The sequence below is a fragment of the Carcharhinus amblyrhynchos genome, chromosome 4 (assembly GCF_965287045.1).
Source record: "Carcharhinus amblyrhynchos chromosome 4, sCarAmb.v2.hapA, whole genome shotgun sequence".
Classification (NCBI taxonomy): domain Eukaryota; kingdom Metazoa; phylum Chordata; class Chondrichthyes; order Carcharhiniformes; family Carcharhinidae; genus Carcharhinus; species Carcharhinus amblyrhynchos.
In genome coordinates, this window is record NC_137327.1 from 79,532,594 (window position 1) to 79,676,772 (window position 144,179).

A 144,179-nucleotide genomic window follows, 5' to 3' on the forward strand; every position below is an offset into this window, starting at 1 on the left:
AGGCCAGGAATTTCCTCTGAGCTTCTCCTGATTTGCTGCTGTTACTCCACCAGAAACAGGCCACTATTCTTATTCATGCAAAGTAATCCCGACAGAGCTCCAAGTAATTTTCCAGCCATGCATCATGTCATTGCTATATAACAAAGCTTTGCACATTGTGAATTCCAATTCGGAGTCAACTGATTGTTACTCTATAAACAGAGCAACTATTTTACAACAAGAACGATAGTAGTGCATTGAGTGAGTAGTTAATTTACTATTTTGCTACTATTATTAAAGGGTAGGAGTGATTTGGACTTACTCCTGTACTTTCCTTATGTTCTGTGGGATAGGATACCTTTCCTGGGTGAACTTGTAAGTACAAATGATCAGCAATTTACCTGCAGTTTACATAGTATGTTACTGGGTAAACAATCTTCCCTCTTACTGTGAACTCACTTTCAAATTGTTTGAATTATTTCACTGCACATTATGTTATTTAAGATTCAAGCCGCACATCACCCTAACATTGAATAATATTACCATTACATATCATGGGTTTGAAAGGAGCAGGAGCTTTGATGTGTTGCTGCAGTATATCTTGTATATCGTATACACTGCTGCCATTGTGCATCAGTGGTGGAGACAGTAAATGGTTAAGGTGCTGAATGGAACGTCAATCAAGCGGGTTGTTTTGTCTTGGATAGTGTCTAGCTTTTTGTGTTATAGTAATTGCACTTGTTCAGGCAAGCAGAGAGTATTCCATCACATTGCTGATTTGTACCCTGGAGATGATGGACAGGCTTTAGGTGCTCAGGAGATGAGTTACTCTCCCACACAATTCCTAACCTCCAATCTGTTCTTGTAGACAAAACATTTTTCAGCTTGGTCCAGTTCAGTTTCTGGTCAATGGTAACCTCAGGATGTTGACAGTGCCAGATTCAGCAATAAATGCCAGTGAATGTCAAGGAGAGAAGATTGCTTCTCTCTCGATGGAGATAGCCATTGCCTGGCTTTTGTTGGCATGCATATTATTTGCCATTTATCAGCCTGAACCTGAAAGATTTCCAAATCTTGTTAGATATAGACTGCTTCACTACTAAGGATTCGCAACTGGTATTAAACTTTGTACAATCATCGGTGAACCTCTGACCTTCTGATGGAAGGAAAGTCAATTGTAAAGCAGTTGGAAGATGGTTGGAATTATGGCACTACTATTTAGCCTGTTTAAAAACTGCGACTAAAGTTACCGAGAATGTCCACCATCTTAAATCCCACCATCACCCTAAAGTTCCTCTTCAAGTCACATGCCACCCTAACATTGAATTATAGTACCATTTCTTCACTGGGTGGCGTGGTATCACATTGCTTAGCGCCGCTGCCTCACAGCGCCAGGGACCTGGGTTCAATTCCAGCCTTGAGTGACAGTCTGTGTGAAGTTTGCATGTTCTCCCCATGTCTCCATGAATTTTCTCCAAGTGCTCTGGTTTCCTCCCACAATCCAAAGATGTATGGGTTAGGTTGATTGGCCATGTTACCTTAGTGTCAGGGGGGATAACTGTGTAAATACGTGATATTACAGGGAATTGTTGTTGGTGCAGGGTCAATGTGTTGAAAGGCCTCCTTCTGCACTGTTATGAATCTACGGATTCTAAAAAAATCCTGGAACTCCATTCCTAAAAGCACTGTGGGTGTACCTATACCACATTTTTTAAAATTCATTCATGGGCATTTATTGACCATTCCTAGTGCCATTGAGAAGGTGATGGTGAATTGCTTTCTTGACTCACTGCAGTACGTGTCCGTGTTGACTTACAATGCCGTTAGAGAATGAATTTCAGGATTTCGACCCAGCGACTGTGAAGAAGCGGCGATATATTTCCAGTAAGAAGCCTTACACACCAGGTTAAAGTCCAACAGGGTTATTTGGTATCACAAGCTTTTGGAGCGCTGCTCCTTCATCAGGTGACTCAACCTGACGTTGTGAGACTTCTTATTGTGCCTACCCCAGTCCAACGCTGTCATCTCCACATGGTGAGTGGCTTGGAGGGGAACTTGCAAGTAGTGATATTCCCACGTATATGCTGCCCATGTCCCTCTGGATGGAAGTGGTCATGGGTTTGGAAGGTGCTGCCTAAGGATCTTTTGTTGAATTGCTGACATGCACTGCAACCCAAGAAGGCACTTTCTCAAGAGCAATTAATAATGAACAACAGATTTTGACCAGCCAATGATAGAATGAAAAAGAAACCATCAAACAGGTTTATTTGTGAATATGTTTATTTATATAATCAAGCCAGATAGCTTGTTGGAAATTTAAAGCTAGCTGACAAAGGGTTAACTAAGCAAATCAAGTTCCCAAAGATCCCTTTGAACTTGACTGACAGAACTTGAGATGAAGCACTTGCCAGGAAGAAAATAAGCAGCCTGAGTAAAAGCAGAATATGCTTTGCGTGACTTATGTAAGCATGAGTTTAATTCATCTCTGCGGACCTGGTAAAATAAACTGAACTCCTGACGCACAATTTGTGATTTTTCTTTATCCTGGATCTCTTTGAAGTTCAGAAACAGGCTTTGAAAGTCATCTGAAAAATAGAAGAATACTTAAAGAACAATAGATACAAAGGCATGTGATTACCATATGTGTCTTTTGATGAGGAATTATACAGAATCAACTCGTAGAAGATATTTGACAACATCCATTCAAACATAGTGAAAAACAGTTTTCCCTTAATTGCTTTATTCCTGATCAAAAGGAAGCACGCTTTCTTGCTGCAAAATGCTCTAATCAATACATTAGCATGTCAACAACATTGTCTCCTACAAAGAGGTTTAGCAAGTACCCCAGACATCTCAGGCTAGGAATTTGATTGTACAGTGCAGCCCCGTTATAACACAATGGTTAGGATCCATAAAATGTTATCGTGAAAAAAGTGGGGTCATGATAAATCAGTGTGCTATAGTTACATTATGGACAACCTTCGGGTCCGTCAGAGCTTTGTTTGTTTATATAATCACTACATGTTTCATTAACTTTTACAAACCTTTTGATTGGCAGGTTCAGGCTAGTTTAAAACAGGTCGTGGAGGTGTTTATTTACAATAAACACTGCCATAGTCCATTAACTGTGAAGTATTTCCTCTTTTGAACAACTGTCTAATGTAGTTTTTTTCTGAGTGAGAACCCCTTTTATCTGAACTGGGCAAGGGGGGAAGCATGTGTTTTCTGTCCACAATTTCTTTCTAAGGCAGATTATTTTCACTTTAGGAATAGATTGCAGTAAACAAAAACTTTTCAGTTCACCAGAAAGAGCAAAAAAAATCCAAAGATTCATTGTATTATATCTGAATTCGCGCTAAATCGGGGCTTGTAAAATTGGGGTTTCACTGTATCTGTTGGGTATACAGAGAAACCGAAGAGGAAAGTGTCGAATTGGACTCCTCCGGGAGGCCGCTGCCCTCGATTTGACATGCCCAAGCCATCAGGAGGTGGGTCAACACCAGATTCATCAGCTGCACTCACAAGACAGCCCGAACATTGCCCAAGCACAACGCAACGCCATCCACGCTCTCAAGACCAACCGCAACATTGTCATCAAACAAGCAGACAAAGGAGGGGCTATCATCATACTCAACAGAATGGATTACAGCAAAGAAATGTACCAACAACTGAACAATGAAGAACACTAGACTGTTACCCGTAGATCCAACCAAAAAACACACCCGTCAACTAAACAGCCTGATTAAGAACTTTGATCCGGACCTTCAGAGCACCCTCATCCCATGTACTCTCCACTTTGGAGATTTCTACAGCCTCCTGAAGATACACAAGGCAAACACACCCGGAAATCCCATTGTATTGGGCAATGGGACTCTGTGCGAGAACCTCTCCGGCTATGTCGAGGGCATGCTGAAACCCACTGTACAAAGAACCCTGAGCTTTTGTCGTGACACTACGGACTTCCTACAGAAACTCAGCACACATGGAGCAGTTGAACCCGGAGCACTCCTCGTCACAATGGATATCTTGGCACTCTACACCAGCATCCCCCACGACGATGGCATTGCTGCAATTGCCTCAGTACTCAACGCCAACAACTGCCAGTCTCCAGGTGCAATTTTACAACTCATCCGCTTCATCCTGGACCACAACATCTTCACCTTCAACAATCAGTTTTTCATCCAGACACATGGAACAGCCAAGGGGACCAAATTTGCACCTCAGTATGCCAACATCTTCATGCACAGGTTCGAACAAGAACCTGTGCAAGAACCATCTTCACCGCACAGGACCTTCAACTGTTGCTATACAATAGATACATTGATGACATTTTTTTCCTTTGGACTCATGGTGAACAATCACTGAAACAACTATATGATGACATCAGCAAGTTCCATCCCGTCAGACTCACCATGGACTATTATCCAGAATCGGTTGCATTCTTGGACACATGCATGTCCATTAAGGACGGTCACTGCAGCACTTCACTGTACCGCAAGTCCACAGTTAACCTCACGATGCCCCACTTCTCCAGCTTCCACCCTAAACACACTAAAGAAGCCCATCTCCTATGGACAAACCCTCTGTATACACAGGATCTGCTCAGATAAGGAGGATTGCAACAGACACCTCCAGATGCTGAAAGGTGCCTTCTTAAGAACAGGATATGGCGCTCGACTCATCGATCGACAGTTGCAAAGCGCCACAGCAAAAAACCTCACCGAAATCCTCAGAAAACAAACATGGGACACAGTGGACAAAGTACCCTTCATCGTCCAGTACTTCCCTGGAGCGGAGAAGCTATGTGTTCTCCGGAGCCTTCAACATGTCATCGATGAAGATGAACATCTCACCAAGGCCAACCCCAACCCCTACTACTTGCCTTCAAACAACCACACAACCTCAAACAGGCCATTGTCCGCAGCAAACTACCCAGTCTTCAGGAGACTAGGGACCACAACACCACTCAACCCTGCCATGGCAACCTCTGCAAGATGTGCCGGATCATCAACATGGAAGCCATCATCTCATGTGAGAACACCATCCAGCAGGTACACATTACATTCTCTTGTAACTCGGCCATTGTCATCTACCTGATACACTGCAGGAAAGGGTGTCCTGAGGCATGGTACATTGGGGAAACTATGCAGCTGCTTCGACAAAGGATGAATGAACACTGCTCAACAATCACCAGGCGAGAGTGTTCTCTTTCTTTTGGGGAACACTTCAGCAGTCACAGGTGTTCAGCCTCTGATCTTTGGGTAAGCGTTCTCCAAAGCAGCCTTCATGACACACGACAGCGCACAGTCGCTGAGCAGAAACTGATAGCCAAGTTCCACTCACATGAGGACGGCCTCAATGGGGATCTTGGGCTCATGTCACACTATCTGTCACCCCCATAATGACTTGCCTGGGCTTGCAAAATCTCACTAACAGTCTTGTCTGGAGACAGTACACATCACTTTAACCTGTGCTTAATGCTCCCTTCACTCTCATTGTCTGTACATTTAAGACTTGATTACCCATAAAGACTCACATTCCAACCATTATTTTGTAAATTTAGTTTGTGTCTTTATATGCCCTGTTTGTGAAGAGAACTCCCACTTGCCCTACAACGGAGCAGCGCTCCGAAAGCTAATGGCTTTTGCTACCAAAATAAACCTGTTGGACTTTAACCTGACGTTGTGAGACTTCTTACTGGCTTCACAGAGGCTAGGGCATGAGCCACATGTGACTGCTCACCAGGGCCCTTACTTCTGGAACAGCATCTGTCCAAGTCCTGACCTCAGGTCAACAGCTGCTGAAATCATTATCTACACTGTTGTTGCCTTCATACTCGACTGTTCCTGATCAACTTTCCCGACCAACTCACATTTTCCATCCTGTATAAAATTCAGTTGTCTGTTGTCTAAAAGTTGTTTAAAACTCTGCTGCTTTTTATCCTGTCCCACACCAAGTAGGGGCACTGTAACACAGATGTTATTGTTATTCACTAGAAATCCAGTGATCTTGGTTAATGATTTGCAGACTTGAGTTGAAATCCTAACCCTAATCCTAATGCAGCTGGGAAACTTAAATACAGTTAGAGTATTTACAGTTAGATAACTACAATTAAATAAAATCCAAGCCAATAAGGTAATATCAGTAATGTTAACCATAAAACAGCTGGATTGTCAGAAAAAAAAACATCTGTCTCACTTAAGGGAAGCAAATGTGCTCCCTTTACCTTGTCTGGACCTTATCTGACTCCAAACCCATAGCAATATGGCTCTTAAAACAGCCCTCCAATATAACCTAGCAAGACACTCAGGCCTGAATTTTCATGTAGGTGGAGAGATTCTCAATATTAGTTGCCAGACCTGGATCCTGCTATTTTCAAGTGGGGTTAAGAAATCATAGAAACCCTACAGTACAGAAAGAGGCCATTCAGCCCATCAAGTCTGCACCATCCATAATCCTACCCAGGCCCCATCCCCAGATCCCTACACATTTACCCACTAATCCCTCTAACCTATGCGTCTCAGAACATTAAGGGCAATTTTTAGCATGGCCAATTAATCTAACCTGCACATCTTTGGACCGTGGGAGGAAATCGGCCACCCGGAGGAAACCCATGCAGACATGGGGAGAATGTACAAACCCCACACAGACAGTGATCCAAGCCAGAAATCGAAGCCAGGTCCCTGGAGCTGTGAAACAGCAGTGCTAACCACTGTGCTACCATGCTGCTCTTGGGGGTTGGGATGGGTGTGGAGGATTGGGGTGGGTGTGGACGGAGGGGAGGAGGTTTAAAATTGCACATCCATGGTTCTTGGAGACAGCTGCATTTGTTAATGTGCAGTTGTCTCAGTCACATCTGATTTTTGAGAGTGGGATGTCCAAAACTTGACTTGTGCATTTAGACCTGATAGGATAGGTCTGAACTTTCCAGACTTCTTTGATATAGGTTGGCATAGAGGATGTGAGGATCATGGGATTGTTAGAGGGGCATAGGATTCCATGGAGGGCATGAGAGACCATGGGAGGTGGGTAGTACACATGAGCTGGCATGGGATAATGGTGTGCATGTGACATGGGAAGTATGTAGGGGTGAGCAGGCTACATCTTGTTTTATTCCATTTTTCATAACTACTACAGAGTGCCAGAACACTGAGGTGTTCTTCCACCCAGCCCACCCAGCAGCCTCAATTACACTCAAGAAGATGGTTCATCACTATCTTCACAAGACAATAAATTCTGTTCATGGCAATGACAGCAATATCCTGTGAATGAATGCAAACTAACAACCTTTGCTCACCCATCACAGTCTGCTCAGTGGGTTGTTATGGTTTCCAATCCTCCAATGCCTTAAATTAAAAATCCTTGCCTTTGACCTAAATTACCTTTCTGGACTTGCTCTTCATTCCCCTGATAATGGGTCCCTCCTTCTCTTTGCCCCATCCAGACTTCATGCTCTAAAATTCTCTCCTTAAATCTTCTGCCTCTCCGTCTTCTTCTCTCACTTTTAGTTGCTTCTCAAAGTCTAACCCATTAACCAAATTTTTGGTCACACCTCCTAACATCTCTTGACTCAGAAGGAATTTTGTGTTAAGGCCTCTGTATAGTGCCTAGCAATGATTTTCTACATAAAAGTTGATATTTTAAGTTTTAAGTTGTTGGAAATATGCCTTTGTGTAATTTTAGATTATCCTTCACAGGCACAATGGTGTGACTCACTTGTCTATGTGTTCTGGGACTCATATGATTACAGCACGATGTCACATTGGTTAGCACAGCAACCTCACAGCTTTGATTCGCATTTTGAGTCATTGTCAGTGCGGAGTTTACATGTTCTCCCTATGTCCACTTGGATTTTCTCTGGATTCCTCCCACTGTCCAAAAGACGTGCTGGTTAGGGTGTATTGGCCATGCTAAATTCTCCCTCAGTGTATCCAAACAGGACAGGAGTGTGGCACTTCTTGTGTAACATAACTTCATTGCAGTGTTAATGTAGGCCTACTTGTGACAAATAAATAAACTACTTTAATTATTATCAGAATTGACTCATGCTGCCCTATACATGTTTCTACTGCAGAATAATACAAAATGTAACAATATATGTCCCCAATCAGGTTCAGATACTTATGGCTGTTGTACATGGTTCTTTCCAAAAACTAACCAAGAAAAGCCAACATTAAATTGAATTATTAAATTACTTGCATTTCCTGAACAACTAAAATAACTCCCAGACTATTTTTTGCCAACCTTCCAGGATTAGCCTGGAGTTTGAGGACACTGCACTGAGCTCTCCAGAACGAAATCAAAGGGACAATTTTTTAAAACAAATGTTTTCTTTAAACATTTCCTTTCAAGAATTTCATACAGAGGCTAAGACAACAAAAGAAGATTCAATGTTGTGCCAAATCCCAATTTCACAGATACGATATGTCACAGAGTTTCTACAGTGCAGAAGGAGGCCATTCAGCCCATTGAGCCTGCACCAAGAACAATCCCATCCAGGCCCTATCCCAGCAACCCTATGGATTTATCCTGCTAATACTCTGATACTAAGAGCCAATCAACTTAACCAGCACATCTTTGGACTATGAAAGGGAACAAGTGAACCCAAAGGAAACCCATGCAGACACAGAGAGAACGTGAAAACGCCACACAGTCACCCGAGGCTGGAATTGAAGTCAGGTACCTGGCACTATGAGGCAGCAGCGCTAACCACAGTGCCACCGTGCTGCCCCAGTATATGTCCTGGTAGAAGCCTGTATATCTGGGTGGATTCAAAATGTGAAGGATGGATTTTCAATTGAAATCCATGAAAGGTAATTCAGAGCCAGAGACAGCCACTGAGGATGGAAATATGACTGTGAAAGTGATTTATGGTTAAAAGCTCAAATACCAGAAGGGAAGTGAAAAACAATAAATGCCAACAAAGTAAAAGAGGCAAACAGAAATCCAGTCAAAGAGAGGAGCAGAACTTATTCAGGGTAGGCATTCCTGGAAGAGACGTGGCCATGAATTAAGCACTAATATAGAAGTAAAATGTTGTGGATGTTGGAAATAAAAATAGAAAATGCAGGAAAAACTTGGCAGGTCTGGCAGCCCATGTAGACAGAGAGAAAGAGAGAGATGTGATGGCCTAAAGGTATTATTGCTCGACTATTAATCCAGAAACTTAGCTAGTGTTCTGGGGACCAGGATTCGAATCCCACCACAGCAGATGGTGGAATTTGAATTCAATAAAAAATATCTGGAATTAAAAATCAACTGATGACCGTGGCTGGAATTTTACTGCCACAGGGCGGATGAGGCTCACAGAACGAAATTCTCTGTTAGCCTTAAACAGGATTTTACGAGCCTCGGTCGAGTAAGGTCATAAAATTCTGGCTCATGAAACCATTACTAATTGTCAGGAAAACCCATCTGGTTCACTAATTCCTTTAGAGAAGGCAATCTGCTGTCCTTACCCTGTCTGGCCTACACGTGACTCCAGATCCACAGCAACGTGGTTGACTCTAATTGCCCTTGGGCAACTAGGGATGGGGGGGGCCGGTGGCGGGGGGGGGGGGTGCAGATCAGGCCTCAGTGGTCAGGTAACAGAGTGGGCCTCAGGAGGGGCAGTATGGGCCTCGGAGAGGGCGTATTGACAGATCAGGTCCTGGGGATGAGAGGGAGCAGAGCAGGCTTTGGGGTTGGTAGAGTGAATCTGGTGCATGCAGGGTGGGGGGGAGGGAGTGTGCATAATGAGCCTCAGAGCAGGGTGTCAGAGTAGGGACCAGAGTGGGCCTTGGACGCTGCTGTAGCAGAGGGGGAGGGGATGGTTCAGAGCAGGTCTCAGGAAGACCTTAAAGTAGGGGACTGAACTAGCCTTTGGAGCATGAAAGAGAGTGGTGAGTGTTTGTGAGAGAGGGCGGGTAGAGTGTGTGTTACAGATAGAGAGAGTGTGTGAGAGAGGAGGGTGAGTGTGTGAGAAAGGGAAAGTTGAGGTTGAGTTTGTGTGAGTAAGGGGTTGAGTATGTAAGAGAAGAGGGTGAATGTGTGAGAGAGGAGAGTGAGTGTTTGAGGGGGGTGTAAGAGGATGGTAGGGGGTTAGAGTGTGTGTGGGAGAGGATTAAGTGTGTGACAGAGGTTTTGTGTGTGTGCATGGCTGTGAGAGAGAGCTGTGTGTGTATGAGGGGGAGACATGTATGTGTGTGAGAGAGAGGTGTGTGAAACTGGGATGTGTGTGTGTGAGAGAGAGAGGATGGGAGATGTTGCATGTGTCCAATGAGTCTCAGCTTTCCAGCATCACTCCTTTCATTAAAAATAACAAAAGGTAAGACTTATTTTTATTTAGATTTCCCAGTCCTAAAGTGGCTACTATTCCAGCAGTTAATGTTACAGGGCCATGGGAGAGTGGCTTGGCCAGAGTTATGTGAAGGGGCCATGTAACTTGTGAATGTATTTATGCCTCTTCCTAATTCCTGATATATGCTAAGATATAGCTAGGGAAGGCTTGTTTGCATTTGATTCCTGTGTTGAAATTATGAGAATGCTTGGGGTTCTCTGATGCTCTTTAGAAGCAATTTGGTGTCCCACAGGCATGTGGGAAACCCTGCATTAAAGTCTAGTGCTTTTATCCAAAGGTACATGTTAATTGCAGAATAAAGGTCATCTCTGTCTGAAAGCAAAAACATGAGAATAAAATACAAACTGCCACTTGGGGGTGGGAGTTGGGGAGTCACAGATGGAGGACAGAGTTCTTGGTCTGAAGTTGTTGAGTCCAATATTATGTCCAGAAGACCGCCAGATGCTGAAAAAGATGGATGGACAGTCAAAAATTGTCCAATTGGGTAATGCAGAATTGATCTGATTTCTGACTGGCATAGGAAGGTGGGGTGCTGGGAAAATGAGGGTTCTGAGCACCCAATGATGCTGAGTGTGGGAGCCAGGTGGTTGGAAGCAGGACGTCATATGAGGACTATTATAAGGTGACTAATGTTAACATGCTGTGGGGGTCAGCTGATCAGTTCACGCAGTAGATAATGTAACCAATAGTAAAATGATGTAGTGGTCAGCTGACCCAGTACAAATAGAAAGCAGATGGGGAACTTTTGTGGTCCAAGGTGTGTCTCAAGTGATAGTGTAATGTTTCTTTATTAAACCTTTACTTTGTGAAGTTAATTTGTATAAAGTTTATTTATTCGTGTCACAAGTAGGCTTACATTAACGCTGTAATCAAGTTACTGTGAAAATATTGCATACTACTAGAATATCCTTACTGCTGGATAAACAAGGACATCTCCGGGAATAAATCCAACCAGAGATGATAACCCTAGTTATAATCAAAACTCACTTATTCCCACTCAACAATATGTCATCACACAGACATTGTCAAACTATTGAACCATGGCATTTGTGTTTTCATATTTACCTCGCATTTTGCACCAGGCTATTTGAAACTGAACTCCTATGTTCCAGACTGAAGTACAGAGTAGATTATCTGCTCCCTCCAGTCTGCTGTTTCTATTCCAGTCACCTGATGTTAGCTTTCAAGCAACCTGAATTTCACCATCCAACACCCATAGACTGAAACCCAACAGTCTAACTTGGTAATGACCTCCGCTGAGTTCAGATAAATAGAACAGCTAAAACAGCAATGCAACTGATTAATTAAACTAAAAGAAGAGTTTGATTTCCTCAGTTTCTGGCTTTGAGATTTCAGTTTGTCGAAGCCACAAGGGGTTATGGGAGTTCGGCACCTCTCGGAATTGCCAATTTTGCAATCTAGTCACCAAGCTCCAAGGTTACCTTTTCCGTCAAGGCTGACCTGAACTGAACTGGCAACAGTGTGATGTGTAACACAAATGTCTTTCAAGTACTTCTAGCCTGTCTGACAGAGCATAACGTCTCCACAAATGAACGGGCACCAACTCCTCTTCACTGTGTTTCTTTGATTAAATACAAAGTAGCTAATGCTGACATTGATATCAGCAGCACTTCATGGCTTTTCACTGTAGCCATTTTGAAATAGAAGTGCTGCTGGTGTCAGTAACAGTGACTAGGTTTGACTTGATTTGATTTTTTGTTGTCACGCGTATTAGCATACAGCGAAAAGTATTGTTTCTTGCGTGCTACACAGACAAAGCATTCCGTACATACAGGACGAAAGGAGAGGGTGCAGAATGTAGTTATACAATCATAGCTAGGGTGTAGAGAGAGAGCAACTTAATGTGAGTCCATTCAAAAGCCTGAAGGCAGCAGGGCAGAAGCTGTTCTTGAGTGGGTTGGTATGCAACCTCAAACTTCTGTATCTTTTTGCCAATGGAAGGAGGTAGAAGACAGTATGTCTGGGTCAGTGGGGTCCTTAATTATGCTGGTATGTGTCCTCAGACTTTTGTATTTTTTTCCTGATGGAAGAAGGTGGAGGAGAGTAGTGCAAACTGTTACTTTCATCCTAATATATGGTCTGAGAAAAAGCTGCAGTGGATTTAACAGTGGTTCTATTGGGTCTGAAACACTGAAAGTAAGCAATCTCATACTTAAAACTCTGCTTTGCTGTGTAGAAGGAGCAAAGTAGTGCTATTTATTCATACATCTATTTCACTCCTGCTACCACAATGTACTTTTCGGTACATCATGTGCAAACCTGAGATGATTGTTGCTGATATTACTGGATAAATGTGTCATGTTTTAATGTGACGTTCCCTGTCTGTGACTTCAGTACAGGTGATAACTGGTCTATTAAAATGCCACCAACACCAGAAGGTCTGTAAGACCAATTCCCTCCTGGCAGAGGCAGCATCTGCAGCCCGGGGCAGACTAATGAAAAAAAATCAGCCGAATAGCTGGAAGCGAAAGCTGGGTAAGTACAAAGTTGTTGCGGTTCCCACCATGATAAAACTCATTTGTCATGGCTCCCGCATGAAGCGCAGGCAATTGGCCAAGGATGCTCATAGGACTTTTCACGCTTTTAGGAGCCAATATCTAAAACAGCAACAAAAGAAATGTTCTTATATATACTAATTTGGCAGACACAGCGGGGGTAGGGGGGCAGTGGGGAGCAATCTTACCGAAAAATTCGAAGCGATGAACGAGCGTAAAAACGGGAGAGAATTGCGCTGATGTTTTGGGCGAGTTAAAAATCCAATCTCACCTCACTCGAAGGAAAAAAAATGAAGCAATGCCAGCAAGGGGAGGGGGCAGGGCCAAATCTCACCTGAATGCCAGCAGCTTACAGCAGAGGTGCAATTGTGTACGCACAGACTCTCTGTTCTGCACACTGCCTCCTCACCAGTTATCGTTGGCCTCTGTGGCCAATCCTGCCCCACAGTGGCCCCCCCGCCATCCCCGCACAGGGCTGGCTGATTGCCCTCCACATACAAACTGACCAATCCCCCCTCTGCACAGGTCAAACGATCTCTGCCCCCATTCCCCTGGGTCAAATGCCAGTTGCAGAGTGTGCAGCGCCCCCCGCTGCCTCCCAGTAGGCCTCACTCCTTCAGGCCCTGCCCCTTTGCACTGCCTGGTGCCTGCTGGGCACTGCAGTGTGCCAGGTTGGCAGTGCCAGGTGAGCAGTGCCAGGTGGTAAGCTGGCACTGCCCAAGCGATACGCCCTTTAGTACTGACTTCCTAGGGGCCTTAAGGACCTCTGGTCCTACTGGAGAGGCCATCACACCTTCATCCTCACCAGTAAGGACCTTCTGTCTGCTAAGAATAGGGCCTATGCATTATTAATAAATGCAGCTTCTTGTACCTGCAAATTCAACATGCTGCAACCCCGACTGACAATCTTAGATTAATTAATTTTCAGCACATTGAGCTTTATTTAGCAAATGTTGTCCAAATGCAGAATCACATCTAATGCTGGATATTTGAGTTTTGAATTTTAAGCACATCTGGTTGATACAGTTTGTACCTTGCCTGTTGAGAACAGCAAAAGATACATGCTGTATGACATGATCCACAAGTCTTTTGGATGTATAACCTACATATTTAGCAACATACTGGCACTGAAATTCATATACCACAATACTATTTGCCTGATAAGCATTCCTCAGAGCAATGCCTTGACTAAGCACAATCAATCTGCTTGGTTTAAACTTTAAACAATGCTTGGCAGTTAACTACCAGTTACCATGAACTTGTGCATTCTCCATGGCAATGCTTCTACCAAGCAGAGTCCACTTGCCAACCAATCAGCACCATCTTCTGTTACAATATAAAGTTGTTGTTTCCCTTGACATTAGTATTCTTGCAATTGTCCTGATGAGTGCAAGATGAAAATCTTCAACAAAATGTTTTTTTTTCAGCAACATTCTGGATTAATCCATCTTCATCCATGAGTCAAGAAAAACTAGGACGTGTTCAGCTCCTTAACAATTTGAGATACCAAACAAACAAAATGGACACTTACCAGAGAGGGAACATGTTCATGCCAAAGTGCAACATTGTAAATTGTGGGATCTTTTATCAAAATCCAAAATCCATTTTATTTACTTATCTGCCAATTTGACAATTTTCTTTTGAGGACACATGCCAAGATTAAGAATAGTTGCACCTTTCAAAGACGTTACTTTCAGCTGAATTTCATCTGATGTGAGTAAAGTAGGACAGTGGAACACAGCTACAAGATTGTCTCCAGGTATGTCAGTCCTGTGATGTAGGTCATTTAATAACAGCCACAATTCAGTACCTACTTCATAAAGCCTGATGAGAGAAGTTTATTAAAATAAAAATTTCATGTATGAAGCAGGCGTGGTGTAAGGACAATCGCGAAATTTGGTTTGGTTTTGTTTTAACCATTAATATAAATTAGAATGTGCCATCCTTACCATCTTATCAGGCATACATGAAAACTCAGCATTTTGGAAGGCAGAACATTTCTAATTAAAATGCCATCCTAATTAGTTGCAATCTTTGCACACTGACAGTGGCCTTCAGGCTGTTTTTTTAAAGCTGTCAGTTGGCTGTTCAAATTAATAAAATCATAATCTGCACCATGTTTTTTGATCTTTTAACTGTTCAGTGATTTTAAATAGCAGTCATTAAGACACATTCCTTAGGCCTTAGTGGGAGGAATTGTTTTAATAGTTATAAGGAGCTCTCCACGTTCACATAATTCACTCGGGAGGCAAACCTATGTATTTACCTTTTAAAGGCTAAACTATGCATACGCGTGCTATTTAATTCATGAGGAATAAGTGTGGAATGAAAGAAATTTAATAGCAATGCTGCAAAATCAGGAGTGCAGCAGTTCGAGAAGGCAGCTCACCACAACATTCCCAAGGGCAATAAGAGTTTTTATCAGGGTATCTCCCCCTGGGGATGAGATGGAAATGCTGGCCTTGTCAGCAACACCCATACCCCAGGGATGAATTTTAAAAACAAGCAAGATAGAAAATTATAGGTGATAATGAATGACTAAAGTAAAGGTTGCAGTGATGAGGAGAGGAGAATACGAATGCCAGACAGCAGGGGTAAAATCTCAAAGGAAAATGAAAAATACAAGATTGAAAACTCTGCCCTCATTTAGATGGAACATAATACACAAAGGAACATGTCACTTCTGTAGTTAGAGGTTACAGATGTTTCCCACGTTAAACCCCTCTTTCCATGCCCATAACAGTAACATTTTTTGACAGAAGTAGAACGCTAAACCCCATACAGGCAAATGTAGAAAGGAGACAAGAAGAAACATTAAAAATGATGTATAGGAACCTGTCTAAGGCTATTAGTTATTCACAAATTGATAGAACATAGATGGAAGACAAACCACGCAACTTTGAAAAAAAAACATTTCTTACATGATATTCTTCAGTAAAGCTGGAAGAAACTGCGACCTTTATAAAATCGCAGGGTTTTTGTGGTATTGACTGAACAACTGATAGTAAGATTATCGAAAATTAGCAAGCAGGACCTCAAAGATAGTAATTTCTGGATTACTCCCAGTGCCAGATGAAAGTGAGTACAGAGATAGAAGGATAAGGCAGATGAATGCATGGCTGAAATGACAGGGTAGGAAGGTGGGAGTTAAATTCTGGGGATGCTTGGATTGGTTCTGGGAAAGGTGGCACCTGTACATACTTAGTGGGTTGCACCTAAGCAGAGTGGGACAGAGTTTCTTGCGTGGCATTTTGTTAGTACTGTTGGAAGTGCTTTAAACTGACTTGATAGGGGAATCAAGAGAAAATATTCAAGAGGAATCTGATTGTGCAAAAAACTGGGAGAGACAGATGGTACTAATGTAGAAAATGGTTAATTAATAAGTGAAGTGGGAACAAGGAAGAGCAAATGAAGTCTAATTCAGGGTTACTGTGCACGTATGTGAATGCAAGGAGTATAGTAAATAAGATTTGGGGGTTATAAATGCAGTTTGCATTGTGGAAATATAATATTATTATGGTGATAACAGATTTGGCTCAAGGAAGGGCAAGACTGGGTGTTAAACATTCCTGGATGCAAGATATTCAGAAAAGACGTGAAAGGAAGAAAAGACGGAGGGTGACAGTAGCGAGAGTTCTAGTGAAAGAAGATGCCCCAGATGATTTAAGAACAGAATCAATTGGGCTTGAGCTAATTGTACAATTACATTGCTCAGTGTAGCCTACAGACAACCAACTAGTGAGAAGAATGTACAAGAACAATTCTGCAGGGTAATTAAAGAGAAATGCAGTCATTACAGAGTATTTAAAGGGTGACTTTAATTGCCCAAATGAAGACTAGGCCAGTGATAGTGTAAAAGGCGGAGAGGGGGAAAAAATTCTAGCTTGTGTTCAAGAATGGCAGTATATGTTCAGTTCATCAAAAAAGGATATGATGTTGGACCTGGGTCTTGGAAATGAAGTGGTCCAAGTGGAACAAGTGTCAGTGGCAGAACATTTAAGAGACAATGATCATTGTATAGTAAAGATTATAATGGTGATAGAAAAGGAAAATAGGCAATCCATGGTAAAAAAGAAAATTAACTGGGGGATAACTGGGTTCAGTGAGGCAAGAACAAAACTGAGTCAGTTGGACTGGAATGAAAGGTTGGCAAGAAAAACAGTAGCTGAATGATGTGCCAATTTCAAAAAAGAAATGGTCTGGATGCAGTCAAGATGTATTCCCGTCAAAGGGAAAGTAGAGCAAGCAAATCCAGAATTCCCCAAATGAGAAAGGAAATAGAAATTAAGATTAAGAAGATAAACTGTGTTTGTGGCAGGTGTGAGGTAGAAAATGCAGATGCAAAACAAGAGGAGTACAGAAAAGGTACATTAGAGAAGCAAAGACAGATTTATGAAAAAAACATTGGAAGTCATCATAAATGGAATTCCCAAAGTCTTCTCTAGGCATATAAATAATAAAGAGTGGAAACTGGATTAGGGCTGATCAGGAACATTACAGGAAATTTACACAAGGGACGGGATTTTATGACCTCGCTCGGGCAAGACTCGTAAAATCTCGCCCGAGGTCAATGGGGAATTCTGTTCTGCAAGCCTCACCACCCTGATTCTGGAGTGGACAAAGCAATCAAATTCATCCCATGGAGGCATGATTGTGGTATTAAATGAATAATTTGTATCTGTCTTTACCGAGGGGGTAAATGCTACCTAAGACATGGTGACAGACAAGGAAATTCTGTCATTAGAAGGGTTCAAAATTGATAAGGTGGAAGTGTTGAATCTGCTGTTGGTGCTGAAAGTTGACATGGCACCAGGACCAGGTGGGATGTTCCAAGGAAGTGAGAATGGAAAAGGCAGGGACTCTGACCATAATCTTCCAGCCTTCTCTAGACTCAAAGAAGGTATCAGAAGACTGGATAATTGTAAACATTATGCTGTTGTTCAAAAAAGCCCCAGCAATATGAACTAGTCAGTTTAACATCAATAGTGGCCAAGTTTCCAGAAGTAATTATTCAGGATAGAATTGTAGTCATATAGAAAAATATGTTTTGTTGCAAGAAGGTAAAGAAAAGTTGATGACGGAATACTTAAATATGGTGTACATGGGCTTTCAGAAGACATTTGATATAATGCTACATAACAGACTTGTGAGAAAAGTTATAACTCATGGAATAAAATAGCAACATGGATTCATTACTGGCTGAATAATAGGAAATAGAGTAATGGTCAATGGATATTCTTTGGGCTGGAGAAAGATTTGTAGTGATGTTTCCCAAGGATTGGTTTTGGGATCCTTGGTGGAAATTCTATTCAACAGTTTCATCTTATCAATTTTCACACAATGAGTGATTAGGATCTGGAATACACTGCCTGGAACTGTGGTGAAAGCAGGTTCAAAGGAGGCATTCAAGAGGGCATTAGATGATTACTTAGAGCCATAGAGTTTAGAGGTTTACAGCATGGAAACAGGCCCTTTGGCCCAACTTGTCCATGCTGCCCTTTATTTTTAAATCCTTAAGCTAATCCCAATTGCCCACATTTGGCCCATATCCCTCTATACCCATCTTAACCATGTAACTGCCTAAGTGCTTTTTAAAGGACAAAATTGTACCTGTTTCTACTACTACCTCTGGCAGCTTGTTCTAGACACTCACCAGCACCTGTGTGAAAAAATTACTCCTCTGGACATTTTTGTATCTCTCCTCTCTCACCTTAAATCTATGCCCTCTAATTTTAGACTCTCCTACCTTTGGGAAAAGATATTGACTATCTAGCTGATCTATGCCCCTCATTATTTTATAAACCTCTATAAGATCACCCCTCAGCATTCTACGCTCCAGAGAAAAAAGTCCCAGTTTATCTAGTCTCTCCTTATGACTCAAATCATCAAGGCCTGGTAGCATACTAGTAAATCTTTTCTGCACTCTTTCTAGTTTAATAATATCCTTTCTATAATAGGGTGACCAGAACTGTGCACAGTACTCCAAGTGCGGCCTTACCAATGTCTTGTACAACTTCAACAAGACATTCCAACTCCTCTATTCAAAGTTCTGACTGATAAAACTAAGCATGCTGAATGCCTTCTTCACCATTCTGTCCACCTGTAAATCCACTTTCAAGGAGCTATGAACATGTACTCTAGATCTCTTTGTTCTGTAACTCTTCCCAATGCCATACCATCAACTGAGAAAGACATGCTCTGGTTCAATTTACCAAAATGCATCACCTCGCATTTATCTAAATTAAACTCCATCTGCCATTCGTCAGCCCACTGGCCCAATTGGGCAAGATCCCGTTGCAATCGGAGATAACTTTCTTTACTATCCAGTATGCCACCAATCTTGTTGTCATCTACAAACTTGCTAACCATGACTCCTATACGGTCATCCAAATCATTAATATAAATGACAAATAATAATGGACCCAGCACTGATTCCTGAGGCACGCCACTAGTCACAGGCCTCCAGTTTAAAAACAACCCTCTACAACCTTCTACAATGGCTTCTATCAAGAAGCTGATTTTGTATCCATTTAGATATCTCTTCCTGGATTCTGTGAGATTTAACTTTATGCACCAACCTTCCATGTGGTACCTTGTCAAAGTCATTGCATGTAGACAACATCAACTGCACTGCCCTCATCTACCTTCTTAGTTACATAGAACATAGAACATAGAACATTATAGCGCAGAACAGGCCCTTTGGCCCACGATGTTGCACCGACCAATTAAAAAACAATGACCCTCTAACCTAAACCAATCCCTTTCCATCCATAAACCTATCCACGGATCTCTTAAACGCCCCCAAGCTAGGCGCATTTACAACTGCAGCAGGCAGGGCATTCCAATCCCTCACTACCCTCTGGGTAAAGAACCTACCTCTGACATCCGTCCTATAAGTACCACCCCTTAATTTAAAGCTATGCCCCCTCGTGCTAGCTTTCTCCATCCGAGGAAAAAGGCTATCACTGTCCACCCTATCTAAACCTCTAATCATCTTATATGTTTCAATAAGGTCCCCTCTTAGCTGCCTTCTTTCTAATGAAAACAACCTCAAATCCCTCAGTCTCTCCTCATAGGACCTCCCCTCCATACCAGGCAACTTCCTGGTAAACCTCCTCTGCACCCTCTCCAATGCCTCCACATCCTTCCTATAATGTGGGGACCAGAACTGCACACAATACTCCAAGTGCGGCCGCACCAGAGTTTTGTACAGTTGCAACATGACGCTGCGGCTCCTAAATTCAATCCCCCTACCAATAAACGCCAAGACACCGTATGCCTTCCTAACAACCTTATCTACTTGATTCCCAACTTTCAGGGATCTATGTACACATACACCTAGATCCCTCTGTTCATCAACACCCTTTCAAAGAACTCAGTCAAATTTGTGAGATATGATTTTCCACTCACAAAGCCATGCTGACTGTTTCTAATCAGGCCCTGCATCTCTAAACGCCTGTCGATCCTGTCTCTCAAAATATTTTCGATCAACTTACCCACCACAGATGTCAGGCTCACTGACCTGTAGTTCCCAGGCTTTTCTCTGCAGCTCTTTTTAAAGAAAGGCACAGCATTTGCCACCCTCCAATCTTCAGGCACCTCACCCGTGACTATCCATGATTCAAATATCTTTGCTTGAATAAGAACGATACGCAGGAATACGGAAAATGGCACTAAGTCATAAAATGTGCTTGGAGATCTAGTGCAGACACGATGGGCCAAATGGTTTCCTTATGCACCATAGCAATTCTGTGATCCTGTGAGATTATCTGCCTGGCAGTTCTATTTAGAAGTTACCCTTTGCCAGTATTAAGGTACAAATGTTAATAAGTTAAATAAACTGGTTAACACTGCTGACTTTTCAAGTTCACAAGATTGAGGTGATGTTTGTCACAAGCTTTCACTTTTCCTGACAGTTATGATGTGATTTGAAGTCTGAGTGTTTGGCTTGAAATGCACTTCAGTTATTCTTGGTGCTTTATGTAAATGAAACCATAAAAGTACTCTTTATTGTTGACATCTAAAGCACAGAGATGATTGTTGGTGATGCTGGTTGACATGCTTAATATGTTTGCAGAATCTATTATTTTAAGGCTGCCTTAATCCCTAACTGTTAAGCAGGTTATTATCTCAGTTATAAAATACTGGATGTATGGACATAGCTACCAATGTAACGAGTAACCATTTTCACCCAAAGCATTCAGGAAAGCAATTTTGTCTTCCAGGTTTCACATTAGAGGTTTGCTGTTCAGAATGTCTTGAGCTGTCAATTGTTGGGATGTCAGGCAGTGATGGATATTAATGTCTTAAAATTACTGCTTAATTTAGATCACAGAGTGGTTCAAGCTACTTAGTTCATTTATAATTGCCCATAGTCCATTAACTAATTAATTGACATTTCAATTATCTTCCTCCTCAAATTTAAAATTCCATTCATTGGCCTGAGCTAGATTGTTGTTGTTATTTATCCAAATAATATCACAAGGCTCCTCGTGATTCTTCTGGTGAACTCAGCCTCTTTTGTTGAATAATTATTTGGAGAAAGGTGAAATGCAAGCATTTGTCTTCTTCCTAAACTCCTCTTTGTTGTTTATTTATTCATTGTGTGCTCATTGCTCATGCAGGCATTAAGAATACATGATTAGAATGATGTATTTCTGTATTTATTGTTTTGGTAAAGCATTCTCTGCAAGTAGTCATTACTCATAGAATCTCTACAGTGTAGAAGGAGCCCATTTGGCCCATTGAGTCTGCACCAGCTCTCTGACAAAGCATTTTACCCAGGCTCACTTCCCTGCTCTATCCTCATAACTCCATATATCCACCATGGTTAATCTTCTTGGGACACTGAAGAGCAATTCACCATGGTCAATCCACCTAAACTACACATCTTGGGACACTTAAGAGGCACTTTAGCATGGCCAATCCACCTAACCTTCACATCTTTGGACTGTTGGGGGGAAACTGGAGCACCCGGAGGAAACCCACGCATGCACACACAGGAAGAACGTGTGGACTCCACACAGCTACTCATCTAAGGCCGGAATTGAATGTGATTGTATTCCTGGTGCTGTGAGGTAGCAGTGCTAATCACTTTGCCACCAAGCCTCCTTGTTGCTATTTTAAAAGAACACTTAAATTATCATTATAACCTCTCTCCATAAAAAAGTCTTTTAACCTCAATAAGCATAACATTCTAAAGAGGAAACTAAAATCCATTGCATTTTATTTTAATGTATTCTTTAACAGGACCTTAAGGTCTTCATTCTTTTCTTCCCATGAAAGTGGAGAAATATTATTTCATCGCCTCCCAAATAGACAAAACAAAATCTAATTTGTTGATTGATCTCTTTTTGGCCTTGTCAAAACAATTATGTTAGAATCAATGGATTGAAATGGCACTGTGTAATATCACAGCAAATGTATTCATGCATTCATTTGAAGTAATTTTGTCTACTACTCTAATAAACGTGTTAACTTGTGAACACATTTATTATTCATTCCGTACAGTGAAACGTGTAAGATTTTAAGCAACTGCTAACTTGGGCACTTGGTGCAGCCTACAGGAACATTAAGTACTATTTTTAAAAAGTATCATGTTCCTGAAAAATGGCCACACAATGCTGAGTATGTCATCTAGTGGTTCCCTCAGCTAAAAGGATCTCATTATCATTCTTATATTTGGGCCCTTTCAAGATCACACCTCTCTCAATCTCTGTCACCTCCACCAGCTTTTCGACCCTCTGGGTTTGCTACAGTTCACCCATTCTGGCCTCTAGTAAAATCCTGACTTCCTTTGCTCCAACATTGGAGGTGGTGCCTGGGCCTTTGACTGAATTCATTCGCTGAATTTCTCTGCTTTCTTTAAGACGCTACTTAAAATCTGAGTTTTTGATCAAGCTTTTAGTCACCTGTTTTAGTCACCTGTTTAATGTCTTTTTCTTTTGCAGTGTTAAAGATGAATGCAAATTATCATTGCTGATTGGGTTGTATTTGTAGCCAGAATATTACCTTAAAAATCCACATTAAAAACCCAATTCACCCCAATGCATGTTTGGGTTATTTCCACATCCCCAAACCTGAGACTACAATGGAGTTATAAGTTTCAAACAAAGCCAAAAAATGCTGGAATTACCCAGAAAAGTAAGTTGTACCTGAACAGGAAAAGTTAACGCTTCCATAATAACTGTCATCAATTTGATTCCTATTTAAAGGGTGTCATTGGAAATGTTTTATGTGCATTTGGAAAGCCTCTTTTGCTTTTCATTTTTGATTTCCAGTATTTGTGTGTTTTTTTACAGAGAGGCTTTAAGATGCTAATGCCTGAGGGACAATACCTTAGGAAACCTGATTGTGGCCTGAATAGGTTCACTGTCACTATGCAGTTAATGAAGAACAGATAGACAAAATGGACAAGAAACAAAGAAGCTATATAAAGCTCAGGAGAATATTAAATTCAATTTGCATTGATCTAAGATAGAGTTTTCAGGGTGGCACTGTGGCACAGTGGATGGGACGTTATAATGGCGCAGTGGTTAGAACATAGAACATTACAGCACAGTACAGGCCCTTCGGCTCTCAATATTGTGCCGGTCTATGTCCAATCCCAAGATCAAGCTATCCACTCCCAATCATTCTGGCGTGCTCCATGTGCCTATCCAATAACTGCTTGAAAGTTTCTAAAGTGTGCGACTCCACTATTACAGCAGGCAGTCTACTCCACACCCCAACCTCTCTCTGAGAGAAGAGAGTTAGGGTGGCACGGTGGTTAGGGTGGCACATTGGTTAGCACTACTGCCAAGGTCTTGGGTTCAATTCCATCCTCAGTTTACTTCTCTGTGGGTTTCGTTCTCCCAGTGTCTGCCTCGGTTCCTGCTGAGTACTCCAGTTTTGTCCCACAGGCCAAAGGTACACAGGTTAGGTGAATTTTCCATGGTAAATTGCCCTTTAGTGTCCAAAGATGTGTAGATTAACAGTGTAAATAAGTGGGGTTACAGGGATAGGTCCTGGGCGGGATAATGCATCAGACAACCGGTGCAGACTCGGTGGGCTGAATGACCTCCTCCTGTGCTGTAGGGATTCTATGATTCCATTTTACTTCAAGACCTTCAACTGTCAGCTACAGACTATATTAAATTTTAAACAACATTCTAGAGCTAACATCTTACAGCAGTGCACCGCAGTTCTCAATTTCTCACTGAGCAACAGCATTTTATTGTTATGCATGAAAAAGACATTTAAATTAATTTCCTTCAGCATTCAGGCTGGGGAGATTCAGGCCGTAGCTACTCACCATTTAAATTGAAAGATTTATTCTTCCTTCAAATTTCCTTAGCCATCCTTTAATCCGGCCTTTACTACTCGCAGCTTCAGGAAGCTGAATCACCGGTGGTGGTGCAGCGTAATCCAGAAGCAGGAGATTCAAACATTATCTTACTTTGTCCCTAAGTAATGCGTGGCGTTTGCCTTATCTTTGGTATAACAGCTACAATTCAATGTAGCAAGTTCAACTGAGAGGAAGCAGTAGGATTTCTGCTCAGAAACCAAATGTTCAGCTGCTAGAGAACAGGCATCCATAAGTCAGGCTGGCTCTATCCAATTTCACCTTCATTTTGCACTTTTGTTTTGATATTTCATATCATGAAGTTTCATGTAGTTCAGGAGCAAAAATAATAATGAAAACCTCCGCAGTTCTCAACCAATCAGATCCACAATAATTCACAGCTGAATTATACAATAGATTTATTTAAAGGTTCAAATTTTGCAATAAGAATGAGAGTAAAGCTACCATCATTTGCCATCTTTCCTCCTCTGTAAAATCTCCCCTCCCCATCCCCTCGCCCTTGATGTCAGGAGTCAAGATGATGGTGCCCCAAAATGTTGATGCCAGGCGATGACTCAATTTCAATGTCCAGCCCTGACACTGGCATTAGTCACCAAGGTTGGGCACAGTGGGAGGGGGTTTGCGATCGGAGGGTGGGGCAGGAACATCACACTCCTCCAATCAACTTCAATTAAGCTACGTAAACAGCCTGTTCAGTACTTGTCGGGGCAGATGTTCCAATTCTGAAAGGGGTGGACAGATTACCCATACCTTGAGAAACTGACCAGCTAAAGACAGATGGTAAAAAATAGGGAGCAAAAGCATTACCCTGGCTCCAGAAGAGTTAATGACGGTTAGGGAAAGGTGGAATGCATAGTTGGTAAAGGGATGTCCTTGGCACTGTAAGGCTGGCACACAGAGAGTGAACATTCAGCACCTGGGCTTTGAATGGAGATGGCGACCTATTCCCTCATCCGCCAGGATCCCAGATGCAGAAGAACAGGAGGAAGGCTGCCAAGGGCAATGGATGAGCATTTGCTCAGAAGGAAGGCTCCAGCTGGCAAAGGGGGCACAGTTTTTGGTCCAATGGTGATGAGGGGCGATACACTTCACAGGAAGGGCAGAACCCTGGCCATCATAAATGAGAAAAGAAAGGGAGGAAGGCAATAGAGGCCAAACGCTCAACAATAAGATCTGCTACTGGAGATGGTGTTACCTAAACATGACTGAGATTGAGTACCACAGTGTGACTCTGTCAGAATGTTAGGGATGTCAGTGCCTTCATTGTCAAAGGCCTTGTACCTGGCAGCACTGCTCACATGTCCTGCCAGTAGCTGCAAAAGTCACCCTGGCTTTGAATTTCTTCACTTCTTGGTCATTCTATGGACTAACTATGAATGTTGGCAGTTGGTTCTGGGGAGCAAAGATCTACATTGGTAAAATTTAAGAATTTGTGTTCTTTTGAAAAATGGCAAAAGCAAAAATATTCTGTCCATCTCATTTTCCTTTGCTGTGATTCTTAATTTAAATTAAGTTTATAAAGTAACATTTCAAGATTTAAGATCTGAAAAATTGGCCATGCTAAATTGTCCCACAGTACACCCAAGCAGGTGCCAGAGTGTGCCGATTGGGGGATTTTCACAGTAACTTCATTGCAGTGACTAATAAATAAATGACGATCAAAGGCTGTAATTTTCCAGCCATTCACACCGATGGGATTTTTCAGTCCTGCCAAAGGTGCAACTCTGCCATGGGTTTGCCAGCAGTGAGGGATGCATTCAACAGGGAATCCCATTGACAGTGACGGGACCAGAAGGTCACATCACCAGCCAATGGCAGGCTGTGATGGGTAGTGTGGAAAATTCTGTCCACTATTTTAAATCAGCTTATTGGATAACCTTGGTACAGTCTGGGGCAAAACATCTGAAGGGACAAAACATTTTAATGTGCCAATATTTCAACACCAAAGCATGACATTGTCAACAAGAACTTGTGTCCAGTGTGGAGAGACTGCAACACAAAATTCAGGAGAAATTTCTTTACTTAGAGAATACTGAGATGATAGAACTTGTTACCACATGTAATGGTTGATGCGGATAGCAGAGGTCAGTTTTAAGGGGAAATGTCACACATGCATGTATGTATGTGTTAACATCTACTTGTGAATAAAGACACATGGAGGCCGCACCTGCTCCAAAGCAGGAAAACCCCACCTGAGATTAACAGACATTTGCATGGTCTGTGACCCGTCTGCCATGATTTCAGCGGCGGGCAGGATGGGAAAATTCCACCCACAAAGTCAACTTTATATACTTAAACACAATTTCCTTGATTTTATAGCTACTTAGACAAGAGTCAATCCTTGCAATGCTCAAACCAAATACTCACTATTTGTTACTTTACTTAAGAATGATTTCCACCTGCCTATGAAACCTGGCTAGGATGTTGCCTTTTCTCTTGTCCCACATGTTGTCTTCTTTCTGTGAGCGTTGTCCCCAGGTTTCCCACACGAAACACAGGTTCTTTGTGTTTAGCATTCTTAGTCCCCAAAAGCCCTTGGCAACTGGCCAGTGAATTGATCAGAAACTTGATTGGTCTAACCGAATGATGCAATCAAAGGGAGCCAGCACAGAGGATCAGGATCCCCCAGACCCCATCATGTTTAACTACATATGACCTACATTCCCATGCCCATATAAGAACATAAGAAATAGGAGCAGGAGTAGGCCATCTAGCCCTTCGAGCCTGCCCCGCCATTCAATAAGATCATGGCTGATCTGTCGTGGCTCAGTTCCACATTCCCGCCCTCTCCCCATAACCCTTAATCCCCTCTCTTATCAAAAACCCATCAACCCGCGTCTTAAAAATATTTAGTGAGGTAGCCTCCACCACTTCAACGGGCAGAGAATTCCAGAGATTCACCACCCTTTGAGTGAAGAAGTTCTTCCTCAACTCCGTTCTAAACCGCCCCCCCTTTATCTTGAGGCTGTGCCCCCTAGTCCTACTGTCCTTTCTGAGCGGGAAGAGTCTCTCCACCTCTATCCTATCCATCCCATTAGGAAACACTGGCTCCAAATTGTCTGTGAACAACTTCTGCTGGGGACAAGCTATGACATTTAACAGCTTTGGCAGGATTTTCCTGCTACGCTCGACCCAAAACTGGAAAATTCTACTTGAGGTCAATGGACTTTTGCATGGTCCACCCCTGTCTGCTATGATTCCTGTGGTGGGTGAGATGGAAAAATTCTGCTCTTTGTGTCTTTTGACAAAGTTTCAGGCCAGCTTGGCCACAGGACGTCTCGGCATACGTAAAAGAAACTTGAACCAAAAATCAGATTGGCTTGATTGAAGATCTTTCAGCATATTAAAAGTTAAATCTGTGCAGACCATTCGGCCACAGAAACATCAGGGAGAAAAGAACAGAAGGATAGGTTGATAGAATGCGATAGAGGAAGCTAGGAAGTGGCTCACATTGAGCACAAACAGAGGGTTGTGTTATTTGGGCTGTTTTTATGCTGTAAAATTCTATGCTACATCAAAGTTCAATTTTGATTAGGTTGTAACGGATGGACTGGGGTTTTACTGGCCCCTGGGTGACAGGTGAGGATGCAGACAGCCTGGCAGAGCACTGGGGAGACATGTGGGAGGGATCCCTGGAAGTCCCATCACCAGGGCATTTTTGCAGTAATAGGAACAGTATTTGTACAAGATTAAAGGCCAGTTGACAGCCATTTTCCCAGGTACCATCATAGAATCCTACAGTGCAGAAGGAGGCCCTTTGGCCCATCGAGTCCGCACTCAACACAATCCCACCCAGGCCCTACCCCCATATCCCTACATATTATACCCACTAATCCACATCCTTGAACACTAAGGGGCAATTTCTTAGCATGGCCAATCAACCTAACCCGCACATTTTTGGAGTGTGGGAGGAAACCAGAGGAAACCCACGCAGACATGAGGAGAATGTCCAAACTCCACACAGGCAGTGACCCAAGCCGGGAATTGAACTCAGGACCCTAGAGCTGTAAAGCAGCAGTGCTAACCACTGTGCTACCGTGCCGCCACTTGGCAGTAAAGTTCCTCGACCATGTGGAGGTAGCCTTCTAGCAGCTTCCTATGCAGAGCATTCTTTTCCAGGGATCCGTGACCCCAACATCACTACTGGAGGGGTCACCCTCCAATTGTCAGGGCCTCGGCCCAATGTAGAAGCACATTTTTCACCATCCATTTTGACAGCATCTCCGTATGGAGGCGCCCTCCCATTCTTCTTGCAGTTGCAACAGCGGCCTACACTCTTGGTGGCGCTGTTGAAGCTGCAGAGACCTGCCAGCCCTCTGATTGGACCAGCAATGTTGACAGCCAGCTAGCCATTCTTAGTTGAATGTCGAGCCGATGGCTAGAAGGTTGCTGTCACAGTGCCACAAGTGGGGACTTGCTCCCTACTGGAAAAACTCTGGCCATTGAGGCAAAAGGTAACTATGTAAGCCAAGCAACGACAAAATCCCAGTAAAATCTACTGACCTTTCAGCAGTCTATTCCAAGTAGCATGTGTTTCAGCAAATCTTTTAAAAGTAATTTCGTAAAGGACTTAGCAGCCTGTTTTGTTTGCTTCGCTCTTTATGAATGAGTTCCTTGACGGAGGTGTCTGAATTGAATTTTTATCCTCCTTGTCCCGCTGCTTTTGTGAATAAGCCCATCTGTAAATAACCTTGTTTACAGTTCCGTCTGTTGCGAAGGCTATTCAGCATGACTCATATTATCCATCTTCTGTAGTGATGTGAGGCAGAGTAGAATTCTTCTGTACTACCTGGTCGCAGCACAACGGATTCATTGTTCACAAGGAGAACAATATTACAGATTATCTTGCACACAAGTATTACATTTCAGTTTATATTTCATGTAAGTGGACTTTCCGATCAGAAATGTGCCACAAATAAACTGAAATCATCACAATGACTTCCTGGAATTGTACTTAAGGCTAGGAAGGGAACAGGAAAATTGGTTGAGGCAAAATGTCCCATATATTGAAGGCTTTGGCTAACAGGGAAATTGAAAATTTAGTAAGTAAAGATCCATCCAAAGACATTTTCATCAATAGGACTGCACCAGGACGGCTGGAAATGGTACTGATCTAGGATATGTCACATGTAATTTTGTGAATAGTTATGAGACCCATGGAGATCCATAAACCAAAATAACCAAATTTATTAAATAACCACCCTTCACCTCTTCACCACCCACAAAGAAATTACTGGATATGGTTGCATTTTTTGTAATTACTTTTACCTTAACATGAGCCAGAGTCAACGTAAATTAAACACAATTTAACATGCAAATTGCATGTAGTATAGCAGATATAACAAAGATTATCTTTGAGTTAGTTGCACTCCATTCAATCTGTATGGTCCCTTTTTTAGCCACAGAGTTCATCCTAGTGGAACTCTAGTCCACTTTACTTCAAGGACTTCACAGGTTGTCCACAATCTTCAATGTAAACAGATTTCAGCCCTTGCAGATTTATCCATATGACACACTTCTTTCTGGAACCTCCTGAGCACCCATTGTTTATAATAGTGATCCACTAGATTTGCCTTTACCTCAAGCAGTGCGGCTGGTTCTGAGTATTCAATTACTTGATTGTCGTCTTAAACATGTCTTCCAATGACACAGAAAGTCCAGCACTCCGATTTGACTTGCTGACCCCACTCCAGCTCCTCAGCTTTTCTTCATGTCTGTGTGTCACATATGGCCTCCATATTTTAGCTTCATTCCTGTTGGCGTTGCTTCCAGCACAAGGGTCACCAGGTTATATGAACCAATATTTATTTTTGGATCGAGCTAGTTAATTCAGGCTTTGTTTTCAAAAGCTGTTATTTCTTCTTCAAAACTGTGCAGTAACTGGTCTGTATTAAGAATTATTAATAAATGATTGATCCCTTGACATGGATACAAATATGGATATTTGGACCCTATGCAGCATGGTGGCATAGTGATCAGCACAGCACCTGGGACCCAGGTTCAATTCCAGCCTCGGGTGACTGTGTGAAGTTTGCATGTCCTCCTCAGGTCTGTGTGGGTTTCCTCTGGATGCTCTGGTTTCTTCCCACAGTCCAATAATGTGCTGGTTATGTTGATTTGCCACGATAAATTGCCCCTTTATGTCATGGGGATTAGGAGTGTAAACTTGTGGAGTTACAAGAATGGGGCTATTGTTGGTGCAAAATTGATGGGCCAAATGGCCTCCTTCTGCAGTATTGATTCTAAAGTTGAAAGTTTTTTACTCATAAGATCTTAAAGCTGTCATATAGGTTACCAGAGACCATTGGATTTGGCTATATGTATGTTTGAAATAATTTGTGTGAAAGAAATTGAGAAATAGATGTGGAAGGTAAGAGCGCCTAAACTAGAAAGAAAGGATGGGTTTTTTGGGCCGAATGTCTCTTGCTGTCTCTTGCTCTTTTACAAGCTACTTTCTTGTAGCTGGGTACAAATAAAATGACAGATATGAAATAAAGTGACCACAACTCAGAAAGAAGGTGACAAGCAGGAGAATGCTACACAAAGTTGTTCCCTTTTGAGCTCCTCAGCCAGATTCCGTGGCACCAGATTTTAACAAAATCCCAAAATCCAATATCCTATTGTGTAGAGAGAAAAATAACATTGAAAATCTGCAACACTGCCTGGGGAACTGGAGAGCAGATGTCAAGAGCAAAGTATAGCCCCTCAGATTGGAACACGATTAAATCTGTTATAGGCCACGCTTATGTGCTTTTATTTGAGTAGTCATCACACGCAATTAAAAGACAAAGATCTTGAGCTAGAAAGAGTGAAGTGAGAGCATTTGCTCAGATAGCATATCATTATCAGACAATAGATTTCAATAAGTTAGAGTATTTCTGCATAAAAAGACAGGAAAATGTCACCGGCTGCTAAGAAATACTTTCAGATAAATACATAAAAGCATCTGATCTCTCCATAGCTCACATATTTCAATTCTGCATAATTTTAAGGTCTTTGATTAACAAAGTTTATGTGCTATGAAAATTATACTGCAAAGTGATACTATCGCTCCTGTTTTTTACAATCTAATTTTTTCCCATTGTAATGACTTCAATCAGATCATTGAGGTTGGCCGATTGGAATATGAACATCCTGATTAAGGAGTCAATTTATGGGCCAATCATGGAGTTTTTTCCTTGTATTTAAACAAAAATGCCAGTTCCTCTTTGGAACTGTAAATCAAGAGAGTTTGGTGAAGGGACTTCTGCCTCCTAAGGCTTATTACATCCACCTTCATATTTTTCCCTTCCAAATAGGTGTCTGATCTGTGACGGCAGCTTATCACGAGTGGCCGTGATTCTCCAGAATTGGGCCTAAATGCTCACGCCAGTGGGAAAGCTGAAGTTTTTCCCATTGGGACTACCAGCGATCTGCACGTGCTATCAGAATATGGTAATGGGCCATTTCTCCCTCCACATGATTCACACTGACTTCCTGATGCCTGCCACCTGAATTGCAGCAGTCGGGAATCAGCTGTTATCCCTCCACATGCAGGAGCAGTATTTCAGCGGGCCCTTCAATACCATTCTCACTTCAGCCAGCAACATGACAGAGCAAAAGACGGTGTCCACATTCCTGGAATCAGAGGTGGAGAGGATGCTGGGAACTATGGAGGAGTGGTAGTCAACTCTCTTCCCAAGGGTTGGCGTGAGGCTGCCACCAGCCGAGGTCGCAGAAGTATAGTAAGGGGTGGCCAAGTCAGTGCTGCCAGGAACTTCACCAGGAGGGTGGGCATGCAATGCCCATAAGAAGATCATTGACCTCCTCTGATCTGCAAGAGTGGGTGCCCATTTCCTTGTCCTTGGCATCAATCATGCCCCTAACCTCTGCCATTTCATCTTAAACTCCTTAGATCTCGCCACACCACCTTCTAACATTGTCACACACAATCCCCTTCAAAACCCCTGCCCTCACAGCCCTCATCACAACCCCTGACTGGCCACGCCCATGCCCACACATGCCACTTGTCCTGGTCGTGCCACCCTCTCAGTCTGTCATCTTTGTGTTCCCAAAGGCAAAGATTGCCATCAACAATGGGAGTGGGTGAAGATGGGCCGGGGGCATCTTTGAATACAAGATCTCATCCCCTCTGAGGAGAACGCTGTGGAAATAACAGATAAGACCCAAGAGTGAGCTGTCACTGATGCGAAGTTGGCAGGACCCGAGTAAACAACAGCTGAAACAACCATGACCCAGATGACCTTTCTCAAGTCAGTCGATCATCCCCTATACCCTTGATACTTCCACCACCTGACCCCATGTCCGTTATCTTGCAGGATCGCCATCAGATGAGGCCAGGCCAACCGAGATTGCATCCAGCCATCCACTCTCTCTGAGCACCCCGAATGGTGCATAGACCTTCTCAAGATGCGGTTCCATTGTTAGAACTGCTCAGGTCTCTGCTTGAGCCTTGGAACGATCCAGGTGCATAAAAATTCAAGGCAGCCATGACCTTCATGGCCACTGAGAGGGATAGCCTCCTCCTCTCCTCTGGATACCAGCTGAGCAAACACGTGGCATCGATGCTGCACCGTCTCCTGATGAGGGCCCAGTCTTTGTGGCACATATTGTCCGACATGTCGCTAAAAGAGCAGCACCTCTTGTAAAGCTGTGGCCAACAGAAGGGCTGAGTTCATAGCCCCTCCACAGCCTGATGGCCTTTGTAGAGTTTGTGGCCTAACTGCTGAGGTGCTGGATCAGGCATGAGATAGCTCTGGTACTGTCGCCAACTCCTATCTACCACAGCAGCCAACAAGATCATGATGGTTGGCTGACCAGGCTGCAGCCCATAATGTTTTTCTGTGGGGAGGATAAAGAAGGGGAGGGACAGAGAGAGAGAGACACAGGGAGGTAGTCAGCATAGTCAAACACCCTGTGACCCTTAAGTCCTCTCTTATCCCTGAGTCATGTTGAGTTTGAAGACTGACGGATCTTCTTCAATGCAGCTGACTGAAAGGAGTTGCTTTCTCCAAGGGTGAGATGGAAGGGTCACAGACATTGGCCCCTGCACCTTCCAATCCACCCATGGCCTCTGGGTTGAGTGATTCCTAACTCATTGGGTGGCATCAAACTGCAGTGTGGTCACACAGGAACAGGCAGCTTTTTCACTCATGCCTGGCTGATAATCATCCCCCCCCTCCCCCAACAAACTCAGGCCATTCCAGAACTCCCACCTCACTTGACAACCCTCTCCCCCTTGGGTGACCTGATGGCCGCTCCTTGGTGCTTGAACGCATTAGACATCACTAACGCTCCCAACCACATGGTGTCCACAACAGCAAAGTGCCCACAAAGCTCTCTGCTGAGCAGTATATTTGACTGTGTGTATAGACCTTGGGTCAGCATGTGCAACCCAGACCTATCACCAGCCAGCAGCCACAGATACAGGCCTGCAGACATGCAGAAGTCACTGCCAAGCAAGAGGGATGAGAAATCTAGCTGGCTTCCACCTCCCCCCTGCTCCCAAATGTTGCCATGGTACTGATTCACAAAACTGGAACACACCAGGAAATGTATCCATGATCTCACTTGCACATGTGGCTCATATCCCACCTTGGACACAATACTGCGGAACCACTCCATGTCTCGAATTTTTGTTTTAGAAATGGTTACAAAAGCCACACACGTTTGGAAATTTATTCTAATGTCAAAATCAGGTAAGCATCTTCAAAAAACTAGTTCAAGAAAAATCATTTGTTGATGGGAATGAGGAGTATATCAACCACGATCGAATGGCAGAGTAGATCCAATGGGCCGAATGGTCTAATTCTGCTCCTATATCTTATGAACTTATGAACTTATAATAAAAGGCTGAGTCAATCAGGATGCCCACATTGGGTTTAACTAATATCAAAACCATTAACTGCACAATTTTCAAATCATTTTCTTCTCTCTTGTGGTGACATTGCAGTTTGTGTTCTTCTTTGGAAAACTACAGCCAATTCTGGGAATTTCCTAGTAGCTGCTCCCTGTTGTAAACCATTCTCTACCCTTGTCAATTCAATTTTTTTTTGCCAAAGTTATGTGGGAGAAGCTGTGTGGAATTCCTTGTAATACATCGCACCCGACCTCTTTCTCTTGTTTCTTAAACTCATTTTAGATCAAAACAGAAACAATGTGCATTTGAACAGAAGACAGCTACAGCTAACCCTTTCTGTAATAAGAAACTTCAGAGGAGTTTTTTCCTCCCCTTTTCCTCTTCTGAAGCTGTGCACTTTTGATGATGATCCTCGCCTCCTTTATCTTTCTTAAGTACCCGTTCTTTAAACATGGCAATAAAAGACATGGTTCGACTGTTGGATGTTTGCCAATTATGTCTGATTTGTATCTTGTCTAAAATCCACATATCGACACCCTTTCGAGTCCAGATAATCCAACAGTGATCAGGAGCAGGAATAATAATTAATCTTCCTTTCCTTCACCATAAGGCTTTGAAGTGAATTTCACATCAGAATATAATCTGCAAGCTTGTGCTCTAGCTAATTAAATCGGTTAGTGATGTTACCATTTGGACAGTAATCTTATTGAAGTGTAGTGGAAGAATATTCCATCTGTTTTTTATTGGTAGGATCATAATCACATTCTTTATACACATGTTTACGATTTTGATTAAAGTTTAATTATCACTGTCATGAGTAGGCTTACATTAACACTGCAATGAAGTTACTATGAAAATCCCCTAGTCACCACACACCAACGCCTGTTCAGGTACACAGAGGAAGAATTTAGCACGGTCAATGCATCTAACTAGCATGTCTTTTGGACCGTGAGAGGAAACCGGTGCACCCGAAAAAAACCCAGGCAGATACCAGGAGAATGTGCAGACTCTGCACAGACGATGACCCAAGCCCAGAATCAAACTTGGGTCCCTGGTGCTGTGAGGCAGCAGTGCTAACCACTGTGCCACCGTGCAGCAGATTGCAAGAAGCAGAAAATTATCCTTACTCACTGTGACCTGCAATCACCTTCCAAATCAGAGACGAATGGCTGGAATTCTCCAGTATCGCACGCCTTGCTTTTGCTGCCAGTGAGAATGGAGAATTTGGAGCTCAGCCAGATCTCTATTCACAGCAGTGGAACCGGATAATTCCAGCCGCGGGCAAGAATTTCAGTACATTGACAATTGTGTGTATTACATCCCAGATTTAAAAAAAGACTGATGGTACAAAGGTTATTTGATGAAATGTTATGTAAAATGAATTTTGTGTATAAAAAATTCAAACACAGCAGTTAACACTTTATGTTTTTCATTACTATATTTCCTCATAAAATGTTTTGTTCTGCTAATGTTTTTCAATCAATGACTGCAACACAATATGAACTTTAATACATGCAATTCATTACACACAGACAATTTCTCCTGAGGTCTTTGTTTCCTTCTTTTCCCTTCATGCGGAAAGTGAAGAAAATGGCCATGATGTTGGACAAAACAAATCAACTCTATTAGGGTTTTGGCACAATTTGTTAACTTTAACGTTGATCAATAAACTGCAATGCTTAAAGTAATCGCTAGCCCATTGTGACCATCACAGGTTCTCAATACAACATTACGCTCAGGTTATTGGAGAGTCGTGCTATCTTTGCTTGTTGTCTCAATCAAACTTTTCGCTGGAAATTACAGTTGGTCCTTCATTTACTTGCCTGGAAGGTATCAAAACAGATTTTAAGTAGCGTTTGAGTCGCATAAGAAATTGTTGGTTTGTGTAGTAAATTTGCTTGCGAGTGGGCGAGTGGGGGAATTAATTGGTGAGTGGTTGCGTGAGTGAGTGGATGGGTGAGTTGGTGGGTGAGTGGATGGTTGACTGGTTGCATGAGTGAGTGGGTGAGTGGGTGAGTGGATGGCTGAGTGAGCAGTCGAGTCAGGGGGAGTTGGATCAGGTCGCAGTGAGATGACTGGATGGGAAGGGGTTAGTTGCGATGCTCAGTTCGGTTGTGCTGGTTAACCACTAAATTAGGCCAGGTGTTAACCAACGTAACGATTCCAGGGTAGTTATGCAAGTATGTTTCATGTATCTAGCCCAAGCCTCTGCCACTGAGCTCAGCATTGTAGAGACAGAGATAATTGTCCTGGGAAATTGCCCCACCAGAAATTCCAAGTAATTATCTCACAAGTGTGTGTGTCTTAACGATGATATAGATATCGGAAGGTTTGGGCCATTGTTTCTGGCCCAGAATTTACTATAAATTATATAATGCATGGATACTACATGGGATCACAGGTATAGAATATAAAAATCAACAGATAAGGAGAAGTCTATAATTCCTTAAAGGACTTCAGATAGAATGCTGTATGCAGTGGGCTCTAGAATTTTGGAAGATTACTCAGACTTCAAGGAGGGTGAGAGTAAACATTCACTCGAATCCTGCATGGTACAAAGGAAAATGTAAAGATTGATTTTTTTTCATTGATACAGCATAGATTATAAGATAAAATGAAATTTATCTAAGGTTAGAATAGGGTAGGTAAAAGTGGACTGTTTCCAGTACTTTATGTCCCAAGAATGAAGGGCTTTAGATACAACAATAAATGTAAGAAACTTGTAACAGATAATAGGAGAAATTCCTTCCTATAGAAAGTTGTGAGGCCGTGGAATTCTTAAAGTTTATTTGTTAATGTCACAGGTAGGCTTACATTAACATAGCAATGAAGTTACTGTGAAAATCTCCTTGTAACCACACTCCAGCACCTGTTCGAGTAAACTGAGGGAGAATTTTGCATGGCTGATGCACCTAACCAGCCCGTCTTTCAGACTGGAAGGAAATCAGAGCACTTGGAAGAAACCCATGCTGACATGGGGAGAAGGAACACACTCCTCACAGAGGGTGACCCAAGTCTGGAATTGAACTTGAGCCTCTGGCAGTGTGAGGCAGCAATGCTAACCACTGTGCTACTGTGCCACCCAGTCTTTGAGGATTAGGGCTTGAAGCAGAAACTGCTGCAGCATTTGGAGAGGTGGATCAGAGAGAAGAGGCTGGTGAGATAAGGGAACAAGATGAGCAAAAGTGATTAGAACTATTTGTTCAAGTAAAGTGAAGATGCCAGCAAGGACGGGCTGGACTGAAAGCACTGTTTCTATGTTTTAGCTTCCATGTACAGACTCTTAATGTATTCATGTTAATTTCTTCTTTCATCTAATTTAATAACAACATCAATGACTTGTATTGATACAGCTATTTTAACACTGTAAAACTTCACAGGAGTATTATCAAACAAAATTTAACCAATGCCTCACATAAGGAGAGACTAGAAGAGATTAGAAGAGGGTGGCACAGTGGCACAGTGGTTAGCGCTGCTGCTTCACAGCTCCAGGGACCTGGGCTTGATTCCCGACTTGGGTCACTGTCTGTGTGGAGTTTGCACATTCTCCCTGTGTCTGCGTGGGTTTCCTCCGGGTGCTCCAGTTTCCTTCTGCATCCAAAGATGTGTGGGTTAGGTTGATTGGCTGTGTTAAAATTGCCCCTTAGTGTCCTAAGATGCATAGGTTAGAGGGATTAGCGGGTAAACATGTAGGGATATGGGGGTAGGGCCTAAGTAGGATTGTGGACTCGATGGGCCAAGTGGCCTCTTTCTGCACTGTAGGGTTTCTATAATTCTATGACTAAAAGTTAGGTGAAAGAGGTAGGTTTTAAGTAGTGCTTTAAAACATAAATGGTGGTAGAGAAGCAGAGAGTTTTAAAGAGAGAATTTTAAAGCTTAAAGTCCAGGCCGTGTTCAAAGGTTTGTTTCAACTGTGTTTGATTATGTCAGTGTGGTAACTGATTGTTAGTTGATCCAGGGAGTTAAAATAATCTGAGAATGTTGCAGAAACGATCCAAAACTCCATTCAAAGTATTTGGACTAGATTTTCAGGCTGCTCTTACCCAAAACCCAGAAAATCCTGCCCGAGATCTTTATATGGTCCGCCCTGTCCCACCTGCCCACTATGATTTCCATGGCAGGCAGGACAGGAAAATTATGAGCTTGTGTGTTGTAATTCTATAAGTTCTAGGATGTTTTAAAGTTCTGTAAATAAAGTATTTAGATGTACAATTGGAATCATCTCTGTATAGTCCTGAACTTAATAAAATATATAACAATCTATTGAATACATAACAGCCACAATAGTGTGGTGCTTAAAATCAGAGATACACAAAAGACTGAAACTGGTGGAGTGCAGTTCATTGGAGGTGCTGTTGCATTTAAATTAATTGACACAATAATTTTTTTGTGGCAAGATATACATGGCAGTTGCAATCAAGTTAACTTCATGAGAAATTCAAATTAGTTAAAAAATGTAAGTTCAGCAAAATGAGAGAAGATTTACTCCCAAATTGAAATAGCATAAGTATGAGTGGTTGAAATGACAAAAAAAATTGCTGGTAAATTCTTTGCCTGAAATAGAGGACCCTGGAATCTGTTAGCTCCCATGGCCTGAAGATAGATGTGTTCTGCCAACGCATCCTGGATGTCTGCTTTCCTCTTTCTGGTCGCTTTGCCATCCAGAATATTACCTGAAGTAGCTCATTCTGCCAGCAGACAGCAGTTAGAGTATCTATATGGAAAAAGGGAAGAGAACAATTGGGATAGTTGTAAAGGGGGAAGAGATAACATTACTGTTGAGGTTTTAAAGAGCTCTATTCTAGCTCTATACAACATGGGTGGATTTTGAATGAGTTGAAACCTAGCCCTTTGTTTTCCCATTAAGTTCCTAGTACTGACCAGTGTTCCCCATTGCCTCTGATTCTGAGTACCTGGAACAACAGTGATACAAGTGGGTTGTGACTGATTATTGTAACTTCAATCAAGCCATTGAAGTTAATCAGGGCCAACCAGGGAGTCTTTTCTTTGTGTTTAACTGGGTGTGTCAGTTCCTCGGGCACTCCAGAAGATAGACTGCTGATTAATAGCACTCTTCTGTTGGAATTGTAAATAAAGGGATTTTGGTGAAGGGAATTCTGCCTCTGAAGACTTATTACAATTACTAATGTTTGATTTCATTTGATTGTTGGGATTATCATTCAACAGAGATGAAGATACTGTATTGCTTTATGTTAAAGCTTTCAGTAAAAAATGACAAGATATTCTAATTACCCCACACAGCTGTTTCAGGGCTAATTCTTGAGAAATAAATGCAACAAAACTGCAGATCATGCTCCTTTTTCAGTTTCACTCAGTAAGTGGAATTGAGAAGATCAGTATGCTCTTTAGTCATTACAGTTGAAGACCTAAGGCTCTGTTTTTATCATTCTGTGTTGTCACTTAAGTTTTATAATGTTCCATGAAACTATCAAAGCTTTTCTTTTATTACAATTGATGTCTATTGTGCTTTATTAATTCTGTCTTGATGGAAGACACTTACTTTCCCAGCAACACAATAGCCTTAATGTAATATTGTGCCCCAAAGAAATTTATATAGCAGAGAAGTAGCAGCAGAATTAGGAAGTGTCATCAAGTACACAGTCAGAAAGAGTTGTGAAGAGGGTTTTAAAAATGCAGTGGGGAATAGCAAGGTAAAGAGATTTAAGGTGAAAACTTAAAGTAGCAGAATCTAGATAATGGAAAGTGTGTTACCTGGGCTGAGGGAATGGATGGTGATGGTAGTGTGTAGTGGTAGGGGAAAAGGAAAACCTGTTGAAAGCCTGATTCAGAAGACCATAAAGCTGAGACATTGAACAACAAAGTGTAAAGTTGTTCAAATACATGAATAGATGGATACTAGGCAAGGACTTTCAACAGCATGAGATGAAGGACAGCGAGTTGTTCTAAGTTAACAAGAGCAAGGGTGATAGGTAAGTAGAACTTAGTGACTAGCACAATACATTTGGCATGGCAGAGATTTGGATTAGTTGGAGTTTGTAAGGGACAGAACTCAGCAGGCTACTGAGGAGGGCTTTGGAGAAGTTGACTTTTGAGATAGCCAAAGTCTGGATAGGAATGTCAATGGCATTGGGAGTGAGAGAGGGATAAACTGCCAATGTCATGGATGTTCCTTACCTCTTAGTGGCACTTGAAAATTGATGAACCAATCAGTTGAAATGGCCTTTTGTTACTTAATGTCAGCTTTGGCTCAGTACTAGCACTCTGAGCCAGAAGATTGTGCATTCAAGTCCAGTTCCAGAGACATGAGTCTATTCTAGACTAGCCCTTCAGTGCAATATTGAGGTGTGCCATCTTTCAGCTGAGGCATTAACAAAACTCTATCTTCCCTTTTTCACACACTTTTCATACTCTTTCATAGAAGATCATGTGACATTAATTATTTGAGAAAAGCAGGACATTTGTCTGTATCAATATTTATTCCTCACCCAACATCATCAAATCAGAGAAACATTTTCTAATGTTGTTGCTGTTTGTGAGACCCTGCTTTGCACTCATTGTTTAATATGTGTTGTTATACTGCTACACTAACTACATTTCAAAAGTACTTTATTTGTTGTGAAATGCTTTAGGATATCCTGAGATCATGAAAGATGCTATCGAAATGCAGGGGCAATTCCACCAAATTGGCTGAATTGGCGGGAAAGCTGTTCTAAATTCCAACTGTTTTGTCAGTTCAGCTTCTCACCTGAATCTCCGCACTCTGTACACTGCAGAGGTCCCAGTCGTGAATATCACTAAAAACCCAGAATGGGTGGGGGGGGTGTTGCTATTCATGTTGGAGTTTGGCAGTTCTGGAGTCTGCGCATTACAAATTTGAAAGTTAGACCACCACTGATCCTATGCCATGCAAATTTCAACCCATTTATAATCTGAGCAATATCCTTTTAACTTGAAACATTTTAAAATTAATTTTTGGGATATTGGCATCATTGCTAGGCCAGCGTTTAATGCCCATCCCTAATTGCCCTTGAGAAGGTGATGGTGAGTTGCTGACTTAAATCTCTGCAATCTATGTGGTGTAGGTATATCCACATAGCTGTTAGGGAGGGAGTTACAGGATTTTCACCCAGTGACAATAAAGAAACAGCAATATAGTTCCAAGTCAGGGGTGTTTGGCTTGAAGGCGCGCTTGGAGTTGGTGGTGTTCCCAAGTGTCTGCTGCCCTTGTCTTCTAAATGGTAATGGTCATAGGTTTGGAAGATGCTGTCTAAGGAATCTTGGTGAATTCCTGCAGTGCATCTTGTAGATAGCACACATTGCTGCCACTGTTTGCCAGTGGTGGGGGGGAGTGAATGTTTATGGAAGGGGTGGCAATCAAGAGGGCTGCTTTGTCATGGATGTTGTCAAGCTTCTTGAGTGTTGTTGAAGCTACACTCATTCAGCAAAAGGGGAGAATATTCCATCATATTCCTGGCTTGTGCCTTATAGATGATAGACAGGCTTTGGGAAGCCAAGAGATGAATCACTCGCCACAAAGTTCCTAGCCTCTGATCTGCTGTTGTAGCCACCGTGTTTATATGGCTAGTGCAGTTCGTTTTCTGGTCAACGATAATGCTCAAGATGTTGATAGTGAGGGATTCAGCAATGGTAATGCTATTGAATGTCAAGTAGTGATGATTAGACTCTCTCTTGCACATAGTTATTGCCTGGCACTTGTGTTGTGGGTTTGTTACTTGCCACTTGTCTGCCCAACCCTTTCTGTGCAAATTTCGATCCAGCTAGAGACATATTATTGAGAAGCTTCTGAAAATCCAATATATTTGATATTTCTAGTCACTTATTCAAAAAACTCTATTATATTTTCAAATACAATTTGCCATTAAAAAAAATCCATGCTGCCTTGTCTTTGATTCATTGTCAATTTCTGTCACTTCTGCAAAGTGCTTTGAGACATTTTACAGTATGATTTTAAAGATGCAATATAAATGCATGTCGCTGTCTTTGATTTACCCTTGAATTTCGAAAGAATCGTTAGTAGCTCAATTTAAAGTGAAGTAGCCATTTAACAGCAAATGGTTGCAAATGGAAACATTATTTGCTTGAACTTTCCAATAATAGTATTTAAATATTTGACAGGCTATCCAGCAATTGCAGTGAGGCAAAAGTGGGACAAAACCTGGGTTCAAGAAAAGCTATCGTGAAGGGATGTGAACAAGTCGCAGAATGGTGCAGGGGCAGCCTCCCCATCTCATGGCTTGGAAAGTGGATGCAGTGGTTAGCACCCCTGCCTCAGAGCTGCAGGGACCTGGGTTTGATTCCAGTCATAGGTGACCGTGTGGAGTTTACACATTCTCCCTGTGTGTCTGTATGGGTTTTCTCTGGCTGTCCGGTTTCCTCCCACAGTCCAAAGATGTACGGGTTAGGTCATGCTGAATTGCCTCTGAGTGTTCTAAGATGTGTAAGTTAGGGGGATTAGTGGGGTATCTGGGGTTTTAGGGATAGGTGCTCTGTCAGAGAGTCAGCACAGACTTGATGGGTTGAAAGGCCTCCTTTTGCATTGTATGGATTCTATGAGGACAGTTGTGTGGCATTTTCTTGTACACCATAAGAAATCTCACAACACCAGGTTAAAGTCCAACAGCTTTCAGAATGCTGCACCTTCATCAGGTGAGTGACCAGGAAAGAACATCTGACTATCCATTCTGTCCATGCCACTCATAACCTTGTAAACGTCTATCTGATCATGCCTCAACCTCCAGTCCGATGCTGGCACCTCCACATCATGGCTTCTACAGCATGATACCCTTCCTGATGGGCAGCTGTGCAGAATGCACTGTAGAATGTGACAGCCTGGTCCAGTGTTGTGTAACAAAAACAGATAACACTGGGTGCAGAATTCTCACTTGGAGATTTCCATGGAAATCTCAATGGACCATACAAAGGTTCTTTGACCTCCGACAGGAATTTCTGGCCTTGGGGTAAGCGCGCCTGGAAAATCCTGCCCTGGAATTTTCAAGTGGCCATTTGATCAATGTGAAACTTTAACTCTGTGTTACACTTTCCACAGATGTTGCCAGAGTTTGTGGCTTTATTTCAATTTTCCACCATACACACCATTTTGTTTTTTTTTGCATCATTATATTTGAAACAGGTTCAGTAGAAGAGATCACACCTTATGGAAACTGGTAAGGTAAGTCAATGCAGCATTATCATTTATTAAACCAATGACTAAAACTGCATGCTACAAAGTGCTGCTTATTAACCGGTTCCACAATAACGACTGACCAAAGATAATTCTTCACTTAACACTATGCCCCCCTCAAAACATTTCCGTGGTAAACCATGGTGATATATTTGACCCCACGGAGAGTTTCCCGACACACATCTACACAATAGCTAAGGCCACTTACTTCTAATTGTGTTACATTGTCTGAATCTGCCCCTGCTGATAAATTACAGAATTACAGAACTATTAAAGTGCAGAAAGAGTCCATTTGGCACATCATGTCTGCACTATTCTGGGAGGAGGTGGAAGAGATTATGTCCAGGGTTTGTGGGATCCTTGATTATGCTGGCTGCTTTTCCAAAACAGCAGGAAGTGTAGACAATGTCAATGGATGGGAGGCTGGTTTGCGTGATGGACTGGGCTACGTTCACAACTCTTTGTAGTTTCTTGCGGTCTTGGTCAGAGAAGGAGCCGTTGACTGGTAAATTGTGTGATTGGTAAATTGTTTTCCCCACCATCTGCCACAGACCTAGTCTAACAGCTATTCTTTTTCAGACCTGACCAACTTGCTCAGTAATAGTGCTATCTAGCAACTCTTGCTGAAGCTCATTGAAGACCCCAACCAGAGTACACTTCATGGACTTGCCGCCCTCAGTGCATCTTCCAAGTAGCATTCAACATGGAAGAATACTGACTTATCAGATAAGGGTGTGGCAGTTGATAGTCAGCCTGAGGTTTCCTGATCCACATTTGGTCTGATGCCATGTGACTTCATGGGGTCAAGAGCTGATGTTGAGGACTCCGAAGCAACTCCATCCCAACCATAAACCACTGTGCTATTACTTCTGGTTGCCTTCATCAGTCAGGGCATTGAATATAAGAATTGGCAGGTCATACTGCAGTTATATAGAACCTTAGTTAAGCCTCCTTTAGAATGTTGTGTACAATTCTGGTCGCCACACTGCCAGAAGGATGTGGATGCTTTGGAGAGGGTATAGAAGAGGTTTACCAGGATGTTGCCTGGCCTGGAGGATATAAACTATGAAGAGAGGTAGGATGAACTCGGTTTGTTCTCACTAGAATGTCCGAGGTTGAGGGGTGACCTGATAGACATTTACAAAATGATGAGTGACTTGGACAGAGTGGATAGTCAGATGCTCTTTCCTAGGGTAGAAAAGTCAAGTACTAGGGGACATAGGTTTAAGGTGCACGGGGAAAAGTTTAGAGGAGATGTTCAAGGCAAGGTTTTTACACAGAGGGTGGTGAATGTCTGGAATGCGCTGCCTGGGAAGTAGTGGGAGCAGGTACAATAGCAGCATTTAAGGGGCAACTAGATGAATACATGAATAAGATGGGAGTGGAAGCATACAGACTCCATAACTACATATGATTTTGGTTTAGGCAGACATCATGATTGGCGGAAGCTTGGAGAGACAAAGGGCCTGTTCATATGCTATACTGTTCTTTGTTCTTTGCTGATCCTTGATCTGATGCTGTTGCTGGTGTCTGTATCATCATCTATAAGGTATTATTCAGTCAGTATGACTACGTCACTTCATTACTCAACTGCTTGTGGAACAGCTCTCCCAAATTATGGTACAAATCCCAGATGTGAGTGAGTAAGCAGGACTTTGCAGGGTCATCAGGGCCATTTTTTTTCTGGTGTTAGGTCAATGTGAGGTGATCCATCTGGTTTCATTTCTTCTAGACTTTGATACAACTGAATATCTTGCTAGGCCATGTCAGAGAACATTTTAAGGTCAACCACATTGCTGGGAGTCTGGGGTCACATATGGGCTGCACAATATAAGAAAAGCAAATTTCCTTTCTCAAAGGGCCTTAGTGAAGCAAATGGATGTTTATAGCAATGACAATGGTCACTATTACTCTGTGGATTTTTAAAACAAATTCTTTAATTGAATTTAAACTTCATCAGCAGCCATGGTGGGATTTGAACATATGTTCATTAGCCTGGGCTTCTGGATTAACCCTGCCTCTCCATCTGAATGAAGGTAAATTATCTTAGCAAAGAGCTAGCAGAATAAGTAAGTCTCTAGTAGAACTGAAATAATTACATTTAAAATGGTCGCACTAATTGTAGCTTACTATAGATTACATGAAGGCAAAGTGACCTTATATCACATTCCAAACTCCAACTTGGTGTCATTCCTTGTCCTCCCTTTTCACCAAGGGTATTTTTTTTTATTAATTCGTGGGACATGGATGTCACTGGCTGGCCAGCATTCATTGCCCCATCCCTAATTGTCCTTGAACTAAATGGTTTGTTAGGCTATTTCAGGGGGCAGGTGAGAGTCAACCACTTTGGCTTTGGAGTCACATGTAGGCCAGACCAGGTAAGGTCAGCAGATTTCTTTCTCTGAAGGATGTTAGTGAACTAAATGGGGTTTTCTGACAATTGACAATGGTTTCATCATGATCAGCAGATTCTTAATTCCAGATATTTTTATTGAACTTAAATTCCACCATCTACTGAATTGGGATTCAAAGTAAAGTTTATTTATTAGTCATAAGTAGGCTTATATTCACACTGCAATGAAGTTACTGTGAAAATCCCCTAGTTGCCACACTCAGGGTACACTGAGAGAGAATTTTAGCATGGTGAATTCAACTAACCTGCACGTCTTCGGACTGTGGGAGAAACTGGAGCCCCTGGAAGAAACCCACACACACAGTGACCCAAGTTGGGAATTGAACCTTGTTCCCTGGTGCTGTGAGGCAGTAGTGTCAACCACAGTGCCACCATGCTGCCCCCAGAACATTAGCTGAGTTTCTGCATCAACGGTCCAATGATAATACCACTCAGCCATCACCTCCCTTCATAACATCTTTTTTTGATTGAAATCTAAAATCATGTTGATGAAAAATGTTTAGCACATCTAATTCACAACAATTTTGCACTCCATCTTTTATGAAGTGGAAATTAGCCATTAGCTTTCCTGCCTCCCTAGTAAGCTCAGGGAAAAAATGATTGCGGTTCTCAGTCAGAAATCGATACGACTATGAAACAGCTCAAAATGTAAACCAGCTCACTCGTGTACTTGATGACTGTACTGGGTAGTGTGCGGGGTGGAGGGGGGGTGGTGGCTGGTGGAGAAATCCAAGCTTGATTAACTGGACATCAATTTCTTCTTTGTATTTGCGAGATAACCTGAGTAGCTGTTACCATGTCTCACTTAATACAGAACAAAAAAAAACAAGCATTTGTTCGGAGGGTGCTATCATTATTTTTCATTCATTGAGACTCTACTTTCAAATGAAACTGGATTCATTAGACCAAAAACACAGAGTAATTTCCATTATCTAATCAATCGGAAGGACTGAAATGTGCTTCCCAAAATTATTTCAAAATGTGTTTTTTAATCAATAATGCCTTTGAGTAACCAAATACATGAATCAATACAAGATGCAGAGCTCATTTTAGCTGGAAATCATTAGAATTCTCTCCTACTTGCCACAAAGATTTGGAGAAATAGTCTTTAAAACTGCAGGAAATGAACCTTGTATATTTAGTATCATGTCAGATTAAAACATATACCAAAGCTACCAATGTCTACAGGTTACATTAGGTTCATTTTACATTTCAATGCATTGCATTATAAAGTAATTAAAACAGAATTTGGATTTAAACGCATTTGTCAACAATGTAATGTTAATCTTGAATGGAAATGTTGCACTGAAGTGAATGCTGTCTGGATAATCCATAACCTGAAATGTTTCAAATCAGAGGCAAAGAACTAATATATGTAATAACAGCATAAACAACAAAGAGCCTTTTTATTGGGATTTTAGCTGTAATGACTTCAATGAGGCCCTTGAAGTTGGCCTCTTGGAATATGAGCTTCCTGATTGAGCCTATTATTGCCTGCCCAATCAGGGAGTCTTTTCTGTATATATAACTGGGAGTGTCAAGTCTCCTGGCACTCCAGATGCTGACACAGAACCTGTCACACTCCATGACATAGAGCTTGTAAAAAAAAAGAGAATCTAGTGAAAGGATGCCAGGCTGACTTATTTCAATGGCATGTTAAGAGAGGGACATAATTTCCACCCTTTGATTCAATAGGGAGATTTTTAACTTCCTGCTAATTGCAAAACTGGTATCACAAATGGGGACCCCATGTAAAAATTGCCTGATCTCAATTTCAATTGATTTCAATGGAAATGAAAGGCAAACAGTTTTGATAATTCTTATCATAAGCTTACTTTGGGGTAAATTGAAAATCTGAGTCAATCTACAGAGCGGCTGAGTCAGCACAGTGGTTTCACTGCTGCCTCACAGTGCCAGGGACCCAGGGCTTGGGTCATAGTCTGTGTGAAGTTTGCACATTCTCCGTGTCTGCATGGGTCCTCTCCGGGGGCTCTGGTTTCCTCCCACAGTCCAAAGATGTGCGGGTTAGGTGGATTGGCCATGCTAAATTGTCCCTTAGTGTCAGAAGGATTTGATAAGGATGTATGGGGTTATGGGGATGGGGCCTGGCTGGGATTGTGGTCGATGCAGAGTGGATGGGCCGAATGGACTCCTTCTGCACTGTAGGATTCTATGTTGACCAGAAAGATTCCAAGTGAAATATATACTCCATATTGACTGAGCTAATCAGACTCACTCCTGGTAATAATAGGAATTGTATCCTTAATAATGGCAGTCACTTTGAAACAAAAAGGCATATCATTTTTAAAATATGTTTTCTGCCATTGTTTTATGTAATTCTAAGAATTAATCAATGTTCTGATTAAAAGTAGTGTGGGCCACTTACTTTCAGAATGCTGTCCCTCCACCCTTCTAATTACAGTCATAGCATTTATAATTGTTCTTTGGAATGATTCATCATTTGAGTGGCACAGTGGTTAGCTCTGGTACCTCACAGCATGAGGGACCCGGGTTCAATTCTGTCTGTGTAGAGTTTGCACGTTCTGTGAGGGATGCCTCTGGGGGCTCCGCTTTCCTCCCACACTCCAAGGATATACGGGTTAGGTTGATTGTCCATGATAAATTGCCCCTTAGTGTCAGATGTCTAGCAGGATAAATACATGGGGTTATGGGATAGGCCTGGGTGGGATTGTGGTCAGTGCAGGCTCAATAGGTCAAATGGCTTCCTTCTGCACTGAATTCTGTGATCTAGTGTTTTTCTTTTTTTTTCTGTTGATGTGTTTACATGCAGAATGAAGTGATTTCTACATATCCCAAACAAACCTTATCAAATTGAATATTCTGGTCCCCTCTTCCTTCCATATCCCTTGACTCCTTTAGCTCCAAGAGCTATATCTAATGTTCCAACTATTTGCTGTGTTAGTGAATTGCGCATTTTCACCAGCATCTGGGTGAAGAAATTTCTCCTCACTTGAGTTGTTCTCAAAATATGACCCTAGTTCAGGACTCTCCCACCTTGCTTGGAGCATTCCTTTAAATGCTGGTCATGTTAACAAGTTATTTTAGACAGTTGCCTATAAAATATTGCCCTCCCTGTCAGTCATTATTTTGAATAACATTTATCAATCATTTATGACTTTGCCAAATAAATGTATCAGGGTTAAAGCTCCTATTCTAGTATGTACTAATTATTTCTTACCCATCAAACCATCCCTGGTCTGAGCAAGCAGCACTATCTTCTCTTTATTGACCTGGAATCATAGAATGGAAGCATATGAATCCTGCAGTGCTGAAGGAGGCCATTTGGCCCATCGAGTCTGCACCGACAACAATCCCACTCAGGCCCTATCCCTGTAAGCCCAGGTTTTTATTTGTCGCTGACCTCAGGTCTATCTTTCCTTGCCCTCAGCTGCCTGGTCCCATAAGCCTAAGCCCAATAACAAATTCAAACATAAACGTAACTCCCTCCGCCACTCTGTATTCTTTTTTCAAATTAAACCTCAAATTCCATTTCTTTGACCAATCTTTCAATTGCACCTTCTAACATCTCCTTCTCTGCTTAAATGTTCATCTTTTGGATGTTTCTCTGTTTAGCACTTTGGAATGTTTCTTTCTACATTAGAGGCATTGTATAAATCAAGTTGATGTTGAATTTATTGAAATCTGTGCATTTTAGCAAAGTAAGTAAATCCACAGTAATGAGGGGATCGAGTGTAAGGTATCCACTTTTGTTGATGACACAAAGTTGGGTGATAAAGAAAGCAGTGAGGAGGATGCAAAGAAGCTGCATTGCAATGGTGACAGGTGAGGCGAAAGGACACGGACATAGCAGATGAAATACAATGTGGCAAATTGGTAAATTTTCCATTTTGGTAGGAAAAGTGCAAAAAAAAGACTGAATTTTCCTGTCCCATTTCGTAGCAAGCGGGAAAGGGCCATGCAGAAGTCCATTGACCCATACAGGATTTTCCAGTTTTAGGGCTAGTGCAGCCAGAAAATCTCACTCAGAATATTTTTAGAATGGTGAGAGAATGTAAAATGTTTACATTTAGAAGGAACTATGTGTCCTTGTACAGAAATCACAGGAAGTTAACATGCAGCAAATAATCAGAGAGCCAAATGATATGTTAGTTTTTATTCCAACGGGATTGGAGTATAAGAGTAAAAGAGTCATACCAATAAATATTTAGGACATTAGTGAAGCCAGTTCTGAAGAACCATCAAATTCAACTCAATGTTCACTGGAATCTTTCGCTGTTCATGATGGCAAGATCTTCCAGTCTTGCTGATGATGCATTCCTGCTGTGGGTTCCCCGGCAGTGTGGGGTGCATTCAACAGGGAACCCCAATGACAACAGTATGACCAAAATATCCTGCCGCTAGCCAATGGCTGGCTGTCTCCACTGCCTTGAAACACATATTGGGGTGCGCAAAAAGTCCTGCTCGTTAACTCTGTTTCTCCCCCCACAGGTGCTGCTGGATCTGCTGAGTTTTCACAGCATTTTCTGTTCTTATTTCAGATTTCCAGTATCCACAGTATTTTGCTTTCATATTGGTGAAGCCATGCCTGGAACAGTGTATGCAGTTTTGACCTCTTTACCCAAGAAAGACATACTTGCTCCAAAGGAAGTGCAATGAAGGTTCATTAGGCTGGTTGCTGGAATGAGGGATTGTCCAACATTGAGGGATTAAGTAGGCCTGGCCTATAATCCCTGGAATTTAAAGGTATGAGAGGTTAGTAAATTGAAATGTATAAAATTCTTATGGGGCCTGTCTGCTTAAAAAATATCTTCCCTTGCTGAGGAGCCTCTTGCAGTCTCATCATAAGGACTTACCCATTTAGGACTAAGATAAGGATGCTCAGTTGTTGAATACATTCCAGTAATAAGTCTCATAACACCAGGTTAAATTCCAACAGGTTTATCTGGTAGCAAACACCGCTTTTGCTACTAAATAAACCTGTTGGACTTTAAGCTGGTGTTGTGAGACTCCTTACTATGTTTACCCCAGTCCAACGTCGGCATCTCCACATCATGAATATACTCCAAACAGAGTTTGATAGATTTTTGGAATTATGGGAATTAAGAGTTGAGTGCAGGTAGGTGGATTTGAGGTAGAAGATAAGCCATGATCTTGATGAGTAGCATGAGTAGGCTTGAAGAACCAATTTGGCCTCCACCAGCACCGACTTACTATCTTCTTATGATTCACAATAGTATAAGTAAACAAAGATAATCAGGTGTCATGAATTTGAAAAAAAATGTTGTATTAATTTGTTTGCTCTTTCCTTCTCAATTCCTAATAAAATCTGCTTCTGTGAAAACAAGTCACTTCAAAAAGAAATGGTTATTAATATTAAAACAATAGAACTGAATCCCTACAGTGCAGAAAGGGGCCATTCAGCCCACTGAGTCAACACTGTTGCTCCAAAAGAACATCTTACCCAGGCTCTGTCTTTTACCCTATCCTTATAATCCCATACATATACAATGATTAATCCACCTAATCTACACATTTTCAGACACTAAGGAGCAACTTATCATGGTCAGTCCACTTAACCTGTACATCTTTGGACTGTGGCAAGAAACAGGAGCACTCAGAGGAAACCCATGCAAACAAGGGGAGAATGTGAAAACTCTACGCTGTCCCCAAGGCTGGAATGAAACCTAAGTCTCTGGCACTGTGAGGCCACAGTGCTAACTACTGTGCCATTATGCCACCCAAAGAGGAAAATATATTCCGTGTTATAAAGTATAAGTTTGGTGTTATGTATTAAGGGGGAATCAACATGTTGAATTCGATGATCAGCCATGATCAAGGTGAATGGCAGGGCACTGAATGGTCTACGGCCACTTCTACTTTCTATGTTTAATTGGGAAGTGAGGTGAATCACATAATCAGTGCAAATAACTTTCACTTCATTTACATTGCCAACGTTTCTTGGTAAATATGTAGTCTGGATATTTTCCTTATCTTTTTGCAAAGTTCTTTTGGATCTTTTGCTATAATTGAAGTCACTAAATGAGTTCAAGTTGATGTTGAGAAGATGTGGCTTATTTATTGTCTTGTCTGCTGACCTTGAGATACTCACCTGAGATTTATCCAACAACCAATTTTTAAAAAATCAAAATGGGCTCACCCATTGCTACAATTTCTTACAGTTTTCAAGCTTTACATCCCAGTTATTAAGATTGGGTTAGCACTGTGTCAAAATGTAGAACATCTGAGTGTTTAAAAACAAAATTCAGACAATGGCCTAGTGGTATTAATGTTAGATTATTAATCCAGAAACTCAGCTAATGTTCTGGGGACGTGGGCTGGAGTCCCACCATGGCAGATGGTGGAATTTGAATTTAATAAAAGGATATCTGGAATTAAATATCTACTGATGACCATGAAACCATTGCCAATTGTTGGAAAAATACACCTAGCTCACTAATGTCCTCTAAGGAAGGAAATCTGCCACCCTTACCTGGTCTGGCCTGTGACTCCAGAGCCACAGCGATATGGTTGACTCTCAATTGTCCTCTGAAATGGTTGAGTGAGCCAGTCAGTTGTACCCAGTGTTTCAAGAAGGCAACACCTTCTCAAGAGCAACTAAGGATGGGCAATAAATGTTGGTCAACCAGTGATGCCTATGTCCCACAAATGAATAAAAAATAAGTCTACAGGAACTTGGCTGGAAATTCTAATAGGTTAAACAAATATATAGAAAGCAGAACTATAGCTTAATAATTTTTACTTTATCCTTTTATTCATATGGCTAAAAGATTGCAGACCAATACAAAACCATAGTATTTATTTTTCAAATCATACCAACCACTTATTCCAGGTTATATTAAAAAAAAGTTTCAGAATTTATTATTTTGCAACATTTCCCTTTTAATAATCATGTTGCCCAAATTGGCTATGTTGTTCTTTATCTGCCAACCTTAAGATCAATCTATTCATAATTGCAATGATTGTAAAGTATATGTGTACCAAAGCCCTCATTAAGAATATTCATTTCTTATAAGAGCTAATTTTTAAGTGCCATGTTGACAAAATACAATATGGAAAAATAGCTTAAAAATAGCTTAAATTATACATTTAAACTTCATAGCATTATGGATTAATTGTAGAATCACAGAATTAAAGACTAAAAAGATAGGAGTGAGTATTGGAGCATATTACTTACAGCCTAACTTTATGGGAAGCTTAGAGGAATGTACATCTTGTTAGACAAGGGAGAGTTGTGGGATAATTTTTCTTCACCTCTCCGCTGATCACAACATGACATATTTTCTTAAATAAACACAGCACTCAAGGGATGAAGCATACCTTGTGTTTTATCCCACCGAGTACTATGATTTTTGAGAAGAGACAATAACCAGGCTTTATTGATGGTTTAAGTAAAAAAAACGAGAAATGTTTAGTTCCACTACACACAAATGTAATCGCAATAAAACACCCACTCTTCATTATGCAAAACACAGAAAAGATGATTACAACAAAAAGGCAGCATGCACTTCTTTAAAGGTGTTTGAATGTCACTATAACTCTGATTCTTCTAGATGTAATTGGCAACATTGTGGACCCAGGTATTCTCTTTTGGTTCACTGAAGAAAGATAGAGGTTGTAAGTTTTGGTTGATGAACTCACAATGTGACAGAAGGTTTCCAACTTTATCAGTTGGTGTGATGAAGGTATACTTTCATAGGTAAAATTCCCTGTGGTGAATTTTATAGGTGGTTTCCTTCCTTTTGTGGGCTGTCTTTATGGAAGTATAAGGTATTTCCCATCAAAAGCCAGTCCTGTCATGTGCCTACTACTGGCACAAACTAGAAGTATATTAACAGATGAACTCAAGATAGTGAACAGAAATAATTGAAGCCTTAAAGGCATCAAGAGGCTAGTTTCTTGCTTGTTGTGGTGCTAAGCTCATGAGTGTTGTTTGCAGCCTTAACATTGTGCTACTGGCAAGCTGGTAGGTCACCATATGCCTACTATTTCAGATTGAGCAGGATAAAGGACTTTCACCATGCCTTTTATACAGGCTCCACAATGAGGCAAATATCTAGCTTTTGAGTATATTAGCACTGAGCTTGATGTGATGTGCATTGTTAACACTGTTTATTGCCACTGAAAATACTTCATAAAGGTAGGACAAGTATTGCTATTCAGATCCACTATTTCAATCACAATCAAACTTTATACATGAACCCACCAGGATATAAACACTACAAATTCCATTAAAAGCAATGGTTGCCATGTGAACCATCCGCCAGCTATGCTGGCATTGTTTACTAATTATATGTATTGTTTGACAAAAGGATGGCTTTTGTTCTGAAATCATTGGCAAGTACCTTTTATCACAAGAAACAGTTTTATTCCATCTGATCTTCTCTACACAGGCTTCTGTGAAAACTTGCATAGAGCATCTTCTAATTTTAAGACAGTTAAATTAGTTAGGCACAAACTAAATTAGACACTATGTCAAAAGTTATCCTCTCCAATTCTGAAACATCGTGGAGGGAGGAGGGGGGTGGTGGGGGAATTTATCATTCTCATTTTGCAGTCGGGATAATTATTTGTGATACAATGCAGGATAGGATGGATTTCACTGCCACCATTTTTTTTTCATGTTTTTATGTAGCTTTACTGTACAGTCTTTGCCTAGAACTGGCAAAGTAAAAAAGAGACAAAAAAAATGGTGGCTTCATAACCTCAGGACATGTCAAAACGAGGGTGGTGGTTCACCTAGGCAGCTCCCATGTTGCTATGGAGACCAAAAGTAAGGAGGTGCATCTCAAAGAGAAAAGCTCAGAAGGATTAGGGATGATCTCTAAACTATTGGAAATCATCTCCAATGTAGTGAAAGCATACTCTCAGAAACAAAATCCAGTGAGCAAAAGCCTTGCGCTCATGGTAGGAAGTAGCTGTCATATCTCGGTATTTAAAAGGCAGCCTGGTGACTTCCAGGTAGTTCAGGACACCTGTATGGCTCAGAATTAGAAACAAAATCCAAGCTTATAACTTTATCCAGTTTTAACCGATGTAAATAACAGCCCGCTTGCAAAACCAATGTGCTGGAGTTAAATGTTTATTTATTAGCCATAAGTAGGCTTACATTAACACTGCAATGAAGTTACTGTGGAAAATCCCCTAGTTGCCACACTCCAGTGCCTGTTCAGGTACACTGAGGGAGAACTTAGCATGACCAATGCAACTAACCAGCACATCTTTCGGACTGTGGGAGGAAACTAGAGCACCCGGAGGATACCCACTCAGAGACGGGGAGAACGTGCAGACTCCACACAAACAGTGATTCGAGCAGGGAATCGAACCCGGAACCCTGCTGCTGTGAGGCAGCAGTGTTAACCACTGTTGCACTGTGCTTTAAGTCTGCCAATTCTTGTCGGCTCCCCTACATGCTGTCAGCTTCCGATCTTATTTACCTGTGTCCAGCATGGAAACCTGCCCACCCCAACAGCTTAAAGTTCAGCCCCGTATCTTCCTATTTATTCCAATTATGATCCCTGAAAATTTTTGAAATGGTTAACATCTGAACGGTTTGCTACTATACATATTCAAAGATCTCACAGTTTATAAATGCATATGTGTAAACCATATCAGTTCTGCATGAATTCTGACAATATTGCAAATTTAAACTATAAATGAGATCAGAATCTCAGAGGTGTTTTTTTTTCCCGAGCTGGAGACTGGTGTTTTAATCTCAATTTGTTGACAAATGCCTCTGAGCTCAAGCTGCAGAGAATCAATAAGGAAAAGACTGGAAACGTCGGTGATGATAAATGTCTTAAATCTTACTTGAGAAGGCTTATGCCCTATTTGCTTCACATCGTTCCATCTGATGGCAAGAGTAACTTTAGATGCATCCCTACTGAGGAAGCAGTGTGGCAGCAAAACACTTGATGGCTGTAATGCCCCCTCTCATATGGGGGGTGGAGGAGGGGGGAGTTCTCTGGAAGCTGATAGAAAAGGCATGGTGCCACAGTGGTTAGCACTGCTGCCTCATAGTGCCAGGGATCCAGGTTCAATTGTCGGCTCAGGTCACCATCTAGTCAGAACCTGCACGTTCTCCCCGTGTCTGTGTGGGTTTCCTCTGGGTGATCCGGTTTCCTTCCACAGTTTGAAAGACATGCTGGTTAGGTGCATTGGCCGTGCTAAATTCTCCCTCACTATACCCGAACAGGCACTGGAGTGTGGCGACTAGGAGGACTTTCACAGTAACTTCATTGCAATGTTAATGTAAACCCAATTGTGAAACTATTAATTAAACTTTAATTATAAATTGCTGCTGGTGTTTAGCGATACACTTTCCCTGTTAAAAGCCGATACAGGCTGCCCACCACTATTCAGAGAAGTCGTCCTGACCAGCCTGTCAATGTCAAGGTGGAGACTTTGTGCTAAGTGCTATGTGCGCACCATTCACACTTTCCAGTCAAATTTAATTATGGCTTCTGAATGTTACGCAAGCACGGACATGTACATATGAAGCGTTCAATTTACTGTCAAATTCACTCAGCGATATAAATGGGAAAGGAAAGATAGCAAAAGAATTTTGATATGCTTCCATAAAATTAATGGAAAATCATTCACTAATTAGGGAGAGAAATTCCATTTTTAATGAATTGTAGATGAATGCCTCCTTTTAATGTAATTCAGACCACTTGTAAAATCGTGGGAATGCCAGGTTTGTAATAGGCAAATTTCTGAGAATGCGATTGCATTAGGGCATGGTGTATTGTGGCAAAATACAGGCTTTCCCTCTGTAGACTTTGCTTCATAGAATCCCTGCAGTGCAGAAGGAGGCCATTCAGTCCATTGAGTCTGCAACAACTCTCTCTGACAGGGTATCTTACTCAGGCCCTTTCCCACACCCTGGGCAGGATTTTATTACTGCTTTACACCCGTTTACAGCGAGAAAATGCCGTAAAATCGGGTGTAAAGCGGCTAGCACAAATGCTGCCTGTTTTTGCAACCGTAGGGATTATACAGCAGCTGTATTTCCAGTGTGGTCAGCCGCTCACTGGAAATGGGCGGGAGATTGGTTAATTTATTGAAATTTACTTAAAAGCTCATTGTAATGTGGTTAGTGAGTCCAGTGCTCAGTTGGCAGGTTCACTTGCCTTTACAGCCTCACTGGGAGAGGCTCTCTCTGGTGAGAAAAATACCTGCTCCTTGCTCCTTGGTCTTTTGGCTAAGATCAAGTGTAGTATCGACATGCTGCGCTTGGTTGAAGTCAATAAGTTACATTTTAGCTTCATTTGAAGCAATTTTTAAAAGCGGCATCTCAGCCTTTTGGCTAAGATGCAGATGAGATTGAGCCTTGGAGGAGGGGCTATGCCTACTCCAATCAGCTTGGATCGTGTAGATCAAGCCCAAGACAGGAGGTGAGAGCCCTGTCTTGTCAGCTTTGATCGGGAATGTCTCAACTTGTTGAGACTTTGAATTGGACTTGATTGGATTGAATCGGAATACAAAACGTGCTCCTCATGAACGGGGAACAGTGGTGTTGGCCTCGCTGGTAGAAGCGGAAACAATTTAGACCCCCGGAGGTGGCCGAGGGCAAGGCGGGGGTGCTCTTCAGTAGTGTCAGATTGACACTGCCCCCTGACACTTTGGCAATACCAGCTTGGCACCTAGGCAATGTCCACTGGGCACCTGGGCGATGCCCATTGGGCAATGTCAGGGGGTGGGGCCAATGGGGATGGGACCAATGGGTTAAGTGCCAGGGGATGAGGCCTGTGGGTGGGCCGTGTCAAGGCGGGGCAGGGCCTGTAGGGGGAGGGGGCTGTCTGCCATTTTGCATGTGATTGGTGGGGGAGGCGGTTGTGCTGCCACTCTGCATACGATCGGTGAGGGAGGGAGGTCCGTTGCCACTCTGCACATGATCAGTGTGGGTGGAGGGGGTCACAATTGGTCCGGGTGGCAGGATCTTAGGCCACGGGCACCTGTGATTGCGGGAGGGGAGGGGGGGTGGGTGGTGTGATAGTGGAGCTGCTTGAGGCTGCCTGCAGTAGCAGGGGCCTGACAGCTCTCTCGTCTATCAAACCCCTGCTACTGCTTATGCGTGTGTGCAGCATTCGAGGTCTGCACATGTGCACCACCTCCCTCTACAGGCTGAGGGGTGATTTAATCCCCGTCCACAGCCAGAAACCGATTCGTCGAAAATTTTGCAGACAGAGAGCATAACATTGGGCCTGAAAATTCACCCAGAAAATAGATCTGGAACTCTCTTAGTTTCACGCCAGCCCAACTCTTGGAAAAAAACTCATAAAATTTCATCCCTTATTCTCATAATGCCACACATTTATCATGGCTAATCCATCTAACCCACACACACTAGGATACAAAGGGGCAATTTAGCATGGCCAATCCATCTAATTTACACATCTTTGGACTGTGGGAGGAAACTGGAACATCCAGAGGGCCCCACAGGGGTCAGATTCTGGCTCCCATTGGGCAGGTTTGGGGGTGGAGAGCAGGTTGGGAGGAGCCACTGAGACCTCTGCGGGGTTCTACGGGTGGCGTGGCAGATGAGGAGGGGGAAGGAGGTGTACAGGGCACCCATTAAAGATGGTTCTCTGCTGCATGTTGAGGCCCTGCTACCCTGTATGATGGCATGAAACACACCCCCTTGATTTTTTTCAGCAGCACTGCTGAAAACCTCTCCTGAGAAACATATGGTTTTCTCACCAGAAAGAACACTGCCATTTTTTGGTAGGATTTTGCCCAACACGCCCTAGGAAAACAAATTCACTGTCTATCCAGGTAAAATCCACCAAAGAAACAGCGGAGTTTTAAAAATGTAAATTGCTTTACCTCTGATTAAAAGCTTGCACTATTCTGCTCTTCCTTTCACACTTTTCACTGTAAATTTCTTTTCCTGTCATCACAGAACTCTAAATCCAATTATTATTACATTATTAATGGTTATGTTCATTGGTCATGCCTCTTGTCTAGTTGTGTTGACAGCTGAGGTTTCCGACTGTTGTTTATCCAGTAGCGAATTGAATTTGAATCATTTGTATTTTAATTGAATTTGCTACTTCACAGGAGCCGGTCATTTACACAGGAGAGAAAAATGATAATTGAATTTGCAGTTGGCTCTGGCAGGTCATTTCTGCACATGCCTGACTCAATCACTGGGATTTTCCACACCCAATCGGGGTGAACGTATTCTGTTGGGCAATTTGAAAATATTGCGAGAATGCCGTGGGGTGCATTTCCTGCTGCATAAATCCCCCCTCCACGTTTCCTGCCATCGAACATTGGGAACTTAATTAGAATAAATTTGCTTCTCACTTCTGTGACCACATGCCGGAGTCTTCCCACCACTTCCAAGTTACAAGTTGGTGTAACTTCAGAACAGTTTGATTTATAATTGATTTTAAAAGCCATGTGCCTGATAACCTGGACTTCAAGGGGAAATCAGAGCTGTGTGCAAACAACTCAGCGCAGCACTCGCGAGGAGCCCAATGCAGGGAAGCAGTTCTGTGGATTTGGAAGTCCATCAGAGGCAAGACTCCATAGCAGCTTCTTCTTGGCTGCCTTGTGGTGCTGTGGCATGGGGGAAAGGGTAGCAAGGAAATCCCAGTGATCTGGTGGTACAGTCCGCAGAGGATGCCATGCATTGCTGCCTCCTGCTGCCCCCTGCGCAACCTGATGCGGCAATGCGATGAGTTGCTGCCCAAGGAGGAGATGGAGGAGCTGCATACTTCCTCCAAAGAGGAGGACATTAATGGGGATGAGGGTGCTGAGGTCCTTGAGGTAAGATGATGGCCGTGAGGCTTTGGCAATGTCCAGACAAGGCAGGTGCATTTAGGACACCATCATAGCCACTACATTCATGGATGATTTGCAGCGAGGACTCTCTATAGATATTATATTGCATCTGTGAGCATTTGACTCCATGTGCTGATGAAAGTCATCTTCAAACTCTGTGGCCTAGGCTTTGGCTCCTCCCTCTGTGACTGGATTCTGAACTTCCTAACCCACAGACTACAATCAGTAAGGAAAGGCAACAATACCTCCTCCACGACCATCCTCAGCACTGGTGCTCCACAAGGTTGTGTTCTCAGCCCCCTATTATATTACTTATACACCTATGACTTTGTGGCCAAATTCCCTTCCAATTTGATTTTCAAGTTTGCTGACGGCACCACCGTAGTGGATCGAATCTCACACAATGACGAGACAGAGTACAGGAATGAGACAGAGAATCTGGTGAACTGGTGCAGCAACAATAATCTCTCCCTCAATATCAACAAAACAAAAGAGATTGTCAATGACTTCAGGAAGTGTAAAGGAGAACATGCCCCCGTCTATATCAATGGGGACGAAGTAGAAAGCTTCAGGTTTTTAGGTGTCCTGATCGCCAACAACCTGTCCTGGTCCCCCATGCTGACACTATAGCTAAGAAAGCCCGCCAACGCCTCTACTCTCTCAGAAGACTATGGAAATTTGGCATGTTAGCTCTGACTTTCACCAACTTTTACAGATGCATTATAGAAAATGTTCTCTCTGGCTATATCACAAGAGCATAGGAAACTACAAAAGGTTATGAATGTAGCCCAATCTATCACACAAACTAGCCTTCCATCCACTGTCTCTGTCTACATTTCCCACTGCCTGGGCAAAGCAGCTAGAGTAATTAAGGACCCCATGCACCCCAGGAATTCTCTTTTCCACCTTCTTCCGTTGGGAAAAGATCCAAATTCTGAGGTCACGTACCAACCGACTCAAGAACAGCTTCTTCCTTACTGCCGTCAGACTTTTGAATGGACTTACCTTGCTTAAATTGATCTGTCTCTATACCCTAGCTCTGACTGTAACATTACATTTTGCACTCTCTTGTTTCCTTCTCTATGAACGGTATGTTTTGTCTTTATAGCATGCAAGAAACAATACTTTTCACTGTATACTAATATTTGGGACAATAGTAAATCATATCAAATGTCTGGCTGGTGGCAGCACACAAACCCTCTGGACAAGACCCCTGGCATGGAGACACAGCTGATGCCTTTTGTCCCTATAGTGCAGGAGGATGATGACCGCTTTGCATTAGGGACATTCTGTCGATCCTCACAGAGCTGCTGTGAAGACTTGACTCCTGTCTGGCTGATAGTAGCTCATTTGCTCTCAATGATCTGGATTATATCATGGTGATGTACCAGGGAAATTTTAGCTTCTCCTGCTCTTATGGCATCTTTTATTAGCTGAACCCTTCAGGGCCACTCTGTCTCTGGAGGCAGAAGCTGATGAGATTATTGGGGGTTTGGGGGTGGGGGGGAGGTGTGGCTGGCCCCACCTCAGAGATGTACGTAGCACACAGGGAGAATGAGGGAACGCTGTGATGCCAGCCCAAGATATTCTGGCAGAACATAAGCATGACTGATGTGTTCAGTCACTGTGAAGGTGTGCCCTGAGTGTGCTAGGAATGCTGTACTCATTACAGGGGGAGTCCCTCGACAGAGACACCTGCCTTTATCTTGTGCAGGAACCAAGCTGTCACTTCAGGCTGTTAGGAATATTGCTCATCATAACAATGAGGCATAGAAAGGGTGACATTAGTTTATTGACACTTTTTAATATTTCACTCAGAGGGTGGTAAGTGAGTAGAATCGGCTGCCGTTGGTGATGGGAGAGGCAAACTCGCTGGGGTCTTTTAAGAGACTTCTGAATGAGTACATGGGATTTAATGGGATTGAGAGTTATAGATAGGCCTGGTAGGTATGGATATGTTTGACGCAACTTATGGGCTAAAGGGCCTGTTTGTGCTGCAGTGTTCCATGTTCTATATTCTATTATGTACAAATGATTAACATCATTGCCTACACTCTGCAACTACACCTTCTTGACATTTCTGACGCTGCCATTACCTCTTAGTGCATCCCCAACATCCACAGCAGAGGTGGAGGCAGCCTACTGTCTGCTATACCCTGTTATCTCTGATGAACCAACCGGGCACCCACTGAGGGCTGTGTCCTGGAAGGTCCTGACCAGCTTCCAGGGTCCTGCTGTGTGGCAGTGCTGCCCTCCTCAGCCTGTGGAACTGGAGATGTCGGCATCACAGAAAGCGGTGATTTGGATGAGCGGGACACTCCTGGAGTCACTTGGGCAGATGGTCCTGGAATATGCACCTGCTCATTCCCCACGTTATGGGTGCCTGAGGGCTCCTGGCTCAGGAGAAGCTGAAGTAAGTTTGAGATGCTCTACCCCACTCTGGTGTTGACACTGTTGGATGTCAGCAAGTACCTCAGCCATGGAGTGCATCTTCCATAGCAGAACAGCACAAATGTCCTGGACCACTGTCTCCACAGTCGGTGCCACTCTACCAGGTATATTTGAACTCTGGCACTTTAACGTTGGTTGGAAGCTAAATGGGCTCCTCTATCAGGGCTTGAGGAATACAGCAGACATCCCTTTCTAATTTTCCCAAGTTTCCAGCAACAGAGGCACGACCAAATCCAAAGGCTAGTTATCTGGCTGGTACTCAAGATTCCTGGCCTGCAGCAATCCTTCAAGTGCCACCACTTTGGGATGTCTTTGCCTCTGCCTGTTATGGATAAGGTAGCACAATGTGCTCACAGATTGTGACCTTGAGCCTACTCAGGAACTAGATCCCCATTAGGTGTGTGCCTGCGCTGCTGGAGGGTGTGGGTAAGCATTGCGATAGGTTACTAGTGTTGCCATCAGTGGATTCCTCACCTGTGCTCTTCTCAGAGCTAGTGTCCAGAACATAGGTCCTGGATCCACTTGGCTGCTTCCCTGATGTGGCTGCAAAAGAAAGCAAAAGGACATTAGTGCTTGGTAGGGGCCTGGGAAACAGGAGACATCACTCACAGCATGGTTGTCTGTTGGATATTGCAGTGCTGGATTCTTCCACCAGCCTGGGACATTTTGTTGTGTACCAGCTAGCCCTGCATGAAGACAGATGCAGAGAGTGAAAGCAGACTGCATGGGTAGAGGACGTCTCAGCAGGCCTCTAGTAGATACTCAAGGGAGGCATCACTAAATTTAAGGTGGCATGTCTCTTGGCTTTGGCAGCCATTAGTTCCAATTGGCTTGCTGTTCCTGGGTGTGCTCGCTCTGCGTATGGCACCTGGACTACTGATGCTTTGAGATCATGGTGGGTGGAGCAGGTGATTCAGAGGCCAGTCACCCTGCCAGCAATCAGATGTGAGATACATGCCTCTGCATTTTTTAAACGAAGTCTCGCACAAAACAGCTGAAAAAACCAACATTAGCATCATTGGATAAAACATCACTTTATCTGCCAGAAATCGGACATTACCGATTTGTCAGAAGATTCTACACAGTGACTCGGTTTATTTTAAAAGACAATTTTATTCCCTCCTGTCCTGAAGGAACTAGAGTTGATTTTCTGTGGCCTTTGTCTGCCATTTATGGGGTAATAAGAGCCCCAAAATTAGGTTGGTAACTGGACAGGCAATGGTAGGCATTGAAAGAACAAATATGTAAACTCCAGAAGTTGTTTATTCCTGTTTGGCAGAAGAGTGGTAAGGGAATTGTCGTCAAACCATGGCTTACGAGGGAAATTAGTATCAGATTCAAGGAAGAAGCATACAATTGGCGTGAAAAACCATTAGGCCTGAGGATTGGGAGCAGTTTAAAATTCAGCAAAGAAGGACCAATTAATTGATTAAGAAGAGAAAAATAGTGTAAGAAAGTAAGGTAGCAGGGAACATAAAAACTGACTGTAAAAGTTTCTATAAGCATGTAAAAAGAAAAAGATAGACAAAAATAAATGTAGGTTCCTTACAGTCAGAAATGGGAGAATTCATAACAGGGAATAAAGAAAAGGCTGAGGAATTAAATTTGTAGATAAACGCAAAATACTGCAGATGCGTTGGCTCTATCTCTCCCCACAGATGTTGTTAGACGTGCTGAGATCTTCCAGCATTTTCTGTTTTTGTTGTTGAATTAAAGTTATACTTTGCTTCAGTCTTCACAAAGGAAGATGTGAATGATATACCAGAAGTGCTGAGAGAAACATGTTTTAGTGAGCTGAAGGAAATCAGCATTAATAGAGAAATTATTTTGGGGAAATTGATGAGATTAAAGGGGAATAAATGCCCAGGTCCTGATAATCTTCATCCAGAGTGGATTTGGAAATAGAAGATCCATTGGTGGTTATTTTCCAAAATTGTTTGGATGCTGGAATGGTTCCTACAGATTGGAGGGTGGCTAATGTAGGCCTACTATTCAAAAAGGGAGAGAGAGAAAACAGTGAACTACAGACTGTGAGCCTAACGTCCATTATCAAAGGATTTCATAACTCAGCATTTGAAAGGCAGTGGGATAATCAACTAGTCAGCATAGATTTACAAAAGGTAAATCTTGCTTGACAAATCTATTGGAAATCTTTAAGAATGTAACTAGTGAGTTGACCGAGAACCAGTGGATGACGTTTATTGAGACTTTCAAAAGGCTTTCGACAAGGTCTCACATAATAGACTACTAAGAAAGTTCAAAACACATGGGATTGCAGGTAATATACTGAGATGGATAGAAAGCTGGATAGGAAGCAAAAAGTTGGCATAAATGGGTGTTTTTCTGAGTGTCAGTCCATGACTAGTAGGGTTCTGCAGGGATCTGTGCTAGGACTCCAACTGCTCACATTATATATTAATGATTTGGGAGAGGGAACTGAATGTATTATCTCCAAATCTGTAGATGATACAAAGTTGTATAGGAGGGCGAGCTGTGAGGAGGATGCAGAGATGTCTCAACAGGATGTGGATAGGCTAAGTATGTGGGCATACATGTCAGATGCAGTATTATGCAGATAACTGTGAGGTTATCCACTTTGGTAGCAATAATAGGAAGACATAGTATCACTTGAATGGGAATAAATTGAGAGAGATGGATACTCAGCAAGATCTAAGAGCCCTCATGCATCAATTGCTGAAAGCGCACACTTACAGAAGGCAGTAAAGAAGGCAAATGGTATATTGGCCTTTATAGCAGGAGGGTTTGAGTATAGGGATAGGAATATTTTGCTGCAATTCTATAGGGCATTGATGAGGCCACACTTGGAGTATTGTGTGCAGTTTTGGTGTCTTTATCTGAGCTAAGATGTCCCTGCTACAGAGAGAGTACAGTGAAAGTTTATCAGGCTGATTCCTGCAAGTCTATCACATGAGCAGTGACTAAGTCAGTTAGGATTATATTCACTGAGTTTAGAAGAATGAGAGGGGATCTCATAGAAATTTATAAAATTCTAACAAGGTTAGATAGGGTAGATTCAGAAAGAATGTTTCCAATGGTGGGGGAATCCAGAACTAGAGGTCATAGTTTGAGGATAAGGGGTAAACGTTTCAGAGCTGAGGTGAGGAGAAATTTCTTCACCCAGAGGTTGGTGAATGTGTGGAATGCACTAGAACCACAGAAAGTAATTAGGGACAAAACATTGTCTGATTTCAAGAAGAAATTAGACCTAGCATTTGGGCTGAAGGGATCAAAGGATATTGGTGGGGGGGAGGGGGGGGTGGGGGGGGGGCGGGTGGGGGGGGGGGTGGCGGGGGCGGGGGGAGGGAGATTAGGGTTTTGAATTTGATGATCAAAATGAATGGTGGAGCAGGCTCAAAGGGCCAAATGGCCTACTCCTGCTTCTAGCTTCTGTGTTAAGGTTGTCCTTATTGCTAACAATGTAGTAAGATCAATTTTCAAAGGAGTTTACTACCAGCACTACTCCAAGTCAGAGAACAGGCACCTTTTGTATGGAAATATGTAGGGCATGACCTTCTAGCTTTGATAAGTTGTTCTATAGTTCCATCATTAAAATTACAAGAAATGAGAGCGCACTGAAACATCTGAATAAATCATTAAAATCAGATATGCAATGCAAATTCTATTCTTTTATGAACTGTGTGACACCTCCAATCAAATTTGTGTGCAGATTTAAAGAAAAATTACAGACATACTTCAAAAGCCACACACATCAACACTGTGATGATACTGTGCTATTTTGAAATATTTTATGTTTAAAGTGGAACTGCTTTAAAATACAATATTTTTCTGCAAAGAATTAGTTTATCTGGAAATAAATAATTACTCATTTTAGCCATTAGTGTTTATTTAACAGAATGGACTTTTTTAACCAAAGAAGAGGATCCGTGGGGTGTTTTCTTGATTAAAATAATGGAAAGAAGAATTGGGTATACGGGTTCCTATACTCATGTGAGTTTTTAATCAGGTTGATAAGATCGTACAATGATGTGGCTAATGGGAGAAGTTAAGCTTATAGGATAAAACAGTTTCATTTTCATTTTGAGATAAAGACCAGTTGCTTTCTGAAGCTGGTAAACAGAGGGTGTTCTTTCTCTCACATTCTTTACACACTTTCTGAAAGCTCTAAGACTATTAATAAGGATTAAAGCAAGTATGCTTATATTTTACTAACTCATTTTAAAGATGGGTTTATGTTGATGAGAGAAATATTCCTTGATTGGAACTGTTGGTGATGAATTAGCAGTTAACAATTATTTCTTGTCACGTTTAAGTATTGTTCAACTGTTAAAGGCTAAACTAATTAATTTGTTATAGTTAAACTGTATTGTTAGATAGTTTGTTTGGATGATAGCTCCTTAGTTTGTCATAAAATCAAACCTGGAGTGAAACATCCTCACACTATCCTATCCTCACACTAATGCCAAAATAGAAAATTGTTGGTGTCTAGTCTAACTTCACAACATACCTTGGGGTTTCTCATCTGGCATCCTAACAACATCAACACAAATGGTCCTCCTTGGTGTACCTAGAAATATTTCCAAAAATTGGTGCAGAGCTGAATAAACTATGTTAATATTGATTTACATCTTATTAGCAGGTCCAGGACTGAAGTCACTGGGCCTGCTAACCTCCCCCTCCACCCCCCCTCACCCCCACACCCCCACTCACCCCCCCCCCCTCACCCCCCCCCCTCACACCCCCACTCACACCCCACTCACCCCCTAAACCCCACCCCAACCACTCACCATCCCACTCCCCACCCACCTCCTCCCCACACCCCACTCACCTGCCCCCACAGTCCTACTCCCCCACCCACCCCAACACCCCCACTCATCTCCCCCCACCCACCCCACTCATCCCCCCATTCATCTCCCCACCCCCCAACCCATCGCCCCACCCCTCCACTCATTCCCCCCCCCCCAACCCCCCGGTCACACACACACCTCCCCCAGCCCCCACCACCACCACCAAGAGGATGCCAAGGAGGTGGAGCAGGACAGTCCTGCTGCCACTCTGCACTCAGGCTTGGTGACAGAGGGAGGGAGTCCAGCAATTGATATACCGGCAGTGCAGGACTACTACGCATGTGCTAATATCGGCTATGACAGATTGCTGTGTGTGTAGTGGCCCACTCAGCACTATGCTGCCGGTCTCTCCAGTGGGAATAGATCCCACCCCCTAAATTTTAAAGAGATTTACACTAGTGTGCTCTGTGATATACAGAGTGTGTGAAATTCACTTTGAAAATCCAACTTTTATTTGGGAGAATCCCATCCATTGGGTAAGTAGATAAAGGAACTTAGTGTACCCTAAAGAAAGGCATCCACAAATGATGGAGAAGTCCAAGAGTGAACAATAATAATAGTTGAGCTGAAGATATTGAGTTAATGAGGGTTACTTTTCCTGAGCAAGTGAAGTTTGGGGCAATATGTTGCCTCCATTTTATCTTCAAAAGACAACACTGATAATGCCTTTTAATTCTTGCTTTACAGAAGTCCACCTTTGGTTAAAAGGAGAAGTTTGCTGATCAATTATGTAATCATGAATATCACCAATATAGCTTCACGCTTGCTAGTTTTCTCAGGATTAACTTGCGCATGTTGGCAGCATTGAAGAATGCAGAACTGAATATGTAGTGCTGCAAGAATGATGGATGTGAATATCGCAGCATTTCCCATGCCTAACTACTCTTGAGAAGGCCAAACTGCTGCAGTCCCTGTGATGTAGAAACACCTACAGTGCCATAGGGGAGGGAGATCCAGTAGTAACAGAAACAATCAAGAATCAGTGACATATTTTCATGCCAAGATACTGAGTGACAGGGAGGTGAACTTTCAGGTGGTTGTGTTCCCACCAGCCTGCAGCCCTTATCCTTCTGGGTGATAGAGGTCATTGTTTGGAAGATGCTGTCCAAGACCCTTGGCAGGTTGCTGCAGTGCACCTTGCAGATGGTACACCTGAGGTGAGGGAGTGAAAACTTAAGTTGACAGAGTGGTTGTTGATCAAGTAGGCTGCTTTGTCCTGGATGGTGTCAGCTACCTGGCTGTGTTAGAGCTGTACTTACCCAGGCAAGTCAAAAGTGTTCCATTGCACTCTCACCTGCACCTTGTAGTTGATTCTAAGGAGACAGGAATCGAGATACACATTGCAGAATTACCAACTTCTGACCTGATCTTATCACAATATGTGGCTGGTTCAGTTAAGTTTCTAGTCAATGGTAACTCCCCAGGAGAAGGGTTATGGTGAAGCCATTGAATATCAAGGGAAGTGCTTAGACTCTCTTTTGTTGGAGATCGTCATTTCATGGTGTTGTGTAGCACAAATGTCACTTCCCACTTATCAGCCCGAGGCTGAATGTTGTACAGGTCTTGCTGTATGCAGACTTGGACCGCTTCATTATCTGAGAAGTTGCAAATTCAACTGAACACTTTGCAGTCATCAGCAAATATCCCCATTCTGGCCTTATGAATAAAATGATGTTATTTCCATTGTAGAAGGAGAAATTGTCTTCAAAAAGCTGTCTTAGTATTTTTAACAACCATTGCAACTGACATGCAAGGCTTCACTTTGGCATTTCATCTCACAGTAGCTCGAACACATTCTCAGCACTCAAGTCCATGAACGGGGCTTAAATCTTAAAGGCAGGAGTACTGCATTGAAAATCGACAATATAGCTGGGCGAAGTTTGGGGGAGGGATGGGGGGGAGCTAAATTAAGGAACTGAAACCTGCCCAGGAAATAACTATACTTACACATTACCTTCACAACATTTCTAAAAGCACTTTGTAAAGATTACTGATGAGCTATAATATTCTTGCAGTTTTCCTTTTCAAAGAAGCTTTGCAAATCCATTCAACATGTCATTTGAACTTGCTTATGTTGGCAGATAATGGCATTTTTCTTTGTTGCGATATCTCCACCATTAATGGTGTCTGTTGCTTGTGCAGTGAGACAGTTGCAAGTTGAGTGTGAGTTGGATTACAAAAGATGCTTGATTTTAGAAAATTCTCCCTAATGAAACAATAATGGCTCCATTTGATAGCTCACAACAGATGCTGCATTCAACTCATAGTCTGCTGGATGGATGTCATGCATTTCCCAATAATTCCACAGGAGATGCTGGCTGGGTACTGAAGCAGCTTAATAGGCATGAGCTGTACATGGGGATCCAATTCTTTAACTTCTCCAATCGATACTCTCTTCAAGTACGAAAAAGGTTAGCTCTTAAGACATCCTCTCTTTTCTTTTGATGTCTACACAATTAACTGTTCATTTGCAATTCATTTATCAGTTCTTAAGGAGATAAGGAAAGCTCTCATTGTACATAAATGACAAAATTGATAACTCATTATTTCCTTTCACAATAAAATCAGTGGATTAGCTGTTTCTTTTGCATTTTACTAACAAAGATGTAATATTAAAAACAGGATTAATTGTGTTAATTGGTAGTTTATCAGATTAATTCAATGAAATATATGCAAATACATATGGTTAATGAAGAGATGTTTTCATAGAGCAATGAGTTGTACTGTGGCTTAAGGTTGTGTGAAAATAACTGACCAATCCTTAAATATTAAAAAATACTAACATTTATACCATCCATCTAAGGGGGATGAATGGTCTACTCCAGTTCCTATTTATTATAGTCTTAGTAGAAAGGGAAAGCCTGTTCCCATTGGTGGAAGGATCAAGAACAAGAGGACACTGATTTGAGATAATTAATAAATAAAGCAATGGTGACAAGAGGCAAAGCTTTTATTTTATGCAGCAAGTGGATAGATTTTGGAATGTGCTAGAGACAAGTTCAGTCAAGGCATTCACAAGGAAATAGGATCATTATCTATGACAGAATACTATACAAGCCTACTGGGAAAAGGTGGGGGAGAGGCGTGGATGAATTGCTCTTACAGAAATCCAGTGTGGATATGACAGGATGAATGACCCCTCCAGCATTATCCCCATTCTATGATCCTACCTGATGTGGCACCCTGAGCCTTCCTCGGACCCTGGGTCTTTGGAAATTCCGAAGAAACTTATCCTCTGACTATAGACTTTTGACACTGATCGAGATAGTCAGCAACACACGTTCTGCTCATCAGCACTCTCTTGTGGAGTTCAGTACATGAGCAGTTGCTGCTTGTGCTGGTGATGTGAACCAGATCAAGCAGCAATGGTGGCACAGTAGTTAATTTATAAAGTTTATTTTTTTATTGTGTCACAAGTAGGCATACATTAACACTACAGAGACGTTACTGTGAAAATCCACTAGTTACCACACTTCAGCGCCGATTCGGGTACACCGAGGGAGAATTTAGCATGGCCACTCTGCACGTATGGGAGGAAACCAGAGCACCCGAAGGAAACCCATGCAGACACAAAGAGAATATGCAAATTCCACACAACAGTGACCCAAGCTGGGAATTGAACACAGGTCCCTGGCGCTGTGAGACAGCAGTGCTAAACACTGTGTCACCGTGCCAGCACTGCTATCTCACAGCACCAGGTCCCAGGTTTAATTCCGGCCTCGAGTCTGTGTGGAGTTGCATGTTTTCTTCGTATCTGCATGAGTTTCCTCTGGGTGCTCCGGTTTCCCCCCACACTCCAAAGAAGTGCGAGTTAGGTTGACTGGCCATGCTGAATTGCCCATTAGTGTCAGGGGGACTAGCAGGGTAAATAGGTGGGATTAAGGGGATTAGGTGGGTGGATTGTGGTCGATGCAAGCTCGATGGGCCAAATGGCCTCCATCTGCACTGGCAGGATTCTATGACCTACAGGGAGGCAGAGACTCATCAGGGAACAGAATCAAGTGCGAAATGTGGCAATTTGGTCTCTGATAAATATTTCTTAAGCTGTAAATTAACGTAACATGTTGACTAACTGCAAATTTAAGATACCTATTTAAATTAAACTGCCTGTCAATGGCAGAGGCAGTTAACTACCAGTTAGCTGAAAGTGATTGTCTGAATAAACTCTAAATTACAGTGTCAGGAATCTGGTTTAGCAGTTATAACTCAGGTGGGTTAGGAGGAGTGAACTGACTCCTTTCTTTGTCTCACTCACAGGACAGCATTTTACAGCCTCACTCGCCCTGAAACCAGAAAACCCTGCCTGAGGTCAACAGACTTTTCCAAGGTCCGCCCCTTGCCTGCTTCGATTCCCCTGGCAGGCGGGATAGTAAAATTTTGGCCACAGCATTTGTATTGAAGTTAATAAGAATTAATTTACTACTGAAGTCATTTGGGTAAAGTTGCAGAAATTTTGCAGCAAATTTAAAATGGACAAAGATGTCCATTTTATCACTAATACAAGAACAACACACACAGTTCCAACCCTCCCCACCCCTAAGCATGCAAACAAAAAGAAATAAAACTCTTGCAGAGTATCAGAGCTTGAAATCTTGCCAAATAACAAGCGAAATCAGGAAAAGAATAATCACACACAGAAAATGCAGGAAAATCTCAGCAGGTCTGATAGCATCTATGGGGAGAGAAAAGACCCAATGTTTCAAGCTTAGATGACCCTTCATCAGAGCTCTCCACAGGGGATGTCGGACGTGCTGAGATTTTCCAGCATTTTCTGTTTTTGTTTCAGATTCCAGCATCTGCAGTATTTTGCTTTTAAGAGTATTCACAGATTATCCCAATGTTTGTTTACAGTTGAAAATTCACATTCCACAGGAGCTGTTGGTAATTGAATTTCTCATGAGATCAGTCCTTACTGGATGATTCTGTTTTCTCTTGGAGACAATGATGTTGATTTGGAATCTCCCTATAGTAATTGGCAACCACCAGTTAGTATAACATTTATGTTTAATTATTAATGCCAGAGCTAGGTTTACATTAACATTGCAGTGAAATTACTGTGAAAATCCCCCAGTTGCCATACTCCAGCTGAGTGTGGCAACGAGATATACTGAGGGAGCATTTAGCATGGCTAAGCATCTAACCAACACATCTTTCGGAGGAAACTGGAGCACCCAGATGAAACCCACGTGGAAAACAGGAGAACATGCAGACTCTGCACAGACAGTGATCCAAGTTGGGAATCAAACTCAGGTCCTTGGTGCTGTGAGACAACAATACTGACCACTGTGCCATCATGCCGCCCCTGTAACATTTACTTACAAACACATATATACGCAGTGTACTTCCACATTGTTCTCACTTCCAGCTCTACATTCCACACTGTCTGTAAAGGCCATTCTCCGCCCCGTGATCCCCAAACCCTTTCCCCACTGGCTGATCAGGTCACATGACCACCGCAATGTACACAACTTAAAGGGGCCACTCCTTTAACCACTTGGTTTGCAGCAATGAGTGTTTTCAAAGCTCAAACAGGACAGCTTTGATGAGACAGATATGAAAGAATGACAGATGGGGTAAGGCTGTTAACCTTGTGGTGGTCTCTCTCATTGTTAGTTCAAATACAGCTTCTTTTAATGTCTAAGAGCTTAACCACAGGACCATCCCTGATTTCAATCTGGGCTTATTTTAGCCACTGTCTCAGGGAGCTCTGTAGGGCCTGTGTCACCATAAAATGGCTTCATCCTTCATTGATACAACACAATAGTTGCTGCAGGACAATGTCCTTTGCGTGTGCCTAGCTAATGACATTATAAAGTAATATATGTCCAGTCAATGAGATGAATTAATATTTTGTATAATTCATCTTCATTGCACATGTGCATCATAAACTTTCTATATAAGTAGAGAATATTATACCAAGGGGAAAGCACAGAGTGATGGAGAATGATTTGTAAAACCAATGCTGAAGGCAGTAAGTTGGTGTGAGTGGGAGTCTGGTGAAGAAGGCAGAGCTGCTTTCTATTCTTTTTCTTTTATCCCCAGTAGTTGGTGAGTGTTCTCCTTTATCTCCAAACTAGGAGAATTTTACTCTCTGGTGCACCAGAGGTCAGGTCAGCTGGATATCATGAGATTATTTCACAACCTCCTCCTTTAGAGTTGTTCAGTGATCAGGGACAGGAAAGAATGATTGCCTGCAAATCAGACAGGTCTGGGAACCCAGACTTCATTGATGGAGCTCTGGCTGTTGACTTTTAATATGGCGCTTGCTATCTGTGTGGATGAGAACAAGGCCTTGAACTGAAAGTAGTCAAATTGACCATAGTTTCATGGCGCAGGAAGACATACAAATAGAACAAGTGAAAAGAGTGCAGAATCTAGAACACCAGGGACACAGTCTTAGGAAAAGGGATTAATCATATAGGGCTGGGGCGAAGAGACATTTCTTCACTCAGACGATCGTGAATCTTTGGAATTGTCCTCCCCAGAGAAAATGGATACTTCAGCCTTGAGTATTTTCAAGATGAAGATAAATGGAGTTTTGATCTCTTGGGGAATGAAGGGATACGGGGAATGGATAGAAAAATGGAGTTGAGGCCGATGGTAACCCATGATCATGCTGGATAGCAACACAGGCCTAAGGGGTCAAGTGGACTAGTCTTGCTGTTTCTTGTGTTCTTGCATTCATGGTTAAATCGCAAAATCCATGTTAATACATTATAATTGAGCAATTAACATACTGGAATTGACAACCTGTCTCTGTTGAGGTGGTTGTGCACATCAACCTAATGTGTTATAGGTAGAAAGCTGCAATTTGTAGCTGACTATTTGTATGCTCTGACATTTAGTTTTAACCCATAACTGCAACTAAATGCATGCTATCACCAGGTTAAAATTCTCTCCAGTGTCTTTTTGAAGTCAGGGTTCAGAACCTGGATTTTACGCTCTCTGAGTGGGCATGGGGTGAAAGGATCATTTATGAAATGTTGTGGAGTGATGTCAAGAGGGCGTCCCGACATCATTGCATTGTCTTACAATATTTCAGTCTGAAGTGTAACTGCTGATGTTTAGTGTCCCAATCGGCTACCCACTGCTGCATCAAGTTGGCCACTGATGCATTGTTCTGTAGAGGCATTCACTTCAGGGCAGATGAGACCAGCCAGACAGAGTGAGCCAGAGGCTTTGCTGCAATTGCAGAATTTCCCCGAATTCAGGGAGCCATTACTTGTCCACATGTGCCCAAAAGGCACTGGCGAGGGAGTGAGGTGCCTTTGGCAATAGAAAAGGCTTCTGCTCTCTAAACATCTGGATTGTGTGTGTCCACAAGACTGAAATACTGAAAATTCATGTCAGGTATCCAAAAACTGCCATGATGCCTACATCATTCATAACTCCCAGATCCCAAGTGTGTTCATTGCTCCAGAATAGCTGGGGGCTGGCTATGGGTGATCAAAGGCTATCCAATCAAAAGCTGGCTGATGACCCACTGAGGCACCCCAGGAGGGCTACAACTGCAGTCATCTCTTCATAAGGACAAAGTTAGTGAGGACCATAGGCTTGCTCAGATTGAGGTTTTGCTGCTTGGATTGTTCAGACAGAGAACTAAATTTTTCTATGAGCGTGTTTCTCTAATTGTAGTTGTGTATTGTGCACTGCTCAATCTGACTCTATCAAGGGGGTGCCTGTTGGAGGATGTTGATAGCGAGCTTGCTCCACAGGCTGCATGGAATGACTCAAGTTCTGACTTTAGGAGGAGCTGGAGAGCCCAGGGTGAGGAACAAGATCCCAAAGTGACGATCTTTATGGGAAGGAGGGAGACCTTGATGAAAGAGCTTTGAGCCAGAAGTCCAAAACAAGAAATCAAAATGGCAAGGGAAGCTCCACTTTACTGTTCGTACATAATGAGGCACTACTATCATCGTTAAGTCAAGTCCCAACCTCTGAAATAAACTTTGCTGCCCGTCTTCCATGTCACACATGCCTTCCAGTCCTCATCTCTCTCTATTACATGAAACACAGTAATTGCACATAATGTAACATTTTTATCATGAAGGCGAAGATGCAAATGGACCACTGCCAATGTGTCAAAACCTTATGGATCATTGTGACTTAAACTTCCATTTCTGAGTGCTAGGTCTTGGTGCTTCCCCTTGCTGGCAGCTGGATTGGAGGCAGCCTTCTGATCCTGATACCCCATCAGCCTTAGTGACGTTATCGGATGTTCTTTGGTTGCCAGGGCCTGTGTAGGGCAGAAGAGTACATGCTGGGCATTCCTCAGTTATCGCTGGCACTTTGGATGCGACGGTCATTGGCAGAGGTGTAGAGGATCGTCAGGTATACTCTGAGAGGAGCATGCATATGCATGGAGTTGCAGGTCATTCACCAGCACAAAGTTGTTATGAATCTCCCTGCTCACCATTGATGGAAGCAAAGTTACTGAGTACCTCAATCATCTCTCTCACGGACAGTGACTTCCTGAAGTCAGTGCCTGCGTGTGAGTTCACAGGTCTGAATGCAATCCCAGAAATCCCTGATCATGTTCTTGGAGCTGCTGCTCCATGAGAGTCACCATTTTCTCATAGAATGGGTTAACAGACATTCAGTTTAAGTCTTAATTTGATGTTAATTTTTCAATTGGAGTCACTGATGGATAAAGGGGTTACAGGTGGCACTATTTTGTTGGTGGGGAATTGTGTGTGAAGTTGGATTAAAGAAATAAAGGTATTTTATGAAGGAACAGAACTTGTGTCCCCACTGAGAGGTGAAGCAGTGGTGGCTGAGGATGCTTGTTGGTTCTCAGTAAAGCGCTGCAAGTTACAACCCTTTTGGAAAAAAAAGAGAGGCTTCACTCAAATTCTAAATCAACAAAGGAATGAGTAGCAGATGACAAAATGGCTGAACACAGAATAAAAATGTTAGGGCATGACTATCAGCCATTGTTTTCAGAAGCTGAACGTTATCGCCAATGGAGAAGTGAAGTCATTTGGGAAAAAGGAAATAAGCTATGTATGGCATTGGCTCTTTCTTTGCCTTTACAGAACTGAATTGAAGTTGGAACATTTGAACTTGGAAAAGATTCTAAGTAATTTATTAAATTTCATGGGTAAGATTTATCGAAAGGATAACTTAAGTGTGTATGAAGCCTAGTCAGAATTTGATAAGTTTTGGAAATCAGAGGATATTTCTATTGAAGAGTATGTGATGGAATTTAGTGGACTGTATAAGATGCTGCAAAAACACCACCTGGAATTTCCACAGTCTGTTAGCATTTAAGTTATTGGACTGTGCTAAAGTGACCAATATGGATAGGCTCCTGATTTTGACAGGAGTTAAGTTTGTAGATGATAACACCTTAGTCAATCAAATGACAGAGGCTTTAAAGAAATTTTTAGGCAAACATTCTATCCCTACAGTTCTTATGACACAAATGGATCAGTCGGTGATAAAGCAGATGAAGAAGATAAACTAACAGGATGGCGAGATTGTATGGGCACGAGCAGGCTATGAGAGTATGGTAGAATGATGGGATCCAACAATTCTGAGCACAGAAACCCCTTTTAATACTTATAGTGGAGAATGGTAACAGGGAAATGCCCCAAGTGTTTTTGGTATGACTCTTAATTTCATTGTGCTTTCAATTGTCTGGAATAATTTTAAGTGCTTGAAGCAACACACATGAAGAATCAGAAGAGGAAAGAGATGACGATCAGAAAGAGCACATTGTCCTATTAACAAGAAATTTTGCTCCTGTAATGAATGTTTTGGTTGCAAAGTTCTTCCATTGTGCTGTATTAGACAGTGGCTGCAATCTACCTTGTGGAATTGACTGGTTAAAATGTTACCTGGACTCTTTAAGTGCTGAAAATTGGAACAAGGTTAAAGAATGTGAAAGTTCCACAAGTTTGGGGATGAAAATGCCCAGAAATCAGTAAAGAATGGTGATCCCTTGCAATATTGCTGGAGTGAATAATTTCACTAGCATATATGTTGTGACAAGTGACATACCTTTTGCTTTAGAGTAGACAGTCGATGAAGCAAGCACACATGAAACTGGATACAGTAAATGATAAGGCAACAGTTTTTGGAAAAATGGTAGACTGACAATTTACACAATCGGGACACTATTGTATTCCAATAATGACAATTTTTCAGGTAAAGAGGTTAAGGAAGTGTTATTAACAGCCAGAAATGGGATGTTAGCTGGTTAAAAAGCTCATTGTACTAAAACTGCATAGGCAATTTGCGCATCCATCTCCTCGGAGGTTGAAAAATTTATTAAAAGATGCAGGGGTAAGAGATGAAGACTATATTAAGCTGATAACAGGTCAATGATCACTGAGGTTTGTAGGAAATGCAGAAGGACACTATCACAACCGGTACTAACTCTAGTTTTGGCCAGAGATTTTAATGACATTGTGGCCATAGCCACAAAAGTTCTGGGATAAAGCGAACAATGGTCCCTATTTTATCATTTTGATTCAAAGCGCTGGAGGACTCAGGTGAGAGTGTTTCAAATCTGATTTTTAGACCCGTTCTTGGGCGCCCCTATATGCACACTACCTGAAAAAGTATTAGCAATTCTAAATCACGCTGTAGAAGCTTGTGGGTGGGACTTAACGAGCCTGAAACCCTGCAGCTCCGATCGGCACCTCCAACTGGGCATGTGCAGAAAACAAAAACGATAGAATGCAGCTCCTGGTCCAGATAATGCCTCCTCCTGGCCCCCACAAACATTACTGACTCCCTTCCTCCCACTCCACCACCCAGACCGATCGCGGGTCCCTTGCCCCCTTCCCCCTTGCTGATCTCAAGCAGAGAACCGTTGGACGTTCGGTCTGACTAACTGGTGTGCCCAAATTGGACTTTTGTAGAGCATGTCTGTTTTTCGCCGAATCTGGATGGGTGAATGTGGTGATAAAGGGGAAGTGCCGGTAAGGTTGGGTGTGCAGCCCATTAATTAAACTTAAATAGCCATCGTGTCCGATTTGGATGCAGTCCTGATAGTGGTACTCGCCTCAGCCCGCCTTTACCAAGTTTTCACGCCCAAAAATAGGCACAATTTGATGGTAAAAGTGGCCCCAATATATTTTGACTAAATCTATAATCAACCATTGTACGTTATAAAGAAAAGAGTAATTCTGGATCATGGAAAAATGGATAGGGACAGGAGTGGGGCCATCAGTGAAATTCCTTACAGGCAATGGGGGGAGGAATTTGCTGATGATGAGTTTGGGATAGATGTGAAAACACAAATATTATAGTCATGAGTACGGCTGCAGAAAGCCCATTTAGTAATTGGGTGTGTGAGAGTAACCATGCTGTAATAAATGACGTGCTCCAAAACATTTTGACAGACCAAACTGCAAGGTAAATTCAGCCTTAGCATGGTTGATACATGCAGATGGTTGGGGGCTATAGTCCCTATCAATTAGTATTTGGTAGGAATCCTAAAATTCTGTCCATTTTGAATGACCAGCCTGCAGCTTGGGAAGGGATGACAATTAAGCTCTGCTTTTTGTGGAGCATTTAAATGCATTGCATACAAATAAAAGAGGATTTTGGAAGCAGAAGTCTTTGCCTTTAAAGTTCTGTGAATCCTTTCAATGTACAGCCATCAAATACCATTTTTCCAGCAAGGAGAGGTGGTATACTATAAAAGAGACAATTTTAATGAATGGAAAGGCCCAGGGAAGGTTATAGGCATAGATGGCAAAACAATTGTTTTGCAACACGATAATCAGACTGTTGGGGTGCATTCATCAAGGACAATGGGTACAGATTACAAAGTTGCAAATTTAGAAAGAGTAGACTATGAGGAACCAGGGTCATCTGAACTCGTGTTACAGAACTGAAATAGACAGAGTATCTGTCGAAGAACACAATGGGCCTAATTTTATCATCGCGTTGCGCCCATCTTCGAGCGCAAAAAACTTGGTAAAGTCAGGCATGAGGCAAGTAGCATGATCTGCACTTCCTCCACTCTGGTTTCCTCCCCGCTTTACCAAGGCCCGAAAAATGGCTGCAGTTGGAACAGGCGCGACGGCCATTTAAATTGACTTTAATTGGCTGCACGTCCAATTTTTTTGTCAGCATTTCCCCTTTTACCAATGTGTTCACCCATCCAGAATCAATGCAAAACAGACACGCTTCATATAGGTCTGATTCGGGCGCTTCATTAGTGAGGAAGTAAGTGCCTAGCATCTGACGGCTCTCTGCTTGAGATCGGTTGGGGGTGGCGAGGGAAGATGGAGCCGCATCATTCAACCTGAGATCAGTAGTGATGAAAGAGGGGTCCTCTGCCACTCTGGTTGAGATTGGTTGGGTGCTGGGGGGAATGAGGAGGTCAGCTGGGGGGAGGCATTATCCGAATTGGGGAAGATGTGGCAGGGGCGTGGCATTCTATTTTTTTCTGTGCTTGTGCAGTTGGAACTGCAGGGTTTCGGGTGCGTTAAGCCCCACCCATAGGCTTGTATAGCGCGATTTGGACTCACTAATATTTTTGCAGGCAGAGTGCGTATGAGGGCACCTCAGAATGGGGCACCTCAGAAAGGATCTAAAAGTCACATCTGACACACTCCCAGTTTCAAGCCTGTCCAGCATTTAGAATGAAAAATGGTAAAATAGGACCCGATTATTTCTGGACTAGAACAGGCCACTTTTCCAAAACGCCAACTGCCAAAAGTTGGTGCGAAGTTGATATGCTTGTCTGAAGGGTCCAGTCAATGGAAGGATACAACTCTTATTAGTAGAGCAGGGAAGGCCACTGGGAAGTATAAACATTGATTAAATGTACAGAATTCAGGAGAGGATGTCAAGACCATGGATTGGGAACATGAAGTTCAAAAATGGAGGGCGTAGGAATATAGCACCAGTTCAGATAGTAAGTCCAATAGTGAAGGTGATCACAAGAAGAGATTGAGCACTGTCGAAAGAACATCCCGCAGCTGGAGGGAAAGATCAAGCAGTAGTAGTGCAGGATGGGGGACGTAGCTTGACAAGGTCTCCGAATAGATACCTTGCTACTCGGAGTAGAAGTCCATGTGCTCATGAGATTTTGTGACTTTCGACAAGACTTTCAACATGAAAAAGTTATAAGATGCCAACCAACTAGAACTGCACAGTTTGGGATATAAAAGGAGGTACCAGATAGGGGACAAAGCGATCTGCCTGCAAAAAGATAGCTTTTACATAGATTTGCATTCCCGTGCTTTGTAACTAACAGAGCGAAGATATTTAAAATAATCTTTCCTGCCGTAGGCAGATTTGCACAGAAAACACGCTTCCTGATGGAACTAGTAAGACAAAGGCCTGGCTTGTGGCAAGGGAATCTGAAGAAAACTTAGACCAGAGTTTAGGGGTAGATCCACCTACGGCAGGAAAGATTATTTTAAATATCTTAGTTCTGTTAGCTACAAAGCATGGGAATGCAAATCTACATAAAAGCTATCTTTTTGCAGGGGAATCAGCTTCAGAGAGAATTTTCTCCATCTTCCCAAATCGGCAGCCAACACAGAAGGGGTACTATGGAAACTAAATAAATGTGTATATATGAGCTAAATGATGTATCTAGAATTTGGTATTTTTCGGTAAGGCTTGTTTTGTTAATGTTACGCTGTTGCCAGTTGAAAGCGCATCCTTCAATATTTTACTGGTACTATTAAGGAAAGCTTTTTGGTATCTTGTCAGGCTTCAGGCATTTCCAAATATATTGGATTGAAAATCAGACAGATTGAGTCATGTGTCACTTTACATCAATCTTATTTGGAGAGTATCAGCCCAATTGCAACTAGTTGAGGTCAGGCTTCATAAAAGGACGTGATGATTTGAAAGACAGGAAAAGAGTAACTTCAAAGTTTGATTGGGTAGACAGACAAGACGGGATGTTAGTTTTGATATCCTAGAGTTGAGTACAAAAATGAATCATACAGTGGAAGGCGTAATGAGGGCAAACAAAATGTTGGCCAAACCAAAAATGTAGGTGTGTTTTGAGGTTCCCATTTTAGGGTGACGTTAGGTACTCATAACTTGAAACTCATTGTTAACAGTGACACATCCTATGCTAATTTATGTGATGGGGTTTCAAGCGGAGGAGGTTTTACAAGATTTCTTTTGGGAGAAAATGGAATATGTTGCCCTCCCTGCTTTTGTGGGGAAACAAAGAGTGAGAGTGGTTAAAAGCACTTTGGCTGCTGAGACATTAAACCTTGAAGATGCAGTGGGTATGGTCATCTTCATATCCCAGATATTAACAGAAACTTTGGGATTAGGGGATTCGGGTAAATTATCCATTGAGTGTAACATTGACAATAAATCTCTGTGGGGAAAATGTGCACTCCACAAACTGTAAATGAGAAGATTGAAGATCAACAAAGCCAGCTTAAAACAGACAAGCTGGACAAAGAGGAAATATCAAAAATGGGCTGATAATAGCTATCAATTATCCGATTGTCTTACTAAGAGAGGGGCTAGTTCAAAGAAACCTTCGGACATTATTAAGGAAGGGTGTATCTTTCTGTGAATGTATGTTCTACTAATGACAGTTGCATCCTTCCATTGACTGCACCTTTTCTTATTCCTGGTGCCCACCCTCTTCCCACGCCCACTGGCAGCATTCAGCCCCTCAGCACGTGGTTCAGGCTGGCCAGCAGTTAATTGGTCAGCCAATGTGAAATTGACTTCAGTCATCAATCACAAGCGGGGATGGATTTTCCATTTGCTTCTGGTCCTGCCAGTTGTACTCTCATGCCAGACTGAATATCCTGGCCCAAGACTGTGAATTCCAAACATGTCTTCATCAGCAGTCTATTCAACATTGGAATTCAACCTGTGGTCAGCTGTCCTTGAAATACAGTCAAATACATGATTAATATGGTTGACAACATCTTACACTTGGTTATGCTCCTCACACGACTGGTTCATGATTATAGCTGTGTACTTTGCATAATCTGCCTGGAATTCATAAAAATGCAAAGACCTTGTAAATTTGTCAATGTCAGAATGAGTAACTTGTAGGCATGACCCAAGTGGGAAGCTGCAGGAAGTGAACCTTTCAACCTGTAGGGATGGTGTCTTTTTTTTTCCATTTAAAGTTTGTTATCAGGTTTTTCCACCTGATACGTACATTTAATCCCTGGCTGTATTATTGCACAGCGGTTAGCACTACTGCCACATAGCACCAGGGACCCAGGTTCGATTCTGGCCTCAGGTGACTGTGAGTTTACATGTTCTCCCAGTGCCTGCGTGGGTTTTCTCCCACAGTCCAAATATGTCTAGGTTCAGTTGATTGGCTTTACTAAATTTCCCCTTAGTGTCAGGGGGATTAGCAAGGTAAAATATGGGGTTGCAGTGATAGGGCATGGGTGGAACTATGGTCAGTGGAGGCTTGATGAAACAGTGGCCTCTTTCTGCACTGCAGGGATTCTATGGTTTCATTCACACCCCCAGCTAACTATTAATGGGCCTTTGCAATGACAGTTTTGGTTTTATGCTAAATCTGACTGTGTGGGGCAGAACTCCTGATTTTCTCTTCAAAAATAGTGCAGAGAAAGAGAACAGAAAGGTAGTGTGGGTGCTCACTCAGCTGGTGGCTCCATTAGAAGCTGTATGACTCCTTATAGTTCCCTGCCTCTGGAGTAAGGGTAATTTTGCTGGGACCATGCCACTCTCTTGATGGGTAACTGATGACGATGAACTTACACAACACTGACTCGGAACAGGGCACAAAGGGCTGTATAGTTTACCTCTGTTCTTCAGTTCTACTGTATTATTAATTTTCAATCCTTCAATTCAACTGAATCTCTCTGCATTGACCTAAAGTATTGACTCTGCGTCTCTCTCCAGAGAATCGGTTGGAATCGGTACATTTTGAAATAGATGAGATGCTGCAGAAGGGGTGATGTTAAACATAGGTGGTCTTCTTGATGGAGAGGATAGCCCACCAGAAATGAAGGCCGGGATTTTCCAGGCCCAACGTGATGTATACCGGCAGCCCAGACAAAAGTTGACTTTGTGGCATCAGACAATCCCAGCGGAAAGTGGGGCTGGGGAAATCCCACCTTGCTTGGGATTGAAAAGCATGTTAAAGCTTATGAGCAGATTGAATCAATCTGTGGCAGAGGAACCAGTAGCAATGACTTGGTTTTACAGATGTTTAGCTGGAGGGCTAAACATTGTTGGTGCAAACCTCCTTCCTTCAAGTGTTAACATAGAGTCCACAATCCATTCTGATAATGTCCCAGTGTGCACCGGAAGCATGTGAAGGAGCTCTGTCTGACAGTACATGTCAATACAGGTTGATGCAATGCCAAGATGTCAAATTTGGACCAGACAGGTTCAGGCAACATGTTCCCTTGTTACCCTGCAAATAACAGGCACTAACCAGTATGGTGACCCTTTGCAGAAGTGCTTTTAAATGGGCCAAGCACATAATTTGCACAAAGGTCAATTTTAAGCACATGTGTTTGGCATGACTTTGAAATGTCTTTGGAGGAGTTGTGAGAATCTTGTTACATCCTCAAAGGACAAGTGAGTAGGTGACAAAAATTGCAAAAGATATCGGGGCAGCCACCGTAATGCCCAGGTCTGCAGCATGACTGAGAAATGAGGTCCTTGAAGTGCCAGTATCCAAGATAGTGGCTGCAAGCTTCAGGTCAAGTGGCATGGCCTCTTCAGTTTGGTGCTGGAATTAAACCTGGGTCCCTGGTGCTGTGAGGCAGCAATGCTTGCCACTGTGCTGTTCCTCCATATATTGAATTGAAGGTAAGGACTCCCAGAACAACTCCCTCCTGACTGTATACCATTGTGACACTACCACTGGAGTGTTTGTCCTGTCAGTGTGACAGGACAAACTCAAGGATGGTGATGGTGGTGACTGGGACATTGTCAGGTATAATTTGGTAAGTACGATTGTCAGGTTATTGCTCGACTAGTCTGTGGGATAGCTCGCCTAATTTTGGCACATGCCCCACATGTTAATAAGCAGGCTTTACAGGACTGCATTTGCTGTTGACATTTCTAGGGTCATGTTTTGGGTGATCCATCAGATTTCATTTTCTAGAATCACAAGTGCAGGAGAAGGCCATTTAGCCTATTGAGTCTGCCCTGACCACAATCACACACAGGTCCTATCCTCATAATCCCACATATTTACCTTGCTAATCCCTCTGATACTAGGGTCAATTTAACATGGCCAATCAACCTAACCCACACATCTTTAGACTGTGGGAGGAAACCGGAGCACTGGAGGAAACCCACACAGGCACTGGGAGAATGTGCAAACTCCATATAGACGGTGACCCAAGGCTAAAATTGAATCTCTCAGTCCTTGGTGCTGTGGGACAACAGTGCTTACCACTATGGCACCCTTTTTTACATTTCTTTTCGACTTCATCAAAGTTTCTTGCAACTGAATGGCTTACATAGAACATAGAACATAGAACACTACAGCACAAACAGGCCCTTCGGCCCACAAGTTGCGCCGACCACATCACCTACCAACCTACAGACCTATCTATAACCCTCAATCTCATTAAACCCCATATACTCATCCAGAAGTCTTTTAAAAGACCCCAGCGAGTTCGCCTCCACCACCACTGACGGCAGCCGATTCCATTCACTCACCACCCTCTGAGTGAAAAACTTACCCCTAACATCACTTCTGAACCTCCCTCCCCGCACCTTAAATCTGTGTCCTCTCGTAGCGACCATTTCAAACCGGGGAAATAGCCTCTGAGAGTCCACCCTATCTATTCCTCTCAACATTTTGTAAACTTCTATCAGGTCGCCTCTCAACCTTCGTCTCTCCAGGGAAAAGAGTCCCAGCTCCCTCAACCTAACTTCATAAGGCATGCCTCCCAGTCCAGGCAACATCCTTGTAAATCTCCTCTGCACCCTTTCAATAGCTTCTACATCTTTCCTATAGTGAGGCGACCAGAACTGCGCACAATACTCCAAATGAGGCCTGACAAGGGTCTTATAAAGTTCCAGCATTACCTCCCGACTCCTAAACTCAATCCCTCGATTAATGAAGGCCAGTACACCATACGCCTTCTTGACCACCTCCTCCACCTGCGAGGCCGATTTAAGAGTCCTGTGGACCCGGACCCCAAGATCCTTCTGCTCCTCAACACTACTCAGACTTCTGCCCTTGATAGTGTACTCGTTCATCCCGTTGGTTCTGCCAAAATGGACGACAACACATTTATCCGCATTGAAGTCCATCTGCCACTTCTCCGCCCAGTCCTGCATCCTATCTATGTCCTGCTGCAACTTTTGCCATCCTTCCAGATCATCCACAACACCACCGACCTTCGTGTCATCAGCGAACTTACTTACCCATCCCTCCACTTCCTCATCCAGGTCATTTATGAAAATGACAAACAACAAGGGTCCCAGAACAGATCCTTGAGGCACTCCGCTGGTGACTGACCTCCATTCAGAAAAAGCCCCATCCACAACCACTCTCTGCCTTCTGCAGGCAAGCCAGTTCTGGATCCACAAGGCCAAAGGCCCTTGGATCCCATGCCCTCTCACCTTCTCAAGAAGTCTTGCATGGGGGACCTTATCAAACGCCTTGCTGAAGTCCATGTACACTACGTCCACGGCACTTCCTTCGTCAATGTGTTCAGTCACATTATCGAAGAACTCAACTAGGCTTGTAAGGCACGACCTGCCCTTGACAAATCCATGCTGACTATTCCTGATCATGTCAAACCTCTCCAAATGTTCGTAAATCTTGTCCCTCAGAAGCCTCTCCATCAGCTTACCAACCACTGAGGTCAGACTCACCGGTCGGTAATTTCCCGGGCTATCTCTGTTCCCTTTCTTAAAAATAGGAACTACATCCGCAATCCTCCAATCCTCTGGAACCTCTCCCGTCTCCATTGACGACGCAAAGATCATCGCCAGGGGCTCTGCAATCTCTTCCCTCGCCTCCCACAGTATCCTGGGGTACATCCCATCTGGTCCCGGCGACTTATCTACCTTGATAGAATTCAAAAGTTCCAACACATCCTCCTCCTTAATATTCACGTACTCAATCCTTTCCATCTGCTGCAAATCCATAACAAAATCTCCCAGATCGGCTTCCACCGTGAATACTGAGGCGAAGTACTCGTTAAGCACCTCCGCCATTTCTTCTGGTTCCACACAAACCTTTCCCCCCTCACCTTTTATCGGTCCTATCCCTTCTCTTCTTATCCTTTTACCTTTCACATATTTATAGAAGGCCTTGGGATTCTCCTTAATCTTACTCGCCAAGGTCTTCTCATGACCCCTTCTGGCTCTCCTAATTTCCCTTTTAAGTTCCCTCCTACAGTCCTTATACTCCTCAAGATCTTTAACATCTCCTAATTCCCTGAACCTCTTGTACACCTTCCTTTTCTTCCTGACTAGGTTCAACACATCCTTTGTGCACCACGGTTCCCTCGACCCACCAAAACCCCCTCGTCTCATCGGAACGTTGTCATTCAGAGCTCCAGACACACATTCCTTGAATATCTGCCACCTTCCTTCGGTACTTTTCCCTAAGAACGCCTCCTTCCAGTTTATTTGTCCAAGTAACTTCCTGACTTCTTCGTATCTCCCCTTACCCCAGACAAACACCTTCCTAGCCTGCCTGATCCTATCTCGTTCCAACGCAATTGTGAAGGAGATAGAATTATGGTCACCATATCCAAGATGCTCTCCTACCGAAAGATCCATCACCTGCCCTGGTTCATTCGCCAGTACCAGGTCAAGTACAGCCTCTCCCCTCGTAGGCTTGTCCACATACTGCGTCAGGAAACCCTCCTGAACACACCTAACAAACTCCTCCCCATCTATACCCCTTACCCTAGGGATATTCCAGTCGATGTTTGGGAAATTGAAGTCTCCCATCACGACAACTCTGTTATTAAAACATCTCTCCAGAATCTGTTTCCCTATTTGCACTTCAACTTCCCTGTCACTATTGGGCGGCCTATAGATTACACCCAGCAAAGTTTTTGACCCTTTGCTGTTCCTAACTTCCACCCACAGAGATTCTGTAGACAATCCCTCCACGACATCCTCTTTCTCTGTAGCCATGACACTATCCCTGATCAACAGTGCCACGCCACCACCCCTTCTGCCACCCTCCCTGTCCTTCCTGAAGCACCTGAAGCCTGGCACCTGAAGTACCCAGTCCTGTCCCTGAGACATCCAAGTCTCCGTAATGGCCACCACATCACAATCCCAAACAGCTATCCACGCCCTAAGCTCATCTACCTTATTCACTATACTCCTTGCATTAAAATATATACACTTCAGCCCCTCAGTCTGGGCATTTCCCATCTCCACCACCTGTCTAACCTCCCTCGCATACTGCCTGCGGTCCTCCCCTACCTGGGAGCGAACCTCCTCCGTCCCAGTTTCCCCAACACAGTTCCCTCCCCCCATCCTTTCTAGTTTAAAGTCCCCCCGGTAGCCTTAGCCAGTCTTCCCGCCAAGATACTAGTCCCCCTGGTATTTAAGTGCCACCCGTCCCTACTATAGAGGTCCCACCTACCCCTAAAGAGGTCCCAGTGATCTAGGAACCGAAATCCCTGCCCTCTACACCAGTCCCTCAGCCACGCATTCACCCTCCACCTCATTTCATTTCTTCCCTCATTCTCCCTTGGCACAGGCAGCAATCCTGAGATTACTACCTTCGCTTTTCTCTTCCTCAGCTGCCTACCCAGTTCCCTATAGTCCTTTTTCACAAGTGCCTCCCTCTTCTTACCTACATCAGTAGTACCTATATGTACTACTACCTCCGGTTCCTCACCCTCCCCTTTCAGGATGTCTGGGACCCGCCCAGAGACATCCTGGATCCCAGCCCCAGGGAGACAAACCACCATCCGCGACTCCCTTCTACGTCCACAAAAACGCCTGTCTGCGCCCCTCACTGTGGAGTCCCCTATTAATACTACCTTTCTGCTTCCCTTTTTGATTTTTTGGCTCACTGGCTCAGCTCCAGAGAGCTGGCCATCGCTTCCTCCCTCAGATGAGCTGTCCCCCCCAGTAGTACTCAGGCCGGAGTACTTATTTTGAAGGGGGACATCCACCGGAGTGCTCCCCATCACCCGTGTTTTCCCCTTCCTAATGGTAACCCAAGTGCCCTCATCCTGTTGCCCTGGTGTGACTACCTGCTGGTAGCTCCTTTCTATAACGTCCTCACTCTCCCTAACTAGCCGAAGGTCCTCGAGCTGCATTTGCAGCTCCTTAACCTGGTTTCGTAGGGCCTGCAACTCCACACACCGAGCACAGGTGTGGATGTCTGGCAGGCCAGGAGCCTCCAAGACCTCCCACATGTTGCATTGGCAACAACATACAGGTCTCACACTCATATTTACTCCTTATAGCAACCCAAAGGAAAAAAAAACTTACAACTTACCTTATCTCTTTGGCCCTGTGAGCCAAAGCACTTACAGCACACACAAATACAAAAGCAGTCTTACCAGCTCTCAGACAGAGCCCCTCTCTCTCTCTCTTTTTTTTTAGGTTAGGGGAGGGGGGAGGGCTGGGATACTCTACCCGTGTAGAGTATCGGGAAACCCCTCCGGTCTAATTTATAGTCGGGTAAAAAAAAACGCGACCCGAGTGCCCTCGCAACTACTTCCGGGGTCAAACCGGGGTCAAACTTAAAAAAAAACAATCAAAAAAAAACCCACTAAAAAATAAAGTTAGTTTCTAAAAGAAAAAGTCGCTTTTACTCACCCACAGCTCTCCACTCTCAAATCGCAGCCTCTCTTCAATGCTCCCACGGAACAATGAGGCTGGACCCCCGAGGTGAGTAAACTTTTAAAGGTGAAAAAAAAACGTGACCCAAGTGCCCTCGCAACTACTTCCGGGGTCAAACCGGGGTCAAACTTAAAAAAAAACAATCAAAAAAAAACCCACTAAAAAATAAAGTTAGTTTCTAAAAGAAAAAGTCGCTTTTACTCACCCACAGCTCTCCACTCTCAAATCGCAGCCTCTCTTCAATGCTCCCACGGAACAATGAGGCTGGACCCCCGAGGTGAGTAAACTTTTAAAGGTGAAAAAAAAACGTGACCCAAGTGCCCTCGCAACTACTTCCGGGGTCAAACCGGGGTCAAACTTAAAAAAAAACAATCAAAAAAAAACCCACTAAAAAATAAAGTTAGTTTCTAAAAGAAAAAGTCGCTTTTACTCACCCACAGCTCTCCACTCTCAAATCGCAGCCTCTCTTCAATGCTCCCACGGAACTTGGCCTTTCAGAGGGCATTTAAGAATTAATCACATTTTTGTGGGTCTGGAATCTATGTAGGTCACAGCAAGTTCAGGCAAAACATTTTCTTCCCTAAAGAACATTAAACATTAGTGTGGGAGGTTGGTGTTTCGATGTTTAGGAGCTGTTATGGGAAACAGCATACACTGACCTTGACTACCTACCTGAGATCATTGGTTTTCACAAGAAAACCAATGATCTCATGTAGGTAGTGAGGGGTTAGTTTAATTTGGTGTCATGCTCAGCACAAAATCATGGGCTGGAGGGCCTGCTCTCATACTGCACTATCAGCTGCTCCCCACTGTCTTCTGAGGATGGTCCTTGAGAGCCTCTTGCTCCTGCAGAACCATGGCATCTTTACTCCTGTACACTTCCTTTTACTGATGCATGTAGTGTTCTATCCATCACTCTCTTAAACCAAATGTTCATCTTCCACATTTTAACTGGGAGAAATATTATTTAGTGCAGCTTTTCTCAGAAGGAACAGGTTGGTTATATTAAGTGCTCTCAGCATGGGGGAGGAGGGGGCATTTTCTATGTTTCTATAGCACTTTGGGTGAAGGGATCAAAGGATATGAATTTTGATTAAAAATTGACAATGGTTTCATGGTCATCATCAGACTTTTAGTTCCAGATTTTTATTAAATTGCACCAGCTGCTGTTGTGGGATTCAAACCCAGATCCCCAAAACATGATACCAAAAGAGAAAATGCTGAAAAATCTCAACAGGTCTGGCAACATCTGTAAGGAGAGAAAAGAGTTGATGTTTTGAGTCCAGATTACTCTTGGTGAAGTGGGTCATCTGGACGAGCTCTTTTCTCTCCTTAAAGACACTGAGATTTTCCAGCATTTTCTCTTTTGGTTTCAAATTCTAACATCCACAGTAATTTGCTTTCTTTCCCCAGAGCGCGATCTTGGATTATCAATCAAGTGATAATACCACAATGCTGTCACCCATACCATCAAAGGATATGAGGGGAAGATGGGATCAGGCTATTGAGTTGGATGATCAGAATGAATGGCAGAGCAGGCTCAAAGGGCCAAATGGCCTCCTGCACCTGTTTTCTGCCTTTCTCTGCTTCTAAAGGTGATAGTGTTCACAGTTAATGGTAAGGATACTTTGGGCAGGAGAGTGACAATAACATCTTATGGAACCTTCCTTGTGCTCCTAGTACTCAAAGTAAACCTAAAAAAATACTTCCATAAACTTTCCCTTTTTGGACTGGCTGCCACATCTGATCATGAATTAAAATCTCAATTTTAAGTTTATTTATCAGTGTCACAAGTAGGCTTGCATTAACACTGCAATGAAGTTACTGTGAAAATCCTCCAGTTGTCACACTCTGGTGTCTGCTCGGGTACATTGAGAGACAATTTAGCATGCCAAATACATCTACTTTGTGCTCCTAAATTTCCAGAAGTTACAATTATGTGGGATTGTTATCATGACAAAAATGCCGAGCTGTCAATTTAAGCACACTATTCCCACTGGGTGGCCAGGATCAAGTTATAGCATCACTGTCTGTTTCTGAGTAACGTTGACCAAAACAACTTTTAACATCAATTTTCCACAATTAAATGTCAGTAGATAAATTATCTTGTCTGCCTGTTACAATAATAGTCCTATAAAACCATGCTTTGTATCAAAAACAACTTTATGTATTTATTTAACTGAGAGCACTAGTTGAGTTTTAAAAGACTGATCAGCATTTCAGTGACTTATAAGAACTGTTTCTAAGATGGCTGAACATTAACATCGTGATGTTAGTGTACCTTTAAGAAAGGGTTTTTTAAAAACATTGAAACTGAAAGTGCAGAAACGGTGATTTCTTAGCTCACATCTTCAATGATGTTATTGTTGCCAGCTTGACTGAAAATGTCCTTTTCATTGCTGCTTAAATGGGCTTGATTGTGTTTACTCTGGGATTAGTTTTATAATCCTGCATTGTTAGAAGGACGGTCAAATGATTTTGGGCAGTTTCTTTTATATTTCAGTTTGGAGCTGCAGGTTTAAGTTTCAGCTTTAGAAGAGACAGCAAGCTAAAAAGAAATGTTTTCCCTCCTCGCTCTGTTTTGAAAATTTTGTTGGTTAGGTGAAAACAAGATCTTGTTTCCCTGAAGAGTGAAAATCTGCTATTGTTGGGGGCTGGACCAGAGTGTCTCTGGTGTTTTGGGGAGCTGCCTTATCTTCAAACTGTTTGGAGTGAATCCAGAGAACTGTGGACTTCAACCAAAGGACTCAATTTCATTATCACGTGAGCAGTAGGCTTTAACCTGGGTAAAGGGTTTTTTCTGCAGCAAGGGTCTTGGTTTGATTAGAACACATTTGATACCTTTTGTTCAGGGTTATATTGTAGTGGTTGTTTTTCTTGTTTGAAATATTGTTAGAAGTTATTGCTAATATTCTTTCCATACATGTTAACTATATTCTTAAATAAACTTTGTTTGATAAAAGCCTCCTAGTGGGCCTTCTGAATCACATCTGAAGTGGAACATATCATGCTTATCCTAGCCAAATTCAAGATGCAAAACTTAGGATTCAGGCGGGCTCCATGAATCACTTTGGAGTTTCTAATCTGAACCATAACAAAACTATACCCTGTAAATTACGAAGCCATTGTAAGCAGACCAGACTGTCTGATGAAAGGTCATCCTGATTCAACATTGGCTGTATTCTTTCTCCCACAGATGCTGTCAGACCTGCTGAGATTTTCTAGCATTTTCTGTTTTTCCAAGTTCCAGCATCTGCATTATTTTGCCTTTGTCTGAAATAACTCATTAGAGATAATCACTTAAAAGGAATGTAAATGGCCCATCCTGAACCATTTGCAAAATACTGAGTCAATTGCCTGTACATTCAACTAGGTGAGGAACAAACCATTATACAACTTCACCTTGAACCATGAACATTGGCTAAGAAGGGAACTCTTTCAGCTATAACCTAATCATGAATTTGGAATCAACTTGCTGTCACCATGTGTAAGTGAAAGTGAACCATGTGAGGAGCTCGCACTCGCTCTCAAGACAGTAAGTGCTATTCGTTTTTTTTTAAAAAGGCAGGAAAGCAAATCTGGGTGTGTCTTTTACAGTCACAGCAAATACACAGTTAAACAATCACTTATTTGGCAAGCCCATGTTTTGAAAAGAAATGCTATTAGGGCCAAACAAGGAACAAGAAAAGGGGGAGGTTCGTTCTATGCCTTCTCAACAAAAACTTCTACTTTCCCAGAAGGCTAAGGAAATTCAGCATGTCCACTACTACAAATCTCACCAATTTTTAAAGATGCACATCATTTCTGGGTGTATCACAGCTTGGTGCAGCTCCTGCTCTAATCAAGACAGCAAGAAACTGAGTTGTGAGTGTAGCCCAATCCATCACGCAAACTAGCCTCCCATCTATTGACTTTGTCTACATTTCCTGCTGCCTTGGAAAAGCAGCGTAATCAAGGACCCCACATACCCTGGATGTACTGTCTTCCACTTTCTTCTGTTGGGAGAGAAAGATATGAATGTCTAAAAACACATACCAACTGATTCAAGAACAGCTTCTTCCCTGCTGCCATCAGACCTTTTGAAAGTTCCTATCATACATTAGGTTTAACTTTCTCTTCACCCTACAGGTAACTGCAACACAGCAAATTCTGCAATCCTATCCTCACCTTCTCCCCTGTGTACTCTATGGATATGTTTTGACTGTATAACTCAATGCCAGTACGACAAAATATTGCCAGAAGTGAGAAAAAATGAAATGACACAAATTCATAACTAAAATACTATGCAAGATTGCAACCAGAAGTAAAAGGGGAACATGTTGGAAATACTCAGATCTGGAAGCATCTGAGGAGGAGAAAAAAAGTACTCTCTGTTTTCTTCTAACGCTTTCCTGAATTGCGCACAGACCAACTGCATAGATGTAGGTTAAATAGGCTTTTGGCCAAGTCATGTATGGATGACTTGCTTGTGTTGGGAATGTTTGACAATTTGTTGTTAAGCTTGAAGAAATCTTGCCAAAAAGCCTTTCGTAGGACATGCAAAGGCAGTTAACACTATCGACTACCAATAATGCTGCTGCATATTCCAAGCATAGAAAAAGGACTGACACAGCACTGAATAAGACTGGAGATTTATCCTTCTTTATTAACATTGAAGGGAGGTCAACAGAGGACAAATTCTGTGGCTCTGTCTTATGGAAATACGTCCTAAGTAATCACATCTCCCATGTCAGCAGATGAAGCTGTCAATCAGACTGATGTTACATCTTATCACATTACTGATGATTCAAAGATGACCTTCAGTTGTATTCATTCTTTCAGTTCTACAATGCTTATTTTTACTATTTTCTCCATTGGTCAGAACCTTCATAAGCTTGTGCACTTCAATGTTTAAGCCTTGGTGTGGTGCTGGTATCCTTCCTGCTGATGTCAGGTTTAAACCCCATTCCAGAATTTGAACACAGAATCTAATGCAGTATTTTTAAAAAAAAATACTGCATTGTTGGAGGTGCTGCCTTTCAGGTGAAACATTGAACCAACTTGTCTGCTAGTGCAGGTGCTGTATAACAGTCTTTGAAGGAAAAGGGGAGTATTTTTAGCAATCGCTAGTGAACACTTAATATGCACCAGCACTAACAAAATAAAAATGATTTATCTCATTGCTGTTTGTGGAGTACAAATTAGCTGCCACATTTGCCCACATGACAACAGTGAGAACGTGCAATGTAGGTTTAATGATCTGACACAAATGGCAAAAACAAGTTAGGTCAATCATCAAAAGACATATCTTACTGTCTCATCCACTAGTCAACTCACTAAACTCACATCACCACTAGAAACAATCTCTATTAATAAGTACTTGATTCTTCAACTCATTGTTTACCTCATCCGCTTGGCATTGCTCCCAGCCTCACACCCACCGCTCACAGCTTGTGCATATTTGCACATATTCAATCATAGTGGTCGCATCATGTAAGCATACTGCAAGACACTGTCTAACACACCTTCCCTTGTTCTTGAAGGAGCATGTGGTGCATTTCCGAAAACAGCAGGAACAAAATCGACAATGAAAAGCACACTTTAATGTTTTAATCCTTATGGAGAAGACAATGTTGGTTAACATTGAAGGGGCAGCAATGAAGTTACTGTTCACTGGTGGGCTGAAGGAACCAATGATAACGGTGCATACTTAATCCTTCTGCCCTCTTTTCACTACACAATTGTAATTACACAATGCTTACCTTCTCTGCTCCCCTCACCAAAACCCAACTCCTGCCCTTTTGCATTTCAGAAATCCAAGAACTGGAGTATTCCCAACCAGAAGCAGATGAAAACAATAATAGAGCCTAAGCAAGATCTGAAATTCCTGCCTGAGTTCAACAGATGTTTCTGTTCTTTTACCCCCCTCACCCTTTTTTATCGACTTCAGTTCCTCGATGGGTAGGATGGTAGAATTCTGGCGATAGAGTCATAGAGATATACAACATAGAAATAGGTCATTCAGTCCAACTCATCCATAGCGACCAGTTTTCCTAAACTGAACTAGTTCCATTTGGCCCTTATCTCTCTAAACCTTTCCTATCCATGTACTTGTCCAAATATCTTTCAAATGTTGTGATTGTACCCACCTCTACCACCTCCTCTGGCAGCCCGTTCCATATGCACACCACCCTCTGTGTGAAAAAGTTGCCTCTCAGATGGTAAAGAAACACCATCATGTGATCTTATGCTCACAGCCATTAGCTCAGAGGTTGACACTGCACATAAGATCAAAGAGGGAGCTGCACTTGATGAGACACTGGGAACCCTGCTGGAATCAGGGCAGGGGAAAAGATATTGCAGGTGCCAGTTTGCTGGATGAAGTTGTGCCCAAAGTCAGGCGAGGACTTGATGGGCCAAGCTGCAGCAGAAGGATGTTGGATTTATAAACTTGATTACTTGAGATACTGGGAAGTCTTCCTATGGACAATATCAAGGAGCCTGGAGGAGTCCAGCACCTTCTTGGCACCTGGTTTTGCACAATGTTTCTAGAGCCCATCCTTTCAAATATGAAACAGATGAAGGAATTATGACTGCTGCAAGATAATTGTTACCATATGGTGTGTAGTCTTGCTCAGAGGACAAACAAGTTTGTGTTCCAGAGAGCAGCTGCTTCTCTCTGGAGGTGTCACCTGCTGATCTACTGGCAATTTCATAGATTCATGGACTCCTATGATGCCCTTCCATCACAGCATTCAAGCCTTGATCAGAAGCCGCTTGTGTCGCAATAGAAGATCTGACATCGTCCCTCAGTTGCAGCCTCATGGTGGACTCCACACGTTTGCCACTGGATGTGACTACTGATTCCCTGCTTAAAAGAATAAGCTCCAAAGTCCACAAACATGTGCTTAGCCCACACTAAGGTTGTGGGTCATTGCCACTGTTCATTCTCCCAAAGCTTACCAGCCTCACCTGAGGTAACTGGCTGATTCAGATGATGTATTTTTTGACTGCAAGTTATATCTGATAACTAAAATAATCAAACAGATTTATTCAAGGAAGGATTTTCATTTTCAGGATAGCTACCATCAATCAAATTTAGAAAATGGGTTCTCCCCTTTCAATTTGTCCAATGTGACAGTGTTCATTTTATTACACGTGTAAAATTCCACAGCCAGAACATCAAAACTATCGCATAATCCTCTCATCCTAAGCACTGTTTCAGCATTGTCACATTCAAATTCCTCTCCCCATTCCTTTCTGTTAACACTCACTAAGTTTACCTTATTGATTAGATGAGACACACCGTGTTTCCAACTTTTAGAGAGTACATGGTGATATGGTGGTTAGCACTACTGCCTCATACCGCCAGGGGCCTGGGTTCAATTCTAGTCTCGAATCACTGTCTGTGATGAGACTGCACATTCTCCGTCTGCATGGATTTCCTCCGGCTGCTTTGGTTTCCTCCCACAGTCCAAAAGATAGATGCTGGCTGGAGGGATTGGCATGTTAAATTCTCCCTCAGTATACCTGAACAGGTGCCGGAGTGTGACTATTAGAGGATTTTCATAGTAACTTCATTGCAATGTTAATGCAGGCCTACTTGTGACACTAATAAATAAACTTTACACATCTTCAAATGTTTGCATTGATCACAATTTCTTATATAATTTAACAGAAGAAAGCTGGCAGGGCAGTGAAAGAATGAAGATTTTCTGATGAACATTTGCTAGGAATTCATCTATTTGACAAAACAAATGACCAAATATACTGGTGTGGAATCCAAGTTTAGATTTGTTTGTGATAAAATTTTTGCTCAATTTCTTTACTTCTTCTAAAGCAGATGGTGTCAAATGAAATTGTTTCTTTTATTTGAAGAAACATGCCATTTATGTTTAAATAGTTTGGTACAATTCCTTCACGGACATACTCAAGTAACAATGAAGCGATCTGTATGTTGGGCTCAGGTTTGATTTTATGAAACCGAGGTAATGTTAATGACCTTAGACTTGTTGGTGAAAAACAACTCTTCAAGCTTTCTAATCTCATTTCTTTTCCAGTATATGATATTTTTGAGAAGTGATTGAATTGTCGCCTGTAAAAATACTTTAATTTGCTCACAATAGAGATGAGATAATTGCTGCTCAGAGACACTGAATTGCCATCTCATAACCATTCCACCTTAAAGGGAAGATTCAGAAGTGTCTGTAAAGATTGTGGGCTAAGATGACAGCTTCACACTAATTGAACATAATCACCCACCTCATCTCAATCTGTGCTGGAGCGTGTGTTGTACAACAGACAGTACGATTAAATATTTCACATTAAGATAGCTAAGCTTCCAGAAATGCATTGTGTTTCTATATTTTGTGTTAAAAATCATGAGGGATGTAGATAGGAAGGAAATTTTTACCCTTACTTGGTGGTATTAATACCCGGGGGGGAGTATAGATTTTAAGGTAAGGGACAAAAGATTTGGAGGGGATTTGAGGGAAAAACTTTATCACCCTGAGGATGAAGGGTATCTGGAGCTCATTGGGCTGAATTTTATGGCTCTGTCATAGAGGGGGTGGGCCTGGAAAATGCAGTGAGCCATTCGAAAGTCCGTTGACTTCAGCGGGAGCAGAAAGTTTGATTTTGATTTGATTTATTTTTGTAACATATTAGTTTACGGTGAAAAGTATTGTTTCTTGTGTGCTATATAGACTAAGCATAGCATTCATAGGGAAGGATAAGAGAGATTGCAAAATGTAGGATTACAGTCATAGCTAGGGCATAGAGAAAGATCAGCTTAATGTGAGATAGGCCCATTCAAAAGTCTTTTGGCAACAAGGAAGAAGCTGTTTTTGAGTTGGTTGGTACGTAATCCCAGACTTAGGTATCTTTTTCCCGATGGAAGAAGATGGAAGAGAGTACGCCTGGGGTCCGTGGGATCCTTTATTATCCTGGCTGTTTTTCACTGGCAGAAAATTCTACCCATTGTCTAAAAGGATGGTAAAGGCAGGAACCCTCACAACACTTAAGAAACACTTAAATGAGCACTTGAAACATCACAGCGTACAAGGCTACAGACCAAGTGCTGGAAAATGGGACTTGAACAGGTATTTGATAGCTGGAGAAGACACAATGGGATGAAGGGCCTCTTTTTGTGGTTTAAAACTTTATGATTCAATGAGGCCATGGTTCCACCTTCTGCTGTCAATTAGGATCAGGGCAGCTGGTGATCCAAAGTCAGCTACATAAGAAAATCAAAGACCTGAGATCATCCAAGGATACTCACAGCAAGGCACACTAATAATTCGACTTACAGGTGAAACATTGCCCTGAGATTCTGTCTGCTTCTCTGGTGCCAATAAAAGATTATCAAGGCACTAGTCAAAGACGACCAAGCTAATTATTCCCAGTGTCTTGGCCAATATTTATCCCGCAGTTAAAATCACCTCCCAAAATATTACAGATGATTTGGTCTTTGTTACATTGCAGTTTGCTGAGCTTTGAGACATCTCGAAACCTGCTAGATTTTCAATGTTTCTTCTTTAATTAAGAGCCATTAGAAATACTGGAATTTTTATATTTAAGACACGTATGATAAACGACTGATTAGGACAGCACAGTGGTTAGCACTGCTGCCTCGTAGTACCAGGGACCTGGGTTCAATTCCTGGCCTCGGGCCACTGTCTGTATGGAGTTTGCACGTTCTCCCCATGTCTGCATGGGTTTCCCCTGGGTGCTCCGGTTTCCTCCCACAGTCCGAAAGACTTGCTAATTAGATGCATTGGCCATGTTAAACTCTCCTTCAGAACAGGTGCTGGAGTGTGGCAACTGGGGGATTTTCACAGTAACTTAATTGCACTCTTAGTGTAAGTGTATTTGTGACTAATAAATAAATAACCAACTGCACACAGAGTCTTATTTTGACATTTTGATTCTAAGTGCTGGGCAGGCTTGAAACTGGGAGTGTTTCAGATCTGACTTTTAGACCTGTTCTCAGACGCTCCCGTACGCATGCTGCCTTCAAAAATATCAGAGATTCTGAATCGCATTGCACAAACCTGTGGGCGAGGCTTAGTGCACCCAAATCCCTGCAGCTCCGATCGGTGTCTAAAACCACACATGCACAGACAAAAATAATGCTCCCCGCCACATCCCTCCCAGGCCGATTTAATGCTTCCCCCTAGCCCCCACAGCCATTGCCCCAGCCCACAGAATTACTGACCCCCTTATTCCCTCTCCCCGCCGATTTCAGGCAGAGTGGCAGCGGATCCCAATCTCTCTCACTGAACTTAGGCAGGGTGGCAGCAGATCACCCCCTTCTCCCGCACCCCCCCCACTGAACTCAGGCAGAGTGGCAGCAGAACCCCTTTTCCCCTCCCACCCTACTGATTTCAGGCAGAGAGATCCCCCTCACCCCCACCCCAGACTCTCCCGCACAAGGCCGTCATCATCTCCCTCGGTGACAGGATCCTGAACTTACTAACTCACAGACCACAATCAGTAAGGATAGGCAACAACACCTCCTCCATATCATACTCAACACTGGTGCCACACAAGGCTATGTTCTCAGCCCCCCTACTATACTCATTATACACTTATGACCATGTGGCCAAATTCTCCTCCAATTTGATTTTCAAGTTTGCTGACGACACTACAGTGGGTTGGATCTCAAACAATGATGAGACAGAGTACAGGAATGAGATAGAGAATCTGGTGAACTGATGCAGCAACAATAATCTCTCCTCCAACATCAACAAAACGAAGGAGTTTGCCAACGATTTCAGGAAGTGTAAAGGAGAACATGCCCCTGTCTCCATCAAGGGGGACGAAGTGGAAAGAGCCGAGAACTTCAGGTTTTTAGGTGTCCAGATCACCAACAACCTGTCCTGGTCCTCCCATGCTGACATTATAGTTAAGAAAGCCCACCAACGCCTCTACTCTCTCAGAAGTCTAAGGAAATTTGGCATGTTAGCTATGGTTCTCACCAACTTTCATTGATGCATCATAGAAAACATTCTTTCTGGTTATATCACAGTGTGGTATCGCTCCTGCTCTGCCAAAGGCCGCAAGGAACTAAAAAATGTTGTGAATGTAGCCCAATCCATCACACAAACCAGCCTTTCATCCATTGACTCTACCTACACTTCCCATTGCCTCAGCAAAGCAGCCAGCATAATTAAGGATCCCCGCACCCCGGACGTTTTCTCTTCCACCTTCTTCCATTGGGAAAAAGATACAAAAGTCTGAGGTTGTGTACCATCCAACTCAAGAACAGCTTCTTCCCTGCTGCTGTCAGACTTTTGAATGGACTTACCTTTCATTAAGTTGATCTTTCTCTACACCCTAGCTATAATTGTAACACTATTCTTTTATTTCCTTCTCTATGAACAGTATGTTTTGTCTGTATAGCACACAAGAAACAATACTTTTCACTGCATGCTAATACATGTGTCAATAAATCAAATCAAAATATTAGCATTGCATTAGTAGTGAAATTGTAGACATTTTGTATATCAAACGATAGGCTGAATCTGACAATGTGTCTATAAAATTCATTTATATTGAAAGTGACTTGGTGGATGGAGGCTACATATTAAACAGTAATTATTAACTGCAGCTGAATTCCATTCTTATATACTGTTATATATTCCCTGTTAGATGGATGGTATCACACAGATATAGAGACATGTCAGAGATAAGACAGTGAAATATGATCAGCGCATGCCAATAAAATGACTTCTGCATTTAGAGTTGTTTCACTCTTTTGTCCTTGTTGCTGTGTCAACAGCTTTTTCTCATTCCTCTATATTATTTTGTCTGCAGCTGGGCGTAGTGTTTTAGATTTTCTAATTTTCTCTAAGCCAGCCAATTAAAGAGTTCTTTATGTCAGCTTGTCATGAGTTGGCCCTTGTTTGATTTGCAAAGCCAGTGTTTTGAAATATTGTTAATTGGTTGTTTTGACAGTTGTGTCCGCTCCTTAATGCAGCCAGTAGACCAGCACGCAGACAGCTTTAGACACAACTCATGACTATGGCTATCACATTTTTAAATGTTCTGCATGAGTGCCAGTGCTATTACTCTGCTTCTGCAGCCTCACCTGACCATATCCGTTTTGATCCTGTTCACCTATACTGATGTCTTGCCGTTCTCTTGTTTCTGGTTACAACACACTGCAGAACAGTGGACAATTACATCCCACTGCTCCCTGGAAAATGAAGCTCAGCTCAAGCCTGGGAGAGGTTGTAATGTCTCATTCTGTTAGCCTGAATCTTGTTTGATCAAGCCCAAGGTAGGATTTATATCCTTACCTTGTCAACTTGGATCTGGTTTGTCCTTCATGCAAGGACTATGATTTGGCTTAATTGGCTTTTTCGATAGGAATAAAGCACCAAAAAAAGTTGTGTTTTGATTGTTTCATTATCTTCACCAATTTATGTAATTCTGCCCAAACATTGACCAAAATCAATCAACATGTTGCAATCAGGGCATGTTATGTCTTAGTATTACATTGAGATCAGGTGGATGCTGGGGATGCCTGTGGACTCCTTGAGGAGGGGTAAGTTTTCACAACTCACAAGGATTTCAAACAGACACAGTGAGAAGAATCTTGTGTCCTCACTAACCTTCTAGTGAGAAGGGCATTTGCTTAGACACAATGGTGCAGACAGAAGCCCCAGTGCCTTGTGACCTCCGCCAGAATTACATTTTTGCTGGGGAAGTCCCATAGTCAACGTTTCTGCTCTGTTGCCAGTTGAGGCTGTTAAGTGACCAATTAAGGGCTTCAACCAGCCAATGCTGATATTAACACAGCAGCGGGTGAATCTGTCACCATGTGGTATACGCTACAGGTAAAATTGTTCAGCCAGCTCGTCACCACTGGGTGAGGGGGATCCCTTGATCAAATTCACTCTGTGCCTGAACAAAGATTGGATTTTGGGAAGTAATGGGGTGGGGTGGGGTGGGGTGGAGTGGGGGGGGGGGGTGCGGCTGCTGCTGCTGATAGGCACTCCCTTCCCTCGCTAATGACCTTACTGCAACCCGCTCCTCAAGTCCCTACGCCATGACACCAAAAGGTCACTCTGTGATCCTGAGACTCTGGTGCCTATCATTTTTGCAGCAGCCAGAGCCTCCCCAACAACTGGGCACAACAGATGTCAGCCTTTGATTAGCCAGCAGTTTATAGTGGACTTCTGCCCCCAAGGACTGGATTCCAAAGGTTAACCCACTAGTGACCTTGCCACTGCCTGATTGGTGTGTAGCTCAGCAGTCCCTCACAAGAAGGTTCAGCGTGGATCTCTTGCCTGTTCTCCAGCCAGCAGTTGGGACCTCCCAACATCTCAGCAAAATTCCCCTCACATCTCCTCGACTTCCAAATGTGTAAAGGGACTCCCTTCCTCACTATGCCACTCTCCACCATGAACCATTTCCAAGGTCTTTGTACTCTTGTCCACTGGCAAAGATATCAATCTTATTGGGTGTCAGATGAGTAACTGGGAAGATTTATTCAAAGGAGGCCGAGCCATTAAGATCAGGGCCTTCATGTTTTTGAACTTGTTTTTCCAGCATGCCATCTGCTCCCAGGCTACCATGCTCCCTCCCTGCCGTGCTGTGCTCTCCCTGTAGAAACCACAATTAATGATGTACTTTTCTACAAGCCAGTGATGCCCTTTCACAACGGAGTTTTTCTCCTTTACTTTCCCCCACTTTTTAACCTCTTCTTGCCTCCCCTTCTCAAAAACATCTCATTCTCTCACAAATTCTTTCTTCTCCATGCTGACAGATCATTTCTTTCCTCTTCCACACAAGTGTTTGTGATGTCCCATTTTCCTCCAACAGCTACCTAATATATCTGATCTGTCAATTGTTCGAGAACATAGAGCAATAAAATCCCTACAAAGCAGAAATAGACTATTTGGCCCATCGAGTCTGCATTAACTCTCCAAAAAAGCATCCCACCCAGGTCCCACCCTCCGGCCTATCCACATAACCCCACACATCTACCATAACTAATCCACTTAACCTACCCATCTTTGGGCATTAACAGACAATTTAGCATAGCCAATCCAACTAACCTGCACATGTTTAGACTGTGGGAGAAAATCAAAGCACTTGGAGGGTTCTCCCCATGTCCCACGCAGAAATGGGGAGAACATGCAAACTCCGCAGTCACCCAAAACCAGAATCAAACCCAGGTTCGTGTCACCGTGAAGCAGCCATACTAACCACTGCGCCACCTTGCTGCAGCATAATTTTCTCTCAAATATAACAACTACTAAGGAAGTTTTCTTTATTTGAACAATTGGTTTGCTTGCAAACACAAACAAGACACAAAGCAGCACTGTGGGGTGGTGGCACAGTGGTTAGCATTACAGTCTCACAGCACCAGGGACCTGGGTTCGATTCCTGGCTGGGGTCACTGTCTGTCTGGAGTTTGCACACTCTCCCCGTGTCTGTGTGTGTTTCCTCTGGGTGCTCTGGTTTCCTCCCACAATCTAAAGATGTTGATTGGCCATACTGAATTGCCACTTGAGTGTCAGGGGGACTAGCAGGGTAAATATGTGGGGTTATGGGAATAGGGGCTGGATGGAATTGTTGTCAGTGCAGACTCAGTGAGCCACATGGCCTCTCCCTGCACTATAGGGATTCTATGATTACAATCACCGACTGGATAACAAGCTGCAGTTCCCCTTTGAAACACATGCCTCTTGGGGTTTTGGTTTTGATCAGCCCATTATATTTTGTGTAAGTCTTTTAATATATATAGAGTACATCTTTAATGTCTCCACCAAGTGGTTTTGTTTTGCACCGAAACTCAAATTGCAGCATTGCTCTAGAATTGGCTCCCCCTTGCAATCTCAACATCTGACATGTAGAAGTCAGGAGTGGACTTCTAACCACACTTGAAGAGTATTCTCCCAGGTGGGAGACTTGCAGTCAGAACCAAGCACTATAATGGAGGCATATCCAGTTGGGAACGAATAATACAGTTCAGTCCAGTTTTATACTGCAGTCCTTATCACATTTTGCTAACGAAAACCACGTCACACATAGAATAGATCATACTTGCCTTTGACAATGCTGGGAGCAGCCCCAAATTATAATTTCATATTATATGGCAGAATGCTAATTAGCAACATGCAGTGTTTTGAGCTGTGAACCTAAACAAGTCCTTAAATTAAACCGTATTATTCGGTGGAACTGCCATCTTTGTAACTGTATCTTATTATTAATAATCTCTTTTCCATATTAATTACAAAGGGACAAATAGGAGTCTGAATATATTTTGAACAGACAAAGTAGTTTTCTCCTTTGCTTATTACACCATAACTTTGGATCTGTTTCTAGCTTACCGGTTTCTTGCTTTCATGGTTCTATGATTTTAAAGGTGGTAAGCGTAGAGTAATTAATTTCAAAATATTTTAATACACTTTTGAACAACAAGGCCAGCAAGATAAGATATAGATCCAGTATTTCTTTACAGCAAGGGTGATGAAGCAAGATTAATTAATACATTGGCCTCAGTTACAAAACAGCTAACTACTGTAATGGGAAAACTGTTGGATTGATATTTGAGGGAGTCTAGTTCAGTTGAAACTCTTCCGTAGCTAACCTGAAAGTTAGTAAAACACATCAGTGCGCCTTTTTTTTAGGTATCTCACTCGTGATTAATATTTTATTGTCCTTTCATTCCATACCATAAGCGAGTTTCCCCAAAATTTCAGAATGGAATACTAGTTTTCTCAATGAGTTATATTGCTTCACATTTGTTACAAGGCTAGTTTTGAATAAAAATGAATCTAACATTTACAGCATTGTCTTATAAATGCAAAGGTTGGATATGTGTGTGCGTATATATTATTTCTATATCTATATGAGAGGTCACCAGGTCATGATCCAACAGGCTTATTTGACATTGCAAGTTTTTAGACTGCTGCCACCTCATCAGGTGAAGCCAAATCACCTTTAAAATTAGAAGTCACTTCATTTGACAAAGGAGCAGTGCTCCAAAGCTTGTGATTTCAAATAAATCTGTTGGACTATAACCTCGGGTGGACAAGATGACCTCTCATCTTGTCCATCCCAGTCCAACACCAGCATCTCCATATCATGGCTATAAGAATTGCAGTAGCTTTAAAAATTCTTCTGTCACAATATTTCTTTAGTTCTCTGCTTTAAGAGAACTTGCACAATCTACAATCGTCAAGCATGTCAATACCCACCTCAAAGGAAAACAGATCAATCCCTGTTTCTGTTGGCAAGTGTTGAGAAGGTGCAGAGCTCAACGGGCTGACAGAAGTAACTAATATTGATCATCAGACTATTAATTATAGCTTATTGTCTGTGTAATTACTTAGGCCTTTGTAATAATAGCCATCCCATCAGGGGCTCTGTGACGAAAGAATGTTCAGCAAGCAGGTGAACCTCTCTGTGTAGTGTTATAGTAAAAACAGTGAAGAGAGCACTTGTAGAACTCAGATCTCTGTCACATTTTTGCAACTGAAAGTTATGAGAATTACACAGCTTGTCCTTGAGGGTTTTCCCTGCCTGGGTAATGTTTTGTAACTACAAAGCTAGAAAAAAATATTTTTGTTAAGAGCTGCCATCTCACTGAAGAGGCTTCAACCCAATCTATATTCAACAACTTGCTCTGAAAACCCTGCCCACATTGCACAACTGCGACAGATTCAACCAAAGCAACTGAGGCAAACGCAATGTTCTAAAATAGTAAACGACATTCTAAATAAAACAACCTACTTAGTGATGGAGTCAGTTTGTCCTATCTCCCAGTGTTAACAAATCTTTTAAAAGATTTCAGGATCCAGATCTGCAATTTGGTCAAAAATTAATCAGTGCATCCTTTGGTTATACATTATGTATTTACCATGTTTTGCTGAAATATATCCGTTAGCTTTTCAGGTATATTGTGTACTGACAAACAGGCTAACAAACAAGGGTGAACACATTCTGAATTCTTTCCAAGTAACAAATTGGTAGGAATTTCTAATCCATTGTGGGAAGTGAGGAGGGGAAAAAGTAGTTGTCAAGATCCTGTAAGTAACTGGCTTTCATGGTAAATATCTTGATTTGGACTCAAATGTGGAGGGCATGATTAAGAAGTTTACACATGATACAAAAATTACCTTTGTGGTTGATAGCAATGAAATTAATTGCAGCCTCCTCAAAGCAATATATGAGTGGATTTGTTCTGAAATGGCAAATGGAAAAGTGTGAAGCAATCACTACTGAAAGGCACACAGGACAAGGAAATATACAACAAATGATAGGATCCTGTAGTGTAGATTTGGTTTGAGTGCATATCAACCAATCTTTGATGGTAGTAGGACAGGTGGACAAGGTGGTTAAGGAGATGTTCAGGAATACAAGAGCAAGGAGGTAATGCTAGAATTGTGTAGAAATATAAATTTCTCACAGTTTCTTGTATTTCAGGAAAGGTGTGATTGCATAAGGCTACAGAGGTGATTTAAAGGATGTTGCCAGGACCAAAGAATTATAACTACGAGTAAGGATTGGATAGGTTAGGATTGTTTTCTTTGGGGAGGAGATTTAATAATGGTGTGTTAAATTAGGAGCTGTTAGAGGGAGTGGACAGACAATGCCTACTCCTTTAGTGCAGACGACACTAAACCCAGGGAACATTATTATTAAATGTAAATTACATAAAAGGTAATTGACAGACAAATGAGAGGGGAACTGAGGAGATTCTTTTTCCACCCAAACACTGGTGGGTATCTGGAACTCAAATTATATGGGTGGCTGAGGCAAAAATCCTCATCACATTAAAAAGCATTTTGAAACGCATTGGAAGTTGCAGGATTAGGGACCAAGCGATGGTAAGTGGGATTAAACTGGATCACTCTGTTTTTGGTCAGTATGACGTGATGGGTTGAATGCCTCCTTCACTCTGTAAATGATTAGGAACATGCCTTTGTTATTTTCAATAAGGAAGGTGTTAATTCAATTTAATCATTACTCTAAAATCTATGTTGCCTGTTTAATTCTTTGTTCTTTTACTCCTCGATACATTTTTATGCTCGCGTCAAGTCACAGGGTGGAATTTTATGGTCCACACAAGGCAGGTGTATGGAGACTAAAAATGTAGCGAGCTATACAAACCGCCATTGACTGGCCCGATTGGAAAATCCTGCTGGCAGGAGGGGGTGTAAAATTCCGCCCGTAGCCTGATGTAATGGCATTTGACAACTTACTAAAATTAGGGAAGGTCACATGATTAGACCCTAAACCCTCAACAAAGTTTTGCGTTCTCCGTTAAATCCCCGTTTTCAACACTAGTCAATGGGCTGCTTTGTGGAGTTTCCCACTTCTGAACCATTCGATTGCTATCTTCATTATGCAGGAAAAATCTCTCATAAAGTTGCAGAACTGGACAATACAGAAAGAGGCCACTGGGCTGATCATGCTTGTAACAGCCCCCAGAAACAGGCACCAAAAATCATTTTCTTCTCTTCCCTCATTGCCCTTCCAATATTTGCTTTCTCAGAAGAATTACAATTCTCTTTTGAAACTTGAAATTGAATTCTTTATCGGCATCCTTTCAACAATTGGCTATGGGCAATAATATCAACTGTTTATCATTTTCCTCGAAGACTAAAATGTTTGTATTGCTCTGATTATTAAAACCATAAACCTTGATGTCAGTGACCTTTTACGTAATTTACATTTAATAATAAATAATTAATTGTTATATTAATTTGTTTTATATATTAAAATTCATTTAATTTATATTAAAATGTATTTAATTGATAGTATATGTATTTATTTAATTTATATTAAATATTTAATATTTAATAATAACTTCAGACTAAAGGGACAATCCTTTAAAACAGATATGAGGAGGAATTTCTTCAGCCAGAGAGTGGTGAATCTGTGGAACTCTGCTGCAGAAGGCTGTGGAGGCCAGATCATTGAGTGTCTTTAAGATAGGTATAGATAAGTTTTTGATTAATAAGGGGATCTGGAGTTATAGGGAAAAGGTAGGAGAATGGGCAAGAGAAAAATATCAGCAATGATTGAATGACAGAGCAGACTCGATGGGCTGAGTGACCTAATTCTGCTCCTATGTCTTATGTTCTTGTAAGTATTAGTATCTTCTGTTAAGACTCAGGCCAGAAACTTGAAGCTTTATGAAGTTAGCCTAGAGCCTAAGCTTTACATTTGATTTTGGCATGGGCGAGCACATGGTATTTCACTTCAGATGTGATTCAAATGACCTACTAGGAAACTTCTATCAAACAAAGTTTATTTAAGAACACAGTTAAACATAAAAAAGACAACTTTTTTTTCCAATTACAAGAATTAAACACAACACACTTTAACTCCAAACAGCTAGCTATCTCTGCTGTTCCGAGTTAAACACCATCCCATACATCCCTCTTCAGACTTAGCACAGAAACAAGTACGTTCATGGGGTGCTGAGTTCTCAGTTTTTTGACACCTACAGTGATTTTGTGCTTTGAATGTTGGGTCAAATTTCTGAGGCTTCCTGGTCCTGGAACTTCCCAAAAAGCCTCTGAAGAGAGAGAGAGAGAGAGAAAGAGAGAGAGACAGAAACACTGCCTTATTCAACCAGCAGTAGCGACAACTGAGAAATGAAACTAAAACTGGACTTTTCCCTGAAGTATAGCTATCCCTAACCACATGACATAAACTGTCAATCAATCTCAAATCATGCTCCATTCAGCAATTTCCAAAGAACCATTACACGACAGAACACTGCATTAGTCCAGGTTAAATTCAGCATGATGTCCATTACATTGTTTCAGTAACAATTAGTGGACACCAGCTGCAGACAACATAGTGCCAATAAAATACATATTTTTTAAAGGCACAATATCATCACACTCACAATCAACGATATAATATCTATATACAACACACTATCCTGACTTTGAACTGTTTCGCTGTTCCTTCACTATCATTGGATCACAATCCTGAAACTCCCTCCCCAACAGCACTGTGGGTGTAATTGATTCAGATGGACTGCAGCATTTCAAGAAGGTGCCTCATCAACACCTTCTCAAGGCCAATTTGGAATGAGCAACAATTTTTTTAAAATTTATTTATTGGTGTCAGAAGTAGGCTTTCATCAACACTACAATGAAATTATTGTGAAAATCTCCTAGTCACCACACTCTGGTGCCTGTTCAGGTGCAATGAAGGAGAATTTATCATGGACAGTGTCCGTCTGTGGGATGAAACTGGAACACCCGGTGGAAACCTATGCAGGCACGGGGAGAATGTGCAGACTCCCCACAGACAACGAATGAAGCCGGGAATTGAACCCGGGTCCTTGCCACTGTGAGTTAATCACTGCGCCCCTGATCTGGCCTAGCCGGTGAGGCTCACATCCTATGAAAGAATGAAACAAAAGATATGCTTTTAGTGACAGCACTGAGATGTTTTCTCTGTCACAATTAATCACAACTGCTGAGGAACCTAAGCACTTTCATTTTTAATACCCACACTGTGTTAATCTTAAGGCTCACTTCAACTGCAATCACATTTGTAATTGCATTGAATTGCGCCTGGGATTTGGGATGACTCTTGCTGTCACTTCAGCAGTTTCTCTTTTGCCCGTAATCATCACATCATCACATGAGAATCAAACTCAGAAAACTGCAAGTTATCAGCTTCCTGTCAAAGAATTTCAGCCATGGCTACTTCTCGACTTTATTATACCTGTCAGCAACTTTGAGTGGAGCTGTACACAGAAATATTTTGAAGCTTTATCAGGTAGGGATAATTGCCCAAACAACATTATGGATGCAGCTTATTGTTTAATCACCTTTTTCATTAATATATTCATGCTCCATTTGTGCCACAAAATGTGTGTAATAAGTCAATTTGCATAATTCAATGTGACAATTTTCTGAATCTTTAGCATTTACATAATGATGATAGCTAACCACAGAATCACAATTGCAATGACAGAAGAACAATAGATGATTAACTTTGGCAGATGAAATTTCTCCCTGCAGCCTTCATTTTTGACTGTGGCCAGAATTCTCCGACCTTGCCCACGGCTGAGAAACTCCAGCCCCGCTGCAATGAATGGTATTTTAGTTGAGTGCCAAATTCTCCATTCTCTTTGACAGCAGCAGCTGGACATGTGAAACCAGAGAATTCCAGCCTATATTACAAGTGATAATAACCAACAGGTTTCCATATTGGTCCACAGAACAAAGATAATGACCTCCAGAGCTGAATAATCAAAGCCTTTCAAGCTGGCTCCTAAGGAATTCCCTATAAGCCACTCTGGCCTTTAAGCCTGAATGCTGAGTCCTTGTTACGTGATCTTCTGCCTTTCTGCAGCTTTTGATAGACCAATAAAAAGAATTGTGGGGGTCGGGGGGGTGGCGGGGGAGCGGGGGCAAGGCACAGCATTGCATATCTCATAGAAACCTATAACATTCACACAGGACTAGACAGGGTAGACGCAAGGAAGATGTTCCCAATGATGGAGGGTGTCCAGAACAAGGGATCGCAGTCTGTGGATACAGAGTTGACAGTTTAAGACAGAGATGAGGAAAAATTTCTTTACCCAGAGACTGGTCAGCCTATGGAATTCATTATCATGAGAAGTAGTAGAGAGTAAAACATTGAATGTTTTCAAGAAGCAGTTAGATATAGCACTTGAAGTGAAGAAGATTAATATGTATTTATTTATGTCACAAGTAGGTTTACATTAACACTGCAATGAAGTTATTGTGAAAATCCCCTAGTCGCCACACTCTGGTACCTGTTCAGAGAGGGAGAATTTAGCACGACCAATTCACCTAAACACAATGTCTTTTGGACTGTAGGTGGAAACCAAAGCACTCCAAAGAAATCCATGCAAACACAGGAAGAGCGTGCAGATTCAGCACAATGACACAAGCTGGGAATCGAACCCAGGTCCATGGCACTGAGGCAGCAGTACGAACCACTGGGTCATTGTGCCGCCCAGTGTTATGGAGGGAAGGCAGAATCATGATCGATGAATAGGATGGGAATAGAAGGATATGGTCTCTGGAAGAGTAAGGGGTTTTAGTTCAGTCAAGTAGCAAGGTCGGTGTGGACTTGAAGGGCTGAAAGGCCTCTTCCTGTGCTGTAATTTTCTTTGTTCTTTGTTCAGGTTATTGAGTTAGATGATCAGCAATGATCATAATGAATGGCGGAGCACACTCAAAGGGCTGAATGACCTCCCCCAGCTCCGATTTTCTGTTTAAATTTTTAAAATGTTGATGTTCTGAGTGGAAAAGGCCATTAGGTGTCCTCTATTTATAGTGCTGGTTACCAAGCCAAAATCATATCCAAAAGTCACGGTCGGACAAAGATAATATATTAGGGAAAGAATTTATTCTGTGCACTGTGTACAGTGAAATTGTGAACCTGTCTTTGGAATCTACAATGAGGAGGGGGGTTGGAGAAAGTTGAACATATATTAGAAGACTTCAATCCATCTTCAGTGAGACGTTCAAACGCATGAAGATGTTTTCTAAAATTAATCCTGATACATTTTTTACACAAAGTTTTCAAAACCAGTCTAACATGACAGTAATTCAGCCACATCTGTTTAGAGGACACTCAACCTGTTGAATAAGTCAGATGGTCATCAAAGAAATATTATAAATAAATGTAAGATATGGACTTTGAAACTGAAATCTCAGAGGGCCTCTCACAGAATCCGAACCATCATTAAATTTTAGTTTGTGTAACAAGACTTCTGTATTTTTCTGTTCTTCTGGCTTATTAGCGTATTGCAGAAGACCTTGTTATGAATTAATATATTTTTATATGCTAATGATTTCAAATTTGCATAAATGTTGATTTAGCATAACAAATATACCTTCCAGGTGCTGCAAAGAAAGGATATATTGATTCAAAAATTCTGTTTGCTAATAGATGTTGAAAATGAGGTTAAGTTTGCATAAGTTATTCGTTTACTCATTCATTTGAATAATATTCTCCCAGTTTTGTAAAGATGCAAGTCACAGTTTTAGCTATTAATTAAACATAACAAAGTTGATAGTGTTGCTGATGTCAGTGCTAGCTCAGCTCCTGTTCCTGTTACATAGAGATAGCAATGTTCTGTTTGATCTGCAGAACACAATGTACCAACTTTCAAATGAAGAGCACGTCACATCTTTGCTGATGAGCTTGTGGAATTATTCCTTAACTGGTGCTAGAGATTACCATAACTGTCAACTCAAGTTGGAGGCATCTCACTGCAAGATCTCCAAAAATGCTTTATCCATGGCAAGAAATTCCACTTCAAATAATTAACATTTTTCAAAATGGAAGGCAATTCTCATCTCTTTTTTGCTCCCCTCCTCTCCTGAGACATAAGAGTCTAGGAATTCAACAATGCTGCCCCTGTTTTACAGACATCAAAGCATCCAACAGCCAGCTACAAGTGGGTATATTCTCTAACATGTCAGTAGAAGGAGCAAAAGGGGCATATAAGGCCCACACCTGAAACAGGAATGCGGACCTTAGTTTAGTGGGAACACTCGTCTCTGAGTCAGCAGGTTGAGGGTGTTTTGCTGAAGGAGTACTAGACGTCCCAATTGTCCCCTTAAATGAGAGCACAAAATGCTGTGGCGCTATTTCATGGATGAGTAAGGGAGTTCTTCCTAAAGTAACATCAATTCTAATTCTGGGATTTGATATAGAGGAGATGGGGGAACAGAACTCACTGCCTCCTCCCATTCCCCCCCAACGAAAAAGATACTGGCTGTAACATGTTTCCCACTCATGTTTCCCACATTAATGAAGGTGACAGTGGTCTTGGCTGCTGGCTGGAGAGCTGAGAAGAGTTGCCCCCCCATCACCTCTTTAAGGGAAGGGGCATTGTATCAAGTACCACTCAGGCATTTAACTGGGCAGTGGCAGGCCTTCCCCAGGATCAAGAATCCCAGCGGATGGAAGGCCCAGCCGCAGACTGCTGCCAGCAAATCAGAAGCCGCGCAGCTCTATTGAACAGCAGTGCCACCAGGAGAGTGGTGGCTGCTGCTGGTATGAAACCTCTATCATCACTGGATCCCAGGCTGCTGATGAATGATGAAAGGAGTAGGCTCATCGGAGAGGATAAGGGGCAAGGGTGGATGTAGCTCTCAGCGAGACCCTCCATGACAGATCCTTTGATCAGGCACAAGGCCGTTTGAAGGACAGACCTTTCAGGGATCCTGCATGAGGTTTGCTTAACGTGTTGCCTGCACGGTAAGCTCACCAGAGGGTTAACATCAGCAGTGATGAAATGAAGCCCTTTAGTGAGCAGTAATTGTCAATTAAAGGGCCTCAGTTAACAGTGGGGCAGGAAGGTGAGCTGCAGGTTCTCCCACCATGGACATAGTCAAGGCCATGGCAATGATCTGCCTGATCAAAGGCCCATCCATCATCAAACTTACCACAGGGGAAGGCACTAAATTCCACCCATCCTTTGAGTTGCCGTACTCCTGAACATAGTGCCACATTAGTTCATGCAAATCGTTCATAAAATACTTTACAGAGATGAAAATTGGGGAAGAGCTTTGCAGTAAAACGTATTGCATTGTAAAAAAAAAGCACCCAAACACATCTCTAAAGCAATTGGAAGAAAATTTAGTCTAACAAATAAACAGCTATGTGGCAAAAGAGTCAGTCAGCTATTTTGTATTCCTACATTGTAGCCTTACTGTGATAATTAGTGAAAGGAAAGTTGTAATTCTCCGCATGCGGGCTAACATCATGTAGATTTCAATCATGCAAGCTAAATAATCGCCATTCATCATCGCTAAAAACTGTGTAACATTCAAATTGTTCTCACAATTTTTCTGAAACACAATTGTGGCCCAGATATTTCCTTCATTGTATTTTTAAGAGCTTACGCATGGACATAGGGTTTGAATTAATTTGTTTTATCATCCCCCTCATGCCACACTTTGGCATCACATTTCAGTTCCTCACCAACCTTTGTTGATCAGAAAAATACAATTATTTCTGATATCCTTTTGTTCATCGTTTGATTTCTAATCAAACTGAAGTATCCAGAACTGAAAATGAGGCTTTCTCGCATAATTTGAATTGCTACAACATTGTCTCGTTAAGCCTTGAGTCATTCGAGTGAGGCAGAGCAGGTATTCAGCTGGGGGTGTGTAAATGTTCCTGTTAATGTTTGTGCTCAATCTCTGCTAGAACAGTATTTGTTTGTATTTGTTAATGGCATTAGGAGGGAAACAAACCGATCGTGATCTTGATTAGATGCCAGTCAACATTCCCAGGCGTTACTTAAAAGGCCTTCGATTTTAAAGGCCTTCAACAGTTTCTTCTCCATGCACATTTAGTCATTCCCAGTGTATCCCAGAGCACTATGATTGCACAACTCTTCTACAAGCTAGTCCTCAGCAACATGACATAGATACCATTAACAGCTTTCCAACCTGAATTCCATTACTATTACCATTCTCTCCAGTTTTCTGACTGACATTCTGACCTACATATGATACTGCCTTTCTTTCCACCGGATTTGGAAAATCTGACAAAGGCATCCCTAGTGGTATTTCTTAAGTGCTGCCTAGTGAAGGTTGTCCAAGTCGCCAAAGCATATTACAGCATAAGGGACACTCCTATCCAATAACCCAGGACCTTGTCACAGGTTTGAGATCCTGGTCCTCAAATACCCCTTACCTCAGTTGGCCAAATGCTGAACTGGAACATTGGAGGCAATTATAAATATTGTTATCTCTGTCTGCCTTTATTGAGATGAGGCTTCTAAACTATGGCAAATTGTCCACATTTTCAAATTTGAATAACACTTTCTAAATCCGCAAGCTCTACCACCTAAAAGGACAAGGGCAGCAGGTACATTAGGAACATCGTCACCTATAAATTCTTCTCCAAATCATACATCATCTTGACTTGGAACAAGATTACTGTTCCTTCACTGTCACTGCTTTAAAATCCTTGAACTCCCATCCCAACAGCACATTGGGCATATCTATGCCTGATGGGAAACTGAAGTTCAAGAACACAGTTCACCATAATCCTCTCAAGGGAAATTAGTCATGGCAACAAGTGCTGGCATTGCCAATGACACTCACATCCCAAGAAAGAAAATAAACAAAAACATTTGATGGCTTGCCATGAGATATTAAAGAGTTAATGTCCACTGTCAAGGGCAAGGTGAACTACTGGGCTTGCAAGAACGGCAGAGGTACAGCTCATGAGATCAAACTGATAAAACAGGTGCATCACAGGCTCCAGCTTGCTGAGCCCGGTTGGGGTGCGAGTCTAGCTGAGTACATAGTAATGTTGTCTTTTGCGTGAACAAATGGCGTATCCCAAAGACATTATGCTTATGTTCTGATGGGTGGGCGTTGTAAGTAGTATATGTGTATTTTAATAGGATGTTCTTTCTTACGCAGCAATTCCTGTAACTACTTGTTTTTGATTGAATCGGGTGATGTGTTCTTAAGTCTAGACATTTTTGTGTGTATAAGTCTTGTTTGAAATCACATCTACCTGATGGAATTGTAAATTGTATAAAAGGGGTCAGCCTTGTTGCTTTGTGTGTTTTTTACTAACTGACTTCCAGCACTGAGTGGAGGTTAAGTAGTAAAGGTTAGCCAGCCTACACATGTAGGACAAATATAGAATTTTGATTCTGACAATGGTTGGTGTTTGCCTTTGTATCAAGGACAAAAGAGTCTTGCAAAAAATGAATTTAACACCCAGAGTTGCTGTTTATTTGGATGACATCCTAATAACAGGATCCAACAGGGAAGAATATTTTGCAAATTTGGACAAAGTTTTAAAAAGATTCCAGAAAGCTGATTAAAAAGAGAGAAATGCATCTTCCAGCAGATGAAGTAGCTTATCTTGTGTATCGGATGGTCAATGCTTAGGGATGACATCCAATAGAGGACACGATGAATGTGATTTTCGAGGCACCGACACCTAGGAATAGTTCAGAACTCCGATGCTTCCTTGGGATGGTTATCGATTATGGGCAGTTCCTCCCAAATTTATCAACATTGCTTTATCCATACATGTGTTGTTAACGCTGTGCCAAAGCTGGTAATGGAAAATTCCATAAAAAGAGGCTTTTAATCAAGCATTCCAATCCTCAAGTTTATTAATGATGTGTAGATTTAAGAACATAAAAAGTAGGAGTAGGCCATCTGGCTCCTCGAGCCTGCTCTGCCATTCCGTAAGATCTTTTTGTGGACTCAGTTCCACTTACCCGTCTGTTCACCATAGCCCTTAATTCCTTTACTGTTCAAAAATGTATCTATCCTTGCCTTAAAAACATTCAATGAGGTGGCCTCAACTGCTTCACTGGGCAGGGAATTCCACAGATTCACAATCCTTTGTTTGAAGAAGTTCCTCCTCAATTCAGTCCTAAATCTGCTTTCTCTTATTTTAGGCCATGCCCCCTAGTTCTAGTTTCACCTGCCAGTGGAAATAACTTCCCTGCTTCTATCCTATTTATTCCCTTCATAATTTTATATGGTTCTATATGATCTCCCCTCATTCTTCTGAATTCCAATGAGTATAGCCCCAGTCTATTCAGTCTCTCCTTAAAAGCCAACCCTCAACTCCAGAATCAACCTAATGAATCTCCTCCATACCCAGTATATCCTTTCTCAAGTAAGGAGAACAAATCTGCACACACTCTCCAGATCCAAACTGTACACTCTCCAGATTTGGCCTCACCAGCTCCTTATACAGCTGCAACATAACCTCCCTGTTTTAAACTCCGTCCCTCTAGCAATGAAGGACAAACTTCCATTTCCTTCTTAATTACCTGCTGTATCTGCAAACCAACTCCTTGTGATTCTTGCACAAGGACACCCAGGTCCCTCTGCACAGCAGCATGCTGTAATTTCTTACCATTTAAATAATAGTTCATTTTGCTGTTATTCCTATCAAAATGGATGACCTCACATTTATCAACATTGTACTCCATCTGCCAGACCCTCGCCCATTCACTTAAACTATCTATATCCCTTTGCAGACTTTCAGTATCCTCTGCACACTTTGCTCTGCCATTCATCTTAGTGTTACCTGTGAATTTTGACACACTACACTTGGTCCCCAACTCCAAATCATCTATGTAAATCGTAAACAATTGCGGTGACAACACTAATCCCTGAGGCACACCACTAATTGCCGATCGTCAACCAGAAAAACACCCATTTACCCCCACTCTTTGCTTTCTGTTAGTTAACCAAACCTCTATCCATGCTAGTACATTACCCATAACACCATGCGCCTTTATCTTAAGTAGCAGTTTTTTGTCTGGCGACTTGTCAAATGCCTTCTGGAAATCCAGATACACCACATCCACGGGTTCCCCATTGTCCACTGCACAAGTAATGTTCTCAAAGAATTCCACCAAATTTGTCGAACATGACCTTCTCTTCATGAACCCATACAGCGTCTTACCAATGGAAAAATTTATATCCAGATGTCTCGCTATTTCTTCCTTGATGATAGATTCAAGCATTTTCCCTACTACAGAAGTTAAGCTAACTGACCTTTACAAGTTTATTAAAGCATTTTGACCCTTCTGAGAAGATAACTCTTGTGGGATGCATCATCATATGGGGCTGTATTATCCCATACAATGAAAGGTGTGCCTGAGAGACCCATAGGGTATGTATCAAGAAGCCTATGTGATGTAGAATGAGGTACTCCCAGATAGGAAAAGGAGGCACAGCTATTACTTATGGCTTCAAGATGTTTTGTCAATACATTCACAGAAAATATTTTACCATCATTGCAGATCACAAGCTGCTTCTAGGGCTTTTCAAAAAGGACAAGGTGATTCCACCAATTGCATCTGCAAGATGGGCATTGTTTTTGTTGGTTTACAAATATACCTTCAAGCATCACGTCAGAGAACCAATGCAGGCACCGTAAGTCATCTCCCATTACCTGAAAGAATGTCAACCCTTCTAACCCTGTAATGGCTTTAAATTTTCTAGACTCTTTACCTCTAACAGCACAACAAATCAAGTCCTGGACTTAACAGAGACTCACTGTTATTAAGGATTAAACAAATGATACTGTGTAGATAGCAGTTTAACTGTGCTTCAGAGGAAATGAAACCGCATCAGCCTTGGAAGCAGGTGCTCAGTTGTGAGGATGGTGCCACCCTTTGGGGAAGGAGAACAGTCATTCCCAGACCAGGAAGAGATATATTGTTTGAGGAATTGTTGTGACGAAGATGAAGATGCTGATGAGAAGTTAAATCTGGTGGCCTCTCAATAATGCTGATGTAGAATGGATTGTCAAACACTGAACAGTACCAGTTCAGTAAAAGTTTCCAGCTACAACTCCCTGCACCCATGGGAATTGCCAGGTCAACCATGGGTAAGAGCTCATGTGGACTATATGGGCCCATTTATGGGCACAATGTTCCGTTTGTTTGTGAATGCCCAAAATGGATGGAGGTATTTGAAATGAGGTCTGCAATTTCACGTGTCACACTTGAGAAGTCACGCCAGTGTTTTGCCACCTACATCAAAACAAAAGTACTTGTCTCAGGCAATGCCACAGCATTCACAAGTGCTGAGTTCCAGAAGCTCATGGTCTTCAATGGCATGAAATGCATCCATATGGCACCTCATCACCCATGGTCAAATGAGCTGGCTGAATGCATAGTACAAACATTCAAGACTGGTATGAAGAAGAAAACACCTGCTTCATTACAAATTAAAGTGGCAGCTTTTCTGCTAGCTTACAGAACCAGCCTGCATACTGCTACTGGAATAGCTCCAGCTGAGTGCTAATGGATCAATGCTTAAGGACCAGCCTGATATTTTCAAATTTGGCAGGCAGGTTGAAGACAGCACAGAGTTGTGAGAAAAGGAATTGTGTTTCATCTAAAGTAGAAAGAACATTTTGAAATAGATGATCCAATCTTTCTGAAGAATTTTGGAAGTGGACCAGATTGGATCTCAAGAGTTGTGGTGGCCAGGATGGGGCCACTGTTCTGAGTGAAAGTGCAGGACACATGGATCATTTGAAGAGATGGGGGCCATCCCAAGGGCCAGCGATCCAATTGTTCCAACAAGTGGTGTTGTTGTTTATCCAAGGGATGAAATGGCGGATCATCCAGTGGCAAGCCAAAGCGCTGCTCCCAGTGAAACTGAGGAAAGTGAGACACAGATTCCAGAGGGGAGTCCTCATGCAACAAGTACATCCAAAGCTACCTCAACAGCCAAACCTCAAACAGTTGAGCTACATCGCTTCCAAAGGAAAAGAAAGTCCACTGACAGACTGAGTTTCAATAGAACAATATTAAAAATATTTATTATAGCCATTGATTTGGAAATTGTCAGGTTGTTTATGTACAGTATAATAAGAGACTTAAAGGGGGAGGGTTGTAGTACTAGCCCTTTTAAGAGTTGAACATTAAGAGGATCGTGTGACCTGAGTGCCCAATGGGGAATGAGCACCAGGATCATAGTACAGAGTGCTGGATTTTGCAGCCAGAACTAATTGTGAAAGTACTGTGTATCTAATTATCTGCTTGTATATAACCATATGGTTTGTTATACTAATTGGTGATCACCAATACTGCAGAGAGATTGGCGAAAGGGTCACAGGTGACATGAGAAACAATTTTTTTGTGCAGTTAGAACCTGCAATTGAGTTTGTGGAGGCAGATTCAATCGATAATAATACAAAGTTAGGTCAAGGTTGGCAGAGGCCTTGGAAAGAGATGTAGATAATTATCTAAAGAGAAAGGGAAAGGTAGGGACCGGGTTACTTGCTCCTGAAGAAGCTAGCATGGGCACAACAGGCTGAATGGCCTCCTTCTATGTCGTAACCATTCTATGATTCTGTGGCCAGGATTTTTCATGGCAGGGCCTACCGCTTGGAATGCAACAGACCAGTCAAAAGTCCACTGACTTTCAGTGAGACTGGATGATCCCAGCAGCAGGGAGAGATGGAAACTCCCACCCTATGATTCTTTGTTACCTCTGGTATTATTCTCAGCTATCCTCCCTCCAAACATTTGTGCATTAAAAAAAATTAAAACTACAATGCCCGTATTTTGGGCTTGAGTCATGGAATTAATACATCACGCATTCCAAATATGTAGAATTATGGCATTTTGATTTTTTTAGCCAGTTTTGTAGATATTACTTCAGAATAGACAATACAAGCCAGGAAGCAAAGGTAAGTATGGTAAGTAAACAGAAAACAAGGCTTGGATATTGTTATAACATGGTCCCTTTACGGGAGTGATCTTTTGAGTGCCACATCATTGGGCCGGACACTATGGAGAGGCTGCGTGAGAAACCAACCCAATTAGGAACAAGGGCATGCATTCTGGGACAGGGAGGAACCTCAGCTGGAGCCAGGGAAAAGAGAGTGGACATATATATGTATTAATTCTGTCAGATCCTTATTTTGTATAATATATAAATAGGAAGGGAATAGAGAGATAAAATACATGAATAGGAAGGAAATAGAGGGATATGATCCCCAGAAGAATAAGGGGTTTTAGTTCAGTCAGGCAGTATGTTCGATGCAGGCTTGGAGGGCTGAAGTGCCTGTTCCTGTGCTGTAATTTTCTTTGTTCTTTGTATAATATATATTATTGTTAATAAATCAATTATTACTTGTTGCCGCAATGAGTTGCCTTCAGCTTTACAACAGACACAATAAAATCTGCAAGATAAACTTGAAATTAAATACGAGAATAGAGCTGATAGCAGAAAAGATGGAGATAAAGGGAAAAGTTTAAAGTTATTAAGGTTTATTCAAGAATGTCACAAGTAGGCTGACGTTAACACTGTAATGAAGTTACTCCAAAAATCCACTAGCCGCCATGCTTTGGCATCTGTTCGGGTACACTGAGGGAGAATTTAGTATGGCCAATCCACTAATTTGCACATCTTTCGGACTGCAGGAGAAAACCGGAGCACCTGGAGGAAACCCATGCAGACACAGTGAGGATGTGCAAACTCCGCAAAGACAAGCCAGGAATCAAATTTGTACTCCATGGCACCATTAGGCAGCAGTGCTAACCACTGCCACCGTGCTGCCCATAAGAAACCAAGAAGAAGCATAATCTTAATTGTTATGTGTTTATTTTATCGTATGGTTAATATAAAATAGTAAAGCTCCCTCAGGCATTTTAGATGCTCTATTCCTGTAACAATAGAGTTTATTTTGGATTCTGTTGAATTAAGAGAGGCCAGGGAATTTGAAACTTCCTGGGGCTTGCCAACAATCACTTCTTTTAAAAATCAGTGCTTTCTAGCCATGTGGGAGTAAAAGTTTTATTTTTCTTCCTCCAGGCAGATGTTGATAGTTACTTGTATTATTACAGACCAAAGGTGAATGTTTTCAAGTCAATTTTGAATTAGGCCTAATTGTTATAGCAGTAAACCTGGAGTAACACAGAAAAACTTGAGGTAGTGGTATGAAGTAAATCATTTCCTGCAAACAAGATTCACAACGTCTGTGTTTATTCATTCATTATTATGGAATCTTTCCCTAACCAGGCCCAGGAATAGATCTGACCAAGAAGATAAACAATTTATCAGAAGGTGGAGCTAGGAGGGCCAGGAGTGTTTTTCCAGATCCTATATTGAAGGAGTTCACAGCCAATCACTCCCATCGTAGCCACATCTCCCCACCTCTCCACCTATTGCCACTATTCCTTGTCATTTCTGCCATTCCTGATATCCTACCCCTGTCTAGCTGCATTCCCCAACAATCCCTTGCCTCATAATTTTTGAATTTTATAAAGCACCTCTAATCCCAAGATCGCAGGCTTTCTCAGTCCCCGGTCTCTTAAAGCATTTCAGGGCAACAGGCGTCAGACAATAATTGATTGTCCACCAGTGATACCAAAATCACGAATTTGTGGCTGTTTGATACTATTTAGTGTGACTTGCTAGGCCATTTCAGAGGACATTTAAGAGTCAACTACATTGCTGTAGTCCTGGAGACCACATATAGGCCAGACCAGGTAAGGACAGCAGATTTCCTTCTCTAAATGACATATGTGAATCAGATAGGTATTTTACAAAAAAGGACAATGATTTCATGGTCACTATTACTGAGATTCACTTTTTTAAGAACATAAGAATTAGGTGCAGGAGTGGGCCATCTGGCCCCTCAAGCCTGCTCCACCATTCAATAAGATCATGGCTGATCTTGTCATGGACTCAGCTCCACTTACCTGCTTGCTCATCGTAACCCTTAATTCCTTTACTGTTCAGAAATTTTACCTATCCTTGCCTTAAAAACATCCAATGAGGTAGACTCAACTACTCAACTGGACAAGAAATTCCACAGATTCATAATCCTTTGGATGAAGAAATTCCTTTTCAACTCAGTCTTAAATCTGTTCCCCTTATTTTGAGTACATGCCACCCCGCCCCACCCCTCGCTCCCCCTGCCCCCCTGCACGCCCCCAACTCTCGCGCCGCCCCCACCGCCCCCCCCCCCCCACCCCCGACATTAACAGACATAGAATATAAAGATATAAGCAGTTGGTCTAGATAGGACAGCATGATCAGCGCAGGCTCGAAGGGTCAAAGTGCCTGTTCCTGAGCTGTACTGTTTGTTTCAATTTATAGATTTCCTGTACAATCCAAAAGCACCAATTACATTACATTGTAATTTCTGAATATAACCTCAGCTTAGTCAATTATTTGCATAGGTTTAACTGTTTTTAAATAAATTACCTTATTGGCAATCATTGAAAACTTGAACAATTCGAACAAAATGATGATGATGCCTGTGTTGGGAGACTAATAATACATTGGCCCAACAAAGATTAATGTGTAGCTAAATGAGAGTTAATGCTTTTCTGTAGAGTTTGTTATTGTCACAATGTGCAGCATAAGCAATAAAAATCCGTGCAACACGACTTCACAGCAGAATTCTAATGGCAAAGGAAATGTTTCATGGCCTTCATAGCGAGAGCAATTGAGTATAGGAATAGAGTTGTTTTACTGCAATTATTTAGGGCATTGGTCAGGCTACACCTGGAGTACCTGTGCAGTTTTGCTGTCCTTATCTGAGGAAGGATGTCTTTGCTGTACAGGGTGTACAGTGAAAGTTTACCAGGCTGATTCCTGGGATAGCAGGTCTGCAAAATGAGGAGAGATTAACTCAGTTAGGATCATATTCACTGGAGTTTAGAAGAGTGAGAGGGAATCTCATAGAAACTTATAATATTCCAACGGGGTTCGGCAGGATAGATTCAGGAAGAATGTTTCCAATGTTGAAGGAAATCCAGAACTAGGGATCATAGTTTGAGGATAAGAGGTAAACCTTTCAGAAATGAGGTGAGGAGAAATTTCTTCACCCAGAGGGTGGTGAATGTGTGGAATTCACTACCACAGAATGTTGTAATTGAGGCCAAAAAATTATCTGATTTCAAGAAGAAATTAGATGAAGCTCTTGGAGCTAAAGGGATATGGGAGAAGGCGGGATCAGGATATTGAATTTGATGATCTGCCATGATCAAAATGAATGGTGGAGCAGGCTTAAATGGTCAAACGGCCTACTCCTGCTTCTAGTTTCTATGTTTCATCATATTCAAATGGTGGTGATTATCACATGTAGCAGTAGAGTATTTGAGATGATACTCCTTAAGGTATATATCCTGAAAGCTAAATTCGGTCTTCAGATTTTAATGGTGTTCTAATTTTTAAAAATTGAATTAATCCCCCTTCCCCACCTTTACCACCATGGTATTAGATTTAATAAAATGCACTTAATTTATGCACTCTGAATTGAGCAGACTTATCAGCATTCGCTTTACTTGGGGATCAAGCATAAACAGAGATAGAACAGGAACTTATTGGCAGAATTGTTGATTTGAGTTGGAGATCAATGGGACAAGAGGGGAGAGAGATTGAAGTTTGGCCTTGGTGCATGGCATGCTGGTTTGCCAGCCTACCCTTGACACTAGCCCATTTTAAATGGTTCAGGGCTTGCATGACAGCTGTGTGCCCCAAGTGGGAAATACTCAATTAATGTTTCCATTCATCTCTTTCTCTTGTGCTTCTAGGACATAGTGGTTAGTGGTTTGGAAGGTGCCGTCAAGGGAGGCTTGGTGAGTTGCTGCAGTGCATCTTGTAGATGGCACACCTTCCCCTGTGCATTGGTGGTGATGGGAATGGATATTGAAGGTGGTGGATGGGATGCTAATCAAGAGGGCTGCTTTGTCCTGAATGGCATTGAGATTCGAGTGTTGTTGGAGCTATACACATCCTGGTAAGTGGAGAGTATTCCATCACACTCCTAATTTTCTCATGCAGATGGTGGACACACTTTTGAAGACAGGAGGAAAATTACTCACCGCAGAATTCCCAGCCTCTGACCTCCTCTTGTAGTGGTAGTGTCTATATGGTTGGTGAAGTTCAGTTTCTATCCAATGTTAGCCCTCAGGTTGTTGACAGGATGTCGATCTCCCAGGGTTGCTGGGTCTCATATTAGCCCTCTGCCTCAGAAGTCTGCCATCACTCTTAATTGGTTGGCAAGCATTTGGACTGGCTGCTGCTTGTCTAGCCATTCAAAAATCACATTGAGCTTGAAGCACCAACACAATATGGAATTGGCCTCATCATGGGTTGTCTAAAACAAAAAGCATGTCCATTGTACAGTGATCAAGATATTTAAGGAGTAAGGTTGATCCTGAGCCCCAGGTTCATTACATTTTTAATATGTGCACTTCCAAATGATTCTAAAGACAGCGGAGGTGATTCTCCCAAAAACATTCTAAGTACTGAATTTGCGTGAAAACTGGAGTAATTCCTGTTGATTTTTTTTAGCTTGATTGTCAGAATGAATCTCCCATGCTTTGAGAGCTGCAGAGTGCACTAGCGAGATGCACTCTGAAAATCCAGGGGGGCGGGCCAATTCCTGCTGGAAAAGCTGGCAGCATAGCCCTAAGTGCATCAATGCACATGCGCCAATTTGTCATAGTGGAAATCGGCGCATGCACAGTGGCCTCCCAATCACTGGCCAGTTGGCCAGCCACACAACCCTACATCGCTGCCACTCTGACCATCCCCCACCTCCTCACACCCCCGGTTTGTTGGCCTACCAGACCTGTCCAGTCAAGTGCCGATGTCCCCTTCCCCCACCCGCCAGCCTTGCACCCCCCAGCAATCCTGACCCTCCCACCGAAGGGCAGACCTGATCCCACCTCACCCTCCGCACACCCCGTCCCCCCCAACCAGGTTGGCCCTGATCACTGCCTTCATTCCTTCTGCCACCAATTCCAATGCAGAGTGTGCAGAGTGGCAGCAGGACCACCTACCCCCACTGATTGCTCCCCTATTGGCCCTGCCCCCCAGCACTGTCCAATACTCAATGGGTAGTGCCAAGGTACTCCTCGGGCATTGCCAGTGGGCCCATTGGGCAGTGCCAGCCTAACCCCTTGCGGGAATCTCCCCATTGCCCTGACTTCCTGGGAGGCCTCCATGGCCTTTCTTCACTCCTGAGGGACCGTGCCATCTGTTCCCCAATAGTGGTGAGCAGGAGTAAACCCTGCTGGAGTGAACCACTCCTGGTGGGAAGGTGTGGGGAGGGGGGAGACACTGGCGGACCCCAGAGATATCAGCCCTGGGTCCGATAATCAAATGTAAATTGTAATTTCAATATTTATATCAGCTCCACGCTGATTTCCAGTTCGGAACTGATGATTCCAAAAAAACCTGGAGCCAGAGGCATTGGCGCCCACGAAACAGCCTCCGCTGATGTCTTCCAGCCCCTTATGCTACCTAGCGATTCTCCCAGCTTGAACAATGCAATGGGCTGGGAGAATCACCCCCTACATCTCCAAATTCACTTTGGAGATGAATATCTTGGAGTGCAGTGAGATTTTTATGTTTTCAAGAACAACAAAGAAAGACTGCCTGTAAATGACATCATAGTAAGTGCCTAACTGTAATGCCTAACTGCACAAAAATAATTTGGTCAATAGAGCTGTCATTATCCACACAACTAACGGGTATGCTTCATTGCCCAATATCCATCCACTCAGTTAACATTCTTTCTTGTACCTTAGAGGAAAACACAAATTTCTGGGACCAAGGTGTCATGATAATTTAAAACAAAATTGGCACCCAGGGAGAGAGATCTATGGAGCTGACCACATATTCTCTGTGTATTTAATGACTGGACTCTGTTGCAGCAAATTTCGACAGTCTAGTGTCATGCCCCAATCTCTGAGTGTTACCTATTGCACCTTGCACTCTGGGAGAAGAAGAAATTGATAATACTGGCTGGGTGTAACACGAAGTTCCCTTGCTGTGTGTCAAATTGGATTTAGTTCTCTTAAAAGTGGAGTTAGTGACCTAACAAATGCACAACACCCTTGGCCATGTTACATAGGACCCACACAACAATTTGATAAGAGATGCTGGGATGGAGATTAATCGTTACAATGACTTATGCAGCAATGGATTGAACTGTCAGTGCCAGTTATCACAATGTGTCTTTAGGCAAAAGTTGGTACAACTACTAATGAACTGCATTCCTCTCACATGGAGGTCCTCATTTGAGATCTTCCTAAAATCTGAATGAATCAATAAATATTATATAAGAGATAATGGTGGGGCGGCATGATGGCACAGTGGTTAGCATGCCTGCCTCAGAGCACCAGAGACCCGGATTCAATTCCGGCCTCAGATGACTGTCTGTGTGGAGTTTGCATGTTCTCCCCATGTTTGCATGGGTTTCCTCCAGTTTCCTCCTGCAGTCCGAAGATGTGCAGGTTAGGTTGATTGGCCATGCTAAACTGCTCGTTAGTGTCAGGGGGATTTGGAGGGTAAATCAATGGGATTACAGAGTTAGGAACTGGGTGGGATTGTACTCGGTGCAAACTCGATGGGCCAAATGGCCTCCTTCTGTATTGTAGATTGTATTCTATAACAGCTTCCAAAAGAACTGCTATCCTTGTCCCTGATAATAGGTGAGTAATAATAACACCTCAAAATTTAGGAATCAGTATGTAGCGGCAAATCTCCAATAACCTTCACTTTTAAGCAATTGATTACACTTGTTGGTAGTGGAAGGATTAGACTCCATTCAAAATTATAATTTTCATTCATTTTATTAAATGTATTATCTTAGGAGATGATTTAAAAATATTTTTCTCCATTTAACAATGGCTGAAAACTACAGTATAAATGCAAATTGCAGCAGCTTGTTTCATGACTTTCAGGAAATGCACTTCAGCTCATAAGAATTCAATGTATAAGAAAGAAATCTCCTCATCTACCCCCTAGATTTTTTGCCAATTATTTTAAATTTGGGTTGTTGCCTGGTTACTGACCCCTCTACCAGTGGAAATGGTTTCTCTCTTGTAAATCATTTTCCCATAATTTTACATTTAATCTAGCTCATATTTTGTTGTCCTAACATCGTACTTAACAATTTGAGGAAGTTGTGTTGGTGGTTAATGGCTTCTGTGTTCCCATTGGAAAGCAAAATTGAAACAGCCTGAAGGAGTGAAACCGGTTAGATTGCTGTTGGGATGGTAATGGGAACAGGAGTGAGCTTGATGATATAGTGCACTCATTATGACTATGGGGGACATCAAAAGTGTCGGAAATGATATTGTTCCCTTTGCCGACTGCCAGATGTGATTGGATAACAAGCAAGATCTGAAGCTGGACATCAGGCCCAGGCATCAACATCTACCATTTCTAATTTATATGAATATCTTGGATTCAGAAACAAAGGAAAAGCTGGTCAAATGCATCTGTCCTACAGGAAAAGGCAATCACATTCTGAATGTTTTTAATTATCACAGAGGAATTGAGTTTGTCAGCAGTGTAATTACAAAACATTGGTGAAATCTTCTGGTCCTGCTTTACTGCTTTGCTGTGTTTATTTTATCTAAATTAAGGTAGATTGTACCTCATCAACAATGCAGCGTTATTGAAATGGAAGACAAGAACTGAAACCCAGCAATATGTGTGCAGAGTTGATGAGTTGAGGCTGTCGATTAAATTAAGCAATTTGTTTATATTAATAATTTAAGCTTAGGTTGATGGGGATACAGAGAATGCAGTCTGAGAAAGAGATTATGCACAGAAAGGGGCCTCCAGTAATCCTGAATTGTAATTGGAAATGTGATTGAGCTCCTTTCTATTGTGAATAGCCAGATGATAGTGCCACAATTTGCATGGACAACTTGTGATGAGCAGTAAACTCTAACCTTGTCAGTGACACTCATACTCTGAGAACAGATGTAAAATAAATAATTCAGTACTTAGAGGAGGAAGAAGAGGAGTGAAAACTGGACAACATTGATAAGGATTAAAAAAGGATAAGTGAAATTAAGAAGGTTGAAAATTATTTAGCTTCTTATGGAGAGAAAACAATGGCTGAATGAAGAAGCATTGTATTCTTTTTTATTCATGCATTGGGCATGGGTGTCACCAGTTGGCCAACATTTATTGCCCATCTCTATTTGCCCTTGAATGGCAGTTGAGAGTCAACCACATTACTGTGGCTCTGGAGTCACATGTTGGCTAGACCAGGTAAGGATAGCAGATTCCCTTCCTCAAAGCTCATTAGCAAAACAAATTGGTTTCATGATCATCAGTAGATTTGTAATTCCAGATTTTTATTAGGTTCAGATTCCGCCATCTGCTATGGTGGGATTTGAGCTCAGGTCCCCAGAACATTTGTTAAGTTTCTGGATTAATAGTCTAGCGGCAATACCACTAGGCCATCGCCTCCCCAATATTTATTTCTTATACTGAAAAACTGATATAGATGTTCCAGAATCTTCCAAGAACCATTTATTTTGTTCACCCAAAAATGATACTGAGCATGCAGATACACTGAAAAATGAGGATCTGTTTGTCTTTATTGCAAGGGGCTTAGACTATAAAAGAAAGAGACCCTAGCTACAACTGTATAGGGCACTGTGTACTGTTTTGGTCACCCTACATAAGGATAGATTTATCTGCATTGAAAGCAAGAGTTTCATAATGCTGATTGTATGATGTGGGGTTTGTCTTATGATGAAATGTTGAGCAGGTTGGGTCCACCCTCATTGAAGTTTAGTAGAATGAAAAGTGATCTTGTTGAAACGTGTACCATATCTCATTATGTAAAAGTTGAGTTTTTGAGCCCAGGTTTTTAGGCAAAAAGTCGGGGTTATATTTTGAGTGGTTGAAATCCATCTTGGTTCTTGGGAACTCCAAATAATTACTCTGGGCGGGATTTTTAGGATACATTCACACCCAAAACCGGAAAGTCCCTTCCAAGGTCAATAGACCTTTGCATGGCCCTGTCCTGCCTGCAATGATACTCATGGCTAGCTCGGGGGCAAAATTCCACCCACTGTTTCTGCAAATACTGACCATGGTTCTGAATTCAGAAGGGAATTGCTGCCCAGGCTTTCCATTATTGACAGTTTAAATGAGGAAAGAGCATTTGTGAAAAAGACTCACTGGATTGTCCCAGCCAAACCTACACTCAGACTAGCACAAAGTACATGAAAAACTGAGGATTTTGAGGCTAAAGAGGAGGATCGGCATATACATGAGATTTACAAAATCACAGAATACTACAGTGCAGAAAAGACACTTTGACTCACTGAGTCCACATTGATGCATGGAAACCCTTGACCTGCCCATCTAATCCCATTTGCCAGCTCTTGGCCCATAGTTATGGCGTGCCATGTATCCATCCATTCTTAAAGGATGTGAGACATCTTGCCTCAACCACCCTCTCAGGCAATGCATTCTAGGCAGTCACCACTCTCTGATAAGAAGCTTTTCCTGATTGATTATTACTTGCATACATGTGGTAAGATTTTGATGGGGCTTGACAAGATGGATGCTGACAGAACGTTCCCTCTCATGAGGAAACTGGAACTAAGGATTACAGGATCGGAAGGAGGGGTCTCTCACTTAAGAAAGGGATGGGGAGAAATCTGTTCTCTTGGAGTTTGTGTATGGAATTCAATTTCTGAATGAGAGTTGGAGACTGAGTCATTAAATGTATCCAAGGCTGAACTAGATAGATTTTTGTTGATAAGGGAGTCAAGGGTTATGGAGGGAAGGCAGGAAAGTTGAGTTCAGGCTTCAATCAGATCAGCTATGAGCTTATTGAATGATGGAGCAGGCTCAAAGTACAAAATGGCTGTCTCCTCCTCCTAATTCTTATGCTCTTGTGTTCTTATGTTAAAAACAAAGAACAGGCTTGAAATTGCTATTTAGATGAATTACCTTAACAAACAATCCATTCCTCTGAATCCTGCAATATGATTAATAATAAAAGAGAAGATTGAGGTCAATAGACCTTTAGAGACTACAGAACTCTAAGATAAGAAGCTCTCATTTACTTCTCTGTGCATACTTCCTGTTTCAGAATTTATTATTCTCTTTTGTCATAGTCACTTCTTAATAATATTCTGGTACATAAAATAAGCCACATTAACATATCAGATCAAATGCTGCAGGGAACTTATTCCCTATAACATCGCTGTGTGCATCGTTAAGTATTAAAATTAATCCCAGTGCTTCATGAACATCGAATAGGCCAGACACCAGAGCTAATCATGCTGCTTATTGATCATTCACCCAGTTGGAACTCTGAGCATGATGGACAGAATTTTTAAATGACCCTGAAGGCAGGACTGCAGGCAATTGGGCCCAAAATCTCCAACCGCTGGCTAACATGTCTGGCTCCATGTCTGGGGGACTTTGGAACATGCTGCTTTGACAAGGAAGTGGCTATTAGCCTGTGAGCAATGCATAACCAATTAGACACCACTTAGGGCCTTTGAAGATAACTCTGCAGATGCCAACTGGAATTTTCCCCTGTTACGGCTGAAACATAACCCAAGAATGGAGACAGCAGAGTGGGGGAATCAGAACTTCTGAAATCACCTTTAACCCCTTTCCCCATGAGAATTCTGCGCCAATACTGTGCCTTTAAGAAATGTATTTTAATCATGTTCCTTTGCAGGATTTTGTTGGCACCATGTTGTCTGAGACTGGTATCCTTTATTGCTGCTGAGGCAGTATAACTGATATCATGCTGATTTTAATGGGGACAAATGCAGTGTTCTGTGATTTAATTGTCCTTTGGGAATTTCTGATTGGAGCTTGATTTGAGATTCATTGACAGTTTCTGTCATGTGGCTATGGACAGTGAATCTTCAGGGAAAAGTCCAATTTTAGCTTCATTTCTCAGTTGCTGCTACAAGCTGGTGGAAGAAGGCAAAGGGGCCAATTTTAGCATTGTGTCATTCCTGTTTTCGGGTGCAGAAGGAGGAGGGAGGCCTGATTAATCTCTGGTGGGGGGGGGAGGCCAGATGGATCTCTGGTGGGGGAGGGGGGATGGGAGGAGCTGGCCTGATCATTCTCTGGTGGTTGGGGGGAGGCAGGGCCAAATCATTTTCTGGTGGGGGAGGGGAACGGAGGCCAGATCGTTCTCTGGTGGGGGGAGGAAGGAGGGCCAGATGGTTCTCTGGTGGGGTGGAGGAGGGGGGTGGTCAGATGGTTTTCTGGTGGGGGGAGGAGGAGAGAGGGCGAGATGTATCTCTGGTTCGGGGGGAGGAGGAGGAGGGAGGCAGCCAGATACATCTGTGGTGGGAGGGGAAGTGGGGTGGGCACTTGAAGGCTCCAATTGGGGCATTAATGATTACCCCCGCCCACAGTATGATTCAGACTCGTGATTTTTTTTCAGGCTAAGTGTGTATGGGGCAGGTGGGGGGGGCCTGATTTCCAATTTGGACCTGAATTGTGCCCTAATTCGGCACTTAGAAGCAAAATGGAAAATCATCTCCAGTGTCTCTGTCTCTCTCTCTGTCCAGAGACTCCTTGGAAAATTCCGACATTCAAAGTACCTATTCACAGCAGGTGTTAACAAGCTGAAAACCCAGCATCATGTGAGCATACTTGTTTCTGTGGCGAGTCTGAAGAGGGGTGTGTATCTGTCGGATGGTGCTTAATATAGAACAGCAGAAATAGCTATATGTTAGGAGTTATACTGTGTTGTGTTTAATTCTTGTATAAGTTATGCAAAATGATTTTTATACAAAACAAACAAAGAACAGTATAGCACAGGAACAGGCCCTTCAGCCCTTCAATATCCTAGCTAGGCCAAACATTTACACCCTCTATTCCCTATCGGTTCATTAATCTATTTAGATAAGTCTTAAATATTGCTAACATATCTGCCTCAATCACTTCATTTGGCAGTGCATTCCAGGCCCCACTTCCTTCTGTATGAAAAACTTACTTCACATATCCCTACTGAACATTTCCCCCCTTATCTTGAACTTATGCACTCTTGTAATTGTCATTTCTACCCTGGGAAAAAGCTTCCAACTGTTAACTCTATCTATACCTCTCATAATTTTATAAACTTCTGCCAGGTCACCCCTCAGCCTCTGTCTTTCCAGGGAGAACAATCCCAGTTTATTCAATATCTCCTCATAGCTAATACCCTCCATACCAGGCAACATCCTGGTAAATCTTTTCTGTACTCTCTCCAAAGCCTCCCACATCCTGCTGGTAGTATGGTGTCCAGAATTGGATACAGTATTCCAAACGTGGCCTAGCTAAAATTTTATATGACAAAGAACAAAGAAAATTACAGCACAACAATAGGTCCTTCAGCCCTCCAAGCCCGCACCAACCATGCTGCTGGACTGAACTAAAAGCCCCTACCCTTCCGGGGACCATATCCCTCTATTCCCATCTGTGGTAATAAAATCAGGGCCTAGTTTTAAGGATGATTAAATTGGATACCCTAAATTAAAGAATTGGGCACATTAAAATCAAACACAGTCAAACCTCGGACAGGCCAATTGTACAAATACACAAACATGTCTGGGCCTGACCCATCAATCGCCCATCAAAGGTCATTGCACTCGACTGATACTTAGCAGAAGAGAAAGAGGATGTCGTGGAGGGATTGTCTACAGAATCTCTGTGGGTGGAAGTTAGGAACAGCAAAGGGTCGAAAACTTTGCTGGGTGTAATCTATAGGCCGCCCAATAGTGACAGGGAAGTTGAAGTGCAAATAGGGAAACAGATTCTGGAGAGATGTTTTAATAACAGAGTTGTTGTGATGGGAGACTTCAATTTCCCAAACATCGACTGGAATATCCCTAGGGTAAGGGGTATAGATGGGGAGGAGTTTGTTAGGTGTGTTCAGGAGGGTTTCCTGACGCAGTATGTGGACAAGCCTACGAGGGGAGAGGCTGTACTTGACCTGGTACTGGCGAATGAACCAGGGCAGGTGATGGATCTTTCGGTAGGAGAGCATCTTGGATATGGTGACCATAATTCTATCTCCTTCACAATTGCGTTGGAACGAGATAGGATCAGGCAGGCTAGGAAGGTGTTTGTCTGGGGTAAGGGGAGATACGAAGAAGTCAGGAAGTTACTTGGACAAATAAACTGGAAGGAGGCGTTCTTAGGGAAAGGTACCGAAGGAAGGTGGCAGATATTCAAGGAATGTGTGTCTGGAGCTCTGAATGACAACGTTCCGATGAGACGAGGGGGTTTTGGTGGGTCGAGGGAACCGTGGTGCACAAAGGTTGTGTTGAACCTAGTCAGGAAGAAAAGGAAGGTGTACAAGAGGTTCAGGGAATTAGGAGATGTTAAAGATTTTGAGGAGTATAAGGACTGTAGGAGGGAACTTAAAAGGGAAATTAGGAGAGCCAGAAGGGGTCATGAGAAGACCTTGGCGGGTAAGATTAAGGAGAATCCCAAGGCCTTCTATAAATATGTGAAAGGTAAAAGGATAAGAAGAGAAGGGATAGGACCTATAAAAGGTGAGGGGGGAAAGGTTTGTGTGGAACCAGAAGAAATGGCGGAGGTGCTTAACGAGTACTTCGCCTCAGTATTCACAGTGGAAGCCGATCTGGGAGATTTTGTTATGGATTTGCAGCAGATGGAAAGGATTGAGTACGTGAATATTAAGGAGGAGGATGTGTTGGAACTTTTGAATTCTATCAAGGTAGATAAGTCGCCGGGACCAGATGGGATGTACCCCAGGATACTGTGGGAGGCGAGGGAAGAGATTGCAGAGCCCCTGGCGATGATCTTTGCGTCGTCAATGGAGATGGGAGCGGTTCCAGAGGATTGGAGGATTGCGGATGTAGTTCCTATTTTTAAGAAAGGGAACAGAGATAGCCCGGGAAATTACCGACCGGTGAGTCTGACCTCAGTGGTTGGTAAGCTGATGGAGAGGCTTCTGAGGGACAAGATTTACGAACATTTGGAGAGGTTTGACATGATCAGGAATAGTCAGCATGGATTTGTCAAGGGCAGGTCGTGCCTTACAAGCCTAGTTGAGTTCTTCGATAATGTGACTGAACACATTGACGAAGGAAGTGCCGTGGACGTAGTGTACATGGACTTCAGCAAGGCGTTTGATAAGGTCCCCCATGCAAGACTTCTTGAGAAGTTGAGAGGGCATGGGATCCAAGGGCCTTTGGCCTTGTGGATCCAGAACTGGCTTGCCTGCAGAAGGCAGAGAGTGGTTGTGGATGGGGCTTTTTCTGAATGGAGGTCAGTCACCAGCGGAGTGCCTCAAGGATCTGTTCTGGGACCCTTGTTGTTTGTCATTTTCATAAATGACCTGGATGAGGAAGTGAAGGGATGGGTAAGTAAGTTCGCTGATGACACGAAGGTCGGTGGTGTTGTGGATGATCTGGAAGGATGGCAAAAGTTGCAACAGGACATAGATAGGATGCAGGACTGGGCGGAGAAGTGGCAGATGGACTTCAACGCGGATAAATGTGTAGTCGTCCATTTTGGCAGAACCAACGGGATGAACGAGTACACTATCAAGGGCAGAAGTCTGAGTAGTGTTGAGGAGCAGAAGGATCTTGGGGTCCGGGTCCACAGGACTCTTAAATCGGCCTCGCAGGTGGAGGAGGTGGTCAAGAAGGCGTATGGTGTACTGGCCTTCATTAATCGAGGGATTGAGTTTAGGAGTCGGGAGGTAATGCTGGAACTTTATAAGACCCTTGTCAGGCCTCATTTGGAGTATTGTGCGCAGTTCTGGTCGCCTCACTATAGGAAAGATGTAGAAGCTATTGAGAGGGTGCAGAGGAGATTTACAAGGATGTTGCCTGGACTGGGAGGCATGCCTTATGAAGTTAGGTTGAGGGAGCTGGGACTCTTTTCCCTGGAGAGACGAAGGTTGAGAGGCGACCTGATAGAAGTTTACAAAATGTTGAGAGGAATAGATAGGGTGGACTCTCAGAGGCTATTTCCCCGGTTTGAAATGGTCGCTACGAGAGGACACAGATTTAAGGTGCGGGGAGGGAGGTTCAGAAGTGATGTTAGGGGTAAGTTTTTCACTCAGAGGGTGGTGAGTGAATGGAATCGGCTGCCGTCAGTGGTGGTGGAGGCGAACTCGCTGGGGTCTTTTAAAAGACTTCTGGATGAGTATATGGGGTTTAATGAGATTGAGGGTTATAGATAGGTCTGTAGGTAGGTAGGTGATGTGATCGGCGCAACTTGTGGGCCGAAGGGCCTGTTTGTGCTGTAGTGTTCTATGTTCTATGTTCTATTACATCCCATTGAAATGCTTTGGCCTATTGTTAGAGGCCCACAGATTGGGCCAGACTTTCTGTCACCAAGAATTCCTGCAGTTACCTTATCTGACAACAGGTTACATGTAAGCAACAGCATGGAGATGGAGACCTTGGGGCGGACCCTGGTGTCCTGTCAGGCAGACATCAAGAAACCCACTGGGTATTGGAACCCCCTCCTGGGACCTTATTGGCCGGAAGCCAGAGAAGTTTCTGGAAAGGCAAGCAGGCAGTGGGATAAAGGTACATGTCTCAGACACTTCAGGACCGAAGACTCGACGAAGGAGGTAACCTTGACAATTCGGATGACTGACCAGAGAAGGAAGGAAGGAACAAGCTGCCATCGAGATTGACTTTCATGTTGACAGACCAGATGGATTCAGAGAATTGAGCCTGTAATTTAACCAAACCGTCTTTGCGGTAGAATACTTGAATCTGGATATCCTCCTGTTTTATGTGGGTAATTTAAGGGTTAATAGTGTTATTATTAACCCTTGTGTTTGTCCATCTTGCAAATAAGGGCACTGGAGTAAAACCTTGGAGTTACCAAACTGGTCGAAAATATCTGAGAATTAACAGGTAAACACATTCTAAAAGTCACTACCGTATCCGTTTCCACTACCTCCCTTGGCAACGAGTTCCAGGCACCCACGCTGTATAAAAATTCTGCCTTGTACATCTCCTTTAAACTTTTCCCCTCACACTTTAAATCTGCGTCCTCTAGTAATTGACCTTTCCATCCTGGGAAAAAGCTTCCGATTATCCATTCTGTCTATGCCTCTCATAATCTTGTAGACTTCTATCAGGTCTCCCCTCAACCTTTATCGTTTCAATAAGAAGGAACCAAGTTTCTCCAACCTCTCCTCATAGCTAATGTCTTCCATACCAGGCAACATACTGGTAAATCTTTTCTGTACCTTCTCCAAAGCCTCCACATCCTTCTGGTAGTGTGGCGACCAGAATTGAACACTATATTCCAAGTGCGGCCTAATTAAAGTTCTATAAAGCTGCAACATGACTTGCCAATTTTAAAACTCAGTGCCCCAGCCAATGAAGGCAAGCATGCCGTATGCCTTCTTGACTATCTTCTCCACCTGCATTGCCACTTCCAGTGACCTGTGTACCAGTACACCCAGATCCCTTTGCCTATCAATACTTTTAAGAGTTCTGCCATTTACTATATATTTCCTAACTGTATTAGATCTTCCAAAATGCATTACCTCACATTTGTCCAGATTAAACTCCATCTGCCATCTCTCCACCCAAGTCTCCAACTGATCTATATCCTGTGATGGTCCTCATCGCTATCAGCAAATCCACCAACCTTTGTGTCGTCTGCAAACTTACTAATCAAACCAGTTACATTTTCCCTCAAATCATTTGTATATATTACAAACAGCAAAGATCCCAGCACTGATCCCTGAGGAACACCACTTGTCACAGCGCTTCATTCAGAAATGCACCCTTCCACTGCTAACTTCTGTCTTCTTTGACGAACTCTCCACTCACCTGACGAATGGTCAGAGGCCCGAAAGCTAGTGGCTTTTGCTACCAAATAAGTCTGTTGGACTTTAACCTGGCGTTGTGAGACTTCTTACTGTTCTTTGACCGAGCCCGTTTTGTATCCAACTTGTCAACTCACCTCTGATCCCATGGACCTCACCTTCTACACCAGTCTGCCAAAGGCCTTACTGAAGTCCATGTATATCCACTGCTCTACCGTCATCAATCATCTTCATCACTTCCTCGAAAAACTCAATCAAGTTCATGAGACACGACCTCCCTTCATAAAAACATGTTGCCTCTCACTAATATGTCCAAGTGGGAATAAATCCTGTCTCGAAGAGTCCTCTCCAATAATTTCCCCACCACTGATGTAAGGGTCACCAGTAATTACCTGGATAATTGTAACATAATTTGCCAATTTTATACTCGATACTGATGAAGGCAAGCATGCCATATGATTTCTTCACCACATTTTCTACCTGTGCAGCCACTTTTAAGGATCTGTGGTCCTGTACTCCCAGAGTTCTCTGTGTGTCTTTGCTTCTGATGGTTCTGCCATTTATTTTATAGCTCCCAACTGAATTGGATCTTCCAAAATGGATCACCCCACACTTGTCCAGATTAAATTCTATCTGTCATTTCTCCACCCACTTTTCCAGCCTATCTATATCGTGTGATAATCTTTATCACTATCCACAACTCCACAAATCTTAATATCTATCATCCACAAATTTGCTAATCAGTCCAGCTAAATTTTCTTCCAAGTCATTTATATATATATTGCAAACAGCAGAGATCCCAGCACTGATTGCTGTGGAACGTCACTAGTTATATTTTAACTGTGTTCTTAAATAAGCTTTGATTGACAAAAGCTCCCAAGTGGATCACTTGAATCGTAGCTGGAGTGAAACAACTTATGCTCACCCATGCCAAAGTCAAATGTAAAGCTTAGACTCTAAACTAACTTCATAAAATACCTTGGAGTTTCCGGACTGAGTCTCCATAATGCATAGTCACAATCACAAGTTGGCCACAGTTGCGGCTACAGGCTAGGATGTAAAAGGGTTTCCCCAGCTATGGTCAGTTTTACATTCACCTATTAAAAAAGATTTTCAGAGGGCGTGTCCATTTTGAACATACTCTCTCCTCATGGCAGCTCCCATGATAGGGAGCCTGAAGTCCTCCGAGTGAATGGCCTTCATTGGATGGTGAGTGTGCTCCAGAACCTCTAATTGGTCACCTCATAAAATATTACGTTGAGTGCCAGATGCTGGCTGATGCTAACATGATACTGACATGATACTAGGCCAGAAGTTGGAAATTCTCCTGAAGTCTGGGTCCTGATCTTAGAATTAAAACCCAGTCTGATATATCCGCACCTCTGCTTAAAGAGAGGCTGCAGCGCTTCAAGGGAATTTAACTAGGCAAGCATAAGAATTGACAAGTAACATACATGCACACAATAATTTCCCAAATGGCTCCGAAATCAGAGTAAAGATTTTTGTTATGATATTTTAGTTGGCAGTGTGCTTAATTTAGGCTGATGTGTGCAATACCTAAAGGTCATTTACGCCAAAGTGGCAATTAACGTGCTTCTAATGTGTGCTGGGAACATGCAACTGCACTACAAATTGCTATGGTAAGAGGAAAATTCTGAGGACGTTGGGATCTGAAACAAAAACAAAAAATGCTTGGAAATCTCAGCAGATCTGGTAACATCTGTGGAGAGAGAACAGAGCTAACATCATGAGTCTGAATCCAAACTTGTAACTTTAGCTCTATTCTCTTTCCACAGATGCTGATAGACCTGCTGAGATTTTCCAGAATTCACTGTTTGTTACAAATTACAATGTAGTAGGCCAATTTTACACCTAAAAAAGCAGGTGAATTGAGGTCCAGTTTCATGTTTTGGAGTGTATTTATCTTCCTAGAACCTTTTGTTTATCCAGTCTTTTGACTTGTTCAAAGTTCACCCTAAATCCCATATACTTGACCAAGCTATTGCTAACCGCTGACTAATATCCTTTTCTTTGACATGCAATCAATTCTTTATTTCGGCCTCGTTTTCATTCTTAAAGCTGTCACAAGCTGATCGGTCTCTCAGCAACTCAGTTGTTAACAGCATTATCTACTATAGAGCTAAGCCAAAATATTTCAAAATCTTCATCTCACAGCTTTGCTGTGTTAGTTTACCTTCAGGCAGGAAGTAGGAAAGATATTACAACTGATGTTAGTGGTAGGGGAGAAATATCGATATTGGATCCTTCCTCTGACTGCTGCATCTTCTGGAAAATACATTGCTTGAGATACCGGGTCAGGACAGCCTGCCAGTATTTGCTGCTTAGACTCACACATGAAGAATGAATGAATAATGGAGACTATCGGTGATTTGTAGATACAAACCCCAGAACATACCATCACATTCAATATAATTTGGAAGAAAACTGGAAGTAAGCATTTTCACCATGCCAGTATTTCAAGTTACAAAATAAAAGTAGATGTGGGCTTGACAGGTTATTATTCAACATTAAAATATATTTTGTGTTTTATATATTGAAGTAATAGTCAAATCTGCAAGTATGTTTTACTTACTGCCCCACGCTGGATTTCATTAGCCTGCAGCACAGAGTACTTAAAGTTTAATTATTAGTGTCACAAATAGGCTTATATTAACAGTGCACTGAAGTTACTGTAAAATCCCCTACTCGTCACACTCCAGCCCTTGTTGGGGTACACTGAGAATTTAGCATAGCCAATGTACCTAACTAGCGCGCCTTTTGGACTGTGGGAGGAAACTGGAGCACCCAGAGGAAATCCACGCAGACACGGAGAAAATATACAGACTCCACACAGACAGTGACCCAAGTTAGGAATCGAACCAGGATCCCTGGCAGGCAGCAGTACTAACCACTGTGCCACCGTGCTTCAAGACCAACTGACTCCACTTTAGACATGACAAGTACACACTGCTATTTTTGAAAATAGATTTAAAATCACAAGGCATTTTCTATCTGCAAACATTCAAGAGCACATGATTTCCGAGGATTTGTTAATGGGCCAGTAATTATGGAGAAAAGCAAGAATTTCACCTGGGACTGGACCTTCTGCTGAATTGCATGCTTTATTTGGCAAAATTTCCCCAACGTTGGCACTCCTGCTGCAAAAGGTCACGAAATTTAAATGCAAATTGCATTCAACCCAAATTGAGATTCAGCAATCTAATGTGCGAGTTTAAAAATAAACATTTCACTAGAAGCTGACCATGTCTAAAACACTGGTCATGCCCCCAGGGTGTGTTAATCACCACTGGGAGTTTCGATTAATTGCACCTTTTTATGGGTCATTGAGGAGACTAGAAATTCACCTGGATCTTTTCATTGCAAGGTCAATAGTAGGAACATTTTGAAAGCGTCTGAATGTTTTTAAAATAACAATTACCAGGGAACTATTACATCGCAATTTAACCAGAAATTGTTTTGAAATGTTTTTAAAGGTAATTCAGTAAATTAAAATTGAGTTTCTTACAGATAGTGGGTTGGCACCGTGATTTAAAGTGCTTATTTTCTTTTTCAATTGTTCTCACCCTTAAATACCCTTGAAATAATTGTTTTAAAAAGCTTCCCCAATACAGCGCTTCATGGACAGATTTCCCATAACCATGTAAATAAACTTGAACGTGGGTTTGAGGGATGGGGCATGGGGGAATGTATGGGTGAAGGAAAGTGACATGTTTCAAAATGGCTGCAATTTTGCACGCAACTTGTGCTGGCGATCACTGATTACTCTCAAGCTATAAAATCTACCCCCCATCTTTGGAAAAAAAAACAGTGGTGGGCTGAATTCTGAGGATGAAGAAGGATGCTATTGGTCATAGATATTATGAAAACTGGCTGCCAAAGCTAGATTTGTTTTCACATGAGAAAGGTAAATGGAGAGGATGTGATCGAGGCTTTTGAAACACTGACAGCTTGCATAATGTGAACAAGGTGACCCAGATTTTCTGAGGAATCGGATGATCTCCTACGGGATTGCTTAGAGACAGTAGGCTGTACATTATTTAAAAACTCTGCAACCAGCCTGAATGAGTACGCCACCACAGTAACTGACTTCATTAGTAAATGCATGGAAAACTGTGTGCCAAATCCATGTGTTTCCCAACTGGAAGCCATGGACGAATAGGGATATCCTCTGCTTGCTGAAGTCCAGTTCTGAAGCATTCAAGTCAGGTGACCCTGACCATATAAGAAGGCAAGATCTGATCTATGGAGATCCATGAAAGATGCCAAAAGCTAGAGTCTCAGGCGATTCACACAGACTCTTGTTGACTACAGCAAAGTCTGTAAGCTATAACAGGCTACAAGATGAAGGTATGTAAAACCATCAGCTCCAATGCACCACTTCTGGATGAGCTGAACACATTCTATGCTCATTTTGAGCAAGAAGTCGGCAAGAGCATGCCCTCCAGCCCAGAAACCTTGCATGAAGCATTGCAGTTGTCAGAGTAGCCATTTCAAATGTCAACCCACAGAAAGTGACTGGCCCAGATAGGGTACCCAGATCCTGCACAGATCAACTGATGGGGGTAGTCACAGACATCTTCAACCTCTCTTTACAACAATTTGAGATCTCTATCTGATTCAAGAAGACAACCATCATCTCAGTACAAAGTAAACCCAGGCAGTGTGCCTTAATGACCATCAGCCAGTGGCTCCAACATCCATCATTATGAAGTGCTCCAAAAGGTTAGTCATGGCTGTAGCCAAATAAGCCAGCTAAAATGGTGTTTTGTAAAGCACTCTGGGACAACTGGGCAAGAAACTAAACCATCAGGCTGCAGTTTAAAGACAGACAAACATGCTGCACCCCTGATGAGTGAATACACAGGATATGGGCCATCTCCAGGATGAAAGAGACTTTCTGGTCACACTGGGTTGTGTGCCAGACGTAAAGGTACCGTGAATCCTTATTTAGGAGGAAGGTATGTGACCTACGTGCCTACAACGCCTACAGACATGGCCGCTGGGGCCACACCCAGAGATCGGTGTGGTAGCACCTGGTTGGACTCTTATCGATCATGGTGATCAAGTCCTGATCGATTGATTGGCAATGGCCAAAAAGGGGCGTGAAACCAAACGGGGTGTAAAGGGTGCTGCACAACCAGGAATATCTCTCTCTCTCTGACCCCATGAACAAGCTACAACAATGGTGAACATTGCCAGCAAGAGGAGAGCCATTACACCCAAGAAGGAAGGAAGAAAGACTACAGCCAGAATGCCAGACTAGACCAAAGGTCCAAACTACACAGACAACTACCAAGACCAGCGCACAGATAAAGGCCAATATCTGTTTGGGTACATGTCAGTCACACAAAGTTAAGTCAAGGTCTTGTATTGTACTTGAATTCTAGTGTTTTCTGTAAGATAACTTATTGTTGGTCGGGTGGGTGATTATTGATTGTGTGGGTTTAAATAAATATTGTTTGTACTAATAAGACGTCTACTCGTAGTTATTTGTCCACCATATAAGGGTTAAAACAGACTGATTTTACAACATGGCACAAATCAATTCCTGCCATCCAGATTGCTTGGGTCTATTTCAGTTTGCCTATCAATGCAACAGGTCCATAGTAGACGCTAACTCCCTGAACCTGGACTCAACCCTGGAACACCCAGATAACAAAGACACCTACGTCAGACCCCTTTTATCAACTAGATCTCAGCCTTCAGCACCATTATTCTGACAAAACCTACCTCCAAATCCCAAAGCCTGGAGTTCAGCTCCTCCCTCTGCAATTGGATCCTGAACTTCCTAATCCATAGACCACTATCAGTAAGGATAGGCAACAACACCACCTCCATGATCATCCTCAACACTGATGGTCCACAAAGCTGTATCTTACTATATTCCTTATACACGTATGCCTGTGCAGCCAAGTTCCCCTCCAATTTGATTTTCAAGTTTGCTGATGACATCAACAAAATGGGTTGGATTTTAAACAATGACGAGATGGGGTACAGAAAAGAAATAGAGAATCTCGTGAACTGGCTTGATGACAATAATCTCTCCCTGAATGTCAACAAAATGTAGGAGATAGTTATAAACTTCAGGAAGGGTAGCAGAGAACATAACCTTGTCTACATCACTTGGGACAAAGTAGAAACGGTCAAGAGCTTCAAGCTTTTAGGTGTCCAGGTCACCAAAAATCTGTTCTAGTCCCTCCATGCTGACACTATAGCTAAGAAAGTCCAACAATGCCTCCACTTTCTCAGGACGCTAAGGAAATTTGGCATATTTATTACAATTCTCACCAACTTTTACAAATGCAACATAGAAAACATTTTTTCTGATTGTATTACAGCTTGGAATGGCTTCTGCTCTGTCCAAGACCACAATAAACTACAACAGGTGATGCACGAAACCCAGTCCATCACACAAACTAGCCTTCCACCTATTGACACTGTCTATACTTCCCACTGCCTTAAAAAAGCAGCCAGCATAATCAAAGACCCCACTCATCCCAGACATTCTCTCTTCCACCTTCTTCCATTTGGAAAAAGATACAAAAGTCGAAGGACACATACCAATTGACTCAAGGACAGCTTCTTTCCATCAGGCTTCCATCTGCCTCACATGAAGTTGATCTTTCTCTAAATCCTAGCTATACTGTAACACTACATTCTGCACTCTCTTGTTTCCTCCTCTATGTATGATATGTTTTGTCTGTATAGCGTGCAAGAAGCAATACTTTTCACCGTATGCTAAAACATGTGACAATAATAAATCAAATCAAAGATTTTTGGGTCAGTTTGGGAAAACCCGAACTATGCACTTTCAAAATGCACACCCCACCCACATATGACTTTAATATAAGATAAAAAATGCACAGCATGTCTGGAAACATTCATTGAGAGCAAAACAGAGTTAATGCTTCGAGTCCATATGACTCTTCATCAGAACTCAAAAGACGGAGAATAGGGCCTGGGTGGGAATGTGTTCGGTGCAGACTCGATGGGCCGAAGGCCCTCTTTCTGTGCTGTAGGGTTCTATGATCTAAGAGAAATGTGTTGGATTTCATGATGCTTAAGAAGAGGTGGAGCAAGCGGTGCAAAATACAAGGTCAGCAGGCAGATGGGAACCAGAAATGTTTTACCAAAGGTGTCATGGAAACAAGACAAGGGAGTGTTAATGATAGTGTTAAAGGCTAAAGAAGGCGCAGATTGTGGAATGTAGGTAAGATGGAGGTCATAGTTCATGGTCTGAAGATCCATCCCTCATGTATGTGATTTTTGTCTTTTCACTCAGGGGGTCAAATTCTCAGTGCATTTTTGAGCAGTGGAGGCAGGCTGGTTAGAAAGCTCACCTCACTCCTCCACACAGCAACCCAGCTCCTCACATTATTTAAAGACCCCCCCAAACTTCACCAGTTACCCCTACTTGTCCCTCACCCACTCCAATGTCACCCCATGCCCCCTCTGATCTCCATGCCACCTCTACACTCTAATGTATCTTCCAAAGCCACTCATCCAGTACGCACTCCACACAAACCTCAAGAGTCATGCAATAGCAATGGAAATTATTTTAAAATCATTGGGAAAAAGATAAACCTCAACCAATTTAATACGATTCTGAATTCAAGCACCCTGCAATTGATACTGGGGGGAGAAAAACATATTCCAGTGCAAAAAAATGACAT